Genomic DNA, 143,093 nt, shown 5'->3' with positions numbered 1-143,093 from the left:
GCCGCGGACCGTCCACGCCCCCGCAGCGAGCACTGCCAGTCGACCCGTCGCAGACCGCCACCATTGTTCACCTCGTGGAGCCGAACCCAATATATTGCTCATCACGAGAAGACCTTAGGGTTTGTTGCTGTTTAGTCCCAAATAGGTGGTGACCATCATAGAGGTGTTGCCCCCACATTTAGGATAACCACTTTATTTAACCCTACATCATCTAAATGTGCCAAGTACCGCCAGGCGGTTCATTATAGTATTTGGTGATAAAAAGTCACTAACACTCTTCTTTTCTTTTTTTTCCCCTTGGCCGTACTAATAACGAGCAGAGCTAGCTATTTGTTGGTGACTTTTTTTATTTGGTCTTGTGTATTCATCTATGCTGAATACACAACCGCCAGTTTCGAACATTGTTTGGTCTTGTGTGTTCATTTATTTGGTCCTGTGTGTATTCATTTATTTGGGAGATGGCTATTTGTACATCCCCATAAATTAAAAACCGGCCCAAAGAAAAACTGCACTGCTAGTTAGCTACAGCCAGTTTTTGACGTCAAGCAGACGTAGCTGTCAGCTGCTCGCTCTGAAACCTTTGAAATTGGCTCCAAATTTCTGGTTGCATGTGTTCATCCTTGAAGAATAACTGAGCGTATTCGTTCTGTACGTTCAGCAATGCCATTGCCTGGGAGCTTTGCTTGATTATGTCGAGAACTTTGCACTATCTCAAAAAAAATTAGAAAAGGGAATATATAATTCCAGCCGCTGCATGTAAATATGCATGAAGCTGTCCAACAAATAACAATTAAGAAAGGTACTCCCAACATCAGCAACAAAACAAGGATAATGCCAACAGAAACATAACATGTGAGTCTAAGGCAGAGGCAAAACACAAGCTACTATAATGTGGTCTTGCTAGAAAAGTTCCATCCATTGGAAGCGAAAATCTACATAGTCGTTTAAAGCAGACGACATTCCAACTTTATTTGTGGTTAGTCTTATCTCTTTAGTTGTATTACCACTCCCTCATTCAGTACGTTTTCCTGAAGACTACCTGCAAAGGAGTAGACACTTGTGCATTGTTAAAAATAACATCATTTCTACGTAACCAAATTGTCTAGCAAAAGGCACAAGTTCCAAACCAAATCTTGTTCCTAAGGTTCCCCTCTACCCCTTCGATACACATTCGAAACATATGATGTATGCTTCTAGATGGTAAGATATTAAAGGAGACCAGAACACATCGCCATACACAACTAGCAATATATCAATAAAAAAGAGTGTGGAATAGATTAATCCAAAATACATGCAACACACTTTAAACTTCATTTCCATTGCTTTTTTGCTAGGTTGCCTTTGGTAAGAACTATGTTCTTGATAAGATACCACATAAAAACCTTTATCTTTAGAGGAATCCTAAGCTTCCATATAGGATGTCTTGCAATATGCGGCATTGTAAGGGCTCGATACATTGACCGAACCGTTGAACCGACCATTCGGAAGTGTAGAGACCACTCGAATGTGTCTCTCTGATCAGTTAGTTGAGTATCCATAACCATGGTTGTAAGTTGCAGCCAAGACACTAAGTTATTACCGACCAAAGACCTTCGAAAAGCCACATTTAGCGGTGTGTTTCCGAAACAATCGCTTTCTTTCTGACGATGGCGTAAAGGTTAGGATATAAGTATTTGAAAGCTATATTGCCACACCATCTATCTTCCCAAAACTCTAATTTGCGTCCTATCCCTGAGCTTGAAACGCCGTGAACGATCCCAAGAACGCATGTAATTACACCTGCCCAAAAGTTGAGAATCACCATGCATATGCTCTACTTGTTTAAAGGTTAAACAAAATGTTGTGTAACGATAAGGTGTATGAGTACGACAGGCACCAACTAGATACGCGCCACGAATTAAAAGAAAAAGCAACGATATTGGTTTGGACCAGCAGGCGTGTGGAAATATGTGCTCCTCGTATTCAAAGCCGGCGGTACGTACAGGTACTGCGCCGGACTGGGACGTGCAGCGCACGCGAGCTAGTCCCCGGCCCGGCAGCTGAGTACTCTCCAGTCGAATCTGTAACGCCTGACGAAGGTTTCGTTCGTCTTCGTGCGCCGTGGACGTGCAATGCAACAGGCTGGGGGCTGCTCGCATGTGCGTGTGGTGTCCGTGTGTGTACAGTGCAGTGCTCACTAATTTGTCATAATTTAACATTCAAACAACCTCAAATAATAATTTTAGCACCAAACAATAATTTCAACATTCCAACAACATAAATAGATAACATTCCAGGCTTACAACAATATTTCACCAATAGTGACATAGTCCATAGCAAGTAGTAGAAGTAGCAAAGACAGTACAATACATCATAAAACATGTTCTTGGAATGAAATTACAGTCATACATAGTTTTCAAAATGCAACAACAAATTATTGTAATGAGCATGGCTGAATGACATTCAACTTCATTTGACATCTTGTGAATTTTCCTTCAAATTTCTTCATTTGGCATCGTGGAGAATCCAAAGGAGAGTTCCTACAATGACATATAATTAGTTATAGATATATCATGAAGTCATGGTAATTATCAGAAAAGAATATGCTAGTTCTTTCAACGTACCACAAGTTCTTCTTGTATATCTTCAAGACAAGTCCATATAATCTTCTTTTCCTACAATAAGTGAGAGTACAACAAATGAGAGTAAACTGAAATCAAAACATACAAGTTACAACGACATACAATAATTTTAAAGATGTATTGTTTGTACCTTTTGCTTGACCAACACGAAGCCAATTTTGTGCACACATCAAAACCTCTAAAGTTTTGGGAGTAAGTCGACTTCGATGATCACTTAGCACTCTACCACTAGTACTAAAAGCAGACTCTGAAGCGACAGTTGTAACAGGAATAGCAAATATGTCACGGGCTATCATCCTTAGAGTAGGGTACCGTATCCCAGAAATTTTCCAATAGCCTAATATATCAAATTCCTTTGACTTGGGAATACGACCTTCATCCACATAAAGATCAAGCTCAGACTTAGCCTTTTCTTCATCACTGCACATGTCATCGAGCTCTTCCTCCATGGCAGAGAACAACTCATCCGTATATGTGGAAGCATTAGAAACACAAGATGATGATGCATTTTGTCCACCACTAGTAACAGGTTTAATGCATTTGTTGTTGTACTCTCTAATCAGTTCTTCAAATAATTTCCTCACATTTTCTATCTCTAGCATTGCTCTACTTTGTGCACCAAATAGACGTGTATAGCATGCTTTCAACATTCCAAATTTGTATCTTGGATCAAGAACAACAGCAATAGCCATTAGACCATGAATGTCAGTCCAATATTTATCAAATTTTGTAATCATACGACTTGACATGGACTTGATTAACTCATCATCACACTCTAGCCACTTGCTCATGTGTCCTCTAATTGCACATATCTTTGGAAAGAAGTCATTAGTTGTTACATATTGTGTTCCAGAAAACAATTCGGTAATTTCATAGAACAATTTCAACCTATCGCAAACTTCACTAGCAAACTTCCATTCATCCTCACTTGGAGAAAAATCATAAGCTCTTTCACATTCAGCCAAACGATCAAAAGCCTCTTTGTAACAAATAGCAACACTGAGCATGATATAAGTAGAGTTCCACCTTGTTTTGCAATCAAGCGACAATTTCTTGTTGCATTCAACATTAACTTGTGCAGCTATTTCTTGGAATCTCTCATGTCTTTTAGGAGTAGCATACCAAAATGCAACACTATTTCTAATCCTTTCAATCCCACTACCCATTACTTCCAAACCATCTTTGACAATTAAATTTAATATGTGCGCGGAGCAACGCATATGCAACAGCTTGCCACCCAACAAAGGTTTCTTTCCTCTCAACTTTCGATTCATCAATGTGATGAGTGCATCATTAGTGGAACAATTATCAAGGGTTAAGGTAGATATGTTCTTATCAATGTGCCAATCCATTAGACATTTCATAAGAACATCACTAAGTGCTTCAGCAGTATGTGGAGATGGAACATAAATGAACCTACATATGAAAATATAGACATAGAACATGGTATATCAATTAATAGCTAAAGGACAGCAAGGTATGTCAATTAATAGCTAAAGGACAGCAAGGTACCTCAAAATACAACTTCGAAGCTGCCATCCTTGGTCAATAAAATGTCCAGTAACAGTCATATAGCCTTTCTTTTGATTCTCAGCTGTCCACATATCGGTCGTTATTGCAATTCTTGCATTATTCTTCTGCATAAAGCTCAAGGCCTTCTTCTTCTCAATCTCATAAATCCCAATGATGTCATTCTTCAAAGTGTTTCTAGTGATCATCTTAAACATCGGTTGAAGAGCACTTGAGTACCTTCTAAAACCAACATGATCCACAATGGACAATGGATATTCATGCAAAACAACCATTTCAGCAAGGGCCTTTCTCGCCACATCTTGGTCGAAAACATACTTCTCCACCGACACTTGTCCTTGTTCGCTACTAGATGTGAACCTCAAAGAGCTTTGTACCTTATCTGTAGGATTCCTCTTTCGATAGATGCATGTCTCTAGATGGGCTTTCAAATGAGATGTACCATTCTTTGTTACACCCGAAAGCTTCTTTGAACAATAATTACACTTTGCCTTCCAAACATCTCCAACTTTTACCCTCTTGAATTCACTCCACACTGCAGATTTCAATTTTCTTTTTCTCCCATTTTCTTCTACTTCTACTTCATCATCATCCTCTGCACCATCTTGTTCAACATTAATCACATTCTCTGGAAGCCCACTTCCACCCTCAACAGATGCTTGAGATGAGGGAGGTTGAAATTGAGTGTTGCTATTTTCGTTGGGAGTTGACATCACAAATTCACAATCTGTATAAACAGAGAAGGCCTAGTGTGGGCAGCAATTCAGCAAACAAAAAAAAGCAACGCCTCTACTAGTGTGCTGTGTCACTGACTCACTGTGTGCAACGGCAAACAAATGATGAAGGGAAAAAGCAATAACCTGGAGGCTGGAGTCCTGGACGACTGCAACTCTGCAAGCGGCAAGCCAGCTACTCAGGACGTCAGGTCGCGGTCGCGGCAAGCGGTGCGCCGTGCGCTGGTGCGCCGTGCGCGGAGGAGAGGCGGGGCGCTCAGGTCGGCGTCGGGCCGTCGGGCGGTGCGCTCAGCCGCTCAGGTCGGCGTGGAGCGGTCGGCGTGGAGCACTGCAGCCTGGGCCCTGGGCGCCTGGCGGCTAGGGTTAGGAGTCCTTGCTGGCTGCTGCTCGCTGGATGTCGTCGGATTGAAGAGGCGCTGGGAGTCTGGGCGCTAGCCGCTGGGGCCTGGGAGCCTGGCCGCGCTGGGAGCCTGGCAATTGGGTGATTTGGGTCAAGCCGTCAAGTAGGGATGGCAATCGGGCGGGTAGAACGCGGTTATATAGTTCGCGTATCCATACCCACGCGATAAAACCAAACCCATACCCATTTACGCTCGTGGGTACGGATCTGCATCCGTACCCGTACCCGCTGGATATCCGTTACCCAACGGATATCCGTTACCCGCCCGCCCGCCCACTAAAATTTCAGCAAAACATTCCATTCCAATAGCATTGTACCAGAAATTTGTCATAATTTAACATTCAAACAACCTCAAATAATAATTTTAGCACCAAACAATAATTTCAACATTCCAAAACAATAATTTCAACATTCCAACAAGATAAATAGATAACATTCCAGGCTTACAACAATATTTCACCAATAGTGACATAGTCCATAGCAAGTAGTAGAAGTAGCAAAGACAGTACAATACATCATAAAACATGTTCTTGGAATGAAATTACAGTCATACATAGTTTTCAAAATGCAACAACAAATTATTGTAATGAGCATGGCTGAATGACATTCAACTTCATTTGACATCTTGTGAATTTTCCTTCAAATTTCTTCATTTGGCATCGTGGAGAATCCAAAGGAGAGTTCCTACAATGACATATAATTAGTTATAGATATATCATGAAGTCATGGTAATTATCAGAAAAGAATATGCTAGTTCTTTCAACGTACCACAAGTTCTTCTTGTATATCTTCAAGACAAGTCCACAAACCCATATAATCTTCTTTTCCTACAATAAGTGAGAGTACAACAAATGAGAGTAAACTGAAATCAAAACATACAAGTTACAACGACATACAATAATTTTAAAGATGTATTGTTTGTACCTTTTGCTTGACCAACACGAAGCCAATTTTGTGCACACATCAAAACCTCTAAAGTTTTGGGAGTAAGTCGACTTCGATGATCACTTAGCACTCTACCACTAGTACTAAAAGCAGACTCTGAAGCGACAGTTGTAACAGGAATAGCAAATATGTCACGGGCTATCATCCTTAGAGTAGGGTACCGTATCCCAGAAATTTTCCAATAGCCTAATATATCAAATTCCTTTGACTTGGGAATACGACCTTCATCCACATAAAGATCAAGCTCAGACTTAGCCTTTTCTTCATCACTGCACATGTCATCGAGCTCTTCCTCCATGGCAGAGAACAACTCATCCGTATATGTGGAAGCATTAGAAACACAAGATGATGATGCATTTTGTCCACCACTAGTAACAGGTTTAATGCATTTGTTGTTGTACTCTCTAATCAGTTCTTCAAATAATTTCCTCACATTTTCTATCTCTAGCATTGCTCTACTTTGTGCACCAAATAGACGTGTATAGCATGCTTTCAACATTCCAAATTTGTATCTTGGATCAAGAACAACAGCAATAGCCATTAGACCATGAATGTCAGTCCAATATTTATCAAATTTTGTAATCATACGACTTGACATGGACTTGATTAACTCATCATCACACTCTAGCCACTTGCTCATGTGTCCTCTAATTGCACATATCTTTGGAAAGAAGTCATTAGCTGTTACATATTGTGTTCCAGAAAACAATTCGGTAATTTCATAGAACAATTTCAACCTATCGCAAACTTCACTAGCAAACTTCCATTCATCCTCACTTGGAGAAAAATCATAAGCTCTTTCACATTCAGCCAAACGATCAAAAGCCTCTTTGTAACAAATAGCAACACTGAGCATGATATAAGTAGAGTTCCACCTTGTTTTGCAATCAAGCGACAATTTCTTGTTGCATTCAACATTAACTTGTGCAGCTATTTCTTGGAATCTCTCATGTCTTTTAGGAGTAGCATACCAAAATGCAACACTATTTCTAATCTTTTCAATCCCACTACCCATTACTTCCAAACCATCTTTGACAATTAAATTTAATATGTGCGCGGAGCAACGCATATGCAACAGCTTGCCACCCAACAAAGGTTTCTTTCCTCTCAACTTTCGATTCATCAATGTGATGAGTGCATCATTAGTGGAACAATTATCAAGGGTTAAGGTAGATATGTTCTTATCAATGTGCCAATCCATTAGACATTTCATAAGAACATCACTAAGTGCTTCAGCAGTATGTGGAGATGGAACATAAATGAACCTACATATAAAAATATAGACATAGAACATGGTATATCAATTAATAGCTAAAGGACAGCAAGGTATGTCAATTAATAGCTAAAGGACAGCAAGGTATGTCAATTAATAGCTAAAGGACAGCAAGGTACCTCAAAATACAACTTCGAAGCTGCCATCCTTGGTCAATAAAATGTCCAGTAACAGTCATATAGCCTTTCTTTTGATTCTCAGCTGTCCACATATCGGTCGTTATTGCAATTCTTGCATTATTCTTCTGCATAAAGCTCAAGGCCTTCTTCTTCTCAATCTCATAAATCCCAATGATGTCATTCTTCAAAGTGTTTCTAGTGATCATCTTAAACATCGGTTGAAGAGCACTTGAGTACCTTCTAAAACCAACATGATCCACAATGGACAATGGATATTCATGCAAAACAACCATTTCAGCAAGGGCCTTTCTCGCCACATCTTGGTCGAAAACATACTTCTCCACCGACACTTGTCCTTGTTCGCTACTAGATGTGAACCTCAAAGAGCTTTGTACCTTATCTGTAGGATTCCTCTTTCGATAGATGCATGTCTCTAGATGGGCTTTCAAATGAGATGTACCATTCTTTGTTACACCCGAAAGCTTCTTTGAACAATAATTACACTTTGCCTTCCAAACATCTCCAACTTTTACCCTCTTGAATTCACTCCACACTGCAGATTTCAATTTTCTTTTTCTCCCATTTTCTTCTACTTCTACTTCATCATCATCCTCTGCACCATCTTGTTCAACATTAATCACATTCTCTGGAAGCCCACTTCCACCCTCAACAGATGCTTGAGATGAGGGAGGTTGAAATTGAGTGTTGCTATTTTCGTTGGGAGTTGACATCACAAATTCACAATCTGTATAAACAGAGAAGGCCTAGTGTGGGCAGCAATTCAGCAAACAAAAAAAAGCAACGCCTCTACTAGTGTGCTGTGTCACTGACTCACTGTGTGCAACGGCAAACAAATGATGAAGGGAAAAAGCAATAACCTGGAGGCTGGAGTCCTGGACGACTGCAACTCTGCAAGCGGCAAGCCAGCTACTCAGGACGTCAGGTCGCGGTCGCGGCAAGCGGTGCGCCGTGCGCTGGTGCGCCGTGCGCGGAGGAGAGGCGGGGCGCTCAGGTCGGCGTCAGGCCGTCGGGCGGTGCGCTCAGCCGCTCAGGTCGGCGTGGAGCGGTCGGCGTGGAGCACTGCAGCCTGGGCCCTGGGCGCCTGGCGGCTAGGGTTAGGAGTCCTTGCTGGCTGCTGCTCGCTGGATGTCGTCGGATTGAAGAGGCGCTGGGAGTCTGGGCGCTAGCCGCTGGGGCCTGGGAGCCTGGCCGCGCTGGGAGCCTGGCAATTGGGTGATTTGGGTCAAGCCGTCAAGGTCTCAAGGACTCATGGGTCACGGCCCACAGGCTCCGCTTAGCGGCTGGCGCATGCGCATGGGACTGGTAGTGGGTCCACATGTCATACCCAACGGGTGACGGATATGGATAGCATATATCCATACCCGCGAAATTAATAACCGCGGATACTATATAGTACCCATATCCGTACCCGCGGATACGAAAATCCACCATATCCGTACCCGACGGGTAAATAACCGCGGTTATTTACCCATAACCGTACCCGTTGCCATCCCTACCGTCAAGGTCTCAAGGACTCATGGGTCACGGCCCACATGCTCCGCTTAGCGGCTGGCGCATGCGCATGGGACTGGTAGTGGGTCCACATGTCATACCCAACGGGTGACGGATATGGATAGCATATATCCATACCCGCGAAATTAATAACCGCGGATACTATATAGTACCCATATCCGTACCCGCGGATACGAAAATCCACCATATCCGTACCCGACGGGTAAATAACCGCGGTTATTTACCCATAACCGTACCCGTTGCCATCCCTAGTAGTACAGGTACTGCGCCGGACTGGGACGTGCAGCGCACGCGAGCTAGTCCCCGGCCCGGCAGCTGAGTACTCCCCAGTCGAATCTGTAACGCCTGACGAAGGTTTCGTTCGTCTTCGTGCGCCGTGGACGTGCAATGCAACAGGCTGGGGGCTGCTCGCATGTGCGTGTGGTGTCCGTGTGTGTACAGTGCAGTGCTCACTCTAGGTCTCTTTCGTAGAGTGGTCCAGCTGGGTCGTCCTAAGCGAGATCTGGAGGTGGATCAGGCCAACAATGCAGATGCAGTGCAGCGTATGGTTGGCGTGGAGCGAGCTAGGCGTATAGATGTCCAAACGGGCGGTACGGCCCGGCTCAACCCGAGCCCATTCCAGCCTGTCCGTTTGAGCCCGAACAGATAATCAGGCCGGGCCAGACCGCCCGATGGGCTGACTACACCAGCCGAGCATGGCACTGAACCGGTCCATTCGTGTCGGGCTGGTCCGGAAAGCACGGCCCATGAAGGAGCTCGTGCCAGCCCGAGAACGACAAGTATACAGTTGCAAATTCACACAGTTTACATTCGCACATGCACATAAATCACACAGTTTACATTTGCGCATGCACATAAATCACACAGTTAAGTATATACAGATTCACACTTGCACATGCACAAATCAGAAATATAAAGATAAGTAATATAAAGGATTAGAGCTGTTCGTGCAATGGTTGCCTCATTAAAAACCTTTCTAGGTAAAAACTCACTCCTCGTGAGAAAACCCTAGAAAGGAAAAAAAGAGTACATCCCAGCTCTAATTTAATAGTTCATGTCAAGGTTGTTATGTTACATATTACAACTTACATCACCAGATTTCCAAATCAACAAAATAGAGTAGGAACTAGGAAGATAAAAGTCCTAAGGGTCATCAAGATAAAGTCCTTCAAATGCATCTTCAAGTTCTTGGTCCTGTGTACAGTGCTGACCTCTAGCTTCACCAAGTTCCCCGTCTTTCATGCAAAGAAGCATCTCTACCATTTCTGGTGCTAGGCGCCTTCGTCGTTCCTCGATTACCCTGCCACATAGACTAAATGCAGATTCTGAGGATATAGTTGAAACAGGAACAGAAATAACATCAGTAGCTAAGATGGAGAGAACAGGATAGGACAACTTATGTTCATGCCACCAGTTTAGGATATTGAAGTCCTCATCAAACTTCTGCAAAGTGTCACTATCCAAGTAGAAGGTCAACTCTGTGTCAAGTGAACTAAGGCCAGCACTAGAGTGTGCTTGTTGAAGCAAAGCAGATGTTGATGTTCCACTACCAAGGTTAGGTGTGGTAGAACCAGAATATGGGAACTCAGAGTTACAATCAGATCCATAAATCAATCCCCAGTTTTGTTTTCTTTTACATGTGACAGATGGAGGAGGAGGCACTTGTTGCCTAACTGCACCAAACTTCATATTATATTAGCTGAGTGCCTGTGCGTTGCAACGGGAATATATAATACCAGTATACTACAATAACTTGTATACAAAATGTGTGTTATATTGTTATGAGAAAATGTTTCATAATCAATTTGTGATCCTAGCCATACATAAATTTTGTTATTTTAATCTAGTTGTTTTACCACTACATTGCAACCATCAGTATTATGCATACTTCGATATATGCCATGATTTGTATGGTCTCATCATTGGAGAGCACGTTCCACACATGCCAGAAGAAATTTCCTCGTACATTGTTAGTCATCAGACACGCACCACCATACGCTCTTGCTTAAACAAAAAGGTAAGTGTGTGTGTTTGCAAAGAGAACTAAAGGCAGGTCCGAACAAAAGCTACTCTGACGGTGGCGAGGATGACGAACTGGTCACTGTTGTCGATCCTCCTCTGCGTCACCTCCAGCGCCAAGATGACGCCACAATCTTCGATATAGTAGTCGTCGAACGCGCGCGACATGACGAGTACCGATGACTCTTGGTTACGCTGCCAAACAAAGTGCATCCCGGGCTCATCAGCGAGGTAGTACCCCTGGCCGTTGCACTACCGGATGCGCTACTCCACTACATACATCATGTCCGAGGACACTCACACAACGTCCATCGTCCCAGCGCACAAGAATTCATGTCCGGTCAGTAGCGACTTACGTGGCATGTTGGGCTTCAGGTGGACGATGAGCTGGACGGCGTGATGGCGTCGTCGTCGGATGCGGTGTCCAGAACAACCCGAGGGTCGTCGACGTTGGCGACAACCATGAGGCCCCCTGCTTAACGATGGACAGCGCGGTGCAGCTGCTCTGGACCGCGTCCAAGCGGCGGCTTCGCGGGAGCTTGTCGTACACAGCGGCACATGCGACCACGTAGGACTGCTTCTAGAGGTCGAACTGACAGTCGCCAAGCTTCTTCTCATCATCGATGAGCGACGCCAACGCGAGTGCCTCCTACTCATGGTGTTTGTTCGGGGTTTCAAGTAAGAAACATGGATTCATGATTGGCGTTGGTTTATGAAAATGACTCACAAATCTGATCCATGGAAAAAAAATATTATGAAGAAAAAATGTCACGCATGCAAAAAAGGGAATTTAAGTATAATACATTATTCAAACAAAAGAAATTGCATGTAAGCTCTTCTTTAAATAATATTACCTCCATCCAAAAATATAATTCAAGAATCTCGGTGATACTTATCTACGACTACGCATTGTGCAAGGGTAGCAAGTGAGCTTGGTGAGAGATGTAGTAGATGTGTTTCCTGTCATAGATGTAGACATAAACATATATGTGGTGTAGCGGTAGCTACTCTTGGCCTTTGCTTGAGAGGTCACAAGTTCAAAACTTCTTGAGGACATGTGTGTTTTTTTAATTTTAGCTAGACGTGGGTTGTACAGGGAAATGGGAATGGGCTTTGCGGGGAGGGGGAATGAGAAAGATAGAACAAAGAATGGGAATGAGAGAACATAGAATGATGGCAGAACATGGGAATGACAGAACATGAGAATGAGAAACGCAGAACAAGGAATGGGAATGGTGGCAGAACGGGAATGGTAGAACAGGAATGATGGCAGAACATGGTGAAAGCTCTCTTGTGGGTTTTGGTGTTTGGATGACAACCCAATTAAAGGACTAACAAGTGTGTTAAGTGTTGAACAGGTGCTGAATGCAAAGTTAACAGGGTTCAACACAAGTAAACAGGTGTGATGGTCCAAAGACGGAATTATCTATAGATAATGGACATCATAGGAAAGGTGGACAATGCTTAAGTGAGACATGATGTGCATAACTTGGAGACAACTGATCAAACCAAGGATGGAAGCAAGAAGAGCTTCGAGGTACCGAGTGCACGAGAGAAAGTCAAGGAGACCAGTAACCCAAAGCCAGGGGTGAAGAAGGAGACTTGCAGAATCAGGGTTGATCGAGTTAAGAAGAGTTATGGTTCAAGGAACACTACATAAGGACATGACTTACAACCAATGAGGTAACATCTACAATTATGTGGTGTAAGTCATAAGGCTCAAGACCAAGCTCAAAAGGGAACAAGGTCACTGGAAGGAGAACAAATGTCAAAATCAGAACCGGAAGCAGCCCAAAAGAGCTAAGTGCACCTTGACATTTAATTTGGGTTGTTCCTATGTTTGGAAATATTCTATGTGACCTTTGCAGGATGTTGGAGCTTAGAAATGACAATCTAGATCAAGTCAAGCTGACTTGATGACTTATGAGTCCAACATCAATCTCAGTTATGCCAAATGCTAAAGAAGTGAAAATCAAAGAGAAGGTATGTTTCAAGACTTAGTACATTGGTTTTTGTGTACTAACATATTTGTCTAAATGTTAGAAATAGAAAGAAGAAGAAAAGAAGAGAAAATGCAAAAGGAAAAAGACTTGGCTGGAGCAGCTAGGACTCTGCGCAGTCTGGGTACACCGAACTGTCCGGTGGTGCACCGGACAGTGTCCGGTGCGCCAGGCTAGGGTCTGGTCAACTGGACGCTCTCAAGAATTCGTCAACGGCGTACGGCTATAATTCACCGGACTGTCCGGTGGTGCAGCGGACTGTCCGGTGAGCCAACGGTCGGCTGCGCAATCCGCGCGTGACGCGTGGCCGAGCCAACGGTCTGATGGGGGCACTGGACAGTGTCCGGTGCACCAACGGCTCCAAGTCTGCAAAGGTCGACTACGCCAATTTTGGAAGGAGATCCGCACCGGACAGTGAACAGTTGATGTCCGGTGGTGCACCGGACTGTCCGATGTGCCACTTGACAGAAGGCAAGAATTGCCTTCCTGGATTGCTTCCAACGGCTCCTAGGCCCCTTGGGCCTATAAAAGGGACCTCTAGACGCCTCTAACAGGGACACAAGTGCAGCCAACAATTGTAGACATCACTCGGATCAATTCTCTCTCTCGCTCTCGTGTATATCTCTCTAGTTTGTGTAGAGGCAAAGCTATAAGCCTTGAGAGAGTGGGGAAGTGCTGCTAAGAGCTAGAGCAAGGTCTTGAGCATATCGTTACTCTGCCGAAGTGCTGTCAAGAAGATTGTAAGCAGCCGCGGTTCCGTTGTAACCAACTCAACATATTGGAAGGCTCTATCAGTCATACTGATAGATCTGAGCAAACGGAGGAAGGAGTTGAAATAGACTCCAAGCCCAGGTGTGGCTAACTCCAACGAGGACTAGGCAAGCATTTTAGGCTTGGCCGAACCTCGGGATAAATCTCTGTGTCTGTGTGCTTCGCTCTGTATTGTGTGATGTCTCTCTGCATTATCAACTCTTTATATCTGCACTTCAGTACTTATCTGTTGTACAAGTTATATTTAGTGCAGGGCACTTTGAGACAGGATCTTCTATTCTGCTACAACCTACTCGAAGGGTCTTTCATTCCACTGCGATCTGGTCTTCGAGTAGAGTAAGAATAAAGTTTTAAAGTGATAATTTTTATTCGCCTATTCACCCCCCCTCTAGGCGACATCCAGATCCTATTCCCGGGCAAAGGGAACTTTCAATTGGTATCAGAGCTAGGCCTCTCCAGTGTGGGCTTAGCCGTCCGGAGATGATGATGTCGTCACAAGAGGTAAATGTAGAACTTCTTAATTCTGATGGCTCTAACTATGCATCCTGGTCTTTTCATTTATATAATACTTTTAGGAGTTTAGGTCCTGAAGTAGAGCAAATATTTGATGCTAGTGTTTTGCCCATTAATATTGATATGAAAAATCCATCTGAGCATGATCTAAGATGTCTGCGTCAAAATTATCAAGCCTATGACATCCTAGTCAATTCCCTTAGCAAGGATGTTTATTTTGCTGTCATAGGTAGTAATAGTGATGTTCTTGTCGATGCTCATGATCTATGGACTAGAATTAAAATAAAATATTCTGAGTCAAATTGTACTACTTCTACTCCCTATGTTGCTTGTGGTACTAATCTTTCAAAGGGAAAAGAAAAACGATGGCAACCAAACGATGAATCCACCTCACCGACAGGTTTGTCTTCCACTAGTTATACATGTCTTGTTGCTAACGATGAAAGTGGAGATGAAAGTGATGATGAGGAGGAATATGAGGATGAGGAGTCTACATCATCACAAGATACATTTTCCTGTTTTGCTTCCACTGACAATAATGACAGGGAAAATGAGACCGATGATGTGGAAGAAGAGGAGATTCGCTGTTTCTACACCCATCTCAACAAAGGAGACAAAGCGCTCTTGGTTAAGCTGTTGAGAAGGAACAAAGAACAAGGCGAGACGCTCCTCAGGCTAGAGGAGACTCTCATCAAAACCAACGACAGCCTGGAGAAGATGACCAAAGAACATGAGGAGCTAAAGTACTCTCATGGAAATTTGGTCCAACGGTATGAATCTATTTTAATTGAGCAAAGAAATAATCATGATGTATTATCTAATGTTGCTCAACTTAAAACTGAAAATTCTATGCTTAGGAGTCAAGTAGAAATGATAAATTTAGAAAAACTTGCTCTAGGTGAAAAGTATGATATGTTGTCGTACTCTCATAGTAAACTAGTTGATGACCATATCATGCTTGATGTTGCTCATGAGGTTGTAATTACAAACTTAAATTCATGTGAACCTCGTTCTTGCACAAGTGCACATTTGGATAATATATCACCATGTGCTAACCCCTATCGCTCAAAAGGAAGCGAATGTTTGAATGAACAACAAGTTGTAGGGTCAAAAAGGAAATTGCTTGGAAACAAGAAACAAAGACAATTAAGGAGAAAACGCCTTGCTCGACTTCCTCAAGATATCTACGAACACGTGGTGAAGAAGCTTGAGGAAGGAGAAACCGCAGCAAGGGTCAAACTCCTTAAGAAAGATGTTCCTAAAGCAAAAAATGAAGAAATCAACATGAGCTTGGAAAAAGGTAAAGATTCAATTAGTCATGTTGTTTGCACTAACCATTTCTCTATGTCATCCAAGAACAAAAAGAGAAAAGGGAAAAGGAGGTGCTTTAAGTGCAATAAGTCAGGACACCTCATTGCGTCGTGTCCATACAACGACAAGGATGAAGGGATAAGGAGATGCTTCGGATGCAATGACAAGAACCATACGATCACTTCTTGTCCGCTAATGATAAATCAAGCATGTGCACTCTCCGGGATGATCCCCACTAAGAAAGAAGACAAATAGCAAGCGTCATGTCAGGTTAAGCTACGCTTCTGCTACAAGTGTGGTGAGCAGGGTCATCTATCCAAGGTATGTAAAAAGGGTAAGGTTCCTATGCAAGTAAATCTATCTCAATCTTATTTGCTTAGGAGACCCAAATCATACACTTGTGCTAGATCAAAAATGAGATCACCTAGAACTAGCACAAAGGCTATTTGGGTACCAAAAGCACTATTAGTTGAACATCATGGACCCATCTCGAGATGGGTACCAAACTGTGCCAACTAGACCATGCAGGTGCCTCGAGGTGGACTGGAGACCATGGGAGAGCTTAAGATGGTTAATTCAAACTCTATGCTTAAGCTGTTAATTTTTATTGTCTATTCATTGACCCAAGGTTGAATGATTGTGCAATTCTAATCCCGTGTTCATCTCAAGTTAAATAAGTTGTAGAGGTCTTGAACCATTATTGGTGAATCAAGCAAAGGACCGTGATGAGAATATGCAACGTGCTCTCCAAAGGACGGTACTCGTGTATTTTAAGTACATTATTGCAAATCAGTATTGCTCTGAAGTTTGACTGTTGTATCTGTCCTCGGAGTAGTTATGCTTTTGAGATTGCTTGTGTTGAATACTTTTTGATCATTGATTCATGATTTCAAAGATCACATTGATGCTTGCTTAATCATGATTGTGTGTTATATCTCTTGAATCATTCAATGAGTAGCTTATCATTTGATATATTTACCATGATTAACTCTCTTGGTGTATGTGGATAAACATGTACTTCTTGTTAGTCATGCTATGAGGTGTTTAATGATTAACCTAAATGCAAGCATGATAATTGTTGTTTAGTCCATGTTCACATAAGTACTTTGTATTGGCACTCTGTGTATAACAATGGTATGTGTTGTGCCTCCAATGCACCCTCTTGAGCTATGAGGTGCATGAGCAAAAGGAGCCCTCATTTGGTGACAACTGGTGCTCTCATGGCCATTCAGGTAAAAGGCAAAGGTATGGAGAATGGAACTATGCAATTTCATTGAAAATCTTGAAGTTCTGTTGATTGTGATCATAGCTATGTTCTCGCCTTTCATTTGTAGTATCTTGGCTTAGGTGCCTTATGCCTTAAAATGTTGCTTCCCTTGGTGTACCTAAAAAAATTCTTCTTAATCTTGATGTGATTAGACATTGTGCTTTATATGCATGATCTTGTCATTTTCAATTGGTATATGTGGTGCAATGATTATCATGTATGAAGCATGCCTAGGCTGCTTGTAAAATGTTATATATCTTGAGGCATGCATTGTTTCATCTAGTCATAAGTTGTATTATGTCATCTATCCAATTAGTATCTCTTAGTGATAAAATTGATAGATTATATCTAGACCAAGATATGTTGTGATCTCCTCTAGTTCTGAGGATGCTGGAATATGCAAAGGGCAAGTCATTCAAATACTTGATGCACAACTTTAGGGGGAGCACACATAACTTGTGTCTTTTGAGACTAATTGTTTCTTGAGTGATCTTGTACAGTCTCAAGGTGGAAAAGGGAAGATGAGCAAGAAATGGAGCAATCAGGACTTGGGTACCTCCGTAAGTCAAGTATTTGGTATCTTAAGTTGTGAGTAATTACATATTTTTAGATTGCTCATAATATTTGGTGACACTAGATGCTTATCTTTAAATATCATGGAGCTATGACAATAATGATTTTTCAATTGGTAGCCATGGTAGTTTGCTTCAATTGATATCTTTTGGTAATCACTAGAATAAAAGCTTCATCTTGTGCCACAATACTATAACTTGCTCTAAGCTTGGTGTCTTAGCAACAAGAAAAGGTTAGGATAAAGGATCAGGCACAAGTGTGGAGAAGCTCCCGAGAGATTAAACCTTCAAGATGGAAAGTACACCACAACAGGGTAAAGGTACAAAAGGAAGTGTTGATATTTTGCGTATTTGTACCTAAATTTTCCTCCAATACTTGGGTTGCATATGTCTACTGAGTAAGGGGGAGCAATGTTTGTGTGTTGTATTTTACCTTCTTAATAACCTGCTGTCCCTTGACATCATCCTATGCTCTTGCTTGAATGTGGTTTTGGTGCTTGATGTCAAAGGGGAAGAATTTTATGCATTAAAGCTTAGGTTTCCTTGAGTTTCTTTGTTCTTAATGAAGGAATATGTTTCTTTGAGTTCTTTTGATCTTAAGGAAGGATGTAATAGTTTGTGTTGTTGATAATTCTTATCATATGATTTTGTGTGTTGTATGGTGACGATGCAAAACTAGTGCCGCCGTTGACATGAATCAATCGGCATCTATTCTGTAATTGATATTCATGTGGTTCTGGTGCTTTAAAATTCTTTTAATTTGGTATCTTAATGGTGAAAAGTGGTAGGTTGATATTTCTATGGTATAAATATTCAATTGGTGTTTAACTCTGATTCTGTGCATCTATGTGTCATACGCATCATGGTTTAATTAGTGACACAATGCATCCCACAAGTGCTAAGGTGTAGTAATGCTTCGAATTAGCTTAAGTATGTGCAATTTGGCATATAAGGTCAAATTTAAGATTTTGATGTAAGCACATATTTAGGGGGAGCATTCCATAAACTTAGAATTCAAAATTTGTGCTTTAAATCTTATTCTTATGTAAGCTTTAATTGTGTTGCCATCAATCACCAAAAAGGGGGAGATTGAAAGCTCTCTTGTGGGTTTTGGTGTTTGGATGACAACCCAATTAAAGGACTAACAAGTGTGTTAAGTGTTGAACAGGTGCTGAATGCAAAGTTAACAGGGTTCAACACAAGTAAACAGGTGTGATGGTCCAAAGACGGAATTATCTATAGATAATGGACATCATAGGAAAGGTGGACAATGCTTAAGTGAGACTTGATGTGCATAACTTGGAGACAACTGATCAAACCAAGGATGGAAGCAAGAAGAGCTTCGAGGTACCGAGTGCACGGGAGAAAGTCAAGGAGACCAGGAACCCAAAGCTAGGGGTGAAGAAGGAGACTTGCGGAATCAGGGTTGATCGAGTTAAGAAGAGTTATGGTGCATCAAGGAACACTACATAAGGACATGACTTACAACCAATGAGGTAACATCTACAATTATGTGGTGTAAGTCATAAGGCTCAAGACCAAGCTCAAAAGGGAACAAGGTCACTGGAAGGAGAACAAATGTCAAAATCAGAACCGGAAGCAGCCCAAAAGAGCTAGGTGCACCTTGACCTTTAATTTGGGTTGTTCCTATGTTTGGAAATATTCTATGTGACCTTTGCAGGATGTTGGAGCTTAGAAATGACAATCTAGATCAAGTCAAGCTGACTTGATAACTTATGAGTCCAACATCAATCTCAGTTATGCCAAATGCTAAAGAAGTGAAAATCAAAGAGAAGGTATGTTTCAAGACTTAGTATATTGGTTTTTGTGTACTAACATATTTGTCTAAATGTTAGAAACAGAAAGAAGAAGAAAAGAAGAGAAAATGCAAAAGGAAAAAGACTTGGCTGGAGCAGCCAGGACTCTGCGCAGTCTGGGTACACCGGACTGTCCGGTGCGCCAGGCTGGGGTCTGGTCAACTGGCCGCTCTCGGGAATTCGTCGACGGCGTACGGCTATAATTCAACGGACTGTCCGGTGAGCCAACGGTCGGCCGAGCCAACGGTCGGCCGCGCAATCCGCGCGTGACGCGTGGCCGAGCCAACGGTCTGATGGGGGCACCGGACTGTCCGGTGTGCACCGGACATCGTCCGGTGCGCCAACGGCTCCAAGTCTGCAACGGTCGACTGCGCCAATTTTGGAAGGAGATCCGCACCGGACAGTGAACAGTTGATGTCTGGTGGTACACCGGACTGTCCGGTGCGCCACCCGACAGAAGGCAAGAATTGCCTTCCTAGATTGCTTCCAACGACTCCTAGGCCCCTTGGGCCTATAAAAGGGACCTCTAGACGCCTCTAACAGGGACACAAGTGTAGCCAACAATTGTAGACATCACTCGGATCAATTCTCTCTCTCCCTCTCGTGTATATCTCTCTAGTTTGTGTAGAGGCAAAGCTATAAGCCTTGAGAGAGTGAGGAAGTGCTGCTAAGAGCTAGAGCAAGGTCTTCAGCATATCATTACTCTGCCGGAGTGCTGCCAAGAAGATTGTAATCAGTCGCGGTTCCGTTGTAACCAACTCAACATAGTGGAAGGCTCTATCAGTCATACTGACAGATCTGAGCAAACGGAGGAAGGAGTTGAAATAGACTCCAAGCCCAGGTGTGGCTAACTCCAACGAGGACTAGGCAAGCATTTCAGGCTTGGCCGAACCTCGGGATAAATCCCTGTGTCTGTGTGCTTCGCTCTGTATTGTGTGTTGTCTCTCTGCATTATCTACTCTTTATATCTGCACTTCAGTACTTATCTGTTGTACAAGTTATATTTAGTGCAGGGCACTTTGAGACAGGATCTTCTATTCCGCTACAACCTACTCGAAGGGTCTTTCATTCCACTGCGATCTGGTCTTCGAGTAGAGTAAGAATAAAGTTTTAAAGTGATAATTTTTATTCGCCTATTCACCCCCCTCTAGGCAACATTCAGATCCTGTTCCCGGGCAAAGGGAACTTTCACATGGAATGGCAGACTACTCTTGCGGCCTTAATAAGTAGTAGAGATTTGTTAAACATTGTAGACAATTCACTTTTCACACAAGTATAGTAAAGTGAGTAGTCAGTACTAGATAGCCCAGATAATAATCTCAAGATATTGCTGAAACCCCTTAATTTGGCTCTAGGATCTAATATAAAGGCAAATGCATATAGCATCGGAATATCCCTCCAATATTTAAGATACTAAAACTTCATAGGTGTAACAGCATGTCTAAGCAATGCATCATTCTCATACTGATTTATTATTCTCATACTGATTTACCTGTGAACCGGCCGGACGCAGAGATGAGGCCGCCGTTAGCGGTAGATCCAGAGCCCCGGTTCCGTCGCCGACTCAAAGTGGAGATCGAGCCGACACGCACTGGTTCCTCACGGTTACGGCCTTACGGGTTACCTTACCTTCACCGATGACGAGCAGATCCGGAGCCCCGGTTCACGTCGCTGGCGCCGTTGAGGTCAGGGACTCAGGGTAGAGAGGGGGAGGACGGAGGAGTGGAGGACAAGAGGAGCCGGAGCACGAGCACCGAGATGGCGAGATCCAGTGTTACCGTGCGAGAATCCGAGACTGAGAGGGAGGAGGAGGACAGGTCCACAGAGGCGTCGGAGCGGAGACGGAGAGACGAGATCGCGAGAGCAGCGGAGAGGAGCGGCCGAGCGGGTGTGCGGCGCGTTAGGATTTAGGACTTAGGGTTAGAGTTACGGCCGGACGGGAGGAGTGAGGACGAGTGGGCGACGCGATTTATGCAACTGGGGGCTGGCTGGCTGGGCCGCTGGGGCGCGCCGTGGGATGTGGCCGGCTGGGGCCGCTGGGGAAGTGGGTTGGCCGCTGTAGCGGGTTGGTTTGTAAGCCCACCATCTACCGGGACGTGCTCGGGCCAGCCTAACGGGCCGAGATGGCTGTCGAGCTTAGCACGCTCGTCGAGCCAAGCTGAGACCGGACCCGTATTAACCTGTGCCATACCGTGCCGTATTCGTGACGTGCTAAAAAATCGTGATTCGTGCCGTGCTAACGGGCCACCACGTGCTTTCTAGATATCTATAGCTAGGCGTCTCCACTCGCGCAGACTCCGACGATACGGGTGCTCGGTAGGACACGGGCCCGTGACTTTTATTTACCATCGACAAACGACAGACATCACTTGCCTGCGCCACAGCTTCCCCTCGGTAGGAGTTGCACGGCGCCATCCCTTGCCAGTTGCCCAGCAGGCACCATGGATTGGACTGGACGGCAGTGGAAACGGACAAGAAGGCTTTTTTTAGGCTATTTAAATTTGAAAGGTAACAAGGGTCGGTCATCACGGGTGAATGCAACAAAAAAGTACTATATTCACATGTACATGTACACCCCACCCGTCGTCGTCCCTGACCATGCCTTCCCGCTCCCGCTCACCACCTCACGCCTTCCTGCCGTTGGCCGCCGCCTTCTCCCTCTCCTCCTCCTCCCGTTTCTGGTCGACCGGCAGGCGCCCGTCCCGCCCCGGGCCCTCGTCTCCGTCCCGGAACCTCGCGTATATGTCGCCCCTGTAGAACGTCCACGTCCGCCACACCAGCACCAGCGACACCAGCGCGCCGACCACCGTGGCCGCCGTGACGATCAGGAACGACCGCCGGTAGCACTCCACCCCGAGGCAGATCCTGCCGCGGCCGCGCTGCTGCGCGGCCGCCGCGTCGTAGAGCCGCCCCGCCACGCGCACGTTCAGGATGTAGGAGCCCACGGGGCTGGCCATGCCGCCCAAGTTGTAGAGCGTGGAGTAGTACTTGAGCCCGAACACCTCCGAGATGATGGCGAACACCAGCGGCCACTGCGCGCCGAAGCAGAACCCGACGACCACCGACGCCGCGTACAGGGACCGCGGCGCGCCCAGCGCGATCAGCACGTGCCCCGCGCACGCCAGCGCCAGCACGCACGTCAGCAGCAGCGGCCGCGGCACGCGGTACCGGGCCAGCGCCGCCTCCGAGGCGTAGCCCGCCGTCACGCGCCCCGCGTAGTTCCAGATGCTGATCAGGGACACGAACGTGTTGACGCTCCTGGCGGGGTAGCCCAGCGACTCGCCGATCTGCCCCATGTTGTCGATCGCCGTCAGCGTCCCGCCCACGCCGCAGATTGTCGCCACGAACAGCACCAGCATGTCCACGCTCACCAGCGCCTGCAGGATCGTGTAGTCCTCCCCACGAGCCGGCGGACGGAACATGGTCCTCACGCACCCACAGAACGACGACGTCGTCGGCGGCGGCGCCGGCGCCGGCTGCTGCTCTGTTTTCTTGCTGGCGTCCGTTGCCGACGCGGAGATGATGGTCGGCGGCGGCGGGTCGGCCGCGTCGAGCTGGCGCTCCCGGTAGATCTTGTACTCCTGCTTGACGACGACGCCGAGGGGCATGAGGAGGAGGATGAGCAGCGGCGTGGCGGCCACGCCGTACGCGGCGCGGGAGAAGGGCACCTGCTTCTGCACCACGATCATGACGAGGAGGAAGCACGCCAGCGCGATGGAGAGGTAGAGGAAGCAGAAGAAGGGGTCGGAGTCGGAGCTCGTCTCCTGCCTGCCGCCGCCACGGCGGCGCGGGTACGGCATGTACCGGATGGTGTGGACGAACACGACGGACACCGCCGCGGGGAGCCAGGCGACGAGGAGGATCAGCGACTCGGCGTCGTCGCCGCCGTACAGGGCCAGGTACAGCTGCGTGTACACGGCGCCGCTGAGGCCGACGAAGCCCTTGAGGATGCCGAGCACCACCCCGCGGCTGTCGGGGAAGTTCTTGACGCAGGTCACCAGCGCGCCGGTGTTGGCGAACGACTGCGAGTTGGCGCCCACGAAGAAGTAGAGGCACACGAGCCACAGCGGCGGCGGCGCGGTGCGCCCGGACACGGCCAGGTACACCATGAGGTACCCGGACAGGTTCATGGCGGCGCCCATGGCCAGCACCACCCACGGCGGGGTCACCTCGTTGATGAGCCCCGAGAAGACGCCCAGGTTGGCGCCGAGGTCCTTGAAGAAGGACACGGTGTTGAGCGTGCGCTGGTCGTACCCGAGCGACGACTTGAGCGTGCCGGAGTAGCTCCCGAAGATGTACGTCGCGCCGGACGACGCCATGATGAGCAGGCTCGCGAACACCGTCAACCACCGCCCCGCGAGCACCTGCCGCGCGAACCCGCGCGTCAGGATCACGCGGAGAGGGTTCCCCGACGCCGCCGCCGCCGACCTGCTGCCGCTCGCGTCGAACACCATGGTGGCGAGGCGACCGGCAGCTAGCTAGCGTGCACGCGCGCGCGCGCGCGGGAGGAGGCAGGATGTACGGCGCGAGTGATGGGCGTTGTTTGGTGTCTGTTACTCTGTTAGGTGTGTGTCGATTATGAGCTTGTTTTCTGCACATGCTCTTGTATTTAATGAGCTGGTTGAGAGTGTGGATCGAGTGACGAAACTTGAGAGTGGGGGCGTGCTGCTGTGTTACTGTGTCTCTTTCACACAGTAGATTCGGACGGAGGCAAATGAGTGATCCATATAATCATCACTTTAAGCAAAGGCATTGGAAAATACGTCGAATAATGCAAAAGAGTACAAAACACAAGATGGAAAAAAAAAAGACTGACCGAAGGAGAGCGGAAACATGAAGAAAAAACAGACTTGTTAGCAGCATCAGACCGTGTGAGGCACCAAATAAAACACCGAATATGAGGAGTAATGTAGCGAGAAAGGGCTACCCTTCAGCAGCAGATTACACCAAATGTGTAGGTGTGCATTAGACACCACATCTGATTGGGCACCAGATACAACATTTAGAAGAAAAAAAATGTAGCGTGTCTGAGGACATACACAAAACAACGGATGTGCCCAGTGTACAGCGACCAAAGAGGGCTATAACACATTGGACAGGGGTGGTAGAGAGCGACCAAAGAGGGCTATAACGCATTGGACGTGTTCTATCACCGTAGAAGCGTGCACATGTTTTGGTCAAAATAAGAACTCCGACGAACAAGATGCATCAGTTGGTGCAAGTCACTTTGTTTGTGTTCCTGTACGAAATAAGCTCGGCCCAGGCGAGATCGTGTTCGCGACCCATTTTGACAGCTTGGCTAATAGGCCAACTGCCCAACTGCCAAACCGAGAATGTGTTTGGCAGATGGCCGTAGTCGGCCTGGCCCATAGACAGAAAATAGAGATGGACATAGATGAATAAAAAATAACGAGCAAAAGTTTGCAAGAGCATTACAACAACATATGTCAATTGAAGCATACAAGCATCAGCTGAGTTAGCCTCGGACAAATTTAACTTCATCAATTCATGTCATTGCTGGCTACAAGGTACAATCAAAGAAGCCACGAAAGAAGAACGCAACATAGTCAGACATCACACAGATGTGCATCCCAGCTTAGATAGCAAAAGCACATGCATCCAACAAATGCATCCACCAATTGTGTCATCATCGACGAAATGAAAAGAGCAAGATTGACAGTAGAGATGGGCATAGATAAATACAGAATGAGCAAGAGTTTGCAAGATCATTACAACAACATATGTCAATTGAACCATACAAGCATCAGCTGATTAAAGCACTCAACCTCAATGAAATAGTAATGATTTTTCTCAGATATAATTGACATTTCATGTGATCTTTTAGCTTGGAGCATAAGGAACATAGCTGGGCAGCCAAACTAGACAAATTGAAGCTCATCAAGGCCATGAAACCATGATATTCATCCAACCCAACCATTAAGTCATCTTTGGTGGATAACAGTTGCATTGGGCATGGATGTGCCCCATGGTTCCATGGCAATAATGACAACATGGTGGAAACAACATAATTTTCACCATATACCCAGTACCTCACAATTTAAAGATCATCCACATTAACGTTTCACAAAGTAGCAATTATGTCATCATAGGCATAAAGGAAAGCACAAGTGCTTGTGTACTGTCTGAATGGACCTCCTAAAGGCCTGGTGCACAACTCTAAACCTTTGGTTGTGACCAACAACATGCAGGAACATGACAACTTGCTCCTCTATTGACACCCCCTCCCTATCAGTTATCAGTCCCCTCTCTCTAAAGGTCGTGCATAAAGCAAAAAAGGGGGATATCCTCATCCTAAGCATGGAAATGCACTCTACATCAGTGGAGTTGTAAATCATGTTGAGGGTCCTCTGTCTGTGAAGTTTACTTTCTTCCCTAAGTACATACACTAGAGGGTGTCAGGCTTTACTTCAGGATCAAACCTTTTTCTTTTAAGCCTAGTGGTAACAAATGAAACCATCACTACTGTCAAGGCAGCTGATACAGAAATTAATATAATCATACCCTGCTTGGACTCAACATGCTTGCACAATGAATCAGTAAGGAAAAAGAACACGACTGCATCATCTAGATGATACCTCCAGACGAACGTAAAGGACAACATCATCGGCCATTTTAATATAAATCCAAAGCAAACCACATGAAAATCAAAATCGTAGCAGGTATAACATGAACAACAAATTGTACCAACCCTAACTCATGAAGCAAGCACCATAAAATAGAACGATTGGGGCTGATTTCACCTTGGGGTCAAGGTCATAGCAACGGAGACGGAGCAAATCTAGAAGTAGAGGAGGAAGATCGACCAGAGATGAAGAAGATGCTCAACACCCCGGAGTCCCGACACCAGTCATAGGTGGACGCAGCCGCGATGCACAGCCTATCGCCTCCGGTCTCTCACGAGGGGGGTGGAAGAACAACGAGCAGCGAGAGGAGGGAAAAATAGGGAGCACCATCGCCATATATAGCCGTAAGAGGATTCACCAGAGCTCGCCTTCCCGCGCGCAAAAGTTTCACCTTCCCGCGCGAGCCCGCGCGAGCCACCCCGCCGACCGTGAGAGCCGACGTGCGTGCATGCGCCGCACGCAGCCGCGCTCTCAGGAAACGAACCCTAGCAGTGTATCCTGGGAGCCAGACACAATGGTCCTTTTTGGCTGCTGGGAGCCTGGCAGCAACGTGGGCCACCCTTGCAAACAAGGCCACTTGCAGCCCAGGAGCGCAATTGGGTTGTTGGGCCGGGGTCGCAAACACACCCATAGGTAGTGTTGGGTCTTGCGACGGCACGCGCGAGAGCTTGGCCGGTGGGTGGTGGGAAGGGAGTGACAGTGACCTGCGAGTAGCGCAGACATGGATCAACATCGGGAATCGGTGGCTATGGTCTGTGGACAGAGAGACCGCCACGTGGTTAGCTAGGCCGGATGACAAGCAGTCGGCTTACTGTACGTACTAGTAGTATTTTCTTTATTTAATGGGGGGCAGGTCATGCTGTTGATTGTCCTCTTGTTAACCCGTTCGGCGTCGAGGTAGGTGCGCGGTTCACGACGTCTTTCAAATGCTGTCGTGGTTTAGGTCCCATGCCTCCTGCGTTTGCTAGCTAGGGTAACCTATTCGACCATATCGTCCAAATGCTGAAGGAGAAAAACCCTACACAGATGAGAGGTGATATTTCCATGCAAGAGGAGGAATTAAAGAACCATCGTGGTTCTCATTGGCGGATCGGATCCATAAGGGGGGAAGGCAAAGTAGGCCATGCATCTCCCCCTTAATTATCTATAACCTTTTTATATCTAATGTGCACCTAGTATAAAAAAAATAAGTTTTACATGGTTTAAAATTAATAGTCCCGTTTTCGACATTTTCGTCGAATTTGTCTAGTTCTTCTGACCCCGTCCTCCTCGACCCATTCATCACATCTATCCATCAGTCCCCATTCGTTCTGATGCTGCTCAAGCCAGTTCTTTCGGATGCCTCTCCCTAGCGCCCCTTGTCCCGCTCATTGTCGTCGCCGTGACGCTGGTAGGCCCGTCTACTGTGTAGCATAAACGAGCAATAGCACATGGCCTCCAAATTTTTTTAGTTTTCTGAGTATAAATGATACAATAGGATAAGGATTATTTGATATTTTTGTAAAATAAAACGTTAGCCTTAAAATAGATAATATGATTCAACAATATGATAATAGATCAAATATGAAAAAGTCTATTTAGATATTTTTTATCTCTATATACTATATGTTAAGGGGCCTATTTTTTGTTTTGCACCGGGCCCACTAAATTTCAGAGACGATCGTGGACGCTGACTCGTCCAGTAGCTAGCCCTAATCTCGCTCGTCGCGACGATACGACCCGTCTCGAGGGGTCGACCCTGCCCCTCCAGTGCCCCCATCCTTCAAGGAGATAGCCACAACTTAGATTTAGTCGGCAACAATTTAGTGTTTTGTTTCCCTTATTTTGTTCATATAGTTTTTTTTTTTTCTTCAAACTCCTAACGTCTATTGATTTGAAACTTGAATTAGATTTAAAAAAAGTAGCTTTTTACAGTCTTATTTGATTTTTTTGTCCTGCAATCTTTTTGGCCTCCTATGGATTTTTGTTCTGCGTCTGCCACTGGTGGTTCTAGTTCGTCTCCTCCCGTAGCGAAGGAGAGCTGGATACTATAGGTGTGCAAAATAATATAATTGTAGACTACACTGTTAATAGAGTGAAGCTCAAAATAATGAATGCGTGAGATAGGTCCTAGCATATCAGAGACCTATATCGCAGCTTTGGCTAAGGTTGGTGGGTTGGTTGAAACCTGAAAGGGTTATAGAAACCGATGAAAAATAGCCAGGTCGAGGGCATATACATATCATGACGATGTTTGGTTACCTTACTCACGAGACCCTGATTGCCTTCCATGTGGAAGTCACGTACACTACGAAGATTGAGCATTTTTCAGCCGAGATTCCCCTCTGTTTGACTGTAACACGTCTGGATCCCGTTCCCGGATCGCATTGAAATGATGCAGAGCCCAAGCGCGAAGGCGACCACCACTAACCACGCATGCATGTGGCTCATCGTCATCACTAGAAACCACAGGTTGCCATGAACCCACGACAAAAGACAGCTCAAACTCAATCGAACCTGCTCCATGCTACTGCACATACTACAATGAGCAAAAATGAGAGGGAAAACAAGAAATCCGCAACACACGACTGAAAGCCAAATGGCAAATCTAGTGACAAACCACAACTGACATCATCATAAGCTAATAGCACACCTCAAAAGATTTGACACCAATTGTCAAAATAACATAATAGCAAAGGATCCGACACAACACAGATGGAAACAAATGATGTCTGGTTTAACCATAAAATGAACCGAGGAATCCTGATCTTAAAAAGGTTTTACTTAGCCAGGCAGAATGTCATCCACACAAGCATACTTAGAATATAGGGATGAGAGAGTCCGGCGAACAGTAGCCCTCACTGTTTTCCCTCTCGTTCACGGTTCCACTGCTCAATCTTGGCCCTTCGCTCCTCGCTGCTTTCCCTGACTGGGCTCCTTGCACGCCTTGGGGGGCTACCATGCCTGCGCCTTCCTCCATCATCATACCTGTCATGTCTGCCGCCTCTGCCTGCTCCATCATCATACCTGTCATGCCTGCCACCTCTGCCGGCTCCATCATCGTACCTGTCATACCTGCTACCTCTTCCCCTTCCACCACCGCCGCCACCACGGTAGTCATCACGGTCACGGTGGCCCCTCCTTTGTGGTGGCGGGCTTCGGCTTCGGCTTCTCCCATGGTACCTCCTGGAAGCAGAACGCCCATACAGCTTCCTCCTGAGATCCCTGCCAATTTGCTTCACATGCATGAAATTACAGTAGCCACCACGGTTGCAGCTGTTCTCCTCAAACTGCCTACAGGTTGCTTCACGGAAGTCGGTCACAGGAGAATACTCAACAATTATAGGGCGGCCAGAGTAAAAGCGCCCCTGAAGAGCATTGTATGCTGCGGCTGCTTGCTCTTCCTCCCTGAACTGGACATAGACATTCCCAATCATGTGGTCAGCAAGGTTATCACAAACATTCAGATTCTCAATCTCACCAAACTTCCCCAACTCCTCATAGATGTCCTCATAGAAGTCCTCAAAATGCTCCTGCATCTTCTCAGGGTCAATAGGTTGGCCTTGAGCATCAACTCCAGGGGTTATCATATCGGGGCGCTGATACATGTTAGCAAGCACAAGAGTTGGTGATATAGTTGGCCTGTTGTGCAGACGAGAGCAGCGATCCCCATGACGACAGGCCCCAATCTTGAAGTAAAAAGGGCAGTTGACCCTGTCCTTCTCAGTGCCGAAGATCGAAGCCAAGTGCTCCGCCATGATTCAACTCGCAGACCGGCAACCTTCAAGCACAAAGAAGAATAGTATCAAAAACCATGTTCAATATAAGGTGAGATAGAGGGGATAATGATGTAAACTCATGGTTTGTTATCTAGAACCATGGGGATCAAGGAATACCTCAATAAAGGTCCTCAGTGTGCAAGGCTAAGTAGACAAAAACGAACAAAAGCAGCTAAAACAAATCAGGGTTCACAGCATGTGTATCTTATAGGAACACCAAGTAATATTCCTGCAAGTTTACCCCCTGTACAGTCACGTGTGTAAATGGAAAATTCTACAGCTCAGGCTCTGGCAATAAAATCTTAATCGCAATCCCTTTTTAAGACCTAATCTGCACACTTACTCAAAAGGTTAAATATTAGGAGAAAAACCAAAATAACTGTGTCATCAGGGCAAGTTCTTGCTCCTAGTAACTGATACTACACTTTTTACCTATATAATAATTAATAAATCTGCAAGTTAATTCCCAAAAATCACCTAAATTTAAACAGCATGAAAGTCTCTCTCCACTATTATTGTTAGGAGTGTTTGCTGCAGCTAGCTGCAGCTGCCACTCCAACTTCTAAGCTGCAAATACTGTATAAGAAGCCTGCTGCATCTGCTGCGGCTGTGCTTCTAGCTGCAGTGAACATGCCTTAGTTTTCTCCCCTGCAACTGCATATAATAAACCAAATAACACTGCAGAGAGAGAGACAGCTGTTCGCCTGTCGCACAAAGGGTATTCCTTCTGGTGTAGGCCTTGTATTATCCGCCCGACAAATTTTTTTGATTTTAACCTAAGCTGCACACCATTTTAGATTATTAATATCTGATAGAAACGAAACAAACAACCGAAATCGCAGTTAAAGCTACCACCAAGAAAAGGCAACATCCATTAGTAGACTAATATAGCTGACAATATACCCAGTAATCTGGCAAAATATGTCACCAACCTAAAGAAGTAAATCTCAACGAATACAAGTTAATGTAGTGATTCTAGAAGTTGATTCAATCGGCTAAAAGATAGCTAAAATTCCTACATATGCCCAGGCGGACCCAGTAGGGAAGATGAGCGGACCCATGTTTTTATTTTGCAAGAAAATCAAGTTAGAAAGCATAATACTACACGTATACACCTGAAATTAGATCCGATCCAAACGCAAATAGCCAAAACAGTGTCAGCTAGGGTTTGGGTCCTCAGCTTCGCACAGCGGGAAGGGAAGAGAAGGGGTGCGCATACCTGTTGGCTGCTCTTCGGCGAAGGGCCCGACGAAGACCTGGGCACCTGGCGTAGAGCAGCGGGGGCGGGGAGGTCGCCCAGTCGTCGCCACGAGAGAGAGAGAGAGGACGCCGGCTGAACGACGCAAGATAAAGAACGGGTCCAAACAGCCAGTTCACCCTAGTGCTGGACGCTGGTTTCGAATTTCCGCTGGACGGAGTGGACGCCGGCTGGTTCCTAGTGCTGGTTCCTGGGACCTGGGTGTGGCCGCGTGGGATTAGGGAGTAGGGACAGGGGCAGGGCGGCGCTGGTGGTGCTGTCGTGCTGGAGCGGTGGAGCCTGGAGCTGGACAGCCTGGGCGTGGGATTGCCGGAGCCGGATCGGGGTCCGGGGAGAAGGCGTCAGGCGTCACGGCGACAAGGATGGGGAATGGGGGGCGGCCGCCACGACGAGAACAGACGGGTGTAGGGTTTGCTGAGAGCCTGAGACCGAGCTAGGGTTTCCAGCAGATATATATCGGGTTCGCGGGTATACGGACACGGGTTCAAATATTTTATACCCACGAAGATAAATCCATTAGGTATAAATTTAAACCCGTACTCTTACCTATAGATATAAATCCAAACTCAAACCCGCACCCTATAGGGTTTGTGCCCGCGGGCACGCGGGTAATCTGTGCCCATTGGCATCTCTAACACGGACCCTAGAAATTTGCCCCACCCGGATCGAGGGCACAGTATATATTCGTAACTAGGCCGCAAGTTTGTTTTTGGGCCAATATGAACGTGGGAGCGTGTTGCTCCACAGGAATGCAGGACTAGTATAAATGATGCACTGGCGCGTGTATATGATTTTTTTTACCGGGACAGTTGAGCAGCATAGCAGTGGCTAGCGGGCACACGTGTAGCCTGCGGGCAACAGCGGTCGCCGCCCACGCATGTGGCTAGATGTGAAGCACCAACGGCCAGGATTTTTGACGTGACCTGGATAGTGCGAATGGCTAGGAAGTTGCATTGGTTTAGGCCTTGTTCGTTTGTCCAGGAATGGACCAGGAACCATTCCAAATGATCAAAACTTATATAAATTAGAGAAACAAATCGGTTAGAAATTGTTCCATGCCTCTGTTCGAGAAAAAACGAACGGCCCCTTAATAAGAAGAAATACCTCGTGCTCATTGCTGACACCACGCACTAGAAGTAGAAGCACACCCATTTACACGTACACATGAGCTGAGCTAGCTGATAATTAGCTCCCATTTAGTTAGAGGAACTAATCTTTAGTCCCTGATTTTTAGTCTCGTTTAGTCTCTATTTTGACGAACAGAAGATTTAAAGTAGGAACTAATTGATTTTAGTCTCTATTCCCTCACATAGGTGCTAAAAGGGACTAACTTTCATCAACAAACGAAACAATTTGCATATTTACAAAACACAATGATCTTTAGCACGGGTGGGTGTGTTACTACAAGCAAGTAAAATAAATGCTACAGGACACATGTATGTTTCTACATGTAAAATAACTCTTTCAGTTGGGATGTGTCTGTACAAGTAAAAAAACACCAGCACATAGTTTTAACATCAACATTCCTCTAGCAAAAAAAGCGTATTGGAACTATAATAATTTTAACACCACCACGGAAGGTACTTTTAGTTTTGCCTAAATCCAGGGGCGGAGCCAATGGGGGCTGGCAGAGGCCATAGCCCCTCCCAAGGCTGCGACACATAGACAAGAAAATATATAAATATAGTCTAAATTTTATGTGTCTAAATATATATATATATATATATATTCTAAATTTTATGCAGCACAATTAATAAAAAGTTTAATATAGTGGTGGGTAATACATGATCCATAATTATGTTGTAGTATGCCAACCAAAGTCTAAAAGAGACAAAGAATATAAGATAAAATATTCATTGAATGACCAATCGATACATGAAACAACAAACATAATTCGTTTGCAGAAGCTGATATCTGAACCTCACCCCTTTATGATTCATCCTATCGTCTAGCTATTCAGTTACCGATTGTCGCTGACCACTTGACTTGTCCCTGCCATAGCCCCACAACCAATGTCTAAAGAAGGTGATCACGCGAAGCAGCAGAATGAGCGCCAGCAACTTATATACATACTACATTAGATTTAGTGGATAATAAAATCTACAAATTTCAACTAAAGTTATCACCTGATAGTTGGCGTGTACACGACAAATTTGACATGTATCTACGTAGGTTGACGAATTTTTATGGATTCTCGAGGCTAGTTGGATTTTTGAATTCTCTCAAAAATTTGTTAGCTGCCTCATGAATACTATAGTCATTATATAAAAGTTGAACCTCATCAATCAGATATTCATCGTTATGTTGTCTTTATTATTTTAGTATTGTTCTTGTGTCACAACTTTAGTTCAATATATTAATTAGCTAGAAAATGAATTCATGCACTAAGATAATTTATAAAGATCTAGAATTTTTATTCCATATCAAATGCTTAAACTTGATAACAGTATATGATATTTTTTATCATATAGTATTGATGACTTAGTCGGCCCCTTTTATATAGTAATCCTGGCTCCGCCCCTGCCTAAATCCTAACACTTTTATTGTCTAATCACATATAGGGGGTGTTTGAATACACTAGAGATAATAGTTAGCTGCTAAAATTAGCTGATGACATCCAAACAGTCTAGCTAATAGTTCAACTAATAGCTATTTTTAGTAAATTAGCTAATAGTTTGCTAAATATTTGTTAGCTAGCTAATTTTAACTAGAATTTTTTAGCTAATAACTATGAGCTCTAGTGCATTCAAACACCCCCATAATAACATTGCAGAGTCTGCACCATTTAGAGTAGATGGACAAGAATTCATGTAAATGCCAACTACCCACAAGTAAAAACGGTTTCAGTTCAGATGTGTTTGTACAAGTAAAAAACACAACTTGGTTGAATAGGTTTGCAATAAAAGGCGATGAAATCCGGAGCAATTATTCAAAGCACACAAAACAGTAAGTAAGATGTACTGGTAAAGTAAAAAAGGAAATGCTTAGAGGTAGGCTTAATCGATAAAAAATACAAAAGTAATGAGGAATTTATATTAAGCTTGTTGTTACCTAGCTGACTTAAGTTAGTCATTTATTGAGGTACTTTTGAATACAAAGTCTGAGGTTCCTTTTGACTTCGATCTCTCTATATAGTTGGATTCAAGAGGGAAGGTAATTGCTTTCACCTACCACGGTCAAAAGCTAACAATTTAACAACTGAATTTACATATCTAGATAGATACAACAAACTAAGATGAGAAACAACAACTAATCCAAGCATGCATAAACTAACTAATTGCTCAACAACAGTAGCTAAGTGTCATGCACATGGACACAAGTCAATGCAAGAAAGCATAAAAAACTAGGATAGACTTCAACTGGAACCGAGCAAGTGTACCACAATTTCTGAAACAAGGGAACAAACTACTATACAACATAATAGAGCAAGTGTATTTCTGAATCAAGTACCACAATTTCTAAACAAGGGAACAAACTACTATAGTACTAGTTTTAGTAACTATAGAGCTAAATGGTTGTACATACCAAAACAACAGTCAGGGTCTAAACTGGTTTTGCACAAGCAACACCCACCCGTGCTTGCATCAAAATTAAAAACCGATTGTGCAACAAACACATTATGAAGATTATAATAGATGAAAATTAAAACAGTCCCAATAATCAACACTAGAATACATGAACATTAGAATACATGAACAAACAGATTGCACTCCAAACACTACATGAACATTAGAATAAATGAAAATTACAAACAACCACGAGTATCATCAACAAACGAAACGATTTGCATATTTATAAAACACAGTGATCTTAAGCACGGTGGTTGTGTTACTACAAGTAAAATAATTGCTACATGCCACATGTATCTTTCTACATGTAAATTAACTTAACAGGGGCAAATGAGTAGTAGGCTCCTACAAGGACGTTCCTAAGTCAAACTAAAAATACTAAACATGAAGATATTGACACACACATGAAAATGAAGGACCATCGCGGACTCACCTGGACGATGGTGGGTGCAGGATGGAGTCGTGACCTTTTTAATGAGGGTGGGCGTGACATTTGGGGGATAGTTTTTGGAATCGCTTGACCGAGATCATGCGTTTTCCAAATCGGTGACACAGATCGTACGCTTCCAAATGAGCGATGGAGATCATGCACGTCGTTGCCAAATGTAATGACGAAGATCATGCACGCCATTGTCAAATCGGGCGCCATTGCCGGGGGGAGTGGTGCATTGCCAAATTTGTGTGGGGAGTGGTGCTGAAAGTCGCCTAGAGGGGGTTGAATAGGGCAAAACTGAAATTTACAAACTTAATCACAACTACAAGTCGGGTTAGCGTTAGAAATATAATCGAGTCCGAGAGAGAGGGTGCAAAACAAATCGCAAGCGAATAAAGAGTGTGACACGCGGATCTATTTTACCGAGGTTCGGTTTTCGCAAACCTACTCCCCGTTGAGGTGGTCACAAAGACCGGGTCTCTTTCAACCCTTTCCCTCTCTCAAACAGTCCCTCGGACCGAGTGAGCTTCTTCTTCTCAATCAAACGGGAACAAACTTCCCCGCAAGGACTACCACACAATTGGTGTCTCTTGCCTTGGTTACAATTGAGTTGTTCGCAAGAAAGAATGAAAGAAAGAAGCAATCCAAGCGCAAGAGCTCAAATGAACACAACAAATCTCTCTCACTAATCACTAAAGCTTTGTGTGGAATTGGGAGAGGATTTGATCACTTGGGTGTGTCTAGAATTGAATGCTAGAGCTCTTGTAAGTAGTTGGAAGGTGGAAAACTTGGATGACTTGAATGTGGGGTGGTTGGAGGTATTTATAACCCCAACCACCAACCTAGCCGTTTGGTGAAGGCTGCAGTCGACGGGCGCACCGGACAGTCCGGTGCGCCACCGGACAGTGTCCGGTGCGCCAGCCACGTTAGGGTTCGACCGTTGGAGCTCTGTCTTGTGGGCCTGCCTGGCTGTCCGGTGGTGCACCAGATAGGCACTGTAGGCTGTCCGGTGTGCCACCCGCGCGTGTACTGCTCCTCTGCGCGCGCTGGCGCGCATTTAATGCGTTGCAGACGACCGTTGCGCTTGAAGTAGTCGTTGCTCCGCTGTCACACCGGACAGTCCGGTGACTCACCGGACAGTCCGGTGAATTTTAGCGGAGCGGATTCCCGAAGCTGGCGAGTTCAAAGTCGCTCTTCCTTGGAGCACCGGACACTGTCCGGTGGTGCACCGGACAGTCCGGTGAATTATAGCGAAGCGCCTCTGAGAATTCCCGAAGGTGTTGAGTTCAGCTTGAAGTCCCCTGGTGCACCGGACACTGTCCGGTGGCACACCGGACAGTCCGGTGCGCAAGACCAGGGCACACTTCGGTTATCCCTTGCTCTTTTTGTTGAACCCTTTTCTTGGTCTTTTTATTGGCTTTTTGTGAACCTTTGGCACCTGTATAACTTATAGACTAGAGCAAACTAGTTAGTCCAATTATTTGTGTTGGGCAATTCAACCACCAAAATCATTTAGGAAATAGGTGTAAGCCTAATTCCCTTTCAGGTGCCATGGTGGGTTGGATGGCTGCGCGGAGGGGAAGCTGAGGCAGCTATGTAAAGGGAAAGCTGAGGCGGCTGCGCGGAGGGGAAGGCGAGGCGAGGGCATGGTGGGTCGGGCTGCTGCGCGGAGGGGAAGCCGGAGGGGAAGGCGAGGCGGGGGCATGGCGGGTTGGGCTGTTGCGCGAAGGGGAAGCCAGAGGGAACGACTACCGGAATCCGACTCTTTGCCGAGTGCTCGACGATTTGCCGAGTGCTTTTTGTCGGACGCTCGACAAAGACGTCTTTGCCGAGTGCCGCACTCGACAAAGTCCTACTCTCGGTAACGACCACGTTTACCGAGAGCAGGATTCTTGGCACAGAAAGACACTCGGCAAAGACCGCTTTCCGAGTGCTGAACACTCGGTGAACGGATACGCTCGGCAAAGGACCGTCAGCAGCCGTCTATAGCTGACAGCCATTATCTTTGCCGAGCGTTGGCTTTTGGCACTCGGCAAAGAAGTTGTCTCAAGACTGACACTCCCCAAACTACGCTTTGACGAGTGTCTAACTTGGACACTCGGGAAAGTATATTTTTTCCCAACCAAACTTTTTCTACTATGTTCCTACAGTATGTAGTGTTGGGGCGAAGGCGAATACGCTACCCTTCGCTCTATGACTTCGCCTGCCCGTTGTGCAGACGGTCACATCCACAACGCGTCCGAACATGCCGAAGGCGCCGACCAGACGGAGACTTGTGCGGTCCCCTTCGCGGATGGGTTGCAAGACGAAGGCTTTATCGAAGGCTACAGGTCTCCCATATCATCACCGCCTCGGGAGGCCCATGTGGGATTCGACCCATTGTAATGGTGAAAGGGAAATAGGGTTTAAACCTTTTCCTAAATGATTTTGGTGGTTGAATGCCCAACACAAATTGGACTAACTAGTTTGCTCATATATTCTACAGGTGCCAAAGGTTCAACCCAAATCAATAAAAAGAACAAGTTAGGGTTCAAAAGAAAGGAGCAAAAAGGAAACCGAAGTGCTCCCCGGTCTAGCGCACCGGACTGTCCGGTGTGCCACCGAACAGTGTACGGTGCACCACCGGATAGTGTCCGGTGCACCAGGGGCCGTACAGTCTGAACTCTTCACCTTCGGGTTTCCCAGGCGCTGCTCTACTATAATTCATCGGACTGTCCGGTGTGCCAGTGGAGCAACGACTATCTGCGCGCAACGGTCGACTCTGCAAAGGTGCACAGTGCAACGCAGATGTCAGAGCAGAAGGTCAGGGGGCACCGGACTGTCCGGTGTGGCACCGGACTGTCCGGTGCCGCATGAGGACAAAGCCTCCAACGGTCGACCAGCTCCAAGCCCTAACGACAAGGTGACGTGGAGCGCACCGGACTGTCCGGTGCGCCCATCGCCAGCAGCCTTCTCCAACGGCTACAATTTGGTTGGTGGCTATAAATACCACCCCAACCGTCCACTTTAAGGTGTGGGAGTTCAAGCAACATTCCAAGTTATATAGTTGACATATCCAAGCCCTCCCAACCACCTATATTCATTGATCCATCCTATACACAAGATTTAGACCACTACAACCAACACAAGTGCCACAAAAGAGAGAGCAAGCAAAAGAGAGCTTCTCGTGTGAGTTTAGCAATAGTGCCTTGTGAGAATCATTGAGAGAAAGTGTGTGCTACATCTTGTGATCATTCGCGCGTGGAGTTTTTGACTCCCATTGAACTTCCTTCAAAGTTTTGGAGGCTTGTAAAGCTAGCAAGAGACACCTAAGAGTGTGGTGATCCTTGCGGTGTCTTAGTGATCCTTGAGACGAAGAAGAGCTCGCCGGTCTTGGTGATCGGTGGAGAGAGGGAAAGGGTTGAAAAAGACTTGTCCTTAGTGGACTCCTCAACGGGGATTAGGTTCTTGATAACTGAACCTCGGTAAAACAAATCACCCGTGTCTCTTGTGTTTATTGCTTGTGATTTGTTTGTTCTCTCCCTTTCTAAGTTCTCTTGCACTACTCTTTGCTAATATTATTTTGTGTTGCTTCAAGTTAAAATGGTATTTAGAGAAGCAACTCCTTGCAAGAAAGAACTTGTGTTACTCCTCTTCTTATCTAAGCCTTCTTGCATTCTCCACCAACATTTCTAGTAGTATTGCTTTTGATTAAATTCCACACTCTTTGAAAACAATACTCGTTGTAAGCAAAGGACTTAGTTTTATACTTCGATAATTGTGCATCTTATTCTAACCACTAATCAAGGGATCTAGTTTTGTTTAGAGTTATAATTTTCAGGTTTCGCCTATTCACCCCCCTCTAGGCGACTTTCAATTGGTATCGGAGCTAGGCACTTCATATTGAGTCTAACAACTCGAAGTGATGGCTCGAAGAAGATCCCAAAAGAACAAGAAGACAACTTCGAAGTAAAACGAGGAGGTAACTCTTGAGATATTACTTTCCGATTGTTCTAATTATGTTTCATGGTCTACTAGAGTGCTAAATGCTTTTAGAACCATAGATCCACGATTAGAACAAATTATAGACAAGAGTATCATACCCTCTAGTTATAATAAAAGAATTACTTTTGAGGAAGATCAAAGATGTATACGCCTAAACTATCTAGCTTTGACATCTTAGGTAATTCTCTTAGCAAGGAAGATTATCATGCCTTCATAATTAGATATGATGAACCTATCCATGATGCGCATGATATTTGGACTAGAATTAAAAATAAATTTGATGAGTCCAAACATGTCAGTTCATATAATGCTTCTACTTCCTTTAGTCCTTGTGAAACTAACCTTTTAAAGGAAGAAGAAGAAAATGAACAGTGGAGACCAAACGATGAATCCACCTCTCCAAAAGGTTTGTCTTCCCATTTCGATTCCCACATATGTTGTGTGGCTAATGAAAATGATAGTGGAAGCACAAATGAGGATGAAGAGGATGAAAGAAGTTGCATGCAACTCTACGCTCATCTAAGCCTAGAAGATAAGGCGATCATGCTCAAACTCTTAAAAAGAGCGAGAGAGCAAAGCGAAGCTCTTCAAATGCTAGAAGATGTTATCGCCATAAAAAGCCAATGCTTTGAAGAGTTGACTAAAGAACATGAGGAGCTAAAGTGCTCTCATGTTGATTTGGTCCAAAGGTATGAAACTATTTCAATTGAGCAAGATAACTCTTTATATTGTATCGCTCAATTAGTAAATAGGAATGCCTTGCTTAAGGACCAAGTAGAAAAGCTAAAAGTTGAAAATCTAGCTTTTCAAGAAAAACATGATATGCTTCTATGTTCTCATGAAAATTTTATGGATGATCATATCATGTTAAACATTGTTCATGAGGTTGTGATAGAAAACTTAAAATCCCAACAACCTCACTCTTGCACATATATTCAAATTGAAACTATATTACCATGTGCTAATGCTTGTTGTTTGTCAACAAGCATACCCTTCATTGAGCTAGAATCTCAAGGAACAAAAGATGTTACATGTCAAAAACTCAAGGAAGAAAATGAAAGGCTAAGAACGAGCTTGACACAACTAAAAGGGAAGTGCACTGCTCAACCTTCTCAAGATAACCGTGATTACATGGTGAAGAAGCTTGAGACGGGAACAACCGTGGCATGCACAAAATTCCTTGAAGAAAATGTCAAGGACATGAGGATTACCAAGAGGAAGGAACAAAAGAAGAAAATCAACATCCAAGGTAATAATCAAGCCGCACTTCACATTAAGAAAAATAAGAAGTGTAGTGAATGCTTTGAAAAGAGCACTTGATTAGGTCATGTCCCTACATTAAGAATGGCTTGGTTGTTAACAAGGATGATAAACTTTGTTTTAAATGCTCTAAGAAGGGACACTTAGTGAAGTCGTGTCCCCATGAAAAACAAAAAGGTATAGCTTTAGAAAAGAAAATATCAACTAACCATGTAGCAAGCAAGAATCAAGGAAAGAAGAAATCCTCAAGACTTGGAGATCGCCTTTGCTACAGATGCCGAAAGAAGGGACATCAATGCAAGGATTGTCCCATTGGTAACTATCCCGCTCCTAGCTTGTCAATTAATTCACATGTAACTAGGCAACCCAAAATTGCAACTTGTGCTAGAAAGGTAATGAGTTTACCAAGTGCTAACACAAAGGACATTTGGGTTCCTAGATCTTTGTTGACTAACCTTGATGGACCCATCAAGAGATGGGGACCAAAATATGCTTGACAAGTTTTTGCAGGAGAAGGAGATGATATGAAGCTTTGGGGTGCTTAAGAGAGTCAATACAATTCTTATTAACTCAAGCTATCAATCTTACAATGATCTATATATCCAAGATTGACCCAAAGTTATTTTGAATTGTTATGTCTAAAACTCATATCATCTCGGGGAAGATATTGATGTTGTAGGAAATAAAGAATTATCCTGTGCGGAAAATCAAGGCCTACAACATGAAGAAAAGCCAAAGGATGGTTACATTTATGCTTTTAAGTGCAAGTATCTTAAATTATCATTTCTTATGTGTCTCGTGTAGTCACATAGAAAAAGGAAGCGCTTCAAATGTCTTTAAATTATGTCACCATTCTTTGAAGAAATTCCTCTCATATGGTAGATTGCATATTCATCACTTCTATACTATGACAATCTACATGCTTTAAATTATTGTAAGTACCTCATGGCATGTTTTACACTAATTATCCTATTTTTGCCATGTTCTAGATATAGAGAGATATTCCAAGTTCTTAAAAGATTAAGGTGTCATGTAAGGAATTCAAATCCTTAGGACACTTATAAAGGGAATCTCTCTTTATAACTAGAATAATGAGACTTGTCGGGGACCATAATTAGGGGTACCCTCAAGACGCCTAATTCTCAGCTGGTAACCCCCATCAGCATAAAGCTGCAAAGGCCTGATGGGCATGATTAAGTCAGGGATCAGTCCACACGAGTGACTCGATCACGCTTCACCCGAGCCTAGCCTCGGCCGAAGGCAGCCGACCTCGGGAGACTTCCGTCTCGCCCGAGGCCCCCTTTTTATGGCGGACACATCACCGGCTCGCCCAAGGCCTTGGCTTCGCTCAGAAGCAACCTTGACTAAATCACCACACCGACTGACCAAATTGCAGGGGCATTTAACGCACAGGAGGCCTGACACCTCTATCCTGACACGCGCCTCCGGCAGAGCCGAGGTGACCGCCGTCACTCCACCGCTCCATTGGCCAGTCTGACAGAAGGACAGCGCCGCCTGCGCCACTCCGACTGCAGCGCCACTCGACAGAGTAAGTCTGACAGGCAGTCAGGCCTCGCCAAAGGCGCCACGGCGAACTCCGCTCCGCCCGACCCCAGGGCTCGGACTCGGGCTAAGACCCGGAAGACGGCGAACTCCGCTCCGCCCGACCCCAGGGCTCGGACTCGGGCTAAGACCCGGAAGACGGCGAACTCCGCTCCGCCCGACCCCAGGGCTCGGACTCGGGCTAAGACCCGGAAGACGGCGAACTCCGCTCCGCCCGACCCCAGGGCTCGGACTCGGGCTAAGACCCGGAAGACGGCGAACTCCGCTCCGCCCGACCCCAGGGCTCGGACTCGGGCTAAGACCCGGAAGACGGCGAACTCCGCTCCGCCCGACCCCAGGGCTCGGACTCGGGCTAAGACCCGGAAGACGGCGAACTCCGCTCCGCCCGACCCCAGGGCTCGGACTCGGGCTAAGACCCGGAAGACGACGAAACTCCGCCTCGCCCGACCCCAGGGCTCGGACTCCGCCCTGGCCTCGGCCGAACGACTTCCGCCTCGACCGACCCCTTGGCTCGGGCTCGGCCACGGCAACAGAAGGCAGACTCAACCTCGGCTTCGGAGGAAACCCCACGTCGCCCTGCCTAGGGCACAGACCGCCACGTCAACAGGAGGCGCCATCATCATCCCACCCCGAATCGACTCGGGTCACGGAGAACAAGACCGACGTCTCATCCGGCCAGCTCCGCCAGAGAGGCAATGATGGCGCTCCACAAGCTCTATGACGACGGCGGCCCCTAGCTCTCTTACGGAAGCAGGACAACGTCAGCAGGGACTCGACCGCTCCAACAGCTGTCCCTCCATCAGGCTCCACCGCACCTCCAACAGCCACGACATCACGCCAGCAGGGTGCCCAGATCTCTCCGGCTGCCACATTGGCATGTACCTAGGGCACTAGCTCTCCCTCCGCTAGACACGTAGCACTCTGCTACATCCCATTGTACACCTGGATCCTCTCCTTACGACTATAAAAGGAAGGACTAGGGCCTTCTCAGAGGAGGTTGGCCGCGCGGGACCAAGGACGGGACAGGCGCTCTCTTGGGGCCGCTCGCTTCCCTCACCCGCGTGGACGCTTGTAACCCCCCTACTGCAAGCGCACCTGACCTGGGCGCGGGACGAACACGAAGGCCGCGGGACTTCCACCTCTCTCACGCTCGGCTCCGGCCGCCTCGCCTCTCCCCCCTTCGCGCTCGCCCACGCGCTTGACCCATCTGGGCTGGGGCACGCAGCACACTCACTCGTCGGCTTAGGGACCCCCCTGTCTCGAAACGCCGACAGTTGGCGCGCCAGGTAGGGGCCTGCTGCGTGCTGACGAACAGCTCCCCGTCAAGCTCCAGATGGGCAGTCTCCAGCAACCTCTCCGGCCCGGGACGGTGCTTCGTTTCGGGACTCTTGAGTTCATGTCCTTCGACGGCAGCTACGACATGACACTTCTTCCACCGCTGTGCGACTACGACAATGGCGGCCGACAACCCGCCCGCCGGCGGCGGAATCGACGACGTCTACCCCGTGTGGTGGAAGAGCAACATTCGGGCTCGCTCCGTTCTCTCCCCCGCCAACGGAGGAGGAGGCGGGGCCGTCAAGGCCAGACGGGAGGCCACGCTTCGCCGGCCGTCGAGCGAATCGACGCCCTCGACGCCCCGACGGAAGGCACGCCGGACGTCGACCTCGCGTTCGAGACGGAGGCAAGCGCCGTCCCCCCGCGGCACGCTGACCCCGAGCAAGAAGACGACGCCGGCGCGCTCGCGGAAAGCCTGCAGGACGTCGCCCTCGAACCGGAGACGACGGCGCAACCAGTCCCCGATGTGACTACGTCGCTCCTCGTCGACCAAAAGGTAACGACTAACTCCCATCTTGCGTCATTTCGACTCGGCCTCAACCCGCCAAACGACCTCGTTTTGGCGGGCGCTCTCATTGAGGCGAGTGCAACCCCACTGAGATTCTGTATGCGGTCGCCTTGGGACCGACTGACGGACGTCTCGACCTACGGGCCCTCCGGGTCCGAGGAAGATGACGATCCCAGCATCGGTTGGGATTTCTCCGGACATGGCAACCCCAGTGCCATGCGGGACTTCATGACCGCATGTGACTACTGTCTATCCGACCGTTCCGACGGAAGCCGCAGCCTCGATGACGAGAGCTGCGGCCCAAGCCGCGAATGTTTCCACATCGAGCTAGGGGATCCCACCGAAGGCAACCATCTTGGCATGCCGGAGGATGGTGATCTCCCTAGGCCGGTGCCTCGCGCCGACATCCCACGGGAGCTAGCTGTGGTCCCCGCTCCGGCGGGGGGTTACGACCCACAACTCGAGCAAGTCCGCGAGGCGCAGGCCAGGCTCAACGAGGGAACAGGGGCGCTTGAGCCGATCCGTCGGGACGCCGGACAGGCATGGGTGGGGCAACCCCTGGCCGGAGAAATACGTCATCTGCCCCAAGGTCTCCAGCACCGCGTCGCCAACGACGTCAGGATCAGGCCGCCGCCCGCATCCAGCGGGGTCGGTCAGAACCTGGCGACCGCAGCGATGCTCATCCGCGCGATGCCGGAGCCGTCAACCACCGAGGGGCGGCGAATACAGGGAGAACTCAAGAATCTCCTGGAAGGCGCTGCGGCCCGGCGGGCCGAGAGCACTGCATCCCGGAGGCAAGGATATCCCTCGGAACCTCATGCCGCGACTTCCCGATTCATGCGGGAGGCCTCGGTCTACACCGGGCGCACGCGCAACACCGCGCCTGCGGCCCCGGGCCACCTCGGCAACGAGCACCATCGACGCGACCGTCGGGCTCACCTCGACGAAAGGGTGCGCCGAGGCTACCACCCCAGGCGTGGGGGGCGCTACGACAGCGGGGAGGATCGGAGTCCTTCGCCCGAACCACCCGGTCCGCAGGCCTTCAGTCGGGCCATCCGACGGGCGCCATTCCCGACCCGGTTCCGACCCCCGACTACTATCACAAAGTACTCGGGGGAAACGAGACCGGAACTGTGGCTCGCGGACTACCGCCTTGCCTGCCAACTGGGCGGAACGGACGACGACAACCTCGTCATCCGCAACCTCCCCCTGTTCCTCTCCGACACTGCTCGCGCCTGGTTGGAGCACCTGCCTCCGGGGCAGATTTCCAACTGGGACGACTTGGTCCAAGCCTTCGCTGGCAATTTCCAGGGCACATACGTGCGCCCCGGGAACTCCTGGGACCTTCGAAGCTGCCGGCAACAGCCGGGGGAGTCGCTCCGGGACTACATCCGGCGATTCTCGAAGCAGCGCACCGAGCTGCCCAACATCACCGACTCGGATGTCATCGGCGCGTTCCTCGCCGGCACCACTTGTCGCGACCTGGTGAGCAAGCTGGGTCGCAAAACCCCCACCAGGGCGAGCGAGCTGATGGACATCGCCACCAAGTTCGCCTCCGGCCAGGAGGCGGTCGAGGCTATCTTCCGAAAGGACAAGCAGCCCCAGGGCCGCCCGTCGGAAGAAGCTCCCGAGGCGTCTGCTCCGCGCGGCGCCAAGAAGAAAGGCAAGAAGAAGTCGCAATCGAAACGCGACGCCGCAGACGCGGACCTTGTCGCCGCCGCCGAGTATAAGAACCCTCGGAAGCCCCCCGGAGGTGCAAACCTCTTCGACAAGATGCTCAAGGAGCCGTGCCCCTACCATCAGGGGCCCGTCAAGCACACCCTCGAGGAGTGCGTTATGCTTCGGCGTCATTTCCACAGGGCCGGGCCACCCGCCGAGGGTGGCAGGGCCCACGACGACAACAAGAACGAAGAACACCCAGCAGGGGGGTTCCCCGAGGTCCGCGACTGCTTCATGATCTATGGAGGGCATGCGGCGAATACCTCGGCTCGGCACCGCAAGCAAGAGCGCCGGGAGGTCTGCTCGGTGAAGGTGGCGGCGCCAGTCTACCTAGACTGGTCCGACAAGCCCATCACTTTCGACCGGGCCGACCACCCCGACCATGTGCCGAGCCCGGGGAAATACCCGCTCGTCGTCGACCCCGTTGTCGGCGATGTCAGGCTCACCAAGGTCCTGATGGACGGAGGCAGCTGCCTCAACATCATCTACGCCGAGACCCTCAAGCTTCTGCGCGTCGATCCGTCCTCCGTCCGAGCAGGTGCTGCGCCCTTCCACGGGATCATCCCTGGGAAGCGCGTCCAGCCCCTCGGGCGACTCGACCTCCCAGTCTGCTTCGGGACACCCTCCAACTTCCGAAGGGAGACCCTGACGTTCGAAGTGGTCGGGTTCCGAGGAACCTACCACACCGTGTTAGGGAGGCCATGCTACGCGAAGTTCATGGCCGTCCCCAACTACACCTACCTGAAGCTCAAGATGCCGGGCCCCAACGGGGTCATCACCGTCGGCCCCACGTACAAACACGCGTTCGAATGCGACGTGGAGTGCGTGGAGTACGCCGAGGCCCTCGCCGAGTCCGAGGCCCTCATCGCCGACCTGGAGAACCTCTCCAAGGAGGTCCCAGACGTGAAGCGCCATGCCGGCAACTTCGAGCCAGTAGAGACGGTCAAGGCCGTCCCCCTCGACCCCAGTGGCAACACCACCAAGCAGATCCGGATCGGTTCCGGGCCCGACCCCAAATAGGAAGCAGTGCTCGTCGACTTTCTCCGCGCAAACGCCGACGTCTTTGCGTGGAGTCCCTCGGACATGCCCGACATACTGAGGGATGTCGCCGAGCACTCGCTGGATGTTCGGGCCGGGGCCCGATCCGTCAGGCAGCCTCTGCGCCTCGATCATTAAGGAAGGGTCGGCCTCGCCATGGCGGAGCCCGACCCTCCCTCGGGGGCTAAAAAGGGGGAACCCCTCTGCGTCAAGATCTTTTTAAATCAAAAAAGGGGGGCCTCTTGCGTTCTCCCAGCTACGTTCTCCTGGCTATGTCAGAAGCCGGGTCTCGAGGAGCGAACGCGGGTTCATGAAAATGGCAAGGCCGATTGAGCCGAGGAACTCCCGAACCTCCGGGTTAGGGATACCTCACTCATCACCTGCCACGAAGAATGGTCCAACTCGAGAAGCCACTCTATTATCGACGAGCTAGGACGAACATGCAGACGGAAAGAGAGGAGAGTACGACTCCATGCAAGAAAGACAAAAGTGTTCAGGCCTCAGCGGCCGTGGTGAGACACACGTTCAACAAGAAACTGTTCAAGCGAGAATCAGGTGCCGCCTTGGGAAGGAGCCGCGCCTTCAACTCCACCCCCGCCATCGGTGGGGTCCATCTCGACCTCCGGTGACGCCGCAGGAGGAAGGACCTCCGCCTCAAAGGTAGTCGCCAGCACCGCGCTCGGGCCGGCGGCAACCGCGTCAAGCCGCTGCACCTCCGCCAGAGCAGCATCGTCTTCGTCAGGAAGACAGTACCCCTCACTAACCCGCTCCAGATCCACAACATAGTGAGAAGCGAGCACGGCGAAGGCCCGCCTGACGCCATGGTGTAGCGCTTCGCGGACTCTGCCGCGGGCGTGACCACCCAAGCCTCGAAGGCGGCTCTGAGGGGAGCTTCCTGAAGGGACGTCATCAGAGCCGAGGGCACGGTAAAAGTCCGAGACGGCCTCGGACATGGCCGCAAGGTCCGCCTCCCTCTGCTCGGCGGCCCCGGCAAGCGCCTCAGCAAGCGCCTTGGCGGACTCATCAAGGGCGGACTCAAGCTCTGCAAGTAGCCAGGAGAAATACCTCAAGCACAAGCAAGGGAAACGGACAAGAAAAAGAACTAGGGAGGACCAAGACGTACTCCCGGCTCGGGCACGGTGCTCCGAGGCCGCGACTTGGGTCGCAGCTAAGTCAGCCGCGAGGGCCTCGGCTCGGCTTTCGGCCTCGGCGGCCCGGTCTTGAAGTCGGTTCCGTTCCTCGACGACCCGGGCGAGCTCCGATCGCTGCTGTTGCGCCTCCGCACGCGCCGCTGCCGCCTCGGCTCTCAGGTCGGCGCATAGCAGCTGGAGATCCGCCACCTTGGCATCTTGCTGAGAAAGGCGCGTGGTAGCCCCGGCGAGCGAAGACCTCAGGGATCGCAGCGAGCCCCAGACATCAACCTCACGGCGGATGAACGACGACTTAGCGGCGCTCCGGTCCGTCAGATCCTGGGAAAGGGAAACAGGGCGTTATAGCGAGTATTACACAGAAGGAAGAAAGGGACGCCCGAAACCGCTACCTGGAGGATTTTGGGGACGTCTCTGCAGAAAACCTCCAGCGACGCCCGGAGCGACCCCACCGTCGCCTCTGCGCGCTCGCGGAGCTCACCCCAGGACTGGTCCTCCTGCTCATCATCGAGAACGAAGACGGGGTCCGAGGCCTCGCGGGTCCGGAATCGGAGCAACGGGCGCCGGGCCTCGGGGCTCCGCCGCACAGCGAGGAGGCTGTCGCCCGGCTGGACAGATTGCGCGACCGCGCCCACCTCTTCTGGGGTCTTGGGCACCGACGCATCAGCCATCCCAGCACTGGCGGCGGCTGGACACCCTTCGACAAGGACGGCGGCAGCCTCGACGGTGGCAGACGCCGGCATGACCGGCACGACAGGCGAACTCAGAGCCGCGTGGGCGTCAGCCGCCTCCTCAACCACGATCGCCGCCTCGGCTGAAGAGCCGGCCTCGGGAGCCCGCTCCTCCGAGATTGGCGACGCCCGAACCCCCGATGTCGGGGTACCCTGCGAGAGGGTAGGTCGAATGGCGCTGGCCGCACAGTTCGGCGCCGTCTTGAGGGCCTTCCGGGGTGCCAGGTCGGTCTGGCCGTGACTTCGCTTGCTGGATAAAAAAGGAAGGGGATCACAACCAAAACATACGAATGGGAGGCCAAGACGAAGACATTCCGAGGTACTCACCCACTCCGGGCCATGATCCACCGCGCCTGGGGAGAGCCTTCTTGGATCCCGGCTCTCGAAACGGCCGCCGAGGTCCGCTTCGCCGGCGCTTGGGGCGCCTGGGAGACAGGTTCCCCGGGCACGGCAGCGACGACCTGAGGGTCACTCCCGTCCGCTACCGGCACAAGCGGCGGCCTCTGGGAAACAGACGCCTTGGTCTGGACCTCCGGAACTACTTCAGCGGAGGGGTCAGGTGGCCTCTCGGTTCGCCCCCCGCGCCTCGGGTCGGGAGCCCGACGCCCCGACTTCGGGGGCTGACGGAGTCGGTTCGCTCGGGGGCTGGCTCGACGGCTCTTGGCCATACCCCAGGCCGAGGCTGAGGCCGAGACGGGCGGCCATGCCGTCATCATCATCATCACCGTCGTCATCATCGTCGTCAGGCGTCTCCGGCGACGGCTCCCTCGGGAGTCCATCCCTCTCCTGCTGGCGGCGGCGCTTCTCCAAGGCATCCCGAGCCCGCCTCCGCTCACGAGCCCGGGCCTTCTCCGCGTCCTTCTTTTTCTTCTTCTCCTCCGCGGCAACCCGCCGCGCTGCACGGACCACCGCGTCCTCCGGGACCCGCGGCAGGGAGGGTTTGTGACACCCCACATCCTAAAAGGAGGGGAGAAAGGAACCCGATCATAAGGACCTGGAGCAACAAGACATACGAAGAAGGGAGGAGCAAACGCTCACCAAAGTCACGCACCCCTGATCGGGGCGCATCCGAAGCTGGGAGTATGCGTGGGGGTCCGGCTTCCCCAATGAAGAACATGACAAATTTGTAGAAGCACAAAAATCACTTGCATTAGAGATTAAGAGAAATGAAATGCTTTCTTGTGAGTTGTCTACATGTCATGATTCAATTGCTAGTTTAAAGAGCAAAAATGATGATTTAAATGCTAAACTAGAAAAATCTAGTAAATCAACAGCTTGTGTAGAACATGTTGAGATTTGCACTAGGTGTAAAGATTTCGATGTTGATGCCTGTAGTGATCATTTAGTTTCAATTTCCAAACTAACTGAGGAATTGGCTAGTCTTAATGTCCAACTTAAGACTAGCAAGAATGAATTTGATAAACTAAAATTTGCAAGGGATGCCTACACGATCGGTAGACACCCCTCAATTAAGGATGGACTTGGCTTCAAGAGGGAAGCCAAGAACTTGACAAGCCATAAGGCTCCCATCTCCGCCAAGGAGAAAGGGAAGGCCCCTATGGCTACTAGTGCTAAAAAGAATCATGCCTTTTTGTATCATGATAGGAGACAAACTAGAAATGCTTATAGGAGTTATAATGCTTACGATGATTTTTCTCATGCTATGTTTGCTTCTAGTTCCTCATATGTGCATGATAAAATTGTTGGTAGAAGGAATATTGTTCATAATATGCCTAGGAGAAATGTTGTTAATATTCCTAGGAAAGTTAATGAGCCTTCTACAATATATCATGCTTTGAATGCTTCCTTTGCAATTTGTAGAAAGGATAGAAAGGTGATTGCTAGGAAGTTAGGGGCAAAATGCAAGGGTGATAAAACTTGCATTTGGGTCCCTAAGACAATTGTGACTAACCTTGTAGGACCCAACAAGAGTTGGGTACCTAAGTCCCAAGCCTAAATTTGCCTTGCAGGTTTATGCATCCGGGGGTTCAAGCTGGATTATCGACAGCGGATGCACAAACCATATGACGGGGGAGAAGAAGATGTTCACCTCCTACGTCAAGAATAAGGATTCCCAAGATTCAATTATATTCGGTGACGGGAATCAAGGCAAGGTAAAAGGGCTAGGTAAAATTGCAATCTCCAATGAGCATTCTATCTCTAATGTGTTTCTAGTGGAGAGTCTTGGATATAACTTGCTATCCGTTAGTCAATTATGTCATATGGGATATAACTGTCTATTTACAAATGTAGATGTGTCTGTCTTTAGAAGAAGTGATGGTTCACTAGCATTTAAGGGTGTATTAGACGGCAAACTTTATTTAGTTGATTTTGCAAAAGAGGAGGCTGGTCTAGATGCATGCTTAATAGCTAAGACTAGCATGGGCTGGCTGTGGCATCGCCGCTTAGCACATGTGGGGATGAAGAACCTTCACAAGCTTCTAAAGGGAGAACACGTGATAGGTTTGACTAACGTACAATTCGAAAAAGATAGACCTTGTGCAGCTTGTCAAGCAGGTAAACAAGTGGGAGGAGCACATCACAGCAAGAATGTGATGACCACATCAAGACCCCTGGAGCTGCTACACATGGACCTCTTCGGACCCGTCGCCTATCTGAGCATAGGGGGAAGTAAGTATGGTCTAGTTATTGTTGATGACTTTTCCCGCTTCACTTGGGTGTTCTTTTTGCAGGATAAGTCTGAAACTCAAGGGACCCTCAAGCGCTTCCTAAGGAGAGCTCAAAATGAGTTTGAGCTCAAGGTGAAGAAGATAAGGAGCGACAACGGGTCCGAGTTCAAGAATCTTCAAGTGGAAGAATTCCTTGAGGGAGGAAGGGATCAAGCACGAGTTCTCCGCTCCCTACACACCACAGCAAAATGGTGTAGTAGAGAGGAAGAACAGGACGCTAATCGATATGGCGAGGACAATGCTTGGAGAATTCAAGACCCCCGAGTGTTTCTGGTCAGAAGCAGTGAACACGGCTTGCCACGCCATCAACAGGGTCTACCTTCATCGCCTCCTCAAGAAGACTTCATATGAGCTGCTAACCAGTAACAAACCAAATGTATCTTACTTTCGTGTATTTGGGAGCAAATGCTACATTCTAGTAAAGAAGGGTAGAACTTCTAAGTTTGCTCCCAAAGCTGTAGAAGGGTTTTTGTTAGGTTATGACTCAAATACAAAGGCGTATAGAGTCTTCAACAAATCATCGGGTTTGGTTGAAGTCTCTAGCGACGTTGTATTTGATGAGACTAATGGCTCTCCAAGAGAGCAAGTTGTTGATTGTGATGATGTAGATGAAGAAGATGTTCCGACGGCCGCTATACGAACCATGGCGATTGGAGAAGTGCGGCCACAGGAACAAGATGAACGTGATCAACCTTCTTCCTCAACAACGGTGCATCCCCCAACTCAAGATGATGAACAGGTTCATCAAAAGGAGGCGTGTGATCAAGGGGGAGCACAAGATGTTCACGTGTTGGAGGAAGAAACGCAACCGGCACCTCCAACCCAAGTTCGAGCGGTGATTCAAAGGGATCATCCCGTCGACCAAATTTTGGGTGACATTAGCAAGGGAGTAACTACTCGATCTCGATTAGTTAATTTTTGTGAGCATTACTCCTTTGTCTCTTCTATTGAGCCTTTCAGGGTAGAGGAGGCCTTGCTAGATCCGGATTGGGTATTGGCCATGCAGGAGGAACTCAACAACTTCAAGCGCAATGAAGTTTGGACACTGGTGCCTCGTCCCAAGCAAAATGTTGTGGGAACCAAGTGGGTGTTCCGCAACAAACAGGACGAGCACGGGGTGGTGACGAGGAACAAGGCTCGACTTGTGGCAAAAGGTTATGCCCAAGTCGCAGGTTTGGACTTTGAGGAGACATTTGCTCCTGTGGCTAGGCTAGAATCAATTCATATCTTGCTAGCATATGCCGCTCACCATTCTTTCAGGTTGTTCCAAATGGATGTGAAGAGCGCTTTCCTCAACGGGCCAATCAAGGAGGAGGTGTACGTGGAGCAACCCCCTGGCTTCGAGGATGAACGGTACCCCGACCATGTGTGTAAGCTCTCTAAGGCGCTCTATGGACTTAAGCAAGCCCCAAGAGCATGGTATGAATGCCTTAGAGACTTTTTACTTGCTAATGCTTTCAAGGTTGGGAAAGCCGATCCAACTCTTTTTACTAAGACATGTGATGGTGATTTGTTTGTGTGCCAAATTTATGTCGATGACATAATATTTGGTTCTACTAACCAAAAGTCTTGTGAAGAGTTTAGCAGGGTAATGACGCAGAAATTCGAGATGTCGATGATGGGCGAGTTGAACTACTTCCTTGGGTTCCAAGTGAAGCAACTCAAGGACGGCACCTTCATCTCCCAAACGAAGTACACGCAAGATCTGCTAAAGCGGTTTGGGATGAAGGACGCCAAGCCCGCAAAGATTCCGATGGGGACCGACGGACACACCGACCTCAACAAAGGAGGTAAGTCCGTTGATCAAAAAGCATACCGGTCCATGATAGGTTCTTTGCTTTACTTATGTGCTAGTAGACCGGATATTATGCTTAGTGTATGCATGTGTGCTAGATTTCAATCCGATCCTAAGGAGTGTCACTTAGTGGCGGTGAAGCGAATTCTGAGATATTTGGTTGCTACGCCTTGCTTCGGGCTCTGGTATCCAAAGGGGTCTACCTTTGACTTAGTTGGATACTCAGACTCCGACTATGCTGGATGTAAGGTCGATAGGAAGAGTACATCGGGGACGTGCCAATTCTTAGGAAGGTCCCTGGTGTCATGGAACTCTAAGAAACAAACTTCCGTTGCCCTATCCACCGCTGAGGCCGAGTACATTGCCGCAGGACAGTGTTGCGCGCAACTACTTTGGATGAGGCAAACCCTCCGGGACTTTGGCTACAATCTGAGCAAAGTCCCACTCCTATGTGATAATGAGAGTGCTATCCGCATGGCGGAAAATCCTGTTGAGCACAGCCGCACAAAGCACATAGACATCCGGCATCACTTTTTGAGAGACCACCAGCAAAAGGGAGATATCGAAGTGTTTCATGTTAGCACCGAGAACCAGCTAGCCGATATCTTCACTAAGCCTCTAGATGAGAAGACCTTTTGCAGGTTGCGTAGTGAGCTAAATGTCTTAGATTCGTGGAACTTGGATTGAATTGTAGCATACTTGTATTTATGCTTTTGATCATGTTCCTTTCTGCATTTTGTTGCTTATTCTGGTGCTCAAGTTGTACAAACACTCCCTGGACCTCACAAGTCCGTTGCAAAGTGATGCACATGTTTAGGGGGAGATGTGTTACAACTTGACCCTTTGAGACTAACCATGTGCTTGAGTTGATGATTTAGTCTCGAAGGAGGATTGAAAGGGAAAAGGTGAACTTGGACCATGCAAGACTTCCACTGCACTCCGAGGAGAGGGTAATTTATTCCAAGTTCATCTCTATGATCTTATTGCCTTTGTACTTCTAATTGAAGATTTTGGTGAGGCAATGGGGTTAAAGGGCCAAGATTGATCCTGTTTTGGTGCTTGATGCCAAAGGGGGAGAAAATAAAGGCCAAAGTGATAAATGGATCAGCTACCACTTGAGAAATTTTGAAAAAGTAGATTAGAGCTTTTGTGTTGACAAAACTCTTTTATTATTTCTCTTGTCAAAAGTTGGCCTCTTGTGGGGAGAAGTGTTGATTATGGGAAATAGGGGGAGTTTTTGAAATCTTTGATCCATCTCTTTTGGAATGACTCTATTTATGCTTCAACATGTGTGTTTGACTTAGAGATAGAGATTTGAGTTTGATTTGCAAAAACAAACCAAGTGGTGGCAAAGGATGATCCATATATGCCAAAAATTGAATTAAAATAAATTTAAGTTTTTATTTGAAGTGATATTGCACTTGTTCTAGTTGTTTTATGTTGTGTTGGCATAAATCACCAAAAAGGGGGAGATTGAAAGAGAAATGTGCCCTTGGGCCATTTCTAAGTATTTTGGTGATTGAGTGTCAACACAAGTGCTTAAATGTGAATTTATGCCATGGATGAATAAAGTGCAAATCAAGAGCAAAGGTATGTTTCTAAGTCTTAGTACATTGGTTTTGTGTACTAATATACTTGTCTAAGTATTAGAAACAGAAAGAAGAAGAGAAGAGAAGAATTGGCTGTGTACAGCCAAGAGGCTGTTTCGGTCTGGGGCACCGGACTGTCCGGTGGTGCACCGGACAGTGTCCGGTGCACCAGGATGCCTCGACCGAAGTGGACGCCCTCGGGAATTCGCCGACGGCGTACGGCTAAAATTCACCGGACTGTCCGGTGTGCACCGGACTGTCCGGTGAGCCAACGGTCGGCCGGGCCAACGGTCGGCCGCACGATCTGCGCAGGACACGTGGCCGAGCCAACGGTCGGAAGGGGGCACCGGACTGTCCGGTGTGCACCTGACATGTCCGGTGCGCCAACGGCTCCCAGATCTCCAACGGTCGACTGCGCTGTTTAAGGAAGGAAATCGGGCACCGGACAGTGTCCGGTGTGCACCGGACTGTCTGGTGCGCCCGACGACAGAAGGCAAGGATGGCCTTCTGGATTTGTTCTCAACGGCTCCTAGCTGCCTTGGGGCTATAAAAGGGACCCCTAGGCGCATGGAGGAGAACACCAAGCATTCCTACAACATTCCTAAGCACCAAGACATCGATCTCACGCATTCGTTTCATTGTGATAGCATCTAGAGCTCTTATTGAGTTGCGAACTCTTTGAGTTGTGTTGCGAGCTCTTGTTGCGACTTGTGTGCGTGTTGTTGCTCTGATCTTTTGAAGTCTTGTGTGCGTTGCTCATTTCCTCCTTTGCTCTGTGTTCTGTGTGAACTTCAATTGTAAGGGCGAGAGGCTCCAAGTTGTGGAGATTCCTCGCAAACGGGATTGAGAAAAAGCAAGCAAAACACCGTGGTATTCAAGTGGGTCTTTGGACCGCTTGAGAGGGGTTGATTGCAACCCTCGTCCGTTGGGACGCCACAACGTGGAGTAGGCAAGCGTTGGTCTTGGCCGAACCACGGGATAAACCACTGTGTCATCTCTGTGTTTGATCTCTTGTGGTATTGTGTTTTGTTGAGACTCCTTTCTAGCCACTTGGCATTTATTGTGCTAACACTTAACAAGTTTTTGTGGCTATAAGCTTAAGTTTTACAGGATCACCTATTCACCCCCCCCCTCTAGGTGCTCTCACTACTTCCCGTTGAGGTGGTCACAAAGACCGGGTCTCTTTCAACCCTTTCCCTCTCTCAAACGGCCACTTAGACCGAGTGAGCTTCTCTTCTCAATCAAACGGGACACTAAGTCCCCACAACGGCCACCACACAATTGGTGTCTCTTGCCTTGGTTACAATTGAGTTGAACACAAGAAAGAAGGAAGAAGAAAAGCAATCCAAGCGCAAGAGCTCAAATAAACACAAGTCTCTCTCTCACGAGTCACTATTTGATTGGAATGATCTTTGGACTTGGGAGAGGATTTGATCTCTTTGGTTGTGTCTTGTATTGAATGTTATAGCTCTTGTAAGGTGTTTGAAGACTGAAAACTTGGATTCAATGAATGGGTAATGAATACAATTTTCCTCATCTTCTTTTGCTAAGCTGATATGATGGTATCCAGAATAGCAGTCTAGGAAGGACAACATAGAACATCCAGCGGTCGAATCAACCACCTGATCTATTCTAGGGAGTCTGAAGGGATCCTTCGGACAATGTTTGTTGAGATCTGTATAGTCGACACACATGCCCCAATCCACTTTATTCTTTTTTAGTACAAGAACAGGATTTGCTAGCCACTCAGGATGCAGTACTTCTCTAATGAACCCTGCTGCCACTAAGCGAGCTAACTCTGCGCGAATAGCTTCTCTTGTCAGGTGTGAAACGACACAGTTTTTGTCGAATCAGCCTTGCTTGGGGATAGACCTTCAATTTGTGCTCGACCAGTTCTCTCGGGACTCCCGACATATCCGTAGGCTGCCATGCGAATACGTCTCGATTATCTTGCAAGAACCGGACGAGCGTGCTTTCCTATTTGTCGTCAAGGCTAGAGCTGATGATGGCAGTCTTGCGTTCATCAGCGAACCCCAAGTTGATCCTCTTTGTCTCCTCAGTCAGCCGCATAGAGGTCACGACTTGAGCTTCATTCGCAGGTACTGCGAGGTCTCCCTCAGGCTTTGTGTTTGCCTGCATGGAGGAGGTCGTTGGTGGCTTAGTAGTGAGGGCCGCCTAGATAGCTCCTCGAAAACATTCCACTGCGCCTTGGAAGTCAGCGCGCACAGTGATGATCCCTTGTGGCCCTGGCACCTTCAATATCATGTACGAATAGTGCAGAATGGCCATGAATTTTGCCAATTCTGGCCTGCTGATGATGGCGTTGTATCCGCAGTCAAAACTTGCCACCTCGAACCTCAGGAACTCGGTTCTGTAATTTTCCGGAGTTCCAAAGGTAACGGGCATGTAGATGTGTCCGAGCGGGTATTCTCCTTCGGTCGGCACAATGCCGAAGAAAGGGGTGTTTGACTCGTGGAGTTCTTTGAGTGCAACCCCCAAGCCTAAGAGCGTCCGGGGGAAGGTGACATTGATGCTGCTTCCCCCGTCCACTAATACTTTCTTTACCCTGCTCTCTCGAATCACCGGATCGACGAGGAGCGGGTACTTGCTCGGATGATCGAAGTTGAGCCATTGATCCACCCGGGTAAAGGTGATCGGGTATTATGACCACCGATAGGGGGCGGGGGTACTGGTGGTTGCCACCGCCCACCAGTATCTGTCGGTCGTTGAGCTTCTGCTGCCTTTTGTTTTCCTGCGACCTGTGTCCTCCGAAGATGACGTTGACCTCCCCGTCAACGCGCGGGAATGCTCCACCTCCTCCCCCTTCCTGTTGCTGAGGTCGCCAGGGCTCGCCAGGCCCTCCTCGTGGAGGGGGAGGTGGTAGAGGCTAGAACACTCAACCATTCCTGATGGAATGCTTGAAGTATCTACAGTTCCGCAAGGTGTGGCGCATATCCTTTTGATACGGGCACTGGGCATCGAGGATGTCATCTAGTGTCCGCTCGCCTCCGTGGGGTGCACCTCGGGCACGAGAGACGGGTGGTCCAGCGGCGTGGACCTCTTCACGAGGCCTCTTCTCCCAACGCTTGTTGGGTTGCTGGTTCGCGTCGCGCCACGGTGCAGGCGGAGCAGGCTTCGCTCCCCCGATGAGGTCCTGAGCCCGTTCATCGGCGGTGATGTAGAGGTCCGCTTCCCAAAACAGCTGCTCGGAGGTGGTCGGCGCCTTCTGAAGTATGGCTTGGACAAAGGCCGAGTCATTAGATCCCGATAGAAATCATCAATCACTGCTGCCTCAGTGACCTCGGGGATGCGATTTCTCATGGTCTGAAACCTCTTGAGGTACGACCAAAGTGTTTCATCGCCTTGGCGCCTAATGGATTTGAGGTCCCACGACTGCGTCAGCTTGTCGGAGAGGGACTGAAAGTTGGCGATGAAGCACCGACTAAAGTTGTTCCAATCGTTGATGCAGTGTCGCAGTAGGTGTCGTAGCCATTGCAATGCATCCTGCCCGAGAACGATGGGCAAGTACATAGTCATCACGTCTTCAGTTACCCCAGCGGCCCGAGCGGTGGTTGTATAGACGGCCAACCAGCCTCCTGGGTCCTGCTTAGGCTCGTATTTGTCGACGTTGGAGACCTTGAAGTTTAGGGGCCACTGGATGGCCCTGAGACGCGGAGTAAGCGCAGATACTCCACATGTGTCCTCCTATCGACGGTTGTGGTGCCGGTCCTAGGGAGGGGAGTTGCTGACATTTCATCTCGATCGTCCCCGGGTCATGCCACCAGTTGAAGCCGTCGCCGACCCAACTCCGGTGGCGCGACTTCGTGCCGGAACACCATGGTCCCGATCGTAATCCTCTCGGCGTCGTATCTCATTTTCATGTCGTTTTTCGTGCGAAGCGTTGATGGAGCTTCGTGCATCTCGCCGATTGTTGATGGCGTGCCGCAGATCGCTCGAGGGATGATAGAGGGGTAGAAGATGGTTAGCTACCCGAGTGAGCAGCCGCCGATAGCCTTCAACATCTGGAGTCCGGGGGAGGCCATCAGCTATCCAAGCCAACACTCCTCCGACTTCACTTGGTGTGTTCATTGCACGAGCGAAGCCAGGGTTCAGGTTTCGCGTGAAGAGAGGGTTCTCTAGGCGTAACCTCGCATCCTGCTCAGCTTGCTCTCAATCTGTAACACCCGGATTTCAGGGGCACCAAGACCCGGGCGCGAACATAAACACCAGGTGTGCTGGGACCAAGTCTCACACATATGATGTATAGTGGCACAGGATCGAATGTCACATCTTTATATATAACAGGAGTTCTATACAAAATAAATAATTACATTATAAGGAGACAACGGTCCAGCAACCCAAAGTTGACTGGGAGACGACGGCCTAGACCTCTCACGAACACATCGCAGCATCCTCCAAGCGCCTCATCCTGCGGTACCTGTTCTTGACCTGTGGGGGTGTGAGACAGCAAGAGTGAGCTCACATACGTTCATCGCTCAACAAGTTGTGGGGAATAATGTGTATGAACTCGCCAAAGGTGGGAGCTCATGTGAAGTGTAAGGCTTACCAAAGAGGATGGCTGAAGCTGAGCATTGCTTTTAAAGTTGGTCAAAATTTTATTAGCCATTACTAAGTATAAGTAAATACCAACCCAATTAAATAGTAGAACAGAAGTAACAACATCACCTGCGATGCAATGCATATGACAAATTGAATTTAAGTTCCATAGATTAATCATGTGAGTGTCCGAGCTGCTCATGACCGTGAGCACGGCTAGTATACCAGTTTTACACTCTTCAGAGGTTGCACATCTTTACCCACAAGTCATGTTACCCATCTGCCAAGGGATCGCGACTTCCCATACACCTCTACCGAGGAGGCGAGGCAGGGTAACACTACGAGGCCTTTACAAAGTTCCACTAGCTTCAGAAAACCCGCTACAGTTTATAGGAAGCTCCAATGCAGGAATCCCTTGCAGGACCGCCATCGCAGCAAAATCCTCCCGAGGGCCTCCCTACACTGACCACTCCCCTACTGCCCTTGCCCCTTTCGGGTAAGGTAGTCTTCCACTAGCTTTCCTAATTAATCGGCCAAGGGCGTCCCATTAAACCCTTGTGGTAGCACTGTTTTCCCGGGTGGTTCTCCATGTTCCAATTAACATAATGATCTTATTATGAACAGTAATAATAAACAGATAATAACAGTGTGATCATGATTAATGTATCTTCATACCCAAAATCACATAAAAGCACTAGCAAGTACTACTCAAAAAGTTCAGTGGTAAACAAGGTATAAAGATAATCAAACTAGGGTAACCTATTAGGTCCCATCAAAATTAACCTATGCAGATCATTATGATTAATTAGAACATGAGTGGGTAAAAGAAGTGATCAAGGGCACAACTTGCCTGAGACTTGAGATTCCAGGTACCAGGATGATCTCCAGATGACTCGTGACCTCACTGCTAGTCGTAGCAATACAACAAACATGGTATATGCAAAATTAACATCACCCAAACATAAGAATAAACTACGTAATAATAATCTACGCGTCGCTACGAGATCGCAGAAACAAGAACCACTAAATTCGGAGCTATGGTTATTAAGTTATGAATTTCTGAAATTATTTAGTGCTTAGAATAGATTAATCCAAATGAATAATTTTAATTCAAGTTAATGGCTAAACAAAGGTACTAGGTGATACACAATATTAATAGAAAATTATTGCAACTAGAATGACTCAATTTGGAGTTAAAAATGAATTAACTATGAATTTCACAAGTTTCTAGAATTATTTTTGTATTAAAAACCATTTTTCTAAATAAATTCTAAATTTCTCATGGTTGCTGGACTATGGACACTATTTTAACAAGGTCCAGGGGGCTCTGTGTAAAGTTCTGGGCCTAACTGTTAAGTCTTCCTATAGTGGAGGGATGGCGGATTTATTTGGTAAAAGTGTAAGGTCTCTTTTGCAAGTCTTGCTCGGCGAAGGGGTATCAATAGATCTGAGCCGTCCGATCTTATACCTACGGCCCTGATTAGATTACCATTAAAATGAAGCGGTAGACGGTCGTGATCGTAGGATGTTATATCAGTGGTCCGAAATTCGTCCACGACACACGCAGGTCCCAACCCACGGATCATGAACCAACGGCGAGGATCAAAGGATCTAATCGGTATTCCCTTGGTCCAATCCCGTCCGCACATTTGCAGTCAACGGCCACGATCCAAGCGCCTAAAGCGGTACGCTTGAATTGATCTGGGCCATCCATCACGTATCAACGATCAAAACACTGTCTTCTTCCCACCCGCTGCCAGACCAAGTCGAGTGGCGGCGCGGCCGGAATCCACTCCCTACAGCGCACTAAGGCGACACCGCCCGACATCTGGTGACCAGAGCTCATCGAAGAATGGACCAAAATGTTGCGGGGAGATCAACAGAGCTAGCTATGGAGCCCATACCGGACAGGGTGGTTAGCAGTGGTCCTGCCCACGAGTTCATGCGGCACAGCGGTGGATCACCGACACCGGCGGGGAGTTAGGGACGATGCGATTGATCTCTGGATCCCGCAATCCCGCGCCCAGGTTTTCTCCGACCCGGTGATGGCTCACAATTCGGCAGCGCGGGTGGAATACCCCAGCGGCGGCCCGATTCCTCCACGATACAACACGACTGGGCAGCACTTCATCATGACCGGCGAGAAATCCTGGCAGCACCAGCCACCAATCTTCCTAGCGAGGCCATAACCACAATATTTGGGACCATGGAGCCCCACCAGACCAATGCTCGAGACCCAGCCAGGATCCATGGCGGCGGATCCTGATCCCCCCCTTCTTCTCTCTCGACGACCCGATCTCTCTCTCTCTCATGGCGATGGTGGAACGTTTGATGCTCGTGGATGAGGAGCCGAGAGGCATGGTGTATGGCTTTATACCCAGAGGGATCGAGGAACCGGTCACTCGCGATTCGCCCAGGAAAACACGGCGATTTCTGTTACAGGGGAGGAGACGAAGCTGGCCGCGATGCTCGGATTTCTGTTGCGCGCGCGCGATTCCTGCGGAGTCCGCGCTTTGCGGCATGGTGAGGACGACGTACCTGAAGCGTGGTCCCACGGGTCAGTCGGTGAGGGCGGCGTGTGTGAGAATGAGAACAAGGCCCCAGGATGACCACGACGGCGCGACAAGGAACGACCTTGCGCGATGATTAGTAGGGAGATGGGCCGGCTAAGTTCAATTTGGCCCAATGAACAGATTAGTGTTCTTTTTTTTCTTTTCTTTTTCTATTTTATATTTTCATTTCTCATTTCAACCCTAAGTTTGATTCTGAATTTCAAACATGTATTAGATGCATCAAACAGAAATCTCAGCATGACAATGCAGGTATATTTATTTATACTGATTCCTTTGTTCATGCCACAAAACATATAATTCAATAAAGTATAGTTTATGTATAATGTCTCATCACATATATGCTTTAATGAAATGATTTGTATTGCACAAATTTATTAATATTTATTTCAGATAACATTTCTAAACATTTTTTTAAACAAATAATAACTTATTTTATATAATATTATTAAATCTTTTAGTATTTAGCTGTATTTATTTAAGAAGATGTGACTTAAAAGATGATATAATTTGCATAAAAGAATATCATGATTCAAATCTTCATATTATCCTACTAGAAATCCATAATACTATCTTGGGTGCTACAAATTCTACCCCCCTTAACAGAAATCTCGTCCTCGAGATTTGTAAGAAGGAAGATATAGGAAGAGTGATTTGTAATTTAGCTTTTAGTTTCTAATTAGTTTAAAAATCAAGAGTCTCTTTTTTTCCATTAGTGAGTGATTTAGAAGAGCATGGGTATATATATGTATGTCCACTTTATTATGTAGGATAGAAGATGTCTTTAGAGCATAGATAGGTTTGGTTAAGAAAGGGTAGGGCTAGGAAAGACTCTATCCAAGATTGTGAATCCTGATTCCTTTGAAGATCTATCCTGAATCTTAACCTTCCTTGATTTGATGAGGTCGATCATCTTCGATCTTTGTTCTTGAAGTCTTTATCCGAATTAGGGGCATGTACTTAGGATAACTTGTAGGTAAGGACAGATGGTTAACAGGTTGGTGGCATAAGATAAGTGTATTATGGCAACATCTAGGATGGGATGGATGGTCACCATGAATATGCTGGCATTTATTTGTTCATGGGTGGTTTGGTTTGATGTACTAATTTAAGTTGAAACATGGCCAGCAGGGTATAATCTATTTCACTAGTATTAACTGGTCCGTTAAGTATTTCACTTTAGATTAGACCATATTAGATTAGATGGGATCAAAATTGGTGCAATCAGATTAGACTAGATAAGAACTTTTTTTTGAATAGATCATGTTTGTGACACTATTATGAGATAAGCAAAGTGGAGGGGAATAAGTATGCTTATTAGGACAAGATGATTCTCTAAGAATAAGATAGAATCTGTTGAGATTAGTTAGATCCATTAGGATAGGATGATAATCCTTTCGAGAAGATATGAGTCTATTAAGGTAAGAGAATATCTTTGAAGATAAGATGGATCTATTAAGATAAGAGAGAGTCTTTTAAGATAAGATGGATCTATATGAAATAGATACACTTTAATGGAGGATAATCTAGGTTGTCTAGTTGTCTTACCAATACTATCCCTTATGCCTAGATGTATATGCAGATGTAATTGTGGACATTGATCCACAACCCATCACACTCAATCGAAGATCCAAATCAGACAAATGTCATAAGAACAAACATTCAAGCATATAGATAAAAAAATAGTTTTGTTTTTTTTTGTTCCTAAGAATAGGTCTCCTATTCCTAAAGATCACTTTAGGCACGGGATTTCAAAGTGTGAAATCCACATTTGTCTTTAGAAGGAAAAAGGTAAGAGTAATCAGAGTAAAGCGGAAATAGATGAGAGTAGATTAAGATAAGTTTAGAAAAGAATCAGAGTAAGCACAGGTAAGTAAGTAAGGGTTGTCCATTTCTATCTAGGTTTCGTCCTACAGTCAACATTCCTCTGATACCACTTCTGTAACACCCGGATTTCAGGGGCACCAAGACCCGGGCGCGAACATAAACACCAGGTGTGCTGGGACCAAGTCTCACACATATGATGTATAGTGGCACAGGATCGAATGTCACATCTTTATATATAACAGGAGTTCTATACAAAATAAATAATTACATTATAAGGAGACAACGGTCCAGCAACCCAAAGTTGACTGGGAGACGACGGCCTAGACCTCTCACGAACACATCGCAGCATCCTCCAAGCGCCTCATCCTGCGGTACCTGTTCTTGACCTGTGGGGGTGTGAGACAGCAAGAGTGAGCTCACATACGTTCATCGCTCAACAAGTTGTGGGGAATAATGTGTATGAACTCGCCAAAGGTGGGAGCTCATGTGAAGTGTAAGGCTTACCAAAGAGGATGGCTGAAGCTGAGCATTGCTTTTAAAGTTGGTCAAAATTTTATTAGCCATTACTAAGTATAAGTAAATACCAACCCAATTAAATAGTAGAACAGAAGTAACAACATCACCTATGATGCAATGCATATGACAAATTGAATTTAAGTTCCATAGATTAATCATGTGAGTGTCCGAGCTGCTCATGACCGTGAGCACGGCTAGTATACCAGTTTTACACTCTGCAGAGGTTGCACATCTTTACCCACAAGTCATGTTACCCATCTGCCAAGGGATCGCGACTTCCCATACACCTCTACCGAGGAGGCGAGGCAGGGTAACACTACGAGGCCTTTACAAAGTTCCACTAGCTTCAGAAAACCCGCTACAGTTTATAGGAAGCTCCAATGCAGGAATCCCTTGCAGGACCGCCATCGCAGCAAAATCCTCCCGAGGGCCTCCCTACACTGACCACTCCCCTACTGCCCTTGCCCCTTTCGGGTAAGGTAGTCTTCCACTAGCTTTCCTAATTAATCGGCCAAGGGCGTCCCATTAAACCCTTGTGGTAGCACTGTTTTCCCGGGTGGTTCTCCATGTTCCAATTAACATAATGATCTTATCATGAACAGTAATAATAAACAGATAATAACAGTGTGATCATGATTAATGTATCTTCATACCCAAAACCACATAAAAGCACTAGCAAGTACTACCCAAAAAGTTCAGTGGTAAACAAGGTATAAAGATAATCAAACTAGGGTAACCTATTAGATCCCATCAAAATTAACCTATGCAGATCATTATGATTAATTAGAACATGAGTGGGTAAAAGAAGTGATCAAGGGCACAACTTGCCTGAGACTTGAGATTCCAGGTACCAGGATGATCTTCAGATGACTCGTGACCTCACTGCTAGTCGTAGCAATACAACAAACATGGTATATGCAAAATTAACATCACCCAAACATAAGAATAAACTACGTAATAATAATCTACGCGTCGCTACGAGATCGCAGAAACAAGAACCACTAAATTCGGAGCTATGGTTATTAAGTTATGAATTTCTGAAATTATTTAGTGCTTAGAATAGATTAATCCAAATGAATAATTTTAATTCAAGTTAATGGCTAAACAAAGGTACTAGGTGATACACAATATTAATAGAAAATTATTGCAACTAGAATGACTCAATTTGGAGTTAAAATGAATTAACTATGAATTTCACAAGTTTCTAGAATTATTTTTGTATTAAAAACCATTTTTCTAAATAAATTCTAAATTTCTCATGGCTGCTGGACTATGGACACTATTTTAACAAGGTCTAGGGGGCTCTGTGTAAAGTTCTGGGCCTAACTGTTAAGTCTTCCTATAGTGGAGGGATGGCGGATTTATTTGGTAAAAGTATAAGGTCTCTTTTGCAAGTCTTGCTCGGCGAAGGGGTATCAATAGATCTGAGCCGTCCGATCTTATACCTACGGCCCTGATTAGATTACCATTAAAATGAAGCGGTAGACGGTCGTGATCGTAGGATGTTATATCAGTGGTCCGAAATTCGTCCACGACACACGCAGGTCCCAACCCACGGATCATGAACCAACGGCGAGGATCAAAGGATCTAATCGGTATTCCCTTGGTCCAATCCCGTCCGCACATTTGCAGTCAACGGCCACGATCCAAGCGCCTAAAGCGGTACGCTTGAATTGATCTGGGCCATCCATCACGTATCAACGATCAAAACACTGTCTTCTTCCCACCCGCTGCCAGACCAAGTCGAGTGGCGGCGCGGCCGGAATCCACTCCCTACAGCGCACTAAGGCGACACCGCCCGACATCTGGTGACCAGAGCTCATCGAAGAATGGACCAAAATGTTGCGGGGAGATCAACAGAGCTAGCTATGGAGCCCATACCGGACAGGGTGGTTAGCAGTGGTCCTGCCCACGAGTTCATGCGGCACAGCGGTGGATCACCGACACCGGCGGGGAGTTAGGGACGATGCGATTGATCTCTGGATCCCGCAATCCCGCGCCCAGGTTTTCTCCGACTCGGTGATGGCTCACAATTCGGCAGCGCGGGTGGAATACCCCAGCGGCGGCCCGATTCCTCCACGATACAACACGACTGGGCAGCACTTCATCATGACCGGCGAGAAATCCTGGCAGCACCAGCCACCAATCTTCCTAGCGAGGCCATAACCACAATATTTGGGACCATGGAGCCCCACCAGACCAATGCTCGAGACCCAGCCAGGATCCATGGCGGCGGATCCTGATCCCCCCCTTCTTCTCTCTCGACGACCCGATCTCTCTCTCTCTCATCGCGATGGTGGAACGTTTGATGCTCGTGGATGAGGAGCCGAGAGGCATGGTGTATGGCTTTATACCCAGAGGGATCGAGGAACCGGTCACCCGCGATTCGCCCAGGAAAACACGGCGATTTCTGTTACAGGGGAGGAGACGAAGCTGGCCGCGATGCTCGGATTTCTGTTGCGCGCGCGCGATTCCTGCGGAGTCCGCGCTTTGCGGCATGGTGAGGACGACATACCTGAAGCGTGGTCCCACGGGTCAGTCGGTGAGGGCGGTGTGTGTGAGAATGAGAACAAGGCCCCAGGATGACCACGACGGCGCGACAAGGAACGACCTTGCGCGATGATTAGTAGGGAGATGGGCCGGCTAAGTTCAATTTGGCCCAATGAACAGATTAGTGTTCTTTTTTTTCTTTTCTTTTTCTATTTTATATTTTCATTTCTCATTTCAACCCTAAGTTTGATTCTGAATTTCAAACATGTATTAGATGCATCAAACAGAAATCTCAGCATGACAATGCAGGTATATTTATTTATACTGATTCCTTTGTTCATGCCACAAAACATATAATTCAATAAAATATAGTTTATGTATAATGTCTCATCACATATATGCTTTAATGAAATGATTTGTATTGCACAAATTTATTAATATTTATTTCAGATAACATTTCTAAACATTTTTTTAAACAAATAATAACTTATTTTATATAATATTATTAAATCTTTTAGTATTTAGCTGTATTTATTTAAGAAGATGTGACTTAAACGATGATATAATTTGCATAAAAGAATATCATGATTCAAATCTTCATATTATCCTACTAGAAATCCATAATACTATCTTGGGTGCTACACAATCTTGATCTTGAGCTTGTCAGCGATCACGTCGGCGAGAGTTCCTCCTTTCTCTAAATACTCGCTCGTCAGGAGTTTCTCCTACTTCCGAGACTTCATCCTGGGATACAGGTTGAGCTGGGTCCCGCTCCCCAGCTTCATGATGTCACCGAATATTCCAGCGTCGGTTCCTCCGTCGCCGAGCTTCTCGCTAGGGAGGCTCTTCCCCTGGCATGGTTGGCTCGTCGTCGGAGATGGGAGATGACTCTATTCTCCCTCGATGAAGAGGACGTCGGGGTAGAAAGAAGTTGTTGTGGTGATGAATTTCTTTCCGTCCTTCTTTGAGGGTGAAGGTGTCGGAAGAACAACTTGACGGACCTCTATCTCGCTTGCTTCTTTTTTTCCTCGTAATCCGTGTCCACTCCTCTATGGACGAGGTGGACAACGGGGTTCTTCGGGTAAGTGAATTCCCGGCTCTTGACTTGCAGAAGGTAGTCTTTGCCTGGGGGCACAGGAGGTTGCGATATCTGCTGCCTTGTTTCGGCTTTCTCGGAGATTTCTGAGGAAAGCTCTTTCTCCGGTGGATCCGCTATGCGGTGCAGAATTCCTTCTTCATCTGCTATGGACGAGATGGTCCCGAAGCAGAACACGGATCCAGGGCGGAAAGCGATCCTATACTGAGAAGTGACATCCATTGAGCTAGCTTGGATCAACGACACACCCCCTACCTAGCGCGGCAGCTATCGGTGTTTGGAGCCCGACCGCGCACCCGGGGTTACCCCTCGAGGTGCTTTTGGGTAGGACGGTGTTGTTGACTGTAACTCAATGGTTCGTGCGAGACGCACGAGAGACGGTAGACGATTTTCTACAGGTTCGAGCCGCTTTGAGATGCGTAATGCCCTACTTCCTGGTGTGGATCTTTATGTGGTGGGTTACAAGGGAGATCTCCAGTATGGAGAAAGCTAGTGAGCTAAGTAGATGGTCGATGAATGATTTGGAAATGATGGGGTGCCCCCTAGGCCTTATATATCCGACCGTGGGACACTACATGCGTGTATGATAACAATGTATACCTAAGTAATAGTGAACCGACTGAACTTATTGTTGACACCTTTTCCGGGTGCCAAACACTCAACAAGAACCGGCGGCGGTGCTCTCTGCACAGGCGCGGACGGTCCGCGACCAGGGACCGGATGGTCCGCGACCTGGAGCAGGGGCAAAGGTTCCCTGCCTGACGGCCGGACGGTCCGCGCCTATAGGCCGGACGGTCCGCGCGTGCGCAGGGGGTGGCGAAGGTCGCCGGCGGCGCCTGGATCTCGCTCCCGGGAGGGACCCCGTCGGGGAGGAGAAATCCCAGGTGTTGTCTAGGCTCGGCAGGCCGACCTAGACTCCTCTAATCGACGTAGAGTCGAAGAGAGGCGGAGAATTTGGAGATTGAGAGGCTAAACTAGAACTAGACTAGAACTATTCCTAATGTGTAAGGTAAAAACGAGAAATAGACTTGATTTGTTCGATTGATGGGGGTTCAATCGGCCGTAGCCCTTCATCTATATAAAGGGGGAGGTCTGGATCCGCTTCCAACTGATTTCCGAGTTAATCCCGTGGTTTTAGGTAACCAATCCCGCGAGAAACTAGGAACCCTAACTGATTCTGCGCACGCGCGGACCGTCCGCGCCACCACCGCGGATAGTCCGGACCGCGGACCGTCCGGCCTCAGGGCCGGACCGTCTGCGAGACACATTTGGTGTCCAACATATGCCCCCCTGCCTTTTGGTGAAGGTTGACGAACCAAAAGCATATGAACTAAACCTGATGTAAGTCACCGGCTTTTCAATATTGAGATCATTTAATAAAGCATCAATGTATAACGGCCGTTTCAGATTTTATCTTTCTCGGCCATGACCGTTTGATCACTGAATCAAAAGGAATAGAATGGAGGTGCCCCCCAGTATGGATAGACAAAGGGACTATACATGTACCATGGATTCATCATCGTACCATTCCATGTTTGAACAGGAAAATATACTGACGATGAGTAAACGGGTGGAAAGTACCCTGGTCTCATAGGATGAATAGGCGATGCTTGTTGTGTCGCCTTTCGGGCCGTTTTGTTTACCCGTTTCATTTTAGTAGGTGACCGAGGTTTCTTCGTTGACCGATCACGTAGAACGGTCTTCTCGCTAGTATTCTTGGAGAACAACTGATCAACAGTAGAGTCAGCTTTGATCAGCCGACCATTTGTGCTTCGCCGTTGTGTCTCCTTCCCTTTTAAGGTTTTGTGTGGAGGCTGACACCTTTGGGCATAGGCGGACTGTCCGGCAGAGTTAGCCGAACCGTCTATCTGAACACCGGACCGTCCGCACGTAGGTGCCAGATCGTTCGTGATGCTCAGGACAGGCTGTCGTGCTTGACTCATTAATTGTGCTTGCCCCCCGGTGCCTCCGGACTTTTTAGCCTTATCATCCGGAGCCTTTCGAACAATCTCCTTTTGTGATATATTCGACGTGCGAGGACTACCAATGATGATGTCTTTGCTTTTGCCTTTATCGGCCATTTCGGGCCGAACTAAGATCTTTTTGCATGCGATATCTATTGTATTAACAGGAAATGGTTGTGTGTCCACTTGCATTTCCTGAAAAGCCAATCGGCCCTCATTTATGGCCGATTGTACCTGTCGACGAAAAACATTACAGTCATTGGTGGCATGAGAAAAAGAATTATGCCACTTACAATAAGCACGTCTCTTTAATTCATCTATAGGAGGGATAGTATGAGTTAATTTAATATTGCCATTTTTAAGTAGCTCATCAAATATCTTATCGCATTTGGCAACATTAAAGGTAAATTTAATCTCTTCTTGTCGATTCTTTTGAACCGGCTGTAAGGAAGAACATGCTGAAGATTTGGCCTTTGTTGGCCAAATAAACTCAGCGGTATATACATCTGCGGATTCATCATCTGAACTATCACGCTCTATTAGATGTATAGTACGGGCGGCTGATTTTGATGTCTCTTTAAATCGGCTTTCACAGGCTAAAGCCCGCTGATGTAGCTGGGCTATCGAAAAGAACTGGGTCCCATCTAATTTGTCTCTTAAGTAGGATAGCAACCCATTAAAAGCTAACCCTGCTAGCTCTTTGTCTGCGACATGGATCCGAAAGCATCGGTTTCTAGTGTCCCGGAACCTCCGGATATAATCATTAACCGATTCTTCGCGTCCTTGTCGAACTGAAGCTAAGTCAGCTAGTCCTAATTCATATTCCCCGGCAAAGAAATGTTCATGAAATTTACTTTCTAACTCATTCCAGGAATTAATGGAATTAGGAGGCAGGGCGGCGTACCATGCAAAAGCGGTACCAGTAAGGGATAGAGAAAATAACCGAACACGAAATGCTTCTCCATCGGCCAATTCACCTAGGTGTGCTAGGAACTGGCCTATGTGTTCGTGTGTGCTCCTCCCATTCTCACCAGAAAACTTGGAAAATTCTGGTATCCTTGCCCCTTGTGGATATGGGACAGTGTCAAACCGGTGATTATACGGCTTTTGGTATGATTGCCCTACTCTGGCTATACTAACTCCGAACTTATCTCGAAATAGTTCAGTCATCTCTTCCCTAATTTTTTCCATTGCACCCGGTGGCAGACCACCGGATCCTGGGCTGTGGGGCTCATTTGGTCGGGTATTAGTATACCGACCTTCTTGCCGTGACCGATCGATAGTGTTGATCGGTTTGTGGTTGTATGGTACGTTATGGTTTAAATATGTAGAGGGTGAAACATACTGCTGCTGTGGTGTGTAATAATTTGGTGCATGGTGTGCAACAACAGGTTCTGCGTATGCATATCCAGCTTGCCCGGTGGTAAATCCGAACTGACCGGTTGCGTTCGCCATTATCGGGACGCCATGTGGTAGTCCTGGTGCGGGCCCGGACTGTCCGGCAGGGAAAGCCGGACGGTCCGACCGCGTCCAGGGTCACTGGTCTGCCAAGCAGAGACGGCAGTGGTCCTAGGGCGGCCCCAGACTATCCAGCAGAGCAAGCCGGACGGTCTACATATGGGCCGGACGGTCCGGGCAGAAGCTCGGACGGTCCGACCGTGTTCATGGGTGCCGATCTACCAAGCAGGGATGGCGGTGGTGGTACTTGTCCTGTATATGAGTTCATCGGCATATACCATATAATGGCTGGGGCTGCAAATCCCCATTTGTTGCCGATGTATTAGACATAGATATCCTGTTACTAGTCTCATATGATGGAAAACTAGGAGCAACAGACTTCTCCAACGTACGCGTTAATTTTCTAATTGACTCTTCTAACCCTACAATCTGTTGTTTCATTTGATCCTGCTGCTGATCTACATACTGTTTAATAAATTGGATGTCGTCGGGTTTACTTACGTTGGGGACTTGAAGCGAAGATAAAAGAGATGCGACGTCGGTCTCTCCATGTTTGACAACTTTCTGGTGGCGATCCACCGTGTATTGTGATAAGAATTTCTCCCTCGCTTGACGCATGTAGTCCTCGTATTGTTGTTGCTCATCGGCCGTCAGACTTTCAACAGCCGGCTTCAGGATATTGTCCGGGGAGATATCGGTGTGATCTTTAGAACCGGCCATTTGAGGGCCTGATTTTTAGTAGATCTAAACACCTTCCCCAGCGGAGTCGCCAAAAGTATGTTGACACCTTTTTCGGGTGCCAAACACTCAACAAGAACCGGCGGCGGTGCTCTCTGCACAGGCGCGGACGGTCCGCGACCAGGGACCGGACGGTGCGCGACCTGGAGCAGGGGCAAAGGTTCCCTGCCTGACGGCCGGACGGTCCGCGCCTACAGGCCGGACGATCCGCGCCTACAGGCCGGACGGTCCGCGCGTGCGCAGGGGGTGGCGAAGGTCGCCAGCGACGCCTGGATCTCGCTCCCGGGAGGGACCCCGTCGGGGAGGAGAGATCCCAGGTGTTGTCTAGGCTCGGCAGGCCGACCTAGACTCCTCTAATCGACGTAGAGTCGAAGAGAGGCGGAGAATTTGGAGATTGAGAGTCTAAACTAGAACTAGACTAGAACTATTCCTAATGCGTAAGGTAAAAACGAGAAATAGACTTGATTTGTTCGATTGATGGGGGTTCAATCGGCCGTAGCCCTTCATCTATATAAAGGGGGAGGTCTGGATCCGCTTCCAACTGATTTCCGAGTTAATCCCGTGGTTTTAGGTAACCAATCCCGCGAGAAACTAGGAACCCTAACTGATTCTGCGCACGCGCGGACCGTCCGCGCCACCACCGCGGATAGTCCGGACCGCGGACCGTCCGGCCTCAGGGCCGGACCGTCTGCGAGACACATTTGGTGTCCAACACTTATCTTTCTACAATCTTGGTGACTTATTCTCATATGGTTCCGATGTACAAGGGTATCGCGCAGGAGAACCAGATCAAAGCTGTGGACCGCCTGGGTCCGAGTTTGCTCATTCCCTGCGCCGGCCCATTCTGCCAGCAGTTCTCCCCTGGCCCACGAAGGAACGACTCTGATCCGCGCACCGGAGTCTAGACCTTGCGAGACAATAGGCCCAAAGCCTTTCACGAGGCTTTCTTGGCTTCTAGTGAACCCGGAGATATCCGTCCCCCACAGCGGAGGCATAGCGTGTCGGGCTGCTGTGCGGAGGGGAAGCCGAGGCGGGGCCACATGGCAGACTCGGAAGGGGAGGCGAGGCGGGGGCATTGACCGCGCCAGGCATTCACTTTGCTTTATCTTAATAGTAGTAGGGATTTGAGATCGTGCTCTAAAATACACGATTTGAATTGGCTCTCGATGAAATTTGCCCAGACTATGATCAAGTGCTGGCCGGACTCAAGTAACCCATCTTGCTCGTGTTCTAGTGGCCTGCCATATATGTAGGTACCCACGAGAGCAAAATTGCCTTTTGCTTGACCATATATATGTGTCGTCAACTTTATTAAGTTCTCTTTATAGATAACGATTGAACAGTGACGCCCATGCATTTCCTTCTTTTTTTTTAAAAAAAAGGAAATCCAAACTCGTAGCGCTCGGAGGATCTCCCCCTCTCCCGTATATACTTCCGCTCCATTTCTCGCCGTGGGTTTCAGTCCACAATTACTCCCCAACGCAACCAGCGTCTAGTGGAGCTCCACATCATGGAGCGACGTCGCGTTCAGTCGCCGATTGGATCGCAAGTGTGGCCCTAGCTGAAAGGCGCCGAGCAACCAATGGAAGGGGAGCAGGTCAGCAACCTTGATCCACTTGTTCGCTGCGGCTTGATGCAGTTTTAATCTGTTTGCAGCCGCGACTTCTACAGTATTTTTATCTATGCATTACATCTGCTCTCTCAACTTTCTCTCGGCATGCACAATCAGTGTGCTTCTTGTTGCTTGTCTTCGTGTTTAGCCTTTAGGCAGGAATTGTAGAGAACGGAGATGCAAGTTTTGACTGGGCATTGCAGACACGCGTCTGTTTCTGTCTTTGTTGGACGTTGGAGAGGAAGGTGCCGTCGCGTTGGAACAGTAAACAAGCAAGACAGAAGAGAGGAGAGCGGACCTCTGGTTCAGTGGTTCTTGATGGACGACGACGCGTGCCGAAGGGGGAAGCCACAAGAGGCCAAGGGGAGAGGTGGGCAGAGAAGAGAGAGAGAGACAAGTCCCACAAAGCAACTCCTCTCCAGCTCTCTCCTCGCGGCCACACAACGCTGCTGATGCCTGGACCCAGCGTCTACTCCCCTCCCTAACTCTTACCTTCCCTGGACATGGCCTATGGACCACGAGCTCTTGCAAGAATGTGAAAGCAAACCTTGAGGACCCCTCCAAATGCTCGCTCTACGCTCTTCCACGTGCCCTTCTGATGTGCAACAAACATTCATTGCTTCGAAATCTACAGGAGGAAAACGATCTTCACAAATAAACACTGGTCACTAGAGGTAGATATCATCAGCAAGGCAATACCTATATAGAAATATTTAGCTAAAGGTCGTCCAAGATCATCAATAGTGGAATGACAACTATATTCGTCGCTAAAACATGAAATAATACCTATATAGAAATATTTGAGGCATTTTAAGACTGAGCTTTTTCATATTTTGATACACTTATTTTACTGATAATAGTGTCATACCCACCATATTTTACGCCACACCCTACCTAAGGTACGGTGGCCGATTCGGCCGCCACAACTGCGTCGCACGAAGTGTGGCGCGGCGTGCCGCCGGTGGCGGTGATCCAGGGCCTGTTTGGTTCGCTGCCTAACTTGCCACGTTTTGCCTAACTTTTCTGCCTAAGGTTAGTTCTTCAATTCGGACGACTAACCTTAGGCAAAGTGTTGCGCAGTTAGCCATGAACCAAACATGCCTCCAATCCCTCGGCAGGTTAATTGAGCTTCCCTTTTGCTGGTGACGGTGGCATTTGCCGAACTCGGTCAACTCAAATCCCACACAAAAACCATGTGAGCAAAATAGACGGGCCTCCAATCTCCGAGAGACTAGGAAGTGGTGCTCCATAGGCCGCGCCCACGGCGCAGAGCGCGGTAGTTAACGGCCGAGAAGAGTCCCTCACGTCCCGCCATTGGAACTCTCTGCTCCGATCTGCTCGCGGTCGCAATACGCCCATCGAATCTTCCTTCCTCCGATTCCCTCTCGTCTACCCTCTCCCCACCACTCCAGGCCGCGCGCACCACCTGTTCGGCCAAATATCCCACGCCGCTACATAAACCCGCGCGCCATTTCCCGCCTGCCTCCCCAAGCTACCCAGCTACCTACCTACCTTCCCCCTGCGCCGTCACTAGCGAACCGGCACCATGCTCCGGGCGCTCAACCCGTCCCCGTCCCAGCTCCGCGCGCGTCCGGCGTGCCGCGCCGCGCCGCGCCGGCGCCCGCGCGGGGCCTGGGCGCGCCCCCGTGCCGCGGCGGTCCCGCAGCAGCCGCCGGTGCGCCGGCCCTCCGGAGACCGGCTGCGCGCGCCGTCACGGGGCGCCGCCGCCGCCGACCAGCTGCCGGCGCCTGATGTTGGCGCGGCGGCGCCCGGGGCGCGGGGCGAGCTGGAGGCGTTCCTGGAGATTGTGCCCGCGAGGATGCGGCGCGGGCTGGCGCGGCACCAGGAGCTGCGGGACCTCGTCGAGGTCATCATGGACCTCGGCCGCCGCCCGATCGCGCGGTTCCCGTCCGGGGACTGGGCCATCTCCGACCAGCCCGTCACCGCCGATGACCTCCGCCAGGCCGTCGCCAAGGTAGCTGCACGAGGCACGAGCTGATTTAATTGATCGGCGTTACATCATGGTACTCCTACTTTTGCCGCCCCCGGATCCCCAAATAAACTACTAGATTTTCTCTGCCTGGTGGCGTCCTAGTTCCTCTGGAGCATGGATCACAGATAGTGAGATAACGGTGGCATCTTCAAATGGGGAAAAAAATTCTACAGGGGAGTCTTGTACAAGTACTTATTTACAGGAGTAACAGGACCATGCGGATACACGCCATGTGTGCCTGCGCCAGGCCTTCCTATGGCAGTGATGGATGACAACAGGATCGATCTCGCTCGGTGGTTCCGCTTCTACCACCATCTCCGCCGTGGGAAGGCCTGGGCAGCGTGTATCCGCATGGTCCTTTAAACAAGTACTTGTGCATGACTCCTATGTAGAATTTTTTTTCCTCTTCAATTGGACTAGTTGCTTTCTTAGTGGGTGAACGCTAGATCTCGATGCATGCTGTTGCTATGACTAGCACCCATCTGCTCGAAGTAGCATTAGGACGAACTATTGTGGACTCCGTTCGCCTTGTGGAGTCTCTGCTTTGCTCATTTCGAAGATTGGTGTTGGTTTGCAGGTAGGTGACTTCTCTGAGGACAACCGATCTGGGATCAATCACTCGTTGCACCGGATCAGCGCTATCCGGAACCGGAAAGCTCAAATCATAGGCCTCACTTGCCGTGTTGGTCGAGCTATATCTGGCAGTGCAGAGATGATCCGGGACCTTGTGGTGAGTGGTGGTTCAATATTGGTGATTGGACCTCCTGGAGTTGGGAAAACCACTCTGATCAGGTACATCACCTAATATCCATGTCGCTTCTCCCGATCAACAGATAGTTCCATGTAATGGAGTCAGATTCAATAGTTTGCTATTCATAATCCATAGATAAAAGGTTTTTTGATGAGTACTGTAATGTGATGCTAATGAATAATGATGCTTTTGAAAAATACAGGGAAATAGCTAGAATTTTGGCAGATGAAGGTAAGAAACGTGTGATCATAGTGGACACATCTAATGAAATAGGAGGTGATGGGGATGTACCTCACTCTGGCATTGGACGTGCTAGGAGAATGCAAGTTCCCAAAGTTACTATGCAGCACAACGTAGGTACCCAGAGTTTGTTCATTAATATGATTCAATTATTTGCTGTCGAATTCTCGAGGCTTTTCTTAAAACTTCACTCTCAAGTGTGGTGACACAAAGGAAACTTTGTTTTCTGCAGGTAATGATCGAAGCAGTTGAAAATCACATGCCGGAAGTAATTGTTATCGATGAGATTGGTACAGAACTTGAGGCAATGGCAGCTACCACTATTGCTCAGAGAGGTGTTCAACTAGTTGGAACTGCTCATGGTGTGACAATCGAGAGCATAATTAAAAATCCTTGTTTGCAAATGCTCGTTGGAGGGATTGAGGTGCAGTTTCGTCCTCTATTACTCTTTAACCAATTGATTTGCATGCTGCTGGATTTAGCAACATTCTGAAGGGGCATTAAAGTTCCACGGTCAATTACTTCGTTTTGAAGCTTCACATGTTAGATTTTACCTTGGTTTATATTTTAAGCATTGGTGACCCAGTGCACCTACTTCATATATATTTTTTTAAAATTGGATTCAATTGTGGACCCTATTAGCAATTTAACTTATATCAACTCAATCTCTTCAATATTTTGTTTGTGGAAATATTGACCTTAATTTCTTCTGTAGAGTGTGACTCTTGGTGATGAGGAAGCAAAAAAGCGGAAGGTGCAGAAAACCATTCTCGAGAGAAAAGGACCCCCAACATTTTTATGCGCTGTTGAGATGATATCGAAAACTGAATGTCGAGTTCATCACAGGTTAGATGCCACAGTGGATGCTATTCTTGCAGGTAACTTCCTAACTATTTAGTAATTATAAGCCTCCTGGGTCAGCACCTCAAGTTAGATGCCACAGTGGAGTCTGTTTCTGCACTTTTCAATTCACTTTTTTTAACCTCTCTGATACAGGGAAGCCTCCTAAGTTTGAAGCTCGCAAGATGCATAATAAGTCTACCGAGTTTGAAATGCCGTTGGTGATACCTGATAGAGAGTATGAAATAGAATCACTGCCACTCTATCAGGAAGTTATGGTCACGAGGTCATTATCATCAGATGGCAACTTCAGCGATGATTTTGCTGCATCCAGGCAAACAAAAAGCAAGAGTATGCCATCAGAAGATAATTTTGGTGATAATTTTGTTTATACAAGGAAAGCAAAAGGGAATAAACCTGTGCATGGAAAGTCTCTAGTCCAAGTATACACATACCAGGTAAGTGAAGAGATGGAAAACATGGAGTCTTGGTTTTACTTTTGTTTTAGTCCTCATTTTAGTTAGGTTACCCCAACTTGCTTGGGACTAAAAGGCTTTGTTGTTGCTGTTAGTCCTCAGTTTAGTAACCTAACACAAAAGCTGCCTTGATTTTATTTATGGTACTCAATAACAGAACACTGATTTAATTATTTTATTCTCAAACAAATCATGCAGTATTTTATTTTTGCAATTAATATATTGTAACGAAGAAACAGAATGCTCATGCCATTTCTATTTCCTTCTGCCAGATTTCAGAAGCTGATATTTTACAAGTAGCAACAATGATGGGATTTGATGATGAACTAGATGTAACAGATGACATTGGAGCAGCTGATGTGATTCTTGCATCGAGTTCTGAAATGAAGCAGAATCCTTGGATTCATAATGTTGCCAAATACCACAAGCTTCCCATATTTGTTGTCAAGGTTATCACACAATACATTGATTGTGTGCTATCTACTGCTGATTGTGCTTGCATTGACATACTTTTTTATATTGTAAATGGCAGACTAATACGATGGCTCAAATAGTTAAGGCTATCAGAATGATTGTTGGAAGGGACAACACATCATCAAGTAAGCAGCCTGAGGTTATGGAGGGAGAGATAGAGATTGAGGATGATGCTCCGAAACGTAAGCCATCTTTGGAGGAAATTGATGCCTTGGAGGTAATCACTTTTACCACATACTTGCCTCTGAAAGATAACTGAAATGATTTTATGTTTTAATTGAAATTTTGATTTGTCATTTGTTAGTAATTTGATTTCCCTTCTTGATTGAACATTATTTTCTCATTTATTTCTCCTTGAACCATTATAAAACGCTGACTACACGGATGATCTTATTCATATGAGTATATGACGATTCCATGTCAATGATGAGAACGGGTTTTTACATGCTATCATCATACTATGACTTCGGATATTCTGCCAAAACATTAAAATAATGTCTATGTATATCTGTTTCTTGTTCCACTTCATGCAAAATGGAGCTTCTAAACACCAAACTAGCGTTGATACATAACAATTATGTTGCACTCTTTACACGATGCAGGAGGCTCGTCTTGCAATCGAGTACATCGTTATTCCAGGTGGGGAGCCAGTTGAGCTCCTCCCAAGATGTTCAGAAATAGTTGCTCGGCAGCTGGAGCTCGTAGAGAGCTACCAGCTACTTGCTGAAACCTTTGGAAGTGACTCCAATTCTAGGTTACAGATTCTCCCCATGAAAATAACCAAGAGGGGTTCTAGTAAAGACAATGGAGCATCAAAGCCCACTAAACAAACCGGATCAGATTTGATCGTCAGTGAGAATGGTGGTGGCTCAAGTTTTTCTCGGCTGCCATTTCTGCCAAAGTGATCGTCTAGATCTTCTGATCACCACTGTCGAAAATGTACATCATTCCTCTCTCTTGTTGTTCATTGTACAACATTGTGCAGTGTTGTAAATAGTGTGTCGAATGTTGAAGAAGCGAAAGAGCAAAAGCTAACTGCAATTGCCTTCCATTCTTTTGCTGGAATAAAATCCGTTCATTTCTGGTGTCAGCCAGGTCAGCTCACATGCTCATGTGGAAAAAAATTGCACGCGGCCGTGCCGCACGAGGCCGCCGGTGCGGCCCGGCACCGATTAACGACGCGTGGATATTCAACGGCATCTGTATCTCATGGATAAAGCCTCGGACGTATACGCAGCTCGGCTAAGCCTCGGACGTATACGCGGCTTGGCTTACAGAACGGCTCGCTTTACCATCGTTGCTTCCATACGCTTCCATACAGATACGTATCTTGGCTTCCAAAAAACATGTCCTGCTAATCATATTGAAGCCGCCGCCGCCGCCGCCGCCACGCGTGACTGGTGGCCGCCGTCTTCCTCATTTGCCAAGTGACGGTTGCGCCATTACATATCGTAGCTTCCAAAGAACAAGTCCTGCAACGATCATATTGAAGCCGCTGCCGCTGCCACGCATGACCGGTGGCTGCTGTCTTCCTCGATTGCCAAGTGACGGTTGTGCCATGGATATTTCCTCATCCTCAGGTCTAGCAGCCAACATAGAGGCCGATCAACTCATCTGTCCACTTGATGGAGATCGTGAAGTCGTCGGGTACGAGAACGACGAGATAAATGTAGTTGCCGTGGAACATGGAGATGAAGACGCACAAGGAACTCAGGTATGGTCACCTAGATGTCTCTTTCATCGATTATTTCTCTTTGATGTAGTTTGATCATGCATAAATATGCTTACGTTTTCTTTACCCTGTACAATAGGTCGCTAATAAAATTCAACAAACTTCATTTGTTCCAGAAGTTGGAATGGCTTTTGAATCAGAGAATAGTGCTTATGAGATGTATAACAGTTATGCTGGTAAGATTGGATTTAGTATTAGAAAAGGTACAACAAAACACCGGCCAGATGGTAGTTTATATATGAAACATTTAGTTTGCAGTAATGAAGGATTTGGGAAAAGTGAGTCATCGAAGGGCATAACAAGGACAGGTTGTGGTGCTCGTGTTCAATTCAGTGTTAGTAAAGAAGGGATTTGGATAGTGCAAAAGATTATAGTAGATCATAATCATTATCTTGCTAGTCCAAATAAGAAGAAAAATTTAAGATCCCAACGACGTGTCACAGAAGCAGACAGAAAGCTAATTGGACAGATACGAGAAGCTGGGATGAGACCTGCCCAGGTGTATGAGTTCATGAAAGAATTTTATGGAGGAGCTGACAAAGTGCCATACTCGAGGATGGACTGCAACAATGAGATTGGTCGTGAGCGCAAGAAATACTTAGAATCTAATGATGCACAAACACTATGCAACTACTTGAAGAATAAGCAACGTGAGGATCCTACATTTTTCTATGCAATTGATATAGATCAGGAAGATGGACCCAATAAAGGTCGTATAGCTAATTTCTTTTGGGCAGATGGTCAGTCTATCGTGGATTATAGATGCTTTGGTGATGCTGTGTCATTTGACACCACCTTTCAAGCTAATAAGTTTGAAATGCCTTTTGCTCCAATCCTTGGTACAAATCATCACAAGCAAACCATAATTTTTGGAGCTGCACTTTTATTTGATGAAACAATTCCATCATTTGTTTGGCTCTTTGAAACTTTTTTAACAGCAATGTCAGGCAAGCATCCGAGCACAATTTTCACTGATCAAGACGCGGCCATGGCAGGTGCAATTTCTTATGTATTCCCAAACACAAGCCATCGTCTTTGTATATGGCATATTTATCTTAATGCTGCTAAACATCTCGGACATATAATTCAAAAGCATAAGGAGTTCCTACCTGCTTTTAAGAGTTGTGTCTATGAAGACAGATCAGAGTTTTGCTTCAATAAGAAGTGGATGGAGTTGTTGCAGGAGTATCACCTTGAGGAAAATGAATGGGTCTCAAACTTATATAATTTGAGGAAAAAATGGGCTATTGTATACCGTGACTCTTTTACAGCTGACATGACCTCTACCCAAAGGAGCGAAGGAATGAATAATGTCTTTAAGAGAAGATTTCGAAGAAAGCTTGGTCTTTCGGAGCTCCTTGTTGAATGTGAGAAAGTAAGTGCTAGTCTTCGCGAAAATGAGGTGAATGCAGATTTTCATTCACGTAGAAAAATCCTAGTTGCTTACAACCCAAAGTTACCTATGTTGAAGACTGCAGCTGAATCATATACAAGGAGGATGTATTTGGAGTTTGAGACAGAATTTAAAGATCAATTTTTATTAATTGGTCGGTTGTTAAGAACTGAGGGATCAATCTTAACATATATGGTTATGAATGTACAATCCGATCATGTTCTTGGAGCAACAGTTGTATTCAACATTGAAGATTTGGCTGTCACATGTTCTTGCAGAAAATATGAATCCATAGGTAAAATCTGATCATGATTTGTAATATATTTTCTAAATACAAACTGTTGAATAACAACATCCATATATTGCAGGTATATTATGCAAGCATGCCCTGAAAGTCTTCAACATAAATGATGTTTTTGTTTTGCCATCACAATATATACTGAATAGATGGACAAAATATGCAAAACGTGAAATTTCTGTTAATAAACAAGGAACAGAGAATGAAAATTTGACAACCCAAGCAGCACGTATCTCACGGAAGGCGACATCTATTGCATTGAAGTGTTCACTATCAAAAGAGCTTCTTGATGATTTGGAGAAAGCCATAGATAAGCTGGACCTGGACGCAGATAATTCTATATGCAAGGTGCAAGAAAAAGCTAATGAGGTTCCTACAGTTTTTACTGAGTGCTGTACAGATACAATAACAGGTAAAATATCATTTAGAGCTCCCCCTGTGGTAAAAGGCCCAAAAAATAAACGATCAACCACATCGCTTGAAAAGAGAAAAGGGAAGAAAAAAAGTGGTAACAAGAAAGGTATTGATTCTACCAAGCTTCTTGATGATTTTTCCACTATGTAGTGTTCCATTTAATTTCTTATCTGTTATAACTTGTATTCTTGATTACAGGAGATGCTCAAAATAGTACAACTGAAAACAGCCATGAAGCCTCTGATATGTTTGTTCATCCTTCAACTGTGGCAATTCCAACGATCCAGGGTGGTTATGTTAATGCCACAATGCCACACTTTAATATGTATTTGAGTTCTTCAGAAATGGATGCTCAGGGTGTACAAGGAGGATACACAAGTCTTTTACTTGGAGTTGATCAAGGTGCTGCTTCAGTAGTTAAGAAGTTGCAGTTTGATGGATTGCCAAATAACGAGAATATCTGACAATCTAGATTTCAGACCGAAAAGACTACCAACTGGAAGAGAAGGAAAAGAGCATCGGCAGATGCTAGCTCATGCGAGTGTGCACAGGGACACTTGAGTACAATCAGTAGTAGCATACTTGGAAAATTTAAGTTCACGTGTAGAAAATTCTACTAGTAACTTTGTAATAATGGAGTACGAGCTGGCCGGTTCATTCAAAGCTGACAATCCCAGTTCAATGTCATTAAATATTGCAATTGCAGTTCGAAATGATTTGTCTCAGAACATTCATGTTTATTCAGTATAATATCATTGTTTATTCCATTGCACAAAAGCACAAACAGACAGGTAAATACAAAGCTCTTTTACAGGCACAATTTCACCTAATGAGCTCAATATTGCAAGACAGAGTTATGCTCTGTACTTCATAACAATCACAGACACACACTTCTGCTCTTGACTGCTCTTTGTACCTGCAAGAAGTTCAGGAACACTAGATTGAAATTTTGACTGCATAAGACAGTTCTGAGTACCCATCTCTTGACTGCATTCTGCCAAGCTTGTGACCACATGTGCATTTTGTCGAACACCAGACAGACGCGAGGTAAGGCACGTGCCCGGGGAGAATGAATCAGCTCCAAAATAGCTGTAGCATCCTTGCCAAAGGCTTAGGTTGCTGCCTAGGAACAGCTTGTCCAGATTGTCCTCCTCCGGGAATAGGCTCCAAAGTAGACGAACACGGACGTGGCGAGGCAGCCGCCGCTCCACGAGGGCGCCGGATGTCCATGCACGCGGCCGGGTCCTTGGCCTCGTAGGCGTGGAGGAGGGGCTGCTGCAGCAGGCCCCGTAGCGCGGCCAGCGAGCCGTCGGGAGGGCCGCGCGACGCCGCCTCACCATCTGCTAGGCACGCACCTAAAGCAGAAGCGAACAGAACGGAGTAGAGCCGAGCCGATCATGTCGTATGTATTTCGAGCCGTCTGGAAGGGTGATTGTCGTGGGAGCGTTAGATACGCAAGAGCTCCACGCGGCAGGCATCGACATCAGGAGCGCACGGTGGTGGCTTTACGGCCCTGCCGCGTAGAATTTTTTTCCGCTCATGTTGCGCAGTGTCTGAAATTCTGAATCTATCTGTTATGTTTGTTTTGATTTGGCATCCACTCTATTGCTTCCCAGCCAGAGCTAGTTTGGGTACTCTAGTAATGAGTGGAATTGGAGTGGATTGAGGTGTATTGAGAGAGTATTTGATCTATTAGGGATTTACACTCTCTCCAATCCCTCCAAAACACTCTAATCCCAAAGTATCCAAACTAGGCCCCAAGGGGCAATTAAATACTTTGGATCACAAATATAAGCCAGTCTAGGTTTGTGGTAAGTCAAACCTTTTAAACTTTGATTAGCAATGTCTATAAAGCTATATCAATATCAATTTTTAAAAAAGTATATGGTGTGAAAATATTGGTCATAATTAATCTAATAATGTCAATCTTGTGTTGTTTATTTAAAAAATTTATGATATCATAATGGTATGAATTCAAAAAAGTTAATTAAACTTTGGACGAACCTACAAGAACTTATATTGATTAATAGAAGTCATTGTGCATTTATGTTATTTTGTACCTTGCTCGGTCCTAGCGCTAAGTATCGAGCATAACCTAAATTTGTAGTGTTCTCATTCTTTTTTTAGTATGGGATTATGCCTTTTTAGAGCATCTCCAACAATGCCTCAAACTAATGCCTCAAATCGAAATATAGGGCTCTACACAAGAAAAATCACTCCAACAATGCCTCAATTTAACAAATTTTATCAAAAAATTATAGGGCACCCTCTCAAGTGCCTCAAATATACTACACCGTAGTGGGCTGCCCTATAATCTAGATTTGGGGCTTTACTGTTGGAGCGGGGTGTTTTGTTGGTGCCCTAAATTCTATAAAATTTACTTATTTTTAAATTATAAAGCATTTTTATAGGTCACGTTGTTGGAGATGCTCTTAGTTCAGCGTTCTCAAGCAAAATTTCCTATTTGTACTATCACGTTTTTTAATGGTGATGGCTGGTTTTATTTTATTGTATGTGAGAATCAAAGAGAAAATTGGATTTTTGGGACCCCAAATAATATCACTCTTACCATCCTCGTAAAAATAGGTCTCGAAACATGTCACACTTAATTTTAATATCATTTTAGACATTTTTATCTTTTTTACCCTTCTACTCTTTTTGCATGTATATGTATACATAAAAGGGTAAAAATGTTCAAACGGTATTGAAATCAAGTCTGATATGTTTTTAGTCTTATTTTTTTGTAGAATTATTTTTTGAGATGTAGATTATTTACATAGATATTCATGAACTTTTAGTTTCCTTTGTGTATTTTTAAGAGTATTTTATGTTTTTTCTGTTAATCATGAAGCCAAAGAGAATTATTTTTTAGTATAGACAACAAATAAAAGATTAAGTTTAATTCCATGTAAATAAGAGATCATAATTATAATAAATCACACAATGCAATGCAAATGACATATTAAGTTTAATTCCATAAGTTAATTATGTGAGGGTCCGAGCCGCTCTTGACCGTGAGCATAACTGATATATCAGTTTTACACTATCCAGATGTTGCACATCTTTACTCACAAAGACATGTTTCTCGTTTAGCTAGGGTTTGCAAGACCTTTAGACACTCCCAAGATAAATGACTAGGGATCCAATGCGAGTCCTTTATAAAGTTCTACTAGATGAGAGAACCCGCTACGGATTCTGGGCCGAAGGCGATATAGGAATCTCTCGTCCGAAAAGCTTTACAGACAGTTTAACCCGAGTACCTCCCTATACCTGTACTCCTCCACCCCGCTCGCCACTTTTGGGAAAGGATTAAGCCAAACTAGCTTTCCTAATTATTCAACCAAGTACGTCACATTCCACCCTTGTGATAGCACTGTTTTCCCGTGTGGTTCTTCATGTTCTTTTAACACAATAATCTTATCATGAACAATAATTCAACCAACAATAATAATGGAACATGATCATAATTCATATATAATATTAACCCAAAAACCAGGTAGGGCAATAACAAGTCTATCCAATAGTTCATTTGTTTTCAAGGTGTAGGGTGAACAAAACTAGGGTAACTTATTAGGTCACATCCAATTAACCTGAGCATATCACAGTGATTAACATGATATTATTAGGTAAAAAAGAGTGATAAAGGGCATAACTTGCCTTTTTTGTGCAACTCCAGGTACTTCTTAATTTAGTCTTCAGGTTACCCGTGACCTCGCTGCTACACGTAGCAATACATACAAATAGACAAGAAGTACATAAAAATAAAATTACATCAAACATGAGAAAACAACTGTGTAATAATATTTCATGCGTCGCTACGAGGTCGAAGGTTCGAGGAATACTAAAATATGAGTTATGATTGTGAACATATAATTTTTGAAAGATATACATGATTAAACAATAACACAAGGTTCAATGTTGATTATAATTCATATGATAAAGATATTCTAAAATAACTATCTTAATCTTAATCTAGGTTATAACTTGATTAGAGATATTATTTTAGTTAAGTTATGGATTGGAGTAAAATATTATATTAACCTTAGATTATAAAAGATAACATAGGTTAATAAAATATATAATTATATAAAAATATATGACATAGTACAAATAATATTTTTACTGTGTAGACAATTTTATTACGAGGCTAACGCAACTGGAACAGGTTAAATCGTCGCCAAAAGGAGTAAGTTATGGACTATACAAGTTTCCATGGTATTTGGTATTAATTTTATACCTAGAAATAACCTACCGGGCTGATTCGCAAAGTCTTAATTTACTTTTATTTATTTTGATTGATTTTAAGGACGGCGGGTTGGTTTTAACAAAGAACATAGCTCTTTTGGAAAATGCCCTGCCTATTATTCCCACTAGAGATGTTAATATAGAATTCCCCACCAGGGATTAACTCCCCGGACCCGTACTCATGAGCACAGACCCGCTCCCATCCCTGAACCGAAAATCTTCCCATAACCATCCCCGACCGGGTACCAAATACCCATGGGGACCCGTATCCGACCCGACTATTCAACATTTCAGAATTTCAGCATATGGACACAACACAATTCAACATTTTAGCATGCATATTTTGTAGTTTCATTAACATACTAATGGAAAATAAATAGTGTCTTCTAGTACCACATGTCCACATATCACAAATATAGTCAAACAGTAGATAGAAATATCTCTTAGTACATATTTTATCATTGAAGCCTGGATGTTGTAGTAAATCGGGTAAAACAGCCGCATGGGTAATCGGGTTCGGATTTAGCCCTCCCAAACCTGTATCCGCCACACCCGATAGGGAAAGGATTTCTCCTAAATCTATATCCATGGGGATCAATTTTAACCCATACCCTAACCCTAATAGAGGAATTCCCGACAGGTAATCGGGTTTCAGGACCCCATTGACATCTCTAATTCCCGCGCCTTTACCGTATCCGTTCGATCGAGAATCAATGGCTCCGATTAAAACAAGTCCCATCCGAACCGGTACGTTGTTGTTAGGGATGAAAACAATTTCGGATTTTTTTCCAGTTTTTCGAAAATCGTTTTCGATTTTTTTATCCGACTCACTGATAACGGTCTTTTTCGAAAACAAATTTGGTATCAGTATTGTATTTTAGAATCGATTTCGAAATCATTTTATAGTATTACCAATTTGATTATCGATTTTAATCAGAATTTACCGAATTTAAGTCTCAGGTCCGGCTCGGCTCCTTCCCGATGGAACAACATGTGATCCATTTGTAGCTGATGAAACCGTTATCGTTGGGATCCACATCCGACATAAAGAAGTAGCAAGTAAAAAAATGTGCTATAAGTTATAAATTAGAAAATAGTATATTAATCTATAAAATTAATTTTCATTTTACATCTTATAAATTTGAAGTAGTCTTATATATAAACTTTTAAAAGTGGTGTAATATTATATTTTAAAATAATAGTCTACTCCGTTTCTGATTTCTCGAAATAAAGAAAACAAACGGGACCTAAATAATTTGTGTGCCGCAGTCACTGGTAAATTAACCCTGGGTCACCTCGATCTCTTCCGCCCCGCTGTTGCAAGATAGCACCACGTCGCCGGAAAACACAGTGACCGTCAGATCGGACAAGCAAGCGACGTCGTCCGTTCGATTGCGAATCGATGGGGGTCACCTCGTACTTGCGACTTGCAAACGCGCTCAGATTTTCCCTACGCGGCTACGCCCGCGAGCTCTTCCACTCTCAGCTCCCGTCCCGAAGCCGCACCCCCGCCAGCGGCGGCGCTCCCGCTCCCGCTCCTCCCTGCTCGGCGATTCGGCGCGGCGCCGCCACGCCTCCACCTCACGCGGCCCCGCCCTCTCGGCGCTGCTCTCTGGCCCCTGGCGGCACGCCCTTCCCTCCTCCGTTCCTCAGCCGCAAGGCGCCAAGCGGGCGGCCCTGCGTGCGCGGGCGCGGGCGCGGACCCTCCGAGGCAGCCAGACGCGGCGGCCACCGCGGATCAAGAGCGCGAGTGCCGTTCACCAGCGAGGTGGCGCGGAGAGCCGAGAGCACCAGCACAGATATAACAAGGCAGCAGCCGCCGCCGCCGCCGCCCGCCGTAACCAGGTGCCACCGGCGTGGGCGTGACCCACCACGAGGCGGTGCTGGCAACACCCGACCGTAGCGCGGCATCTCCGTCCTCGTCGTCAATCCCTGCGGGTGTGCAACAGTAGCGGTAAGGTTCCTTACTGGTTCCATGTTCTTGGTCCCCTTTCCTACCTAATGCAGTGCAGCCTTGGTGTTTGATGAAATGTGCGTGTCTGCGGTTTCACATTTAGGTCATTTACGCACCACGATGCTATTCCTGTGTTTTACAATAGTCTATTCAATTATCACTAGAAATGTGTGCCAAATAATTAGAGTAAAGTGCATTTCCGGTCGAACTTGTGCGACTGTGTAACCCGGTCCATAAGCTTTTAAAGTGATCTGTTTGGGTCTATGTTACGTCCAAAGGGATCCAAACAGACCCGATAAGAGGTCTTCTTCTTTATCGAGCCAACACGGGGAGGGACATGCGTTTGAGAGGAGCTTGCTAGCGACAACCAGCAGCTTCTTGGGCCCCACGCCAGAGCTGATCCTGTTCCTCCGCCTAGTGATCACATGGCGCCTCTGGCCATCAGCGATCACGGCGACGATGTGACGCAAAGTGGGTTCCATCGCGTCACCTGCACGACTCCTCCGATCAGGCGGAGAAAGAAAGCGAGCTCTTGATGTGGTCTTGTTCGTAGCAACAACAGCTCCACTGCTCCTTGCATCGCCTGCTGTTGTTTATCCACATAAGGACGGAGCAGCGGGCGCTCCGACAGAGGCACCTGCACGTGCTGATGCTTTCCCTGCTCCCCGCCTTCGCTGTCGTCTTCCTGCTCTTGCTGTCGAGGCCATGCACGCGTGACATGAGATTGTTCCTCACCTATTTGTGCCAACAACTCGTGCCATCTCTGCTCGGAAGCGGGCCGCGGCCACGGTGGAGAATGCTGAGGAGGCGGCCACCACCCCCACTGGCGGTGAGCCGTCGGTGCTCGACCTGCTGGAGCTGGCCATCGATTGCATTCTCGAGAAGTTGTGGCCGGCGGAGCTGCGAAGCATGGCCGCCATCTCCGGCTCCATGCACGAGCGCTGCCGTGGCGACCACCTCTGGGAGCGCCACATGACCAATAGATGGGGCCGTGTCCTGGGCCGCATCGCCAGGGACGAATGGAGGACGCACCTGGCGTCCACCAGCGAGTCCCGCGCCGCAGGCTCTGTCTCGGGCGGCGGCAAGCGCCAGAGTTGGCTCGCCACGTCGTGGGGTGATTGTCGCCGGCAAGCTCCTCTCGGACGCGTGCCCACCCCCGTGTCGGCTCGAGGAAGAAGACCTCTTACCGGGTCCGTTTGGGCGTAACAGAGACCCAAACAAGATTAAACTTTTAAGAGACACTTTAAAAGTTTATGGACCGGGTTGACACAATACACAACCGCACAAGTTTAAGGACCGGAAATGCACTCCACTCAAATAATTATGCAAATTACAAATGATAATTTACTTGAACCTCAAGAACAGACATCTGTTGCAAAATAAATATTCAGTGTCACTAATCAATGTAGCGTTCACACTTTTCTAGAATAGCTTGTTATGCATAAGTGATGATTACTTCATCCCGTCCCAGTGTTCTGGATTGAATTACAAATACAAAGTTAATCTCAGTTCCAATCCTTTTTTATCCTAATTTTGTGTCTGATGTTCTGATGAATTTGTTTGTGCTCTACATAGTCCTACAGTCTTGCCAAAATGACAAAGCGATGGGTTACTAGAAAATGGGGTTATAGAATATAACTTGCTGGGGGTACTGGTGGCACTGTAATTGATTGGCTATTTTATGTTTTTTTTACCACTCCTTGTCTGTGATGAGGTCGACTGCTGTACATGCAGATGACTAGGTGGGATGAAATTTTGACTCTTCCAGTTCAGAACCCACCATCATTGGAGTTCTCAGCAGCGGATATCTCGTGGTCAATGGTGGAGGGCTGGAGGGATTCTATGGATAGGCTTGCGCTGATTCCATATTCTAGGGTGAATGACTTTGTCAGAGGAGAGTCGAACAACAAAGATTGTCCATCAAGATTTCATGTTGAAGCACGGAGAAGGCGTCCTCCGACAATGAACTGCAAGCCCAAAGTTGATGGGATACTTGAGTATATTCTGTAAGCAATTTGAAGCATTACCTGTGTTTTTCATCAGACATGACCCTAGGCTGTAGGTTGTTTAGTTGTCTCACCTCTTCAAATGATTATATTAGTGCAGTACTGCAGTTCCTTGTTCCAGATGTTAAAATTCAGAGTGCAATTTTGGACGTGATGGCTCTATTCTATGCAGGTATTGGTGTTCTTTTGGTCCAGATGATTATAGGAAGGGTGGTAATGTACGGCCTAGCAGGCCCATCGCGGAAAAGAGAAAAACACCTGCTGGCCGCCCTAATACAAAGAGGGGATGTGTGTGCCATTTTATTGTGAAGCGCTTGATTGTTGAACCATCTGTGGCTCTTGTGATATATAACCACAATAAGCATGTAGATAAGAAAGGCATGCCATGCCATGGTTCTATGGACAAGATGGCTGTAGGGACAAAGGCAATGTTTGCACCATACATATCTGATGAGTTGCGTCTTCAAGTTATGTCTTTGCTCTATGTTGGCATTCCAGTGGAGACCATAATGCAGAGGCATACTGAAATGGTTGAAAAGCAAGGAGGTCCATCAAACAGGGACGATCTTCTTACTCATAGATATGTTAGGAGACTGGAAAGGAAAATACGTCGTTCTGTTTATGAGCTTGATGATGATGACGCTATTAGTATTGGCTTATGGGTTGAAAATAACCAGGATTGTGTGTTCTTCTATGAAGATTTTTCGGATACAGACACCTTTGTCTTGGGCATCCAGACAGATTGGCAGCTACAGCAAATGATTCAGTTTGGCAGCCATAGTTTAATGGCTTCTGATTCAAAGTTTGGAACAAACAAGCTAAAGGTTTGTCAATGATTCTTCTGTTAATATTTGTTCCAATAGTAGTTTAAAATTTACTCATTCCAGTGTAGCATTCTCATTCACTATTTTGCAGTATCCTGTACATAGCATCCTTGTTTTCGATCAGCACAAAAATGCAATTCCTGTTGCGTGGATTATAACCCCCAATTTTGCACATGGTGAAATATATAAATGGGTGGGTGCTCTTTATGATCGAGCGCATACAAAAGATCCTACTTGGCAATTGGGTGGCTTCATTATTGATGGTCCCTTGACTGACGTTCGCACAATAAGGTAGTGAATAGCTTTTTTAAACTTCATTTTGCCTTTTCCCTGTGCTGCATTGCCTGACCATATAACATGTTTAACAGAGAAGTATTCCATTGCCCTGTGCTGATCAGTTTATGGCGTATCCGGCATGCTTGGCATAAAAATTTGGTTAACAAATGTTCAGACATTGAGAAGCGATCGACAATGGCCAAACGTCTTGGAGATGCAATTTCTATTATATGCAGAGGAACTGGTGATGTTGAATTATTTGAAGCCTTTCTGCAAGATTTTGTTGAGTGTGCTGGGTTTCTTGACTACTTCAAAGCTGTATGGCTTCCAAGACTTGGTCAGTTCATGTGCCTTTCATGTATCATATTTTGCTTCTCTATCTCTGGTTTTTTACTGTAGTTGCCAAAGGGTTTTAGTTATACCTTTTCTTAAGAAGTAATGTGTTAAGTTATTTGGTGAGGTTTCTTGATTGCTGTCAGATCCTCTACTGCTGAGTGCTGATTGTTAAATATCTTCCAGGGGCATGGATAACTGTCTTAAAGGCCACGGCATTGGCTAGTGCACAGGTAGCTTCAGCAATAGAGAGTTACCATCACCTGCTAAAACTTCGGCTGCTGAATGAGGCAGATGAAAGTGTCTACTGGCGTGCTGATTGGTTGGTCGATAAGTTGGGTACAAAGGTCCATTCTTACTACTGGCTGGATGAATTCTCAGGAAAGAACAGTTTTTCGCGTTACTGGAGGAGTGAGTGGAGTAGTGGCCCAAACCCATGGTGCCAGGGAATGCAGATTCCAGATTCCGATGTCGTCATTGAAGGCAATTATGCCAGTGTGGTCAGCCAGAAGAACAAGGAGAAGTCCCATGTCGTACTGAATCCAGGTTCTGAGTTTGCGTTGTGCGATTGTAGCTGGTCAATGAAGGGGAACCTTTGCAAACATGTAATAAAGTCGGCAAAGGTCTGCCGTGACAGGGGATTGGCACTGCCATCGTTGGCCATGTTCCACTATTACCAGGCATTGGCAAATCTTGTTCATTGTCCACCCAGTGATACTTTGATTAGTGACCATGCAATGGCTCTGGCAGTTTCTGTTAAAACACAGCTAGATGCAGTGTTGTGCGCTGTTAATGGAAGTTCTTCAATTAGGCCAGGTTTCCAGGATCCACAGTCAACGAGTAAGACAAGAGAAGCTGAAATTGAGGAAGCCAACTCTGAGAATGGTGTGTGCACAAGTCAACCCCAGCCTGGTGCTGGTGATGATGAGGATCAGGCCATTCGGACTGGCAAGAGAAGAAAGTTAGGGGACGCTTCTGGTGACACTGAAGATGGTTCCATATATCAGGACAGTCTGGCTCGCAAGAAATGCAAGTCAGGGGAAGCTTCCGGTGACGATGAAGAGGCCTCCACAGAAGAGGGCAGTCGGGCTTGTGAAAGTAGGAAGCCAGGAGAAGCTTCTACTAACAATGAAGAGGTTTCCATAGGCCAGGGCAGTAGAGATCATGAGAAAAGAAAGTCGGGAGAACCTCCTGGCAATGAAGGAACTTCAGCAACGCAAGCTACGGAACCTTCTGAGACTGAAACCAGCCAAGCAACCAATGGACTGGTTAGGTCCCTCCTCCCCTCTTCGGAATGCACCTAGAACGCCTTGCGGGTCTTGTAAATTCCTAGTTGGATTAGTCAACTGATGAATTAAACAGCAGCTGAGCTTAAAAAAAACTAGTAGCTGCGTCTGTTAAGTGTGAACGGAAGCATAAATCAGTTCATTTATCATTATGAATGGGGGGGGGGGGGGGGGGGTCGTGTGCATTATGCAGGACAACAATTGCAAGTCCCAGTTTAACTGTTTGGCACGATGTTCAAAATCTAATGATCCCATGTTCTTTTTTTTGGTAAATGAAGCAATACCATATCATATGGTTACCTAAACCTACCGAATTAAGGTACTGTTTTGCTGTATATAGCATTCACACTTCTCTAGAATAGCTTGTTATGCATAAGTGATTACTACTTATTATTACTTCCTCCCGTCCCTGTGTTCTGGATTGAACTAGAGATACAAAGTTAATCTCAGTTCCTATGCTTTTTTTATCCTAATTTTGTATCTCTGATGTTCGGATGAATTTGTTTGTGATGTTCAAATACAGTAACTTAAATGGCTTGGCACGGCTTTGATCAGCACATCTGTAGAAAAAAACTGTAATAAAGTAATAACAGTGTGGAAATGTGAATTTATTTCAATTGAGGTTGAAAGTGTGATTTTGATTTAACTGTAGAATCTGGAAGCTTTGGGTACGATATATAGATGGGTTAACCTGATTTGTTTTGTGTTCATCAATAACCACATGTGAATAGTAATGTTACTGTCGTGGCTGCTCTATTCCATTAACTGAACAAGGCATAAAAATATATGCATCATTGTGGGCTTGTGGCTTCTCTGTTCGCATGTAAAAACCACTATATATTCTACATGCTAATAATTCATCAATGTAGATACTTATCTTTAAATAAACACATCTTGTAGTATTGCCTCATAAGGCCTCTAGTTATTCTTAGACATGGTGCTGTATTTTCTTCCAAAACCAGACACCAGCACGACACGCCAATCTAAACCAAACTAGCTAGTTTGGTAACCCCATTTTTTTCAAGGAATTTTTATTTTTTCAAGGAAAATTAATTTATTTTTCTTTGAAAAAATAGGAATCTCTTAAGAAAATGCAGTTCCCAAATTAGACCTAATACTAAAAAAACTGTTAACAGGAAATGTACAATTCTCGACTGCTGCACTTCCATCGAGAGGGAACAGGGAATCACTAAGTTCTACACTCCAAATTTCACTCATCATCTCTACTCCGGTTAAGGTGGACCTCACAATCAATCAAAAATCAATTTACTGCCCTTTTCCCCTACCCAAATTATTTCACCTATAGCACTCGGCAAAGGACAAAGATCTAGGCAACGGTATAGCTTCTTTGCCGAGTGCGGTGGCTCTGGCACTCGTCAAAGAGGCACGCTTTGCCGAGTGCCACACAGACCACTCGATAAAGAACCTGACAAAGGGACCCGCTGACGGATTCTTTGCCGAGTGCTGGCCGGCAGACACTCAGCAAAGAGTAACTTCTTTGCCGAGTGTTCTAAGTGGCACTCGGCAACGAGTAGCTTCTTTGCTGAGTGTCACCTAGAACGCTCGGCAAAGACGCCGTCTCCGTCACCCCGGCGTCGTGACGACGACTTTTCTTTGCCGAGTACTGTCTGGCACTCGGCAAAGTCTGTGCCGAGTGCCCGAGAAAAGTACTCGACAAAGAAAGCTTTGCCGATGTACTGTTCGTCGAGCCCTCTTTACCGAGTGCGACACTCGGCAAAAACTTTGCCGAGTGTTTTTCAGTCTTTGCCGAGTGCTTCAGACACTCGGCAAAGAGTAACTTCTTTGCCGAGTGTTCTAGGTGGCACTCGGCAACGAGTAGCTTCTTTGCCGAGTGTCACATAGAACACTCGGCAAAGACGCCGTCTCCGTCACCCCGGCGCCGTGACGACGACTTTTCTTTGCCGAGTACCGTCTGCACTCGGCAAAGTCTGTGTCGAGTGCCCGAGAAAAAGTACTAGACAAAGAAAGCTTTGCCGATGTACTGTTCGTCGAGCCCTCTTTACCGAGTGCGACACTCGGCAAATACTTTGCCGAGTGCTTCAGACACTCGGCAAAGAGTAACTTCTTTGCCGAGTGTTCTAGGTGGCACTCGGCAACGAGTAGCTTCTTTGTCGAGTATCACCTAGAACACTCGGCAAAGACGCCGTCTCCGTCACCCCGGTGCCGTGACGACGACTTTTCTTTGCCGAGTACCGTCTGGCACTCGGCAAAGTCTGTGCCGAGTGCCCGAGAAAAAGTACTCGGCAAAGAAAGCTTTGCCGATGTACTGTTCGTCGATCCCTCTTTACCGAGTGCGACACTCGGCAAATACTTTGCCGAGTGTTTTTCAGTCTTTGCCGAGTGCTTCAGACACTCGGCAAAGAGTAACTTCTTTGCCGAGTGTTCTAGGTGGCACTCGGCAACGAGTAGCTTCTTTGCCGAGTATCACCTAGAACACTCGGCAAAGACGCCGTCTCCGTCACCCCGGCGCCGTGACGACGACTTTTCTTTGCCGAGTACCGTCTGGCACTCGGCAAAGATTGTGCCGAGTGCCCGAGAAAAAGTACTCGGCAAAGAAGGCTTTGCCGATGTACTGTTCACCGAGCCCTCTTTGTCGAGTGCGACACTCGGCAAAGACTTTGCCGAGTGCTTCAGACACTCGACAAAGCGGCCGATTCTGGTAGTGGTCCGAGTATGGTGTAGTGGAGAACAATATAAGTTATGACATCAAATTTTATTTGAACTTTGTTTGGATACTCCATTATTGATCCCAATCCATGTGTGTTTAAGTGGATTTTGTCATGTAAATTAGTTTAAGTTACACTTCAATCTACCTCAATACATGTGGATTGAGCTCAATACTAGAATACCTAAACTAGGCCTTAGGGGATGGCCGAGGGAGCACAGACGAGAAAGCAGAAAAGTGCCCAGACAAGAGCAGATTCACACAAGGAAGAACGACGAGGAAGAAGATTGGACACAACATTAAGTACTAGTTTGGCAACCCAATTTTTTCAATGGATTTCCATTTTTTAAGAGAAATTAATTTATTTTCTCTTGGGAAAATAGGAATTCTTTGAAAAAAATAGAGTTATTAAATTAGCCGTAAACAGGCTAATTTTCTGTGTTTTCCCCGGATGTCGAAGTTAAGAGATGAGGTTATTTTTGACGATTAACCTCATTGCCACTAAAAATAAACTAATCACGTGTCAGCCGTTAAAAGTTATGGTGGCCACTGTAAGTTTATGGAGTGGTTTATCAAGGAACAGAGCTGAAGACAATACACATACAACGATATATATATATATTATATATGCCTGATTGCTCTTTTATATACCCCTATACCTGACCACACAAGGCACACCATGCAGTACACATGTACATCACCAGCACGGCAGTACCAAATGGAAGAAGGTAGGTAGAGCGACAACACAGCAGACAGTACGAAGAGTCCAAAGTTTGAAACAAACACACCGCAACGCGCCAAAACGCCTGCGCTACACTACAACTCTTCTTCAACACAGGCACACAGCATCTTCACCTCGGACGCGAACCGGTCCATGGCTGACCGCGGCAGCACGATGGGCACGGCGATGGCGTCCTCGCCGTCGCCGTTCGTGATGGTGACGATAAAAGTCAACACGAACAAGGCGGCCGCTGGGCCACCGTACACGGGCTCGCCCCACCCGAAGTCCACGTGGCGGAACCCCGCGTGGCGGTTGTCGGACACGATGAGCATGTTGGCGGTCGCCAGGGACGGGCGCTCGCGCAGCGCCATCAGGTCGGCCGTCGACCGCACGTACTCGGCGCTCACCGCCGACCTCTTGGCCTCCCTCACCAGCTCCACCGCGTCGCCCAGGGTGCCGCCGCCGCCGCCCCGCAGCGCCCCGGCGGCGGCCACCGCCGCCGGGTACACGCACGCGTTCCCGTAGTAGCCCGCGGGGAGCCCCAGGTCGCGCACGCCCCTGACGCTGGCGGCGATGACCAGGCGCGCGTCCTCGTCCGCGGGGATCTCCAGCGCGGCCGTGCGGGCGCGCCAGACGAACGCCGCGAGCGCCTCGAAGGTCGTCGCCTTGCCGCCGCCGCCGCCGCTGCCCCGCTGCGCCGAGAGGCTCTTCTTGATCGCGGCGACGTGGCCCGGGCCGAAGGTGAAGGTGCGCATGACCATGTCGCCCGGCGGTGGGAACGACGGCGGCGGCGGCGGCACGGGGTCGTACTCGCGGTGAGGGAACGATGGCCTTGGCGGGCTGCGGGCGTCCAGGATCTCGCGACACCACACGGGCGTGGCGACGGTCGCCGTTGGTTCAGTGAGGCCGCGGGCCAGCTCCCCGACGGCGCGCATGAACTGGACGATGCCCGCGGCGTCGCACATGGTGTGGTTCAGGCGCAGCGCGAAGACGAAGCCGCCGCACCGCAACCGGGTCACCTAGTAGACATACAGTATCATGCATGCATGCATGCGTTAACTACGATGGTTCTCCGATCGTCCACGTAGGACGGTACACGGTACGAAAGTATATGTATATATACCTGGATTAGCAGCAGGGGGCTGTTGAGAACGCCGCCGGAGCCGTCCACGTCGAACAGCAGCTGATCCATGCACGGGAACGGCGGCCGCAGCCCGGCCGCCTCGAGCTCCGCCAGCCGCGCGTCGGCTTCCGCCTCCACGAACAGCACCCCCTCGCCGGTGCAGTCGACGACCAGCTTCCGCCCCTCCACCTCCCTCAGCCTCCCGGCGAGCGGGTAGTACGGCACCAGCGCCTCGCCGAGCGCGCGGCGGACGACGGCCGCCGGGTCGCCGTCGTCTGCACTGGCTCCACCTCCACGGCCGCGGTAGAAGAGGACGAACGGCACGTGCCAGCGCAGCCCCACCTGGTCCTCAATGTCGGACAGGCGCTTGGTCTCGCGTGGCGTCGGCCTCGCCGGGCCGACGAGCTCCGGCTCGCGCCGCCGCACGGTGAAGTCGAGCGTCATGATGATGACGCGCACAAACTATATGCTCCCCTTCTTACATACTCCTGCAACATATATTGGAGCAAGTTTTATAGAGAGCGACTGAGGTTGCATTTGGGGATGTCACGAGTGTGTCAGCAATGAGAATATCACTCTTCTTTTTAGAGAATTGTTATTTCTGACATGGTGTTTCTAGATTATAACTATATATTTATATCCATAATATGTAGGATTAGTTTGAGAACTCCAATTTCAGAAGGATAATTCATTTTTGGAAAACTATTGAAAAAATAGGGTTCCCAAACTAGTCCGCTAGTCCATAGTGTAGTCTTCTCTGTGCCTTTTAAAAAAAAATTAAGCCGGCAATTCTGTTGCCGCTTTTATTATAAAAAAGTACCCACATGTCTATTAAAAAGTGTTTGTATATAAGCTGATTTGCTATACGGTAGGTGTTAGGCCGGCTCCACTGCTAAAAAACGTATACATCAACGACAAATTTTCTTTCATGAAAAAGATTGCTAGGAACATCGCTGTAGAGGCTATGGCTTTGCTTGGGGGCCAAGTGGAGGAAATAAGAGGAGAGAAGAAGGTTGGGGCACTCATGAATTGGACTTTATTAATTTTTTAAAAAAGTTTGTAAACATCCTGATACTAGATTTCGTCCAAAGACCAAGGTTGGCTCTGATTAGACCTAATAGTTGTTCACTTTGGATTAAAGTCGACTGTTTGAACTGTTGTAGCTACAATAGAGACAAAAACACTATAAAAGTAGTAGAAGCCGATACGGATCGGATTAAAGCCAAGCGAACATAATCAGAAGTTAGTTACATGAAAGATCTGACACTAATGACTCGTATATTCCTAACACTAATGGTCCATTTAAATGTGTATTAATATCTATGACAGTAAATTATATAAGTTGTTTTCATATACATTGCAGCTGAAAAATCATGATATGTTTATATTTCTCTACTGCTATGGCTACACCAAAATACTTAACTTACTAGAGCCTAAACCGTAGGAAGTTAGCGATAAACTCTTGGAAATTAGAAAAACCGTCAGAAGTTAGCTAATCCCGTCGGAAGTTAGCCACTCGCATAGTTTTGGTCGGAAGTTAGCTTAAATTCTAAGAGGCCTCTCAGAAGTTAGGGTTAGGTAACTTCGTAGAGCAGGATTTGCCTCTCGGAAGTTAATCTTAACGTCGTCCACCCACGTATTGCGCCGTTACACAGCTATAAAGTTGGTGGTCATGTTTGGATTCCTATTGGAAAGTTATTTTCCAATGATCAATCAAGCTTCTTTTGCTACAACAATCAGGTCAAAGTGTGTTTCTTGAAGACCACATCACCAAATCAAAAAAAGTCATGCCTTGTGTTTTGACACGAGAGGATATATAGCATATACATACCCTAGGATTCTGGTCCGAGGAGTGCATGAGCATGCATATGGGTTCAAGGGACTGGTGTTATTATTTAGTGGAAATTTGGACTAATGTATCCATTATATTGGAATGAACCACAAGAGCTGGAAAAAAAGAATGGCCACTTGCGAAGAGTGCCAGGAAATCCGGTAAGTCCCTGATGTGTCGAGTTGAATTTGCATGTATATTGCATCGATTACGACGACGGTGAGAGCTAGGTAGGTGCACGCACGTACGTTAATTAGTTTCGTTTAATTTGACTTTAAAATTTTGACTTGGAACAACAGTTTAAGAGCTGCAATGATAAGTCTGAAGCGTCTACCTCTGTGAAACCGAAATGTCAGGTGTGGGCACTGTTACTAGTCATAGATACTCAGCATATAGTACGTACTATGATGGGATACATGCACGTAGTACTTTTCAACACAGCGTTTCAAGTTGGATGGTCCGGCCGACATCGCCAGTAGATTTGAGTAGTTTCGCATATACGATTTGGACGTAATAAGATCCACAATAGTAAAACATAGCCATAGGTAGGAACGCGGCCGTCGGAGTTCTTCCGTTTTTCTGCTGTGTTCCATGTCCTAGGTCGTCCTAATTTCTGCTGTGTTCGATGTCCTACTTCATTCAGAAAGCAGTTTTTTTTTCTAAAGTCTAACTTTCTCACAATGCAAAACTAAAAGCACCTCTAGACCTATTTTTAGCGGTTTTCGGATAGAACCGTAAAAACATATATCGAAGAACTTTTAGACTATGTTCGGTTGCAAGGGATTAATTCTCCAAGTAGATCTAATCCAGAGAGGGTTTTAGTGGATCCCTCTCTTTCACTCAATCCCCTTAGGGGTTTAATCCCTTATCGAGTGACACATATACAACTGAGCTCTTATACAACTAATAATAGAGAATGCAAACTGAAAACTAAAAAAAAAAGCTAAAATAGTGAAACATGCTAGCAGGCACACAAGTTTCAACCCAAATGGCCTGCACAATTCCAAATTCCCTGGCAAAAAGTGTATTTAGTATCAAAACACACTTCAAGATGATCTGCACAATTCCAAATCACATGGAGTTGTTTCAAGTTTCAACCTGGATGAAAAAAGTCAAACAAATGTCAAGTTTTTCCTAGTCTAGGCGCATCTGGCCTAGCGCCAGTCAGACATCTACATCAAGACTAGCAACATGTGTTCTTATGATGTCGCCAAAATTTCATGCCCAATCATGCCTTAGACGAGGAACTTGGACTCAAAAAATATCTCCAACTGAGAGTCTCCAGCATCCTGCTCAAAAACAAATGCCTAGTCAAGCCAATTGTAACATCCCAGAATTTCAACCCAAGGTTTGGAACCCTAATCTCCTAATCCCCCTTATCTTTATCTCTCCCTAAACCCCACCCCTTAGGTCATCTCATCATATGCATACACTTTGATTGTTAGAAGCACCTCACATAGATTAATTTTAACACCTAAGATTATTTAGCAAATTGTTGTTCAAAAGAAAAGGAGATAAAAAGAAATAGAAAATAGAAATGAGAAATAGAAAATAGAAATAGAAAAAGGAAAAACACTTCCCCCCTCGGCTGGGCCGTTTCCGGCCCAAGCCACCTTCCCCCCCCCCCCTCTCGCGCGCCCGCTTCCCCCTCTCGCTCTCGCGGCCCAACAGCCCAGCTTCGCGCGCCCGTGCCCGCGCTTGACAGCCCGGCCCCACCCGTCAGCTGCTCTTCCCCTCTCCCTCTCGCGTCGCTCTCCCGCTGGCAGCCCGGGCCCGCTCGTCAGACCCCTCGTCTCGCCCATGTCTTCACCGGCGCGTTCGCCGTCGACCACCACCTGCCCCGTCTCCTCGACATTAACGCGCTCACCAGCCCGGTTGGCGCCATGCGCCCCCGCTCACTGTGGCCGAGCCGTCCCTTCACCCCCCGCCTGCCCGAGCCGTCCCGTCGCCATTTGCGCCATCACCGCCATCATGGCGAGCTCGTCGGCACTTGCCGTCCCTCCTCCCTTCCCCCTCCCCGGGCGCCTATAAAAGGGACCGCCCGAGCTCCGCCTTCTCCACACCAGCCTCGGCTACCTCCCCTCCCCTTTCCGAGCCCGATTGAGCCAGCGCCGCCACGTCCTCCCTTCGCTCCGGTGAGCTCCGTCCTCCCCTCTCTAGTAGCGTTTGGTCAAATTGCTCTAGCTCTTAAGATCTGCCACTCTGTCACAAGCCTAGCGCACACCTACTCGTCACCTATTGTGCCCGGTGGCCTCGCCGGCGACTTCACCGTCGCGAGCGCCCGCCACCCGCCGTGGACCGGCCACCCCGGGCCTCCACCGATCAAATTGACCCCACCTCCGTGACCCCCTACCCCCGCCAGTGCCTCGCCACCGCTCCCCCGTCACAAAACTGGACCCACGACAGAGAACCGCCGCAGGATTACACCGGCGGTCGAACCCCGAGCGACTCCTCCCTCCCCGTCACCGTTTCGCGCCGTCAGCCCCCCTTCCTCTGGTATGTGGGCCCGCGCCACGGCGCCGTCTCCCCCGCTGGTGGGCCGAGTGGGCCGCCTGCCCACGCGGCCGCGCGCGCTCGCGCTCGGCTGGGCCAAAACCCCCCCGGCCCAGCTAGCTGAGAAACCTTTTCTCTTTTTCTTTTCCCATTTCCTTTTTCCCATTTTCACATATATAATTATATGCTGATATTTTATGCACAAAAATAGTCTAAATAAATTATAGGGCGCAAAAATAATAAGGTATAAGAATTGGCACACCTCACTAAGTCACCATGATTGATGTATTGTTCTTATCTGTGCTTGTTAGCGGAAGAGGGATCCGATCCTCTGGAATTTGTAGCTCCGGAAGAAGGGCAGGAACCCGACCCCTCCGAGATAAATATTTTGTGCCAGGAAAGCTTCGACGAAGGCAAGTCCATCCTTCCCTTGATGCATAAATTACCTATTCTCTCTACCACTACCTAAGCCGGGATTAAGGGATGGAATTAATTGCATGGTGAGCAGAGAGATAGCCCGCATTAACTAACATCCTTTGATCACAAGATATGTGATGGGAAAAAGGGGCAGTGGTTTTAACCAAACAATGTTTTCAAAAAGTGTGTGATGAAGGGTATTCACCCTCATCACCTGGTGAGTGGGATGATCAGGGACTCCCTGGTTTAGGGGAGGGCCTAAGGTGTTGGCTCAGCTGGTTTAGGTGTGAGCAGAAGGATCGTCCCCTCATATAAGGATCGGTTTGTCATCCTTCACTACCTGTACTCATAAAAAGTACCACTCGAGGCTGTGTGGGCAGTCACTCGATCTGAACTCGTACGGTCCAACCCTAGGGTTATGAAGGCTGGGGAGCACCAGGAGGATAAGGAGGGGGAATGTTTTGTCCGGTTTGGACATGGCGGTGTCCTAACTCCTTCCGGTATAACTATTAAAGTTAGGACGTGTGAGGAAGGAAAGAGATTCGGATTCGGATCTCATTGGCCATGAGATCGCAGAGCCGGACTAGTGGGTAAAGTGTACCCCTCTGCACAGAGTTCAAACCTATTCGAATAGTCCGTGTCCACTGGAATGGACGAGTCTGGTGTGGTATGACAATTAGTGTTTTACAACATCCGTGAACAGGGAAATATGTGTGTGTGAATGTGTCTCTGGAAAAGAAAATGGTGCCACGGGAGCGGGAAGCTCAGTGGTGGTTAAGCAACGTGTTACTTCTATTTCTTCGGGAAAACCCTAAACAGTACTGCCTTTCTCTAAGAAAAAGAAGAGTGACTTCAACTCCACCATATGAAGCATGTATGATATAGGTCTCTTTCTCTTTACGAGAGCGGGGTGAGCTTGCGGAATACCTAGTGTATTCACCTAGATTTATTTATGTTTTCAGCAGCTGAAGACTTCTTTTTTGCTATGCTTGATTGAGGGGGCTGTGTCTTCACCCAGTTCTGCCTGTGGCTTGGGCTAGTTTATCTTCTATTGCGCTTTGTATTTCTGGCTCTCTCTCGAGCTTGTACTCTGGTATTGTAATAACTTTTATTTGAACTCTGTACTGTTTGAAGTAAGGAATGTGGTTACTAGCCTCCTGGGACTAGTAATTGTATCACATTTGAGTCCCAAAGGATCGGGACGCTTCAGGTGGTATTAGAGCCTATAGGACTGGCCGTAGACCGCAACCCTGACCTTAAAAGTTGCCTTAACAAGAAAACACCTCTTACCCCTAAAAATAACCTTCTCTCCTTTTCCCGATATTAACAGACCCTTCTTTTCTCCTACCAGATGGAAGGCTCTTGGGTCATTAGGACATCCTACTGCTCAGAGGAGGAAGGATTTCCTCACCTCTTACGGAGTTGCGCGCTACGCATGGGGATCCGCAAGAAGCCGGAATATGTCTGGAAGGAATACCGCGAAAACGGAGTGGAGAAGTGCTCTATGGCGGTCTACCTGGGAGAAGTCTGAAGTTACCCAAACCACCCTCCCTTCCAAGTCACCTTCATCGGGCACCGCTTCCCAGACACTTGCCAAAGTGTTGCCCAAAAATCCCTTAAACAGCTATGCCAAAACTACAGCAGAGAGGTCTTTGAAACCCCCCTTCGTTACTTCCCACCTAGCAACAAAAATACCCCCACCTGGAGGAAAAGACTTCAGGCCCTATCGGGGAGAGATCCTACCGAGGATGACCCCACCATCGTCTACATGGCCGGGTACCTCCACACTCTCGATTAGCACTACGACGACCTTTCCTCCCATTGCACCCACCTAAACTCCCAGGTGGAAAGCTTAGAGCAGCAGGTCAAGAAACTTAAGAAGGAGAAGGCATCCCTCCAAGAGTGTCTCGATATAGCAGAAGGCGAGGAGGCCAACACCCGTGAAGCCTACCGAACCCTAAAGATGGATTACGATAAGAAGCTAAAGAAGCTTGCCCCCACGAAGAAAATCCAAAAGAAGACCAAGAGCCAAGGATGCTAGGCTAAGCAGAAGAAGAAAGCCCCTCTAGCACCACCTCCCGCCAGGATAGAGAATTTGTCCGACGTCGAGGATATGTCCCTAGCTAGCCTTGATGACCTTCTCAAGGAATTTGGGGACACTTTAGAAAAAGAGTTCGGAAGTACCTCAGAGAACGCTCGCGTGTAGTACGACTTGTAGTAGCTGTATGCTTGTAATGAATTGGTGTAATGAATAAAATAACTTGGTTGAAAAAAATTGGCATATGCATAATAGTGACTCTCTCCCCCTGGCAGATGGCTTCGGATAAAACCACGCCTACCGCCTCCGGGATTGGAGCAGGGTTTCCCCTAAGAGCTGAAATAGAAGCCGGTAGAGAAGAGAGTGAGACACACCTCCCCGCACCTCCAGAACTACCCTTAGATTTAGCCCAAGTTCTAGCCAACCAAACCCGACTCATTGAGGTCCTCACTAGAAGTCTGGAAAATCAACGCCCGAATGGTGGAAGACCACAAGACAGGATGGGAGATTTCCTAAGGCTCAAGCCTCCCACGTTCACCGGATCTAGCAATCCCCTCGATGCTGACAATTGGCTACGCACGATTAAAAGGAAGCTAGAAGCCATCGGATGCCCGAAAAATCAGCGTGTTCAACTGCCTGCTCATCAACTTTCCGGAATGGCCTTAGCTTGGTGGGATACCTTCAATGCTGCCATCAGAGATGCTACCTGGGCAGAGTTTGAAACTGCTTTCCGAGAGCACCATGTACCCCAAGGGATCGTTCAGCTCAAGGAAGATGAATTCTAGGAACTAACTCAAGACAAAAGACCTGTCATTGAGTACGTGCACAAATTCACAGAGTTGGCCCGCTACGCGCTGGATGACGTCAGCACCGAAGTCAAGAAGATGGCCCGCTTTTTGAAGGGGCTTAGACCAGAACTAAGACCATCCTAGCCAGCCAGGATTTCCTCAGCTTCTCGCACCTCTCCAACAAAGCTATGCAAGTGGAAAGGGCAAGGGAAGAAGAAAAAGGCCACCTCAAGAAGAAATTCCAAGTCCTCCGAGCTCAGTAGCAAGACCGGCACCAGAGAACTCGATCCTTTGGGTTACCACCCAAGGGACCAAGCTTCATTAGACCAGCTGGACCCACTCCATCACGGTTTAGTCAGCAGAGTCATAGCTCCTTTCATGCCCCCTCGGTTGCAAGCAACCAACCACCAGCGAATGCGTGTTGGCACTGCGGAGACCCCAGTCACTTCAAGAACAAGTGCCCCCAGTTGAAGGCACTAGGACCTGCTTACTTCAACTCGGTGAATGGCCCCAAGAATACCTCAGCACCCGCCCCCAAGGCGCCCTCCTCCATTAGCCAGTAGAACAAGACCCAGTATCAAGGAAGGGCACGAGTAAATCACGTCGATGCTCAGGAGGCTCAACAAGCTCCGGGAGTAGTGCTCGGTGAGTTCCTTGTTGAATTTACTCCCGCTATTGTACTTTTCGATTCAGGAGCATCACATTCTTGTATAGCCACTAGTTTTGTGGAAAAGCATGGCATCCCCTCTACCCCTCTAGAGATTCCCTTGGTCACCCGAACCCCAGGGTCAGACCTTCTATGCCAGCTCAAATGCTCCAAAGTCAGAATCCTTTTAAGTGGGGTAGTGTTCTTGGCAGACTTAACCGTCTTGCCATCCCAAGGGATTGATGTGATCTTAGGAATGGATTGGTTGACCAAGCACAAAGGTATCATAAGTTGCGCAAACAAGACAGTCCTTCTCACAGACCATCGAGGAAAGTCAATCTCTTGTCAGGCTCAGCCACCCGCCAATGATCCAATGATGTTTAATTTAGCAACAGAAAGCATATCAGTGGTAGAAGAATTCATGGATGTATTCCCAGAAGAGTTGCCAGGAATGCCGCTAGAAAGAGAAGTAGAATTCTACATAGATCTGATTCCTGGTACGGCGCCCATCGCAAAGAGACCATACTGCATGGCTCCTATCGAGTTAGCAGAATTGAAGCTCCAAATCGCAGATCTTCAACAAAAAGGGTACATCCGTCCCAGCTCATCCCCTTGGGGAGCACTAGTCCTTTTCGTCTCTAAGAAGGATGGAAGTATGAGGATGTGTATTGATTACCAATCTTTAAATGAAGTCACAATCAAAAACAAGTATCCACTCCCTCGGATCGACGACCTCTTCGATCAGCTTCAAGGGGCCAAATACTTCTCCAAGGTAGACCTAAGGTCTGGTTATCACCAGTTGAGAATCAAGGAAGCAGATATTCAGAAGACTGCATTTGTCACCCGGTACGGACAATATGAATTCACAGTGATGCCTTTCGGACTGACAAACGCACCCGCCTTTTTCATGAACCTCATGAATAAGGTATTTATGGAAGAGCTGGATAAGTTTGTCGTAGTCTTCATTGACGACATCCTTATCTACTCCAAGAACCGCGAAGACCATAAGCGTCACCTCCGGACCGTCCTCGGAAGACTCAGGGCACACCAACTTTATGCTAAGCTCAGTAAATGTGAATTCTGGTTAGAAAAGATAGCCTTCCTTGGGCATATCTTGACTGCAGAAGGAATAGAAGTAGACCCTTCCAAGATAGAAGCAGTATCAAAATGGAGGCAGCCATCCAACGTCAGTGAAGTTCGAAGCTTTCTGGGAATGGCAGGATATTACCGCCGCTTTATCAAGGGATTCTCCAGCATAGCAAGACCTATGACTGAGCTCCTTGTAACACCTCAAAATTTTGTGGGTGGAATTCATTAGAAATTCTTCAAAGGATTAAAAAAAGATTAAAATATCCTTTAATATGATGTTAGTTTTCCAAAAAAAATGTATTTATAAGGACTCTCTATAAAACTTTATACACTAGAGATGATTTTCTAAAATACCTAATTACTATTTTGTGAAGATTGCATATTTTAAGTGTTTGTCTAAATAGGATAATAAATAAAATATAACTTTGCACCATATTGGATATTTGGGGAGTGTTGCTGTTGGGTGCAAAATTTAAAATCCGAATTCTAGAAATGGAACTTGAAAATAAATGAATTAGGGAAAAGAAAATGGAAAGCAGAAAATAAAATAAAAAGATAAAAGGAAAAGGAAAACAACGAGTGGGCCTAATTCCCTGGTCGGCCCATCTCCCTCCTCCGCTCTTGCCCAACCCACGCGCTTCGCGCTTGCGCCCGCGACTCTGGCTGACAATCCGGGTCGTTCGCCTGTGGGTCTCGATGCGTGGCTGCCGTGCGGGCCCTGTACGTCAGTCGTCTCCTTCAAGTCCGAATCAAAGGTAGCCGGGCTTGTTGCGAACCGCCGCCGGGGATCACGGAATCCCGATCGGTCCGGGCCTCAATCTACTCGTCGTCGCCCTGGTCTATAAATGCGGGGGCCGCGATGCCTTCACCGCTCATCGAGCTAGGGCGTGCGGCAGGGAAGGGCGCCGACGTTGTGAGCTCCATGGCCTGCCATGGCTCTAGAAGATAGTGAAGCCGCCGCCACCATAGAACCTTGCCAACATCTGCAATTGGAGGCCGTGATCTGGTTGGGAAGCTTCACGGGGTCACGCCGAAGCTTGTGATTGCATCTACGGGGGCGCCCGAGCTCGGGATTTCTTCACCAGGGACCGCGAACCCACGGCCCTCCGTGGCCAGCTCCCTCCACTGCCCTCCAGCTGCGGTGAGTAGCTCCATCGTATTCGAATCACCCTCCTCATTGCGAATCAGGGCCTTGATGCATGTAGGGAGCATCGTGGCATCGATCTGGCGTGCTCCGGCGAGGTCCACCGCCGCGCAGGGAGCTCTGCTCGCCGTAGCTCACCGACGAGAAGGAGACAGACTTATGGCCGTTTGATTAGGTTTGAGCGGGTGAGATCAAAGGGGGGATGGCTGGTTGTGTGTATTAAGGTCTGTCCGTTGGATTGCGAATGTAGAGTGTAGATTAGATCCTAGGTGTTTAAATCCTGGCCATCGGTTTTTAATCCTGCGGCTCCTGGTGCATACCGTTTCAATCTTGGGCGGATCTGATCTCGGCCCTTGACTTGCGATCGAACGGCCAGGGTCGTTCTATACCCCTTTGTCATGCCTAGTTTGCAAAAGAGACCCTGTATTAATAGTTTATCAACCCGCAGTCCACACTGTGGGAAGCCTGAGTCTGGGAAATATTTCGAGTTAGCCCCTGCGTTTCTCTGTTTTTGACGCCCAGTCCAGAGATCAATGAAATTAGAAAATTAATTATAGAAAATGATTTTAAATACAAAAATAATTCCAGAAAGTTGTATAATTCATAGAAAATTCATTTTAGCTCCAAATTGAGTAATTCCAGTTGCAATAATTTTGTATTAATATTGTCTACCAACTAGTAACACTGTTTAGCCATGAAAATTGAATTAAAATTGTTCACTTGAATTAGTCTATGTCAGGCATTAAATAACTTCAGAAATTCATATCTAAACAATTGTAGCTCCGAATTTAGTGTTTCTTGTTCCCACGATCTCATAGCAACGTATAGATTATTAATATATATTTTGTTCTGATGTTTGGTGTGATGTTAATTCTGCCTATACCATGTTTGTCTATATTGCTACGACTAGCGTGAGGTCACGAGTCACCTGAAGAGCAAGTTGGTACCTGGAATCTCAAGTCCCAGGCAAGTTGTGCCCTTGATCACTTCTTTTTACCCACTCATGTTCTAATTAATCATAATGATCTGCATAGGTTAATTTTGATGGGACCCAATAGGTTACCCTAGTTTGATTATCTTTATACCTTGTTTACCACTGAACTTTTTGGGTAGTACTTGCTAGTGCTTTATGTGGTTTTGGGTATGAAGATACATTATTCATGATTATACTTTTGTTATCCGTTGTTATTTACTGTTCATGATAAGATCGTTATGTTAATTGGAACATGGAGCGACCACCCGGGAAAACTGTGCTACCACAAGGGTTTGTGGACGCCCTTGGCTGATTAATTAGAAAAGCTAGTGGAAGACTACCTTACCCGAAAGGGGCAAGGGCAGTAGGGGAGTGGTCAGTGTAGGGAGGTCCTTGGGATGATTTTGCTGCGATGGTGGTCATGCGAGGGATCCCTGCATTGGAGCTTCCTATAAACTGTAGCGGGTTTTCTAAAGCTAGTGGAACTTTGTAAAGGCCTCGTAGTGTTACCCTGCCTCGCCTCCTCGGTAGAGGTGTATGGGAAGTCGCGATCCCTTGGCAGATGGGTAACATGACTTGTGGGTAAAGATGTGCAACCTCTGCAGAGTGTAAAACTGGTATACTAGCCGTGCTCACGGTCATGAGCAGCTCGGACCCTCACATGATTAATTTATGGAACTTAAATTCAATTTGTCATATGCATTGCATCGCAGGTGATGTTGTTACTTTTGTTCTACTACTTAATCGGGTTGGTATTTACTTATACTTAGTAATTGCTAATAAAATTTTGACCAACTTTAAAAGCAATGCTCAGCTCTAACCATCCTCTTTGGTAAGCCTTACACTTCACGTGAGCTCCCACCTTTGGCGAGTTCATGCACATTATTCCCCACAACTTGTTGAGCGATGAACGTATGTGAGCTCACTCTTGCTGTCTCACACCCCCCACAGGTCAAGAACAAGTACCGCAGGATGAGGCACATGGAGGATGTTGTGACGAGTTCGTGAGAGGTCTAGGCCGTCGTCTCCCAGTCAACTTTGGGTTGCTGGACCGTTGTCTCCTTATAATGTAATTATTTATTTTGTACAGAACTCCTATTATATAGTAAAGATGTGACATTTGATCCTGTGCCATGATTCATCATATGTGTGAGACTTGGTCCCAGCAAACCTGGTGATTATGTTCGCGCCCGGGTCTTGGTGCCCCAAAACCCGGGTGTGACACTCCTCAAGAAAGACAATAAGTTTGTGTGGACCCCGAAGTGTGAAGAAAGTTTCTAGATCATAAAGGAGAAGCTCACGACCGCACCCGTTTTGACACTACCGGATATACACCAGGATTCTGTCGTCTTCTGTGATGCCTCAAGGCAAGGCTTAGGGTGTGTGCTGATGCAAAACGAGAAAGTCATTGCTTATGCATCGTGCCTACTCAAGCCGCATGAGCAGAATTATCCCACCCATGATTTGGAATTGGCAGCCATAGTGCATGCCCTGAAATTATGGAGGCACTACCTAATTGGGAACAAATGTCACATCTTCACCGATCACAAGAGTCTAAAGTATATCTTCACTCAGCCAGATCTCAACCTCCGTCAGAGAAGATGGTTGGAACTGATCAAAGACTATGACCTTGAGATTCATTATCACCCCGGAAAGGCCAACGTGGTAGCAGACGCCCTCAGCCGAAAACCTTTCGGGATAAAGGGAACCAACTTTTTAGAAGATTGGAAGAAGGAATTAGCTCAACTGAATGCATGTTTAGGAAACAACAGCAGCCTCGAAGTCAAACCAATGCTGGAAGACCTCATATACAAAGCTCAACGCCTGGACTCAGAGACAACAAGACTTATGGAAAAAGCTCGCAAGAACAACTTCCGGACCTCAGGACAAATGATCAAGGAGTCCTTTGGTTCAAGAATCGTCTGTGTGTACCAAAAGGGGAGGCACGAGAAGTCCTACTCGATGAAGCTCACAACTCAGCCTACTCCATCCACCCAGGAACCACCAAGATGTACCTAGACCTCAAAACCAGATACTGGTGGAGAGGGATGAAGAAAGAGATAGCACGGTATGTGGCCCGGTGTGACACCTGCCAACGAACGAAAGCCGAGCACCAGAAGCCTGCAGGCCTATTACAACCCCTTCCAGTGCCTGAATGGAAGTGGGAGGAAATAGGCATGGATTTTGTAACCGGACTACCCCGGACGCAAAAAGGGAATGACTCTATCTGGGTAATAATAGACCGTCTTACCAAGGTAGCCCACTTCATCCCAGTGAAAACTACCGTTGGAGGAGCCACCCTTGCCCGAATTTATCTTAAAGAGATAGTCAGACTCCATGGCATCCCAAGGAAGATAGTGTCAGACAGAGGAACCCAATTCACCTCCAAATTTTGGACGAGCCTTGAGAAAGCTATGGGCACCAAGCTAGACTTCAGCACCGCCTATCACCCTCAGACAGATGGTCAGACAGAAAGGGTCAACAAGGTCCTCGAAGATTTATTAAGAGCATGTGTGTTAACATTCGATAGAAGCTGGGAATCCAGTTTGCCTTATGCGGAGTTCTCGTACAACAATAGCCATCAGGCCAGTTTCAAGATGTCACCATTCGAAGCATTGTATGGACGAAAATGCCAGACCCCTCTCATGTGGTCCAACGTAGGGGAAAGGACACTGGAAGGGCCTGCCTTTGTTAAGGAGGCTGAGGAAAAGGTTGCCCTGATCCGCATAAGATTACTTGAAGCTTAGAGTCGGCAGAAGAGTTATGCGGACAACAGGCGGAGAGAACTCAGATTTGAGGAAGGAGACTTCGTCTACCTCAAGGTCTCCCCGATGCGTGGTGTCAGAAGGTTCCAAGTGAAAGGAAAGCTAGCACCGCGATTCGTCGGCCCCTATCCCATCATTGGTAGAGTGGGACCCGCAGCATACCGTCTTGAATTACCAGGATCCATGTCTGATATCCACAATGTGTTTCACGTGTCCCAGCTCCGCAAATGCCTGCAAATACCAGAAAGTCACATCAAAGAAGAGGCAATACAGATTCAGAAATATCTTCAGTATCGTGAGAAGCCAATAAAGATTCTTGACTCAGCAGTCCAGAAGACCCGCAACTCAGAAGTGAGACTCTGTAAAGTTCAGTGGAGCAGAGAAGGAGAAGAGGAAGCTACCTAGGAGAGTGAGGACTCTTTGAGGAGGGAATACCCTTATCTTTTCTCAAATCCAGTCTAAATCTCGAGGGCGAGATTCCTTTAAGTGGGGTAGGTTTGTAACATCCCAGAATTTCAACCCAAGGTTTGGAACCCTAATCTCCTAACCCCCCTTATCTTTATCTCTCCCTAAACCCCACCCCTTAGGTCATCTCATCATATGCATACACTTTGATTGTTAGAAGCACCTCACATAGATTAATTTTAACACCTAAGATTATTTAGCAAATTGTTGTTCAAAAGAAAAGGAGATAAAAAGAAATAGAAATAGAAAATAGAAATGAGAAATAGAAAATAGAAATAGAAAAGGAAAAACACTTCCCCCCTCGGCTGGGCCGTTTCCGGCCCAAGCCACCTTCCCCCCCTCTCGCGCGCCTGCTTCCCCCTCTCCCTCCCGTGGCCCAACAGCCCAGCTTCGCACGCCCGCGCCCGCGCCTGACAGCCCGGCCCCACACGTCAGCTGCTCTTCCCCTCTCCCTCTCGCGTCGCTCTCCCGCTGGCAGCTCGGGGCCGCTCGTCAGACCCCTCGTCTCGCCCATGTCTTCATCGGTGCGTTCGCCGCCGACCACCGCCCGCCCCGTCTCCTCGCCATTAACGCGCTCACCAGCCCGGTTGGCGCCATGTGCCCCCGCTCACTGTGGCCGAGCCGTCCCTTCACCCCCCCCCCCCCGCCTGCCCGAGCCGTCCCGTCGCCGTTTGCGCCATCACCGCCATCATGGCGAGCTCATCGGCGCTTGCCGTCCCTCCTCCCTTCCCCCCTCCCCGGGTGCCTATAAAAGGGACCGCCCGAGCTCCGCCTTCTCCACACCAGCCTCGGCTACCTCCCCCTCCCCTTCCCGAGCCCGATTGAGCCAGCGCCGCCGCGTCCTCCCTTCGCTCCGGTGAGCTCCGTCCTCCCCTCTCTAGTAGTGTTTGGTCAAATTGCTCTAGCTCTTAAGATCCGCCACTCTGTCACAAGCCTAGCGCACACCTACTCGTCACCTATTGCGCCCGGTGACCTCGCCGGTGACTTCATCGTCGCGAGCGCCCGCCACCCGCCGTGGACCGGCCACCCCAGGCCTCCACCGGTCAAATTGACCCCACCTCCGTGACCCCTACCCCCGCCCATGCCTCGCCACGACTCCCCCGTCACAAAACTGGACCCACGGCGGAGAACCGCCGCGGGATTTCACCGGCGGTCGAACCCCGACCGACTCCTCCCTCCCCGACACCGTTTCGCGCCGTCAGCCCCCCTTCCCCTGGCATGTGGGCCCGCGCCACGGCGCCGTCTCCCCCGCTGGTGGGCCGAGTGGGCTGCCTGCCCACGCGGCCGCGCGCGCTCGCGCTCGGCTGGGCCAACCCCCCCGGCCCAGCTAGCTGAGAAACCTTTTCTCTTTTTCTTTTCCCATTTCCATTTTCCCATTTTCACATATATAATTATATGCTGATATTTTATGCACAAAAATAGTCTAAATAAATTATAGGGCGCAAAAATAGTAAGGTATAAGAATTGGCACACCTCACTAAGTCACCATGATTGATGTATTGTTCTTATCTGTGCTTGTTAGCGGAAGAGGGATCCGATCCTCCAGAATTTGTAGCTCCGGAAGAAGGGCAGGAACCCGACCCCTCCGAGATAAACCTTTTGTGCCAGGAAAGCTTCAACGAAGGCAAGTCCATCCTTCCCTTGATGCATAAATTACCTATTCTCTCTACCACTACCTAAGCCGGGATTAAGGGATGGAATTAATTGCATGGTGAGTAGAGAGATAGCCTGCATTAACTAACATCCTTTGATCACAAGATATGGGATGGGAAAAAGGGGCAGTGGTTTTAACCAAACGATGTTTTCAAAAAGTGTGCGATGAAGGGTATTCACCCTCATCACCTGGTGAGTGGGATGATCAGGGACTCCATGGTTTAGGGGAGGGCCTAAGGTGTTGGCTCAGCTGGTTTAGGTGTGAGCAGAAGGATCGTCCCCTCATATAAGGACCAGTTTGTCATCCTTCACTACCTGTACTCATAAAAAGTACAACCACTCGAGGTTGTGTGGGCAGTCACTCGATCTGAACTCGTACGGTCCAACCCTAGGGTTATGAAGGCTGGGGAGCACCAGGTGGTTAAGGAGGGGGAATGTTTTGTCCGGTTTGGACATGGCGGTGGCCTAACTCCTTCCGATATAACCATTAAGGTTAGGACGTGCGAGTAAGGAAAGAGATTCGGATTCGGATCTCACTGGCCATGAGATAGCAGAGCCGGACTAGTGGGTAAAGTGTACCCCTCTGCACAGAGTTCAAACCTATTCGAATAGTCTGTGTCCACTGGAATGGACGAGTCTGGTGTGGTATGACAATTAGTGTTTTACAACATCCGTGAACAGGGAAATATGCGTGTGTGAGTGTGTCTCTGGAAAAGAAAATGGTGCCACGGGAGCGGGAAGCTCAGTGGTGGTTAAGCAATGTGTTACTTCTATTTCTTCGGGAAAACCCTAAACAGTACTGCCTTTCTCTAAGAAAAAGAAGAGTGACTTCAACTCCACCATATGAAGCATGTATGATATAGGTCTCTTTCTCTTTACGGGAGTGGGGTGGGCTTGCGGAATACCTAGTGTATTCACCCAGATTTATTTATGTTTTTCAGCAGCTGAAGACTTCTTTTCTGCTATGCTTGATTGAGGGGGGTTGTGTCTTCACCCAGTTCTGCCTGTGGCTTGGGCTAGTTTATCTTCTACTGTGCTTTGTATTTCTGGCTCTCTCGAGCTTGTACTCTGGTATTGTAATAACTTTTATTCGAACTCTGTACTATTTGAAGTAAGGAATGTGGTTACTAGCCTCATGGGACTAGTAATTGTATCACATTTGAGTCCCAAAGGATCGGGCGCTTCACCAATCAAGTTTTCCAATCAACGAAGTAATTTAAACATCTCATCTTCAACTGAGAGCTATTCACAATACTATTATTATTATTGACAGAGGTTAAGCATCTTGCTCATCAGAATCAGAGAACATCATGTTTGTGGAAAACATGTGCAGGTACAACAGTCGAGTAGGAAAAACATGCCATGCATGAAGCAGACACGCTTTTCCTTGGGCCATCTAACTAAACATCGTTATTAAATATCTGTTGCATTTCCCCCCTTCTTCCCTATCAATAGAAAACCTTTTGCTTCTTATAGAATTAAAGCAAATGATCACCACACATGCACATAAATGAGTTTGTTTTATGAAGAATTGAAGATAAGCAGATCACTGTTATGGAGTACATAGTTTTCCTACTACTCATTCTTGAAAGAAATAAAGAAAGACATGTAGTGAAGCATATCTTAATTTCTATTTAATAGCCCTGGTTGACATGTCATAACTGCACAATATGTATGAAAGTCGCCTAAAGGGGGGTGAATAGGCAAATCTGAAATTTATAAACTTAAAGCACAAACTACAAGCCGGGGTTAGCGTTAGATATAAATGCGAGTCCAAAAGAGATGGTGAAAACAAATCAATCAAGAAATAAAGCGAGTGACATGGTGATTTGTTTTACCAAGGTTCGGTTCTTGCAAACCTACTCCCCGTTGAGGTGGTCACAAAGACTGGGTCTCTTTCAACCCTTTCCCTCTCTCAAACGATCACCTAGACCGAGTGAGCTTTCTCCTTAATCAACCGGGTCACTTAGACCCCTACAAGGACCACCACAACTTGGTGTCTCTTGCTTTGATTACAAATGTCTTGAGAACAAAAATGAAGGAAGAAGAAAGCGATCCAAGCGACAAGAACTCATATGAACACGAAAATCTCTCTCACACAAGTCACTAAGTGTTTGGAGTGTTTTTGGACTTTGGAGAGGATTTGATCTCTTGTTTGTGTCTTGGAGTGAAGTCTAGAGCTCTTGTATTGAATGCAATATGCTGGAAACTTGGATGCCTTTAATGGTGGTGGTTGGGGGGTATTTATAGCCCCAACCACCAAAACAATCGTTGGGGAGGGCTGCTGTCGATGGGCGCACCAGACAGTCCGGTGCGCCACCGGACACTGTCCGGTGCGCCAGCCACATCACCCAACAGTTAGGGTTCTGACGGTTTCGACCATTGGAGCTCTAACATCTTGGTGCACCGGACTGGCACCGGACAGTCCGGTGCCACACCGGACAGGCACTGTTCACTGTCTGGGGCGCCTCTGGCGCCTGCTCTGACTTCTGTCGCGAACTGTAGCTCTTGTCAGGGCACTGTGCAGTCGACCGTTGCGCTGATAGCCGTTGCTCCGCTTGGTGCACCGGACAGTCCGGTGAATTATAGCGGAGTGCGCCTGGAGAAACCCGAAGGTGAAGAGTTTGAGGTCGATCCACCCTGGTGCACCGGACACTGTCCGGTGGCACACTAGACAGTCCGGTGCGCCAGACTAGGGTTCTTTTCGGTTTCTTTTGCTCCTTTCTTTTGAACCCTAACTTTAATCCTTTTATTGGTTTGTTTTGAACCTTTAGCACCTGTAGAATATATAATCTAGAGCAAACTAGTTAGTCCAATTATTTGTGTTGGACATTTCAACCACCAAAATTATTTAGGCAAAGGTTTGACCCTATTTCCCTTTCAATCTCCCCCTTTTTGGTGATTGATGCTAACACAAACCAAAGCAAATACATAAGTGCAGAATTGAACTAGTTTGCATAAGGTAAGTGCAAAGGTTGCTTGGAATTAAACCAATTTATACTTTCACTAGATATGCATGGATTGCTTTCTTTCTTTTAACATTTTGGACCACGCTTGCACCACTTGTTTTGTTTTTGAAAATTCTTTTAGAAAATCTTTTCAAAGTCTTTTTGCAAATGGTCAAAGGTACATGAATAAGATATCGAGAAACATTTTCAAGATTTGAAATTTTCTCCCCTTGTTTCAAATGCTTTTCCTTTGACTTAACAAAACTCCCCCTCAATAAAATTCTCCTCTTAGTGTTCAAGAGGGTTTTAAATACCAAGTTTTGAAAGTGGTCATACCATTTGAAATATGTCACAAATAAGATACCAATTGAAAAACTTCTCTAATACTAATTGAAAGACTGCTTAATTTTTTTTTTGAAATTGGTGGTGGTGTGGTCCTTTTGCTTTGGGCTAACACTTTCTCCCCCTTTGGCATAAATCGCCAAAAACGGATACTTTGTGAGTGAAATATAAGCCCTTTTACTTTCTCCCCATTGGTATGAGAAATAAGAGTGAAGATTATACCAACATTGGAGAGTGGTGCGGAGTGACGGCGAAGGGTAAATAATACCGATAGAGTGGAGTGGAAGCCTTGTCTTCACCGAAGACTCCATTTCCCTTTTAATCTATGACTTAGTAGAAATTCACTTGAAAACACATTAGTCATAAGCATAAAAGAGATATGATCAAAGGTATATAAATGAGCTATGTGTGCAAAGTGTCAATCAAAGTTCGGAGAATCAAGAATGTTTAGCTCATTCCTAAGTTTGGTAAAGGTTTTCTCATCTAATGGCTTGGTAAAGATATCGGCTAATTGTTCTTTGGTGCTAACATAAGCAATCTCGATATTGAAAGGGAAATGTGCCCTTGGGCCATTTCTAAGTATTTTGGTGATTTAGTGTCCAACACAAGTGCCTAAGTGTTAAATGGTGGACAAAGTACAAATCAAGTATAAAGGTATGTTTCTCAGACTTAGTACATTGTTTTAGAGACTAATGTATTGTGTCTAAGTGCTGGAAACAGGAAAAATCAAGTTGAAATTAAAGATGGCTTTGTTCAGCCAAAGTCAGCTCTATCTGGGTGCACCGGACAGTGTCCGGTGCGCCAGGCTGGCTCAGGCGAACTTGCTGCTCTCGGGAAGTGATTAACGGCGTACGGCTATAATTCACCGGACTGTCCGGTGTGCACCGAACTGTCCGGTGAGCCAACGGTCGGCCGGGCCAACGGTCGGCCGCGCGATTCGCGCGAGACACGTGGCCGAGGCAACGGTCGGAAGGGGGCACCGGACTGTCCGGTGTGCACCGGACAGTGTACGGTGTGCCAACGGCTCCAAAGTGCCAACGGTCGGCTTCGCCAAATAAGGAAGGAGATCCGCACCGGACAGTGTCCGGTGGTGCACCGGACTGTCCGGTGCGCCAGGCGACAGAAGGCAAGAAATGCATTCCTGGAATGCACTCAACGGCTCCTAGTTGCCTTGGGGCTATAAAAGGGACCCCTAGGCGCATGGAGGAGCACACCAAGCATTCTCTAAGCATTCCTAAGCAGCAAGACTTCAATTCCGCGCATTTGATTCCTTGCAATAGCAATTAGAGCTCCATTTGAGTTGTGAACTCGCTGAGTTGTGTTGTGAGCTCTTGTTGCGATTTGTGTGCGTGTTGGTACTCTGATTTCGTGTCTTGTGTGTGTTGCTCATCCCTCCCTTACTCCGTGCTTCTTTGTGAACATCAAAGTGTAAGGGCGAGAGGCTCCAAGTTGTGGAGATTCCTCGCAAACGGGATATAGTAAAGCAAAGCAAAACACCATGGTATTCAAGTGGGTCTTTGGACAGCTTTAGAGGGGTTGATTGCAACCCTCGTCCGTTGGGATGCCACAATGTGGACTAGGCAAGTGTTGAACTTGGCCGAACCACGGGATAAACCACTGTGTCTATTTGTGATTGATCTTCTTGTGGTTATCGTGTCTTGCAAAGACTCTTCTCTAGCCACTTGGCATTCTTGTGCTAACTCCTAATCAAGTTTTGTGGCATTAAGTTTCAAGTTTTACAGGATCACCTATTCACCCCCCCCCCCTCTGAGAAATTTGATATTATGAAACACGACGGGTACGGCTTCGACGAAATAGAGGCTTAGGCGAGGGTTTCTCCGTTATGAAAAAGCTGGGCAAGGCCAACACTCTAAAATGGACATGACAGCTCTATTAACAGGTAACTACGATCTCAAACTCACGCCGTCGTATTTCCGTTACCATATACGTGAGGCCTGCTCGTCGCCCTGTAGGACACCGGTTCTAGCAATGGTGCTCGACAATGGCGCTCCACCTCCAGCAATGGTGCTCGTCGCCCTGGAGGACGTTGGGCGTGGACGGCAATGGTGCTCGACACCGGTTCCAGCAGGCTAGCCGCCCTGGAGAAGAACTCTCCGCTCTTGCTGCCGTCCACGCATGGAGTGACAGGTCAAGCAAGTGGGGGCGAGGTGAAGAGGGCGGTGAATGGGAGCTGTGGGGTGAATCCGTGATTGGATTCATGTGTGGCTGGGCTTTGGTCGATGGTCTGCTGCATTTTCTTGCCTTCAATCTTCAGAAACAAGAGAATGGTCTGCTGCATTTGGGCTTTGGGCTTTGGTCGATGATCTGGATGAATGGTCTGCTGCATTTTCTTGCCATTTTCTTGCATTTTCTTGCCCCAATCAAAGACTTCCATATTGTGGCCATTCATCCAGATCACAATTCGTTCATCCTTGTTCAGCACTGGAACCAGAAACTTGTATCATATAACATGGATACTCAGGAACTGCATGGTCTCTGCACTCTTGAAAATGGCTATGTGGTTATTACCCCTTACATACCCTGTTTCTTGGAGTCATCGGTTCTTGCGACCAAACACTGAGGTTGTTGTTTCTGGGGGACTTCTCTGCATGTTCAACAAGAGCTTGATCATCCAAGTGTTGGGCAAACTAGCAGTGTGGGTAAATCTACTAGAATTAGGTGGTGCAAAGTTGGATTACATGTCTTTAGGTGATCTAGTCTGATGATGCTTTAATGTCCTTTCCTAATGCTTTGAGAAAGCTGTTTACAGGACAACATGGATTTACCAAGTGGAAGTGCGAGGAGACAGCAGGGAGAACTCGCGAGCACGATCCTGAGCAGGGAGAAGGCAACGGCCATGGGCCCAGAGAGAACTCGCGAGCACGATCCTGAGCAGGGAGAAGGCAACGGCCATGGACAGAGGCATGCGACGACGGGAGCAGACGCGGCTGGACTAAATCCGAGCTGAAACAGGCAAGCTGAGGGGAAGAGGGGCAGGGATGGAGCTCGGCCACCAGGGGCGCGGCCATGGAACTGGAGGGCGCGCGACATGGGCGAGCACAGGGACTGGGACGCGGCACTGGAACCGAGACCGAGCAACCCCGACGAGCCGAGGGGGAGAGGAACGCGACCATGGACGGCCAGGAGACCGCGGCGTCGGCCAGGGAGCTGGGCAGGGCCGAGATCCGGGCGGGGCTGGGGCGAGCTGCTGTAGCATCCCAATAATTCAAATCCTGAAATTTTCTCAAACTTGCTCTAAATTCATAATGAATTTCAAATTTCATTTCAAAATGTTTGTTTGCGAGTTGATATCAACAAATAAAATATAGTGGTCTATATTCTCTCTAAAATCCTCCTCAAAATATCCTACAAATATTTTCCCAGTGATCCCCTTCAAATTCTTTCCAGAAATACTGCCCAGATATTTCCCTAGTGATCCCCTTCAAGTTCTTTCCAGAAATACTGCCCAAATATTCCACCGATATATCTCCAGATATTTTCCTCTTGAAAAATACCTTTAGAATCATTTTTCAAGTCCCTACAAATATTTTCTTCATAACTTTCCTCATGCCCATACGTATACGTATGCCTCCAGTGTCATACGGTGAGCTCTACAAGCTAATCTCACTTATACAAGACAAATACATGCTAATCTCCCACTAATCCTCTCATCCTCCCACTAATCCTCTCATCCCTCCCCCTAATCCCCCCACCATGGCTATAAATAGAGGGGCAAGGGCCTCCTCTCTTCCCACCCCAAGCCATTTCATGGCAACTCTCTCCCCCCCCACACACACACCCACTCCATGTTCCACACAAGCACACACTAGCACAAGGATCGTTCGATCGTTCTTCGATCGTTCGTCCCCTGTTCTTAGTTTGTTCGTTCGTTCGTCTGATCGTTCGATCGTTCGTCCGATCGTTCATGGTTCGTTCGTCCGTTCGTCTGATCGTTTGATCGTTCGTCCGTTCGTTCGTCCAAATAATCTTTTTCCTACCGTTATGCTGCCGAAATTCCGATCGTTCGTTCATTCGATCATTCGATCGTTCATCGTTCGTTCATAGTTCCTATTCATCGTTCATCGTTCGTTCATAGTCCCTATTCATCGTTCTTCCAGATAATCTTTGTCCTGCCGTTATGCTGCCGAAATTCCGATCGTTCGTTCGTTCGATCATTCGATCGTTCATCGTTCGTTCATAGTCCCTATTCATCGTTCATCGTTCGTTCATAGTCCCTATTCATCGTTCTTCCAGATAATCTTTGTCCTGCCGTTATGCTGCCGAAATTCCGATCGTTCGTTCGTACGATCATTCGATCGTTCGTCCGTTCGTTCGTCCAAATAATCTTTTCCTGCCGTTATGCTGCCGAAATTCCGATCGTTCGTTCGTCCGATCATTCGATCGTTCGTCCGTTCGTTCATAGTTCCTATTCATCGTTTATCGTTCGTTCATACGACTATTCACTATCACTATCCACCATTACTATTCACCGTTACTATTCATCGTTACTATTCACTAACACTATTCACCATCGTTACTATTCAGTGTTACTATTCATCATCGTTACTATTCATCATCGTTACTACTCATCGATGATATCTAGTAACTTTTTCGTCGTCACTATTCATCGTTACTATTCATCGATTAGTCGATCACCCCAAATTTCAACTACTCATACATCATGTTGTCCAGTCCACCTAAGACCAGCTAGACCCATATTCCAGTCATACGAACTCCGGTGACTGTGATTTTCCTTCCAGTAAGGAACTTTCCATTTGGTCACCCATCCTAGGTTTCCCCAAGTTGAGCACGCTTGACTTTGAGATTCCTTCGAACCAGGCTTCCAAACTCAGATTCCAATAATTCTTGTTTCTAAATTCTTATCAAACTATTCCCTATCCAACCATGTCATCTCTTGTTCATACTAAGTCAGACGATTCATTCGTCACTATTCTCACCAACAGTGAACTTCACTGTGCTACACCACATACACCCAGCTATAAATACACCCAGCTACCCTCTCCCTCTCCACACACACTCAACACCCTCAACCAAGGCAAACACCCCACCCACTCAGTTACTCCGCTCTGCCGGCTACACGCATAGTGTCACTTCGCCCCCAGTCCACCCTCCTGGTAAGCACCTCTGCTCCACCACCAGTAATATCACAACACCACATGACACAGATTCTACTCAAGACTCTACCCATCCATATATCGCTTTTCTGACCACTATACTAAATATTTGTTGGTATACTTGCTGGTTTGTATGTTTGCTTGTTCATGTTGCATAGTTATCGGAGCGTTCGTGCCGTCTCGGGGAGGCCAGATCTGCAAGTCTACGCTAGGCGGTGGAGCCAGAAGCCAGTTCCGCGAGCTCCCCTTCCCCCTTCGCCGAATAAGCACGGCAAGCTCACTGGATCCCTTTGATGCATAAATTACCTATGATTTTTCAACCACAACCCTCAGCCTGTTATTTTATGCATGATATGATTTTGAGACAAGTTATTATGGCCACCCAGCCGCTTGTCGCAATCAATCCCTGATATATTTGTTACAAATGATTTGAGGAAAGGTGTGAGTTTTCAAAAGAAAATGCTTTTCAAAATGTGTATGATGAAGGGTTTTCACCCTTGTCACCTTGTGAGTGGGATAATCAGGGACTCCCTGGTTTAGGGGAGGGCCTAAGGTGTTGGCTCAGCTGGTTTAGGCGTGAGCAGAAGGATTGTCCCCTCGTATAAGGACCGATTTGTCATCTTCTCTACCTGTACTCTTTAATAGTACAACCACTCGAGACTGTGTGGGCAGTCACTCAATCTGAACTCGTACGGTCCAACCCCAGGGTTATGAAGGCTGGGGAGCACCGGGAGGATAAGGAGGGGGAAAGTTTTGTCCGGTTTGGACATGGTGGTGGCCTGACTCCTTCCGGATAACCGTTAAGGTTAGGACGTGCGGGGAAAGAAAGAGAGTCGGATTTGGGTCTCATTGGCCATGGGATCGCAGAGCCGAACTAGTGGGTAAAGTGTACACCTCTGCGCAGAGTTTGAAAACCTATTCGAATAGTCTGTGTCCACAGGAATGGACGAGTCTGGTATGGTATGGCAATTAATGTTTTGTTTTCAAAAAAAGGATGCGTTTGAGAAAAGTGGTTTTTTTAAAAAGGTTCCGCGGTTGAGCCGTGAGCTATGGTGGACGGGAAGTCCAGTAGCTGTTTTTGAAAAGGAAAACCAGTGGGAAACTGCTGAGATACCTGGATGGTTTAGTCCAGGGGATTTTGTTATAATACTGAAAAACTTCCTGCTCCTTTTGGAGAGGATGCGCTTTGCAAAAATACAAAATGTTTTTCAAAACAACTCTGCATAAAATATTGTTGTTTCTGCAAAATATCCTGAGCTCCACATATTCCATGCATTATATCTGATTTCCCCATTCCGCGGGTGAAGGTGGGCTGCTGAGTACGTTTGTACTCACCCTTGCTTATTTGTTGTTTTTCAGAAAAAGGAGATCGGGTAAGAGTTACGACTGTTCCCAACCTTGCCTGTGGCTGTTGGACCGCTGAATTGCTTCGCTGCGTATATCGGGCTGCTTCAGCCCCACTCTGATGATATGTCCCGAGTTGTGGACCAACTCTTAAAGTTGTTCGCCACCTTTATAGGTTTGTCTCGTTTAAGCAGATCTGGAATCATCTGATGTATAAATGTGTTTACTAGCCTCCTGGGACTAGTAATTGTATCACATTTGAGTCCCAGAGGATTGGGGACGCTTCAGGTGGTATCAGAGCTGTTAGGTTGGCCGCAGGACGTAACCCTTAGCCTGATCCAAAAGTTTTTGAGTCAAAACTATTTTCTTAAAAAAATTCTTGCTCTCATCCCTTCATTTCAAAAATGTTTTCCCCCTTTCCTTCTCTCAGAAGTCAGATGGAGGTTCAGTGCCAAACCAGCTTCTGCCAGAATGAAGATGGTTTCCCCAAGTTGCTGAGAGCATGCACAGTTCGCCTCGGAATCAGAAGCCAGCCAGAGTATGATGGTCGTGAATTCATCGAGCATGGCACAGAGAAGTGTGTCGTGACTGTATACATTGGATCCAGTCTGCACCATGTGGAATGGAGTGTCACTGCTGTTGGGCACAGATTCAGAGACACCTGCCAAGTCGTCGCTCGCAAGGCATTGAGGGCCCTGTGTCAGATCTATGAAGAAGAAGTGGCCGACACCCCGCTCAGATTCTTTCCGCCCTTTCAGAGAGATCGTCCAGTTTGGATGGCCAGGATGCGTGCATTGGAAGGACAGCAGCTGCTTGAGGACGACCCCACAGTCGTGTACCTCACTGCATACCTGCTCACCCTGGATGCACAATATGATTTCTTGGCCCGACACCACCGTCAGATGATTGCCCGAGCAGAAGATGCAGAGAATCTCAACCGTAAGCTCCATGTGGATCTCACCACAGCTCAAGCCCGTGTAGCTGCCTTAGAAAGTCGTGAAGTCATTGCTGTTGAAGCCCTGAAGCAAGCCAAGGATGAGCATGTCCAGAAGTTGATGGAGGCCTACTTGGTAACCCATAACCAACGTAGAGCCCTGCGGATCCAAGAGCCCGCTTCATCCAACCCAGTTCAATCTGTCAGAGATGAAGACCCCCAGATTCTTGAAGGTCACCCGGTCTCTATCAGAGGAGAAAAGAAGGCTTGGGAACTCCCGGAAGTAGCCATAGTCTTAGAAGGAATTCCAGTCTCCCCTCAGGCTATGGATAAGCAAGAGCACCCTGAATCCTCCCAAGATCCCCTGCCAGAGTTGTTTGAGCCCCTCACCATGAAGAAGATTCCAGCACCATCCCTTGAGGTCAAGGAAGAAGCTGCAAGCACCCCGCCAGCACCACCGTCCTCTGAGGAGCTACAAGAGCCAGTCCCGCTTGAAGAAGAGTTCGACCCCGTGCTGCCATCTCAGTCGCTGCCAGAAGAAGTCATCAACATCAGCTCCCTCTTGATCCATCCAGGAGATATCTCAGATTGAAGTTATGCGTCAGCCTTGCCAGAAGAGAAGCTGCCAGATCTGAGTTAGTTATGCCCAGTCCTCTGCATGCATTGGGTAGTGAAGTTTTTCTTCACTTTGGCTAGAGCCCTGCATGTATGAGAGGAAATCGTGTAGCCTCGTGTTTTGAAAAACTCTAATTGTGTTGCCCCCTAGGGCATTTCAAAATGAATTTCGCTTGATGTTTTCCTCCCTTTTGAGTGCATATGTGATGCTTTAACGTTAGTGCTCATAAGTTGCATTTAGCATAGTTCTCAATTCAGGAGCCAAGCAATAGTAGTTATGCTTAGCCCCCGAATCTGAGTAGTCCGTGCTTTGGAAAAACTCTGTTCTTCCCTTATTCAAAACATTCGATTTGTTTGTGCTTATCATTGCTGAGCTTGTGTGTTTTTTTTAAGAAAGGTTTTCTCTAAAAAACATAGATCACAAATTAGATCTAATCCTCACCTTATGCTTCCATTCTCATCTTAACCCATCTCAAGAGAAAAGTGCTTTACCCAAGAAGATACCGGGAAGCTTACCCTTGAAGCCTGGGACAAGCTACAGAAGAAACCAGTCCAGCCGCTCAGTCAAAAGGACCGACCGTGAGAATCAAAGCACTGCCCCTGAGTCAAAGTAAACAGAAAAAGAGGACATAAGGAGTTATTACCATACAGAGAGGCAAAGATTCTTGGAATCAGAGACCACAAACATCAGGGTCATCGACCCCACCACTCACCCATGCCCCCCCACATACGTGCCCCGCCTCCATGTGCACTACCACCGCCCCCACACCCCCTTTGCAGCGCACTACTGCCGCCCACCCCCCTTTTTGCAGCGCACCCACCGCCATTACCGCCAGAAACACCATTCCCCCCCATCGCACCTGCTGCCTCGTGTCATCTGCTCCGTAACTGCCACTCCGCACCCGAGCACCACCTCGCATACCACTCGCCTATAAAACCCCCCACCAGCTCCCTCAATCCCCACGTAGCTCAAAGCAAAGCACACTCCAGATAAATCCCCTCTGCCAATTCGCAAGCAACTCCATTTTCCACTCCCTCGCCCCTAAGATCACAATGCTTGGTGATTCTTGGGTTGAAGACTGTTGCACATGGTTCATAGTCTTTGGTTTCCTCCTCTGTATGATGGTAATACTCATCGATAGAATCCTCCAGTGGGAAGAGCAAAGAGAAAGAAAGAGGCAGTGAAAAGTGAGAAGAGAAAAGAAGATAGTGAAGAGAAGATAAGAAGAAGGTTCTCCCAGAATCAACCCTGTGCCAGTCATCTCTCCGCAGCCTGGTCAAGCAGCAACAACAGAAGAAGGCCCCGTAACACCCTTGTTATGAGGTACTTCAAGGAGTTCAAATCCCCAAGATTCAAGAGTTCTACCCTCATTCTTTTAAGTGGGGTAGTGCTCCAGCAAGGTTCCTGCTATGGAGAAAAAGAAGAAGGCATGTAACAAGCTTGTGGAGGACCAGATCATCGAAGCATATAAGTTTCTGGATGAGAAGTGGTCACCCAAGTTTTGTTGATGAAGCACCAGAAGACCAATCAAGGAAGGAATCCATGTGGGAGTTCGCAAGAGAAAGGTTTGCGTGTTGGCATCGATGCTTCTTCAATAAGCTAGTTGCCAAGCGAAAGCTAGAAGCCTCAAGATGATCTTGAGTAGCCAGAATCAGCGTTTGCAATCAGCAGCCGGATGCTCCGCAAGGGCCAGATTTTGTTGAAGTTCCATCTCCTCGAAGAGTTTGCAAAGTGAAGATATGTAGCTGAAGTAAAGCTATACCCGTAACCCTTCTAAGCCAAATCTCGAGGACGAGATTCATTTTAAGTGGGGTAGATTTGTAGCATCCCAATAATTCAAATCCTGAAATTTTCTCAAACTTGCTCTAAATTCATAATGAATTTCAAATTTCATTTCAAAATGTTTGTTTGCGAGTTGATATCAACAAATAAAATATAGTGGTCTATATTCTCTCTAAAATCCTCCTCAAAATATCCTACAAATATTTTCCCAGTGATCCCCTTCAAATTCTTTCCAGAAATACTGCCCAGATATTTCCCTAGTGATCCCCTTCAAGTTCTTTCCAGAAATACTGCCCAAATATTCCACCGATATATCTCCAGATATTTTCCTCTTGAAAAATACCTTTAGAATCATTTTTCAAGTCCCTACAAATATTTTCTTCATAACTTTCCTCATGCCCATACGTATACGTATGCCTCCAGTGTCATACGGTGAGCTCTACAAGCTAATCTCACTTATACAAGACAAATACATGCTAATCTCCCACTAATCCTCTCATCCTCCCACTAATCCTCTCATCCCTCCCCCTAATCCCCCCACCATGGCTATAAATAGAGGGGCAAGGGCCTCCTCTCTTCCCACCCCAAGCCATTTCATGGCAACTCTCTCCCCCACACACACACACCCACTCCATGTTCCACACAAGCACACACTAGCACAAGGATCGTTCGATCGTTCTTCGATCGTTCGTCCCCTGTTCTTAGTTTGTTCGTTCGTTCGTCTGATCGTTCGATCGTTCGTCCGATCGTTCATGGTTCGTTCGTCCGTTCGTCTGATCGTTCGATCGTTCGTCCGTTCGTTCGTCCAAATAATCTTTTTCCTACCGTTATGCTGCCGAAATTCCGATCGTTCGTTCATTCGATCATTCGATCGTTCATCGTTCGTTCATAGTTCCTATTCATCGTTCGTTCATAGTCCCTATTCATCGTTCTTCCAGATAATCTTTGTCCTGCCATTATGCTGCCGAAATTCCGATCGTTCGTTCGTTCGATCATTCGATCGTTCATCGTTCGTTCATAGTCCCTATTCATCGTTCATCGTTCGTTCATAGTCCCTATTCATCGTTCTTCCAGATAATCTTTGTCCTGCCGTTATGCTGCCGAAATTCCGATCGTTCGTTCGTACGATCATTCGATCGTTCGTCCGTTCGTTCGTCCAAATAATCTTTTCCTGCCGTTATGCTGCCGAAATTCCGATCGTTCGTTCGTCCGATCATTCGATCGTTCGTCCGTTCGTTCATAGTTCCTATTCATCGTTCATCGTTCGTTCATACGACTATTCACTATCACTATTCACCATTACTATTCACCGTTACTATTCATCATCGTTACTACTCATCGATGATATCTAGTAACTTTTTCGTCGTCACTATTCATCGTTACTATTCATCGATTAGTCGATCACCCCAAATTTCAACTACTCATACATCATGTTGTCCAGTCCACCTAAGACCAGCTAGACCCATATTCCAGTCATACGAACTCCGGTGACTGTGATTTTCCTTCCAGTAAGGAACTTTCCATTTGGTCACCCATCCTAGGTTTCCCCAAGTTGAGCACGCTTGACTTTGAGATTCCTTCGAACCAGGCTTCCAAACTCAGATTCCAATAATTCTTGTTTCTAAATTCTTATCAAACTATTCCCTATCCAACCATGTCATCTCTTGTTCATACTAAGTCAGACGATTCATTCGTCACTATTCTCACCAACAGTGAACTTCACTGTGCTACACCACATACACCCAGCTATAAATACACCCAGCTACCCTCTCCCTCTCCACACACACTCAACACCCTCAACCAAGGCAAACACCCCACCCACTCAGTTACTCCGCTCTGCCGGCTACACGCATAGTGTCACTTCGCCCCCAGTCCACCCTCCTGGTAAGCACCTCTGCTCCACCACCAGTAATATCACAACACCACATGACACAGATTCTACTCAAGACTCTACCCATCCATATATCGCTTTTCTGACCACTATACTAAATATTTGTTGGTATACTTGCTGGTTTGTATGTTTGCTTGTTCATGTTGCATAGTTATCGGAGCGTTCGTGCCGTCTCGGGGAGGCCAGATCTGCAAGTCTACGCTAGGCGGTGGAGCCAGAAGCCAGTTCCGCGAGCTCCCCTTCCCCCTTCGCCGAATAAGCACGGCAAGCTCACTGGATCCCTTTGATGCATAAATTACCTATGATTTTTCAACCACAACCCTCAGCCTGTTATTTTATGCATGATATGATTTTGAGACAAGTTATTATGGCCACCCAGCCGCTTGCCGCAATCAATCCCTGATATATTTGTTACAAATGATTTGAGGAAAGGTGTGAGTTTTCAAAAGAAAATGCTTTTCAAAATGTGTATGATGAAGGGTTTTCACCCTTGTCACCTTGTGAGTGGGATAATCAGGGACTCCCTGGTTTAGGGGAGGGCCTAAGGTGTTGGCTCAGCTGGTTTAGGCGTGAGCAGAAGGATTGTCCCCTCGTATAAGGACCGATTTGTCATCTTCTCTACCTGTACTCTTTAATAGTACAACCACTCGAGACTGTGTGGGCAGTCACTCAATCTGAACTCGTACGGTCCAACCCCAGGGTTATGAAGGCTGGGGAGCACCGGGAGGATAAGGAGGGGGAAAGTTTTGTCCGGTTTGGACATGGTGGTGGCCTGACTCCTTCCGGATAACCGTTAAGGTTAGGACGTGCGGGGAAAGAAAGAGAGTCGGATTTGGGTCTCATTGGCCATGGGATCGCAGAGCCGAACTAGTGGGTAAAGTGTACACCTCTGCGCAGAGTTTGAAAACCTATTCGAATAGTCTGTGTCCACAGGAATGGACGAGTCTGGTATGGTATGGCAATTAATGTTTTGTTTTCAAAAAAAGGATGCGTTTGAGAAAAGTGGTTTTTTTAAAAAGGTTCCGCGGTTGAGCCGTGAGCTATGGTGGACGGGAAGTCCAGTAGCTGTTTTTGAAAAGGAAAACCAGTGGGAAACTGCTGAGATACCTGGATGGTTTAGTCCAGGGGATTTTGTTATAATACTGAAAAACTTCCTGCTCCTTTTGGAGAGGATGCGCTTTGCAAAAATACAAAATGTTTTTCAAAACAACTCTGCATAAAATATTGTTGTTTCTGCAAAATATCCTGAGCTCCACATATTCCATGCATTATATCTGATTTCCCCATTCCGCGGGTGAAGGTGGGCTGCTGAGTACGTTTGTACTCACCCTTGCTTATTTGTTGTTTTTCAGAAAAAGGAGATCGGGTAAGAGTTACGACTGTTCCCAACCTTGCCTGTGGCTGTTGGACCGCTGAATTGCTTCGCTGCGTATATCGGGCTGCTTCAGCCCCACTCTGATGATATGTCCCGAGTTGTGGACCAACTCTTAAAGTTGTTCGCCACCTTTATAGGTTTGTCTCGTTTAAGCAGATCTGGAATCATCTGATGTATAAATGTGTTTACTAGCCTCCTGGGACTAGTAATTGTATCACATTTGAGTCCCAGAGGATTGGGGACGCTTCAGCTGCAGGCCGGCGACTGCCTGGGGAAATCCATCTGGAGCAGGTGCGCAGGGGAACAGAGGCCGAGCGCCACGGATCGGAGCTGGACCGAAGGGGGCGACTTGGGATCCGGACGGGGATGGAGGAGACCTGACGGACGGGTTAATGCGGACGGCGGCTCTTGGTCGGAGGCAGCGGCGCCCGGCTATGGAGAACGCGACGGAGATGGAGGAGAAGGCGACCGGGATGGAGGAGACATAGCGATGGAGAACGAACGGCGACAGCGCTAGGAGACGTAACCAGGTTTCAACAAGACTAATACTGCTTTGAATCTGTTAATAGAGTTGTCATGTCCATTTTAGAGTGTTGGCTATGCCCAACTTTTCCATAATGGAGAAACCCTCGCCTGAGCCTCTATTTCGTCGAAACCGCACCCGTCATGTTTCATAATATCAAATTTCTCCCCCCCTCTAGGTGCTCTCAATTGGTATCGGAGCCGTTCTCTTCAAGAAAGGGACTAATCGCCCGAAGAGATGGATCCTAAGGGCAAGGGGATTGTGATCAATGATAAGGAGAAGGAGTCCTTCGTCAACGAGCCGAAAGATGACAAGCCTACCGACTCGAGCTCGGGCCACAAACGAAAAGATGGAAAGAAGAAGAAGAAGAGGCGCATCAAGGAGATTGTCTACTACGACGACAGCGACGAGTCCTCTTCTTCTCAAAAGGACGACGACAACGACTACGAGAAAAAGAAGACGGTTAACTCAAACTTCTCTTTTGATTATTCTCGTATTCCGCATAGCTCAAATGCACATTTGCTTTCCATTCCTCTTGGAAAACCTCCTCACTTTGATGGAGAGGACTACGGATTTTGGAGCCACAAAATGCGTAGTCACTTGTTCTCTCTCCATCCTAGCATATGGGAGATAGTAGAAAGTGGAATGAAATTTGATAGCTCGGATAGTCCTATGTTTATCAATGAACAAATTCATAAAAATGCACAAGCTACTACGGTGTTGTTAGCCTCTTTGTGCAGGGACGAGTATCATAAGGTGAGCGGCTTGGACAATGCCAAGCAGATCTGGGACACCCTCAAGATCTCTCATGAGGGGAACGACGTCACCATGCTCACCAAGATGGAGTTGGTGGAGGGCGAACTCGGGAGATTCACGATGATAAGGGGCGAGGAGCCAACCCAAACGTACAACCGGCTAAAGACCCTCGTCAACAAAATAAGGAGCTACAGAAGCACGCGATGGACAGACCATGACGTTGTCCGTCTAATGCTAAGGTCCTTTACTGTTCTTGATCCACATCTTGTGAACAATATTCGTGAGAATCCTAGGTACACCAAGATGTCGCCCGAAGAAATTCTTGGGAAATTTGTAAGCGGGCGGATGATGATCAAGGAGGCAAGATATGTCGACGATGCACTAAATGGACCAATCCAAGAGCCTCAAACTATTGCTCTCAAGGCAACAAGGAGCAAGGAGGCGCTACCTAGCAAGGTGGCGCAAGTTGAGGCGACCGGGCTTAATGATGAAGAGATGGCCCTCATCATCAAGAGATTCAAGACGACGCTAAAGGGTCGCAAGGAGCACCCCAACAAGAACAAGACGAAGGGGAAGCGCTCCTGCTTCAATTGTGGTAAGATTGGTCATTTTATCGCTAATTGTCCTGATAATGATAGTGACCAGGAAAAGAAGAGTGGAAATTGGGAAAAGAAGAAGAACTACAAGAAGGCAAAGGGCGAGGCACATCTTGGAAAGGAGTGGGACTCGGATTGCTCCTCGTCCGACTCTGACAACGAAGGACTCGCCGCCACCGCCTTCAACAAGTCATCCCTCTTCCCCAACGAGCATCACACATGCCTCATGGCGAAGGAGAAGAAGGTATGTACTCGGAATACTACTTATACTTCTTCAAGTGAGGATGAGTCTAGTGATGGTGATGAAATAGATTATTCATGTTTATTCAAGGGCCTAGATAGAACCAAGGTTGATAAAATTAATGAATTAATTGATGCCTTGAATGATAAGAATAGGTTATTAGAAAAGCAAGAGGATCTTTTGTATGAAGAACATGATAAGTTTGTAGAGGCTCAAAAATCCCTTACTTTAGAAATTAAAAGGAATGAAATGCTTTCTTGTGAATTGTCTGCATGTCATAACTCTATTTCTAGCTTAAAGAGCATAAATGATGATTTAAATGATAAGTTAGAAATAGCAAATAAATCAACATCTTGTGTAGAACATGTTACAATTTGCAATAGATGTAAAGATTTTGATGTTGATGTGTGTAGTGAACACCTAGTTTCAATTTCCAAATTAAATGATGAATTGGCTAGTCTTAATGCCCAACTTAAGACCAACAAGAGTGAAATTGATAAAATAAAATTTGCAAGGGATGCCTACACGATTGGTAGACACCCCTCAATTAAGGATGGTCTTGGCTTCAAGAGGGAAGTCAAGAACTTAACAAGCCATAAGGTTTCCATCTCAGCCAAGGAGAAAGGGAAGGCCCCTATGGCAAATAATGTGCAAAAGAACCATGCTTTCTTATACTATGATAGGAGATATTCTAGGAATATTCATCATAGGAGTTGCAATAATGTTGATTCACATGCTTATGATTCAAATGCAATGTTTGCTTCTAGTTCTTCTATGCATCATAGAAATTTGGCTAGGAAAAATGCTATGCCTAGAAGAAATATTGCTCATGATCCTAGGAAAGTAATAAATGAACCTTCTACAATTTATCATGATTTAAATACTTCCTTTGCTATTTGTAGAAAGGATAAGAAGATAGTTGCTAGAAAATTAGGGGCAAAATGTAAGGGAGATAAAACTTGCATTTGGGTCCCTAAAGCTATTTGTACTAACCTGGTAGGACCCAACATGAGTTGGGTACCTAAGACCCAAGCCTAAATTGCCTTGCAGGTTTATGCATCCGGGGGCTCAAGCTGGATTATCGACAGCGGATGCACAAACCACATGACGGGGAAAAGAGGATGTTCTCTTCCTACGTCGAGAACAAGGATCCCCAAGATTCAATAATATTCGGTGATGGGAATCAAGGCAAGGTGAAAGGGTTAGGGAAAATTGCTATCTCAACCGAGCACTCTATTTCTAATGTGTTTTTAGTTGAGTCGCTTGGATATAATTTGTTATCTGTTAGTCAATTATGCAATATGGGATATAACTGTTTATTCACAAATATAGATGTGTCTGTCTTTAGAAGAAGTGATGGTTCATTAGCTTTTAAGGGTGTACTAGCCGGCAAACTTTATTTAGTTGATTTTGCAAAAGAGGAGGCCGGTCTAGATGCATGCTTAATTGCTAAGACTAGCATGGGCTGGCTGTGGCATCGCCGCTTAGCACATGTAGGGATGAAGAACCTTCACAAGCTTCTAAAGGCAGAACATGTGATAGGTCTAACAAATGTTACTTTCGAAAAAGATAGACCTTGTGCAGCTTGTCAAGCAGGGAAACAGGTGGGAAGATCTCATCATGCCAAAAATGTGATGACAACATCAAGACCCCTGGAGTTACTTCATATGGACCTCTTCGGACCCGTCGCCTCTCTAAGCATAGGAGGAAGTAAGTATGGTCTTGTTATAGTTGATGATTTTTCCCGCTTCACTTGGGTATTCTTTCTGCAGGATAAATCTAAAACCCAAGGGACCCTCAAGCGCTTCCTAAGGAGAGCTCAAAATGAGTTTGAACTCAAGGTGAAGAAGATAAGGAGCGACAATGGGTCCGAATTCAATAACCTTCAAGTGGAGGAGTATCTTGAGGAGGAAGGAATCAAGCACGAGTTCTCCGCTCCCTACACACCACAGCAAAATGGTGTGGTAGAGAGGAAGAACAGGACGCTTATAGACATGGCGAGGACAATGCTTGGAGAGTTCAAGACCCCCGAGCGCTTTTGGTCGGAAGCCGTGAACACGGCTTGCCACGCCATCAACCGGGTCTACCTTCATCGCCTCCTCAAGAAGACTTCACATGAGCTTCTAACCGGTAACAAACCCAATGTTTCGTATTTCCGTGTTTTTGGGAGTAAATGCTACATTCTAGTGAAGAAGGGTAGGAATTCCAAATTTGCTCCCAAAGCCGTAGAAGGGTTTTTGTTAGGTTATGACTCAAATACAAAGGCGTATAGGGTCTTCAACAAATCATCGGGTTTGGTTGAAGTCTCTAGCGACGTTGTATTTGATGGGACTAATGGCTCTCCAAGAGAGCAAGTTGTTGATCTTGATGATGTAGATGAAGAAGACGTTCCAACGGCCGCAATACGCACCATGGCGATTGGAGATGTGCGGCCACAGGAACAAAATGAGCGAGATCAACCTTCTTCCTCAACAATGGTGCATCCCCCAACTCAAGACGATGAACAGGTTCATCAAGAGGAGGCGTGTGATCAAGGGGGATCGGAGCACAAGATGATCATGTAATGGAGGAAGAAGCACAACCGGCACCTCCAACTCAAGTCCGAGCGATGATTCAAAGGGATCATCCCGTCGACCAGATTTTGGGCGACATTAGCAAGGGAGTAACTACTCGGTCTCGATTAGTTAATTTTTGTGAGCATTACTCCTTTGTCTCTTCTATTGAGCCTTTCAGGGTAGAGGAGGCCTTGCTAGATCCAGACTAGGTGTTGGCCATGCAGGAGGAGCTCAACAACTTCAAAAGAAATGAAGTTTGGACACTGGTGCCTCATCCCAAGCAAAATGTTGTGGGAACCAAGTGGGTGTTCCGCAACAAACAAGACGAGCACGGGGTGGTGACAAGGAACAAGGCTAGACTTGTGGCAAAAGGTTATGCCCAAGTCGTAGGTTTGGACTTTGAGGAGACTTTTGCTCCTGTGGCTAGGCTAGAGTCCATTCGTATTTTGCTAGCATATGCCACTCACCATTCTTTCAGGTTGTTCCAAATGGATGTGAAGAGCGCTTTCCTCAACGGGCCAATCAAGGAGGAGGTGTACGTGGAGCAACCCCCTGGCTTCGAGGATGAACGGTACCCCGACCACGTCTGTAAGCTCTCTAAGGCGCTCTATGGACTTAAGCAAGCCCCAAGAGCATGGTATGAATGCCTTAGAGACTTTTTAATTGCTAATGCTTTCAAGGTTGGGAAAGCCGATCCAACTCTTTTTACTAAGACATGTGATGGTGATCTTTTTGTGTGCCAAATTTATGTCGATGACATAATATTTGGTTCTACTAACCAAAAGTCTTGTGAAGAGTTTAGCAGGGTGATGACTCAAAAGTTTGAGATGTCGATGATGGGCGAGTTAAGCTATTTTCTTGGGTTCCAAGTGAGGCAACTCAAGGATGGGACCTTCATCTCCCAAACGAAGTATACACAAGACTTGATCAAGCGGTTTGGGATGAAGGACGCCAAGCCCGCAAAGACTCCAATGGGAACCGACGGACACACCGACCTCAACAAAGGAGGTAAGTCCGTTAATCAAAAAGCATACCGGTCTATGATAGGGTCTTTACTTTATTTATGTGCTAGTAGACCAGATATTATGCTTAGTGTATGCATGTGTGCTAGATTTCAATCTAATCCAAGGGAGTGTCACTTAGTGGCTGTGAAGCGAATTCTTAGATATTTAGTCGCTACGCCTTGCTTCGGGATCTGGTATCCAAAGGGGTCTACCTTTGACTTGATTGGATATTCAGACTCCGACTATGCTGGATGTAAGGTCGATAGGAAGAGTACATCGGGGACGTGCCAATTCTTAGGAAGGTCCCTGGTGTCATGGAGTTCTAAGAAACAAACTTCTGTTGCCCTATCCACCGCTGAGGCCGAGTACGTTGCCGCAGGACAGTGTTGCGCGCAACTACTTTGGATGAGGCAAACCCTCAGAGACTTTGGCTACAATTTGAGCAAAGTCCCACTCCTATGTGATAATGAGAGTGCTATCCGCATGGCGGATAATCCTGTTGAACACAGCCGCACAAAGCACATAGACATCCGGCATCACTTTTTGAGAGATCACCAGCAAAAGGGAAATATCGAAGTGTTTCATGTTAGCTCCGAGAACCAGCTAGCCGATATCTTTACCAAGCCTTTGGATGAGCAGACCTTTTGCAAGTTGTGTAGTGAGCTAAATGTCTTAGATTCGTGAAACTTGGATTGGTTTATAGCATACATGTGTTTTTATGCCTTGATCATGTTCCTTAAGCATATTGTTGTTTATTTATGGTGCTCAAGTTGTACAAGCACTCCCCGGACCTTACAAGTCCATTTGCAAGTGATGCACAAATTTAGGGGGAGATGTGCTACAACTTGACCCTTTGAGACTAACTGTGTGCTTGACTTTGCTTAATTTAGTCTCAAAGGAGGTTTGAAAGGGAAAAGGTGGACTTGGACCATGCAAGACTTCCACTGCACTCCGATGAAAGTGTAACTTTTTCCAAGTTCATCTTTGTACTCTTATTGCCTTTTTACTCTTAGTTGAAGATTTTGGTGAGGCAATGGGGTTAAAGGGCCAAAATTGATCTCGTTTTGGTGCTTGATGCCAAAGGGGGAGAAAATAAGGCCAAAGCAATAAATGGATCAGCTACCACTTGAGAATTTTGAAAATAGTAGAGTTAGAGTTTTTGTTTGTCAAAATACGAATTTTGAAAATAGTAGAGTTAGAGTTTTTGTTTTGTCAAAATACTCTTGTTTGTCTCTTATTGTCCAAAGTTGGTCTCTTGTGGGGAGAAGGCTTAATTATGGGAAAAAGGGGGAGTTTTTGAACTCTTTGATAAATTTCTCTTGAAATATCTCTCTTTATGTTTCAACAAGTGTGTTTGACTTAGAGATAGGAAATTGAGTTTGATTGGCAAAACAAACAAAGTGGTGGCAAAGAATGATCCATATATGTCAAATTTGAATCAAAACAATTTTGAGTTCTTATCTGAATTGATTTTGCACTTGTTCTACTTGCTTTATGATGTGTTGGCATAAATCACCAAAAAGGGGGAGATTGAAAGGGAAATGTGCCCTTGGGACATTTCTAAGTATTTTGGTGATTTAGTGTCCAACATAAGTGCCTAAGTGTTAAATGGTGGACAAAGTACAAATCAAGTATAAAGGTATGTTTCTCAGACTTAGTACATTGTTTTAGAGACTAATGTATTGTGTCTAAGTGCTGGAAACAGGAAAAATCAAGTTGAAATTAAAGATGGCTTTGTTCAGCCAAAGTCAGCTCTGTCTAGTTGCACCGGACTGTCCGGTGGTGCACCGGACAGTGTCCGGTGCGCCGGGCTGGCTCAGGCGAACTTGCTGCTCTCGAGAAGTGATTAACGGCGTACGGCTATAATTCATCGGACTGTCCGGTGTGCACCAGACTGTCCGGTGAGCCAACGGTCGGCCGGGCCAACGATCGGTCGCACGATCCGCGCGAGACACGTGGACGAGCCAACGGTCGGAAGGGGGCACCGGACTGTCCGGTGTGCCAACGGCTCCAAAGCGCCAACGGTCGGCTTCGCCAAATAAGGAAGGAGATCCGCACCGGACAGTGTCCGGTGGTGCACCGGACTGTCCGGTGCGCCAGGCGACAGAAGGCAAGAAATGCATTCCTAGAATGCACTCAACGGCTCCTAGCTGCCTTGGGGCTATAAAAGGGACCCCTAGGCGCATGGAGGAGCACACCAAGCATTCTCTAAGCATTCCTAAGCACCAAGACTTCAATTACGCGCATTTGATTCCTTGCAATAGCAATTAGAGCTCCATTTGAGTTGTGAACTCGCTGAGTTGTGTTGTGAGCTCTTGTTGTGATTTGTGTGCGTGTTGGTACTCTGATTTCGTGTCTTGTGTGTGTTGCTCATCCCTCCCTTACTCCGTGCTTCTTTGTGAACATCAAAGTGTAAGGGCGAGAGGCTCCAAGTTGTGGAGATTCCTCGCAAACGGGATATAGTAAAGCAAAGCAAAACACCGTGGTATTCAAGTGGGTCTTTGGATCGCTTGAGAGGGGTTGATTGCAACCCTCGTCCGTTGGGACGCCACAACGTGGACTAGGCAAGTGTTGAACTTAGCCGAACCACGGGATAAACCACTATGTCTATTTGTGATTGATCTTCTTGTGGTTATCGTGTCTTGCAAAGACTCTTCTCTAGCCACTTGGCATTCTTGTGCTAACTCCTAATCAAGTTTTGTGGCATTAAGTTTTAAGTTTTACAGGATCACCTATTCACCCCCCCTCTAGGTGCTCTCAGATATCCCCCCTTTGTTGGTGATCCCTCAAAAAGTGATACCGAATGGCTATGTGCTTAGTGCGGCTGTGTTCAACGGGATTATCCGCCATACGGATTGCACTCTCATTATCACATAGGAGAGGGACTTTGCTCAATTGTATCCATAGTCCCTAAGGGTTTGCCTCATCCAAAGTAATTATGCGCAACAATGGCCTATGACAATATACTCGGCTTCGGCGGTAGAAAGAGCTACTCAGTTTTGTTTCTTTGAAGCCCAAGACACCAGGGATCTTCCCGAGAACTGACAAGTCCCTGATGTGCTCTTTCTATCAATTTTACATCCTGCCCAATCAGCATCTGAATAACCTATTAAATCAAAAGTAGATCCCTTGGGGTACCAAAGACCAAACTTATGTGTATCAACTAAATATCTCAAGATTATTTCCACGGCCCTAAGGTGAACTTCCTTAGGATCGGCTTGGAACCTTGCACACATGCATACGGAAAGGATAATATTCGGTCGAGATGCAAATAAGTAGAGTAAAGATTCTATCATCGACCGGTATACCTTTTGATCTACGGATTTACCTCCCGTGTCGAGGTCAAGATGCCCATTAGTTCCCATGGGTGTCTTGATGGGTTTGGCATCCTTCATTCCAAACTTGGTAAGTATATCTTGAATGTACTTGGTTTGGCTGATGAAGGTGCCCTCTTGGAGTTGCTTCACTTGAAAGCCTAGGAAATACTTTAACTCTCCCATCATAGACATCTCGAATTTTTGAATCATGATCCTACTAAACTCTTCACAAGTAGATTTGTTAGTAGACCCAAATATGATATCATCAACATAAATTTGGCATACAAACAAATCATTTGCAATAGTTTTAGTAAAGAGTGTAGGATCGGCTTTTCCGACTTTTAAGCCATTAGTGATAAGAAAATCTCTTAGGCATTCATACCATGCTCTTGGGGCTTGCTTGAGCCCATAAAGCGCCTTTGAGAGTTTATACACATGGTTAGGGTACTCACTATCTTCAAAGCTGGGAGGTTGCTCAACATAGACCTCTTCCTTGATAGGTCCATTGAGGAAGGCACTTTTCACGTCCATTTGGTAAAGCTTAAAGCCATGGTAAGTAGCATAGGCAAGTAATATACGAATTGACTCAAGCCTAGCTACAGGTGCATAGGTTTCACCGAAATCCAAACCTTTGACTTGTGAATATCCCTTGGCTACAAGTCGGGCTTTATTCCTTGTCACCACACCATTTTGGTTAGGACGTGGAACAAGATGCCATACCTCTTTCCTCGTAAAGTTGTTGAGTTCCTCTTGCATTGCCAACACCCAATCCAAATCTCTTAGTGCATCCTCCACCCTGTATGGCTCAATAGAGGAAACAAAAGAGTAATTTTCACAAAAATGAGCGACATAAGATCGAGTGGTTACCCCCTTATGAATATCGCCGAGGATGGAGTTCACTGGGTGATCTCGTTGTATCGCTTGGTGGACTCTTGGGTGTGGCAGTCTTTGACCCTGATCATCTTCTTTGTCTTGATCATCTTCATCTCCCCCTTGATCATTGTCCTCCTCTTGAGGTGGCTCATCCTCTTGATCTTCATTTTCATTATCTTGAGCTTGATTCTCATCTTGAGTTGGTGGAGATGCTTGCATGGAAGATGATGGTTGATCTTGTGCTTGTGGAGGCTCTTCAGATTCCTTAGGACACACATCCCCAATGGACATGTTCCTTAGCGCGACGCACGGAGCCTCTTCATCATCTAGCTCATCAAGATCAACTTGCTCTACTTGAGAGTCGTTAGTCTCATCAAACACAATGTCACAAGAAACTTCAACTAGTCCAGTGGACTTGTTAAAGACTCTATATGCCCTTGTGTTTGAGTCATAACCAAGTAAAAAGCCTTCTACAGCCTTAGGAGCAAATTTAGATTTTCTACCTCTTTTAACAAGAATAAAACATTTGCTACCAAAGACTCTAAAATATGAAACATTAGGCTTTTTACCGGTGAGGAGTTCATATGATGTCTTCTTGAGGATTCGGTGAAGATACAACCGGTTGATGGAGTAGCAGACGGTGTTAATCGCCTCGGCCCAAAACCGGTCCGACGTCTTGTACTCATCAAGCATGGTCCTTGCCATGTCAAGTAGAGTTCTATTCTTCCTCTCCACTACACCATTTTGTTGAGGTGTGTAGGGAGAAGAGAACTCATGCTTGATGCCCTCCTTTTCAAGAAAGCCTTCTATCTGGAGTTCTTGAACTCCATCCCGTTGTCGCTTATTATTTTCTTGATCCTTAATCCGAACTCGTTTTGAGCCCGTCTCAAGAATCCCTTTAAAGTCTCTTGGGTTTGAGATTTTTCCTGCAAAAAGAACACCCAAGTGAAGCGAGAATAATCATCCACAATTACAAGACAATACTTACTCCCGCCGATGCTTATGTAAGCGATCAGGCCGAATAAATCCATGTGGAGTAGCTCAAGCGGCCTATCGGTCGTCATAATGTTCTTGTGTGGATGATGGGCACCAACTTGCTTCCCTGCTTGACATGCGCTACAAACCCTGTCTTTCTCAAAATGAACATTGGTTAGTCCCAAAATGTGTTCTCCCTTTAGAAGCTTGTGAAGATTCTTCATCCCAACATGAGCTAGTCGGCGATGCTAGAGCCAACCCATATTAGTCTTAGCAATTAAGCAAGTATCAAGTTCAGCTCTATTAAAATCAACTAAGTATAGCTGACCCTCCAATACTCCCTTAAATGCTACTAAATCATCACTTCTTCTAAAGACAGTAACACCTATATCCGTAAAAAGACAGTTGTAACCCATTTTGCATAATTGAGAAACTGAAAGCAAGTTATAATCTAAAGAATCTACAAGAAAAACATTAGAAATAGAACGGTCAGGAGATATAGCAATTTTACCAAGTCCTTTGACCAAACCTTGATTTCCATCCCCGAATGTGATAGCTCTTTGGGGATCATCGTTTTTCTCGTAGGAGAAGAACATCCTTTTCTCCCCTGTCATGTGGTTTGTGCATCCGCTATCAATGATCCAACTTGAGCCCCCGGATGCATAAACCTATAAAACAAGTTTAGGCCTTGTTCTTAGGTACCCAAACACTCTTGGGTCCTTTGACGTTAGAAACAAGCACCTTGGATACCCAAACACAAGTCTTGGAGCCCTTGTGTTTGCCTCCAACATATTTGGCAACTACTTTGCCTGATTTGTTAGTTAAAACATAAGAACCATCAAAAGTCTTAAATGAAACATTAGGCTCATTTGATGCAATAGGAGATTCCCTTTTAGGCAATTTAACATGGGTTGATTGCCTAGAGCTAGAAGCCTCATTTTTATACATAAAAGCATGATATGAAACATTATGAGGTTTCCTAGCATGAATTCTCCTAATCTTATGCTCGGGATAACCAGCAGGATATAAATATATAGCCCTCGTTATCCTGAGCCATGGGAGCCTTACCCTTAACAAAATTAGACAATTTTTTGGGGGCATTAAGCTTGACATTGTCTCCTTGTTGGAAGCCAATGTCATCCTTAATGCTAGGGTGTCTCCCATTATAAAGCATGCTACGAGCAAATTTAAAATTTTCATTTTCTAGTTCATGCTCGACAATTTTAGCATCTAGTTTAGCTATATGATCATTTTGTTGTTTAATCATAGCAATGTGATCATGGATAGCATCAACATTAATATCTCTACATCTCATGCAAATAGAAACATGATCAACAGTGGATGTAGAGGGTTCGCAAGATTTTAATTCATCTATCTTAGATTTTAGCATGACATTTTCATCTCTAAGACAGGAAATAGAAGCATTGCAAACATTTAAATCTTTAGCCTTAGCAATTAATTTGTCATTCTCAATCTTAAGGCTAGAAATTGATTCATTCAATTTGTCAATCTTAGCAATTAAACTAGCATTATCATTTTTAAGATTGGCAATTGAATCATCACAGACATCTCTCTTTTCAACCTTAGCAATCAAATTAGCATTTTCAATTCTAAGGTTGGAGATAGTGTCATGGAAAATGCTAAGCTCACTAGTTAATTTTTCACATTTCTCTATTTCCTGAGCGTAAGCATTTTTCACCTTAACATGCTTTTTGTTTTCCTTAATAAGGAATTCCTCTTGGCTGTCCAAGAGATCATCCTTCTCATGAATGGCACCTATCAATTCATTTAATTTTTCCTTTTGTTGCATGTTAAGATTGGCAAAAAGACTAAGCAAGTCATCTTCATCATCACTAGAACTACCCTCATCACTAGATGTAGTATACTTGGGGTGGTTCTAGCTTGTACCTTCTTTTTCTTGTCGTCCTTTGCCATGAGGCACTTGTGGCCGACGTTGGGGAAGAGGAGGCCTTTGTTGATGGATATGTTGGCGGCGTCCTCGTGGAGGAGGAGTCGTTGGAGCTCTCGTCGGAGTCCCATTCCCGACACACGTGGGCATCGCCACCCTTCTTCTTGTAGTACTTCTTCTTTTCCTTCCTCCTTCCCTTCTTGTCGTCGCCCCTGTCACTGTCACTTGATAATGGATATTTAGCAATAAAATGACCGGGCCTACCACACTTGTAGCAAACTTTCTTGGAGCGGGGCTTGTAATCCTTCCCCCTCCTTTGCTTGAGGATTTGGCGG

General features: G+C 46.7%; 8 protein-coding genes across 10 annotated transcripts; 3 read left to right on the top strand and 5 right to left on the bottom strand.

Annotated features, from left to right (window-relative positions):
• Positions 1-2,603: 2,603 nt before the first annotated feature.
• Positions 2,604-4,907, bottom strand: LOC118476448 (zinc finger BED domain-containing protein RICESLEEPER 2-like). The gene is made up of 2 exons (XM_035965593.1): positions 2,752-4,907; positions 2,604-2,654 (listed from the first exon to the last, which is right to left on the bottom strand). The coding sequence occupies exons 1-2, from the start codon at positions 4,064-4,066 to the stop codon at positions 2,626-2,628; spliced, it is 1,344 nt and encodes a 447-aa protein (XP_035821486.1). The 5' UTR covers positions 4,067-4,907; the 3' UTR covers positions 2,604-2,625.
• A 759-nt stretch (positions 4,908-5,666) lies between these two features.
• LOC111590865 (zinc finger BED domain-containing protein RICESLEEPER 2-like) lies at positions 5,667-8,353 on the bottom strand. Its single transcript, XM_023301766.2, has 4 exons — positions 7,623-8,353; positions 6,210-7,495; positions 6,054-6,112; positions 5,667-5,969 (listed from the first exon to the last, which is right to left on the bottom strand). Exons 1-4 carry the CDS (start codon positions 8,351-8,353, stop codon positions 5,925-5,927), a joined length of 2,121 nt encoding a protein of 706 aa, XP_023157534.1. The 3' UTR covers positions 5,667-5,924.
• Positions 8,354-21,887: 13,534 nt separating this feature from the next.
• Positions 21,888-23,990, bottom strand: LOC100285665 (nitrate and chloride transporter). The gene has a single exon (NM_001158556.2). It carries the CDS (start codon positions 23,877-23,879, stop codon positions 22,050-22,052), a length of 1,830 nt encoding a protein of 609 aa, NP_001152028.2. The 5' UTR covers positions 23,880-23,990; the 3' UTR covers positions 21,888-22,049.
• A 4,647-nt stretch (positions 23,991-28,637) lies between these two features.
• LOC100284238 (splicing factor U2af 38 kDa subunit) lies at positions 28,638-31,549 on the bottom strand. 3 transcript variants are annotated; one of them, XM_020547781.3, is made up of 3 exons: positions 31,047-31,549; positions 29,945-30,608; positions 28,638-29,829 (listed from the first exon to the last, which is right to left on the bottom strand). In XM_020547781.3, exon 3 carries the CDS (start codon positions 29,804-29,806, stop codon positions 28,907-28,909), a length of 900 nt encoding a protein of 299 aa, XP_020403370.1. In that variant the 5' UTR covers positions 29,807-29,829; positions 29,945-30,608; positions 31,047-31,549; the 3' UTR covers positions 28,638-28,906. The 3 variants fall into 3 exon arrangements, with proteins under 3 accessions (XP_020403370.1, XP_008668072.1, NP_001150605.1); XM_008669850.4 differs by lacking the exon at positions 29,945-30,608; NM_001157133.1 differs by having other exon boundaries at positions 28,687-30,608; positions 31,047-31,446.
• A 43,108-nt stretch (positions 31,550-74,657) lies between these two features.
• LOC100501605 (uncharacterized) lies at positions 74,658-79,138 on the top strand. Its single transcript, NM_001368226.1, has 9 exons — positions 74,658-75,250; positions 75,846-76,060; positions 76,222-76,372; positions 76,492-76,683; positions 76,975-77,137; positions 77,256-77,557; positions 77,848-78,024; positions 78,108-78,266; positions 78,652-79,138. Exons 1-9 carry the CDS (start codon positions 74,822-74,824, stop codon positions 78,952-78,954), a joined length of 2,091 nt encoding a protein of 696 aa, NP_001355155.1. The 5' UTR covers positions 74,658-74,821; the 3' UTR covers positions 78,955-79,138.
• A 12-nt stretch (positions 79,139-79,150) lies between these two features.
• Positions 79,151-82,591, top strand: LOC103648234 (protein FAR1-RELATED SEQUENCE 5-like). Its single transcript, XM_008672726.3, has 4 exons — positions 79,151-79,763; positions 79,861-81,469; positions 81,543-81,992; positions 82,085-82,591. The coding sequence occupies exons 1-4, from the start codon at positions 79,560-79,562 to the stop codon at positions 82,348-82,350; spliced, it is 2,529 nt and encodes an 842-aa protein (XP_008670948.1). The 5' UTR covers positions 79,151-79,559; the 3' UTR covers positions 82,351-82,591.
• Positions 82,592-87,412: 4,821 nt separating this feature from the next.
• Positions 87,413-93,456, top strand: LOC103648233 (zinc ion binding). Its single transcript, XM_008672725.3, has 6 exons — positions 87,413-88,085; positions 89,820-90,091; positions 90,264-90,915; positions 91,007-91,206; positions 91,284-91,528; positions 91,711-93,456. Exons 2-6 carry the CDS (start codon positions 89,820-89,822, stop codon positions 92,826-92,828), a joined length of 2,487 nt encoding a protein of 828 aa, XP_008670947.1. The 5' UTR covers positions 87,413-88,085; the 3' UTR covers positions 92,829-93,456.
• Positions 93,457-96,091: 2,635 nt separating this feature from the next.
• Positions 96,092-97,824, bottom strand: LOC103648232 (benzyl alcohol O-benzoyltransferase). The gene is made up of 2 exons (XM_008672724.4): positions 97,341-97,824; positions 96,092-97,236 (listed from the first exon to the last, which is right to left on the bottom strand). Exons 1-2 carry the CDS (start codon positions 97,782-97,784, stop codon positions 96,313-96,315), a joined length of 1,368 nt encoding a protein of 455 aa, XP_008670946.3. The 5' UTR covers positions 97,785-97,824; the 3' UTR covers positions 96,092-96,312.
• Positions 97,825-143,093: the final 45,269 nt, after the last annotated feature.

This window comes from Zea mays, chromosome 2 (assembly GCF_902167145.1).
Source record: "Zea mays cultivar B73 chromosome 2, Zm-B73-REFERENCE-NAM-5.0, whole genome shotgun sequence".
Lineage (NCBI taxonomy): Eukaryota > Viridiplantae > Streptophyta > Magnoliopsida > Poales > Poaceae > Zea > Zea mays.
The sequence above is the reverse complement of the archived record's forward strand: the minus strand, read 5'-3'. Positions and strand labels throughout refer to the sequence as shown.

Excerpts from the sequence above, each read along its gene's own strand:
- LOC118476448 (XM_035965593.1), bottom strand. The coding sequence starts at position 4,066 with ATGTTCTATGTCTATATTTTCATATGTAGGTTCATTTATGTTCCATCT. Across the intron at positions 2,655-2,751 it reads TCGTGTTGGTCAAGCAAAAG|GAAAAGAAGATTATATGGAC; the intron begins GTACAAACAATA and ends CACTTATTGTAG.
- LOC111590865 (XM_023301766.2), bottom strand. The coding sequence starts at position 8,353 with ATGTCAACTCCCAACGAAAATAGCAACACTCAATTTCAACCTCCCTCA. Across the intron at positions 7,496-7,622 it reads CTTCGAAGTTGTATTTTGAG|GTTCATTTATGTTCCATCTC; the intron begins GTACCTTGCTGT and ends TTTTATATGTAG. Across the intron at positions 5,970-6,053 it reads ATATACAAGAAGAACTTGTG|GAACTCTCCTTTGGATTCTC; the intron begins GTACGTTGAAAG and ends ATGTCATTGTAG.
- LOC100285665 (NM_001158556.2), bottom strand. The coding sequence starts at position 23,879 with ATGGTGTTCGACGCGAGCGGCAGCAGGTCGGCGGCGGCGGCGTCGGGG.
- LOC100284238 (XM_020547781.3), bottom strand. The coding sequence starts at position 29,806 with ATGGCGGAGCACTTGGCTTCGATCTTCGGCACTGAGAAGGACAGGGTC.
- LOC100501605 (NM_001368226.1), top strand. The coding sequence starts at position 74,822 with ATGCTCCGGGCGCTCAACCCGTCCCCGTCCCAGCTCCGCGCGCGTCCG. Across the intron at positions 76,061-76,221 it reads GGGAAAACCACTCTGATCAG|GGAAATAGCTAGAATTTTGG; the intron begins GTACATCACCTA and ends TGAAAAATACAG. Across the intron at positions 77,558-77,847 it reads TCCAAGTATACACATACCAG|ATTTCAGAAGCTGATATTTT; the intron begins GTAAGTGAAGAG and ends TCCTTCTGCCAG.
- LOC103648234 (XM_008672726.3), top strand. The coding sequence starts at position 79,560 with ATGACCGGTGGCTGCTGTCTTCCTCGATTGCCAAGTGACGGTTGTGCC. Across the intron at positions 79,764-79,860 it reads AAGACGCACAAGGAACTCAG|GTCGCTAATAAAATTCAACA; the intron begins GTATGGTCACCT and ends CCTGTACAATAG. Across the intron at positions 81,993-82,084 it reads AAAAAGTGGTAACAAGAAAG|GAGATGCTCAAAATAGTACA; the intron begins GTATTGATTCTA and ends TCTTGATTACAG.
- LOC103648233 (XM_008672725.3), top strand. The coding sequence starts at position 89,820 with ATGACTAGGTGGGATGAAATTTTGACTCTTCCAGTTCAGAACCCACCA. Across the intron at positions 90,092-90,263 it reads GGGATACTTGAGTATATTCT|GTATTGGTGTTCTTTTGGTC; the intron begins GTAAGCAATTTG and ends TATTCTATGCAG. Across the intron at positions 91,207-91,283 it reads ACTGACGTTCGCACAATAAG|AGAAGTATTCCATTGCCCTG; the intron begins GTAGTGAATAGC and ends CATGTTTAACAG.
- LOC103648232 (XM_008672724.4), bottom strand. The coding sequence starts at position 97,784 with ATGACGCTCGACTTCACCGTGCGGCGGCGCGAGCCGGAGCTCGTCGGC. Across the intron at positions 97,237-97,340 it reads GCCCCCTGCTGCTAATCCAG|GTGACCCGGTTGCGGTGCGG; the intron begins GTATATATACAT and ends TATGTCTACTAG.